Source organism: Jaculus jaculus, chromosome 1 (assembly GCF_020740685.1).
Source record: "Jaculus jaculus isolate mJacJac1 chromosome 1, mJacJac1.mat.Y.cur, whole genome shotgun sequence".
In the NCBI taxonomy this organism is placed as follows: domain Eukaryota; kingdom Metazoa; phylum Chordata; class Mammalia; order Rodentia; family Dipodidae; genus Jaculus; species Jaculus jaculus.
Window position 1 is genome coordinate 61,616,136 of NC_059102.1, and position 144,179 is coordinate 61,760,314.

At 41.3% G+C, this 144,179-nt stretch overlaps 1 protein-coding gene and 1 non-coding gene across 4 annotated transcripts; both read left to right on the top strand.

Annotated features, from left to right (window-relative positions):
* Positions 1–13,664: 13,664 nt before the first annotated feature.
* Gda (guanine deaminase) lies at positions 13,665–114,453 on the top strand. 3 transcript variants are annotated; one of them, XM_045144642.1, is made up of 15 exons: positions 13,808–13,839; positions 32,461–32,563; positions 59,026–59,114; positions 64,232–64,403; positions 72,586–72,673; positions 75,107–75,212; positions 82,472–82,499; positions 83,749–83,856; positions 86,628–86,735; positions 89,828–89,925; positions 91,516–91,583; positions 107,345–107,491; positions 110,682–110,812; positions 112,528–112,555; positions 113,440–114,453. In XM_045144642.1, exons 2-15 carry the CDS (start codon positions 32,561–32,563, stop codon positions 113,508–113,510), a joined length of 1,245 nt encoding a protein of 414 aa, XP_045000577.1. In that variant the 5' UTR covers positions 13,808–13,839; positions 32,461–32,560; the 3' UTR covers positions 113,511–114,453. The 3 variants fall into 3 exon arrangements, with proteins under 3 accessions (XP_004653167.1, XP_045000587.1, XP_045000577.1); XM_004653110.3 differs by lacking the exon at positions 32,461–32,563 and having other exon boundaries at positions 13,665–13,839; XM_045144652.1 differs by lacking the exon at positions 32,461–32,563 and having other exon boundaries at positions 13,718–13,839; positions 59,030–59,114.
* Positions 67,302–67,408, top strand: LOC123458208. The gene has a single exon (XR_006635505.1). It is a non-coding gene; the product is annotated as a U6 spliceosomal RNA (small nuclear RNA).
* Positions 114,454–144,179: the final 29,726 nt, after the last annotated feature.

Consider the following 144,179-nt stretch of genomic DNA (forward strand, 5'->3'; position numbering starts at 1 on the left):
GCTTTGCATGCAAGTACCTTAACCACTAAGCAACCTCTCCAGCCCTTCAAATAGATATCTTTTGATGTCATTTTATGATTTATTTATATAGGGAAAAATTACTTCTTTGAGACAGGCTGTTGTATATCCAGGCAAGCCTTGAACTCACAGTCCTGCCTCTGCTTCCAAGTGCTAGGATTGCATTTCTGTGTCACCACACCAGGCTCATGAGAGTCATTTAAAAAAATATATACTATCTGGTAGGTTAAGCCCACCTAACACTTACAAGTTAATGCAGTTAATTGAATGAGTTTTAGTGAAAGTTCACGATTGACTTGCAGACCAGGATCATTTAGAAGTTCCATGAGAAGCAGCCGAGACCTAGAGCCTCAGCTCCTTGCTGACGACCACAGGGCTGGTGAGTCCAGAGGCAAACTGCACTTGCTCCTGCCTCTCCCGGGTGTTCTACCCCAGGGGGCGCCACTGTTCTGTCAGCTTGCTGACACCCCTAATGAGAGAGAACTTGGCTTGGGAGCAGGGGGCTGGTGGAACCCTTTCTGAGGCTGAGATATCTGTGAGGGCAAGTGGACAAAGAAGAGCCCCGGTTCCTGGAACCGGAGGCAGCTCTTATGCGAGGCTTGTTTTGGGAGATACTTGTTCTACCACTTCAAATCACGTTGACTTTGTAAAACATGATACTTAGTTTTGTCATCATTAAGTATATGAAGGAAAGAGAGCCATGGGAAACATGACCTAGCAATTCTGGTTAATGTATACCTTATGAGAATGCATTGTTTCATTACACATTTATTGAACTATAAGTGAGATATGCATTGAGCCTACTCACAGTCTAATGGAGCAGTTCTTTAAGCAGTTATAACACTGCATACTCCTTCTAATGATCCAACTGTTTAAAGTCCACTGATAAATACATGTAGAACAAAATTCTATTGGAGCAGCAAGAAGGATTTACAGAGAAGGTGATCTATGAACTAGAGTTTGAGGGATGAATTGGACAGCATGAATTACAAAATATATATAGAGAGAAGGAGATAGCAGAGCCATCCAAACTTGTTCCTTTATATTACAATATACAATATTGTTATTTTACAATATAAGGCTGCTGCTTCTCACAGTCTTATCTGGCTAAGCGTCTTCCTAAAACACCTCCACACACTGGTTTCTATGATGGTATTCTTGGGTTTCCATTTACTTACCCACACCCTGTGCTACTATGAATGATAAAAGACAAGTGAGAAGATACGTGGAGGAAGTCACAGCATAGTGCAGCGACTCTCAATCCTAGTAGTGGTTTAGAATCACCTGGAGAACTCTGAAAAGGTGTGAGTGCTCAAGCCCCACCTCCACATGTTCGTTCGCAAAAAGGATTCTTCCAGTGCTCTCCTGGGGCTTGCGAGAGAGGCTGAAACCACTGTGCAGTGAGGTGGGCATGTGTAAGCAGATACTTAGTTACGCTGTTAAGGGACAGCAGTGGTCAAAGGGCTATGGGAATACCAGGCAGGACCTGAGGGTCCAGGAAGGCTTTGTGGTGACATGGATTGCTATGTGAGATGATGGTGAAGGGTAAGAATCAAATCTTTTTATAAAAAATTTTTTATTTTTATTTATTTGAGAGCGACAGACACAGACATGGAGAGAAAGACAGATAGAGGGAGAGAGAGAGAATGGGCGTGCCAGGGCCTCCAACCTCTGCAAACGAACTCCAGATGCGTGCGCCCCCTTGTGCATCTGGCTAACGTGGGACCTGGGGAAACGAGCATCGAACCGGGGTCCTTAGGCTTCACAGGCAAGCGCTTAACCGCTAAGCCATCTCGCCAGCCCAAGAATCAAATCTTAATTAGGCAAATGATATGGGGAAATGTTCCAGGCAGATAAAATTAACTGGGTGAACACTTAGAAGTTTCTAATATTTCTACATAATCTTCCTCACCTCCTACCTCTATTCATCACCATGACCTTAACCCATTCCACTATGCCCCTGGCTTCACACTGTGTTTGCTGTGGTTTTAATTTTGCTGTTCCTAATCTGTTATTGTGAGTTTATCAATGCTTTCTGTCTCTGTTGCACTGGCCTTCCTCTACTACTGTAACAAAACTTGAAAGCCTTCAAGGTTATTTCTGACACCCTTTAAGTCAAGCTCAGAGAATTAGAATTATGGTCTATGAGGCACTTTCTAGCTATCACAGTTTTCCAAAAATAATTAATTTGACACAGAGAGAATAGAGAATAAATTGGCACAAAAGGGTCTCTTGCCACTGTAAACACACTCTAGATGCATGCATTACTTTGTGCATCTTGTTTTACATGGATAGTGGTAAATCAAGCCCCAGGGTGGTAAGTTTTAGAAGCAAGCACCATTTAGCCACTGAGATATCTCCCCAGCTCTCCCTCCCAATGTATTTTACTTACCTGTGTATGTGTGTGTGCGTGCCTATGTGGAGACCTTGGGAATTGAACCCTGGGTTTGCAGGCTTTGAAGCATCTTTAATCACTGAAGCATCCTCTCAGCCTCTGGCCATAATATTTTTGTCAGTAAAGTCTTATTGGAACACAGCCACACTCATCTATTTGCATTTACAGATGGATTGAGACACTTCAGAGATGCTATAGCCCCTGTGTGTCCTTGAGACAATAGCTACTTAACCCCCACTTTGGTTCAGCTTCCTTAGCAGTAACATGTTAACCATTCTTAAATTTGCAACATAAGTTAAAATGACTCATGAAATCTTTTGTATTTGGTGGATGCTGTGATGTGCACCTTGATTCTTCTTTAGAAGGAGGACTTATTTATCCAGCTGTCTAAGATAGTATTTAGCTGTCAGCCTTCAGCCATGTTGGAAGAAAACTTCATGTAAACTCACAATTCTTTACTGAGTAGCCCCCATTAATTACTGAGTATCCAGGGGTGTATAGAGATCTTGATCCTTTTCCTCCAAATTAGGTCTGTTCTGAAAATTCATCTCAACATCCAGGCTTCCCATGGTCATGGCACCTTAGCCACTCCCTATGCTCCTTCTGTTTCTTCCTCACCCTCCCACAGGGTGAATTCCAAGTACACCCACTAATGAACCTCTTGTACACTTATCTCCTCCTCAGCATCTGCACCCAGTGATCTTGCCTATGACAGCAAGCATCAGGGTTGGGCGATGGGTGCAGATACTGAGCTAGTAGCTTGGAGCTGATAACCATTTTCTCGATGCTAGTGTGGATGCTTTCTCTGATACATGAACCACTGCTAAGGCTTTTACCAGTGGTGGTTGGGAACATATGGCCATAGTAGGAAATGCAGCATGTCTTGCATTTGAAAAATACAAGGAAACAGAAATCCAAAGGACCAGGGAATAGGTTGGCTGATGTTACAGGCCACAGATGTTTGGGGAAAAGGGAACAAAAGTCTGAGATTGATCAAGCTGCCATTGAACACGGTGCAAAGAGAAGAGGATCTTTCTGGAACTATACCCAGAGGCTCTCATCTCTTGAGAGAGGAGAATGGGTATGACTATGAAGATAAATTCAGTGTTTAATTGCAGGAGTAGCTGAAGAAAGCTTTCTTGCCAAGATTGAGGAAAATAGGTCCCGCACAGACCAGATGCACAGTGTTCTTGCTCCTTATCTCCAAGAACCTTGAATCTCTAAATTACCCTGAGCTGTCTGAATTTGAAAATATGGCCTGCTCCTTCTCTCTCCTGGGGCTAGAGACACACAACACAGCACATCACCACACACACACACATACACACATTAATGCAAAAGTCTGACATCTGTCTCCTCTCACTGCTACCAAGTCAATAACTCTGAGTTAAGTCATAAAATAATTCTGCCAAGAATCTTCTGGGGCTGGTGAGGAAGAAGGAAACACTACATCCATCTAACTGCTTCAAGATCAGCCAACTGGGAGAATATGCTTAAGGCTGGATTCTAAGGGTGTGTGAACAAGATAAGTTGAAAGTAGATTTGGATACATGAGTGTGCCATGAAAGCACACTCCCATGACATAGGATAATACCTTGACAGGGACCTGAGAGGTCTGAGCATTCTGTAGAATGGCTCTTATGATATGGAAAATAGTGTGCTCCATATTAAGTGAGGTGGAAATGATGGAATTATTGACAGATGACATTGCACATTAGAGAGTAAGGAGAATACCTTTGACCTTGCCCACTTTGATAGTAAATGACAAGTTCAGTACTTATCACTGTGTCATTCTGAAGATCATCAAACCAAGTGAATGAAGTACATCCATAATGTCCCAAAGGGCACTGTAAGGCAGGTGGTGGAAACCAGGAACACTGAGAGACTCCCAGCTCACTAGGGGTTTGCTGTATCCCCAGTAGTCATAGTCTTAGAGTTGCCTTACCTCTCAGCACTCCAACCCCAGTGAGAACAATATCCCTGCACGTAACTGAGGTATTCAGATTCTAGATCTTGAGAACTGCTCATGAAGGGCAGCCTGGATGTCTTAGCTGGCGAGGAGATTGGGCCCCCATCATCTGCAAGGACAAAGTGTATTAGGGGAGGAAAGGAGGCAGCTGTGTGTTCTGTGCATGATAATCAGCTCCAGGAGAACTGTTCTGATAACAAGAAGTCATTTTTGCTTAGGAAGCAATCTCTGAACTTTCCTTTTCTGGCTCAATCTATATTATCTATTGACTTGCAGGTTGCAGTATATCAACTATTTTATTGCACAAATTGCTTCCCATTTTAACCATCAGCACTATGTATAATTTTGATAGGACTTGGACCTTATTGTTTGTGTGAACATTGTTATTGGGAATGCCATAATGAGGGTACTGAATTTAGATTAGGTGAGTGACTGTAACCCATGTAGCAACTATCCTTTTATCATTTTTTTTTTTTTAAATTTCAAGACATTCATTCATCCTGATTTCCAATGGGAAGAATAGAATTGGACCCTGGTTACAATTCAAGAATTAGGAAATTTTCATTTCTTTTTATACCAACTGGCTTCCTATAAATGATATAAATGATGATAGGATTCTGCCATCATGAAACACTTCTGTATCTAGGAAGGGGATCAAAAGAGTCTTGCACTGTTGCTTCAATACAAGGTTGATGACACGGGCATGAAAGCCTGCTATGAGGACTGAAGCCAATGTGCCATCCCATTCTGAGGGATTTGTGTCATCTCAAGAGTATGTGATCATTGAATTTCAATGTTTGTCAATCTAGTTTGGGGTTGCAAATTAAACTTCTCCTGTGATTCTCATTTAGTGTAAGTATTCATCTTATTCTCTATTGTTAAAAAGAGGGGAAACTGTTGGCGTAACAAGAAGTAGCAAGACAGTGAATAAGACAATTGAAGGGAGCAGGGAAAGGGAAGGTGCTTAGCAAATAGGGGTAGATATCAATTTGGAGCTGAAATACTTTGTTCACAGGACAAACTGAAAATAGCCTTGAACTGGTCAAATGTCCAAGTTTCTTAGAGAATTAGTTCTGTAACCTTGAACATGACAATATTTATCATAATTCTTTCAGCTACAATTTGCAAGGATCTATGCATGCCCTGTCTGTCTCCTTGGCTGATTGTGAAAACTACATTTGTAGTTCTAAAGATTCTCTATAAGATGTACTCTGCTACAGAAAAGCACTTGGAAGTTAGGATATTATGAGCATGTGCAAATCCTTAGAATACCATATTGGAGAGATAGAGAGAGAAGATTATTCAATGGATTAAACTCCTTCGTTAGCCACTCTCATGATTCAGTTACATCTAAATAGCTCTACCAGCTGGGGGCCAAGCTTTCAACATATGAGTCTTTTGGGCACAGAATTCCTATCCGAACTATAGAATCCTGAACCACACAAATTCCTCTCATATTATACAAGTAGTTTAAATCCAGTATTTTCTCATATCCTCTACACCTTACTAATGGGGAAATGAATCTGGTGGAGAGCAAAAGAAAACGAATGACTTAAGGCAACCACTACTATTTTCAAACCCTGGTAGACTGATATATGGAAGAAAATGCTAATTGATCTTTTCCTGTTCCAGGTCAAACTAGAACAAATTATGTGACATTCTGACATGCAACTTTTATCTTACTATAATATACAAAACAAAGAAAATTAACAGAAGAAATGACTATCACTCAAAGAACCAAGTTCTTTGCTCTGGTAAACTGAATGCAGACTATACTTCAAAGGTAGAAATCAAAGCATTGCATTGGTTGGGGGTTGGTGTCAAACTGAAAATCTTTGGAAACTTTATGTTTATTTTTAACTTCATAGTATGCAGGAAGACTGTGTAATACTTCTTGTAGCTCAAAAATTATTAAAGATTGGGCATGGTGGCCCACACATTTAGTCCTAGCACTTGGGAGGCAGAGGTAAGAGAATCACCATGAGTTCGAGGCCACCCTGAGACTACATAGCAAATTCCAGGTAACCTGGCTGGAGTGAGATCCTACCTTGTAAAACCAAAAGGAAAAAAAATAAAAGCAAATATTATTAAACATCTGGGAGCCTATAGCTGAAGGCCATCTCCTTGACAAAGATTTCTCAACATCAACATTATAGACTCTTTGTGGTGGGGCTTTCCTACCTCATAGCATGTTTAGCAGCATTCCTGGCCTCTACCCACCAGATAGTCACAACCCCTAGCTATGACAATCAAAAATATCTTCAGTCATTGACAAATGTCTTCTAGGGAGCAGAACACCTCTTTGTTGGAGTCACTGTCCCTGATCTACCATTCTATATGCAGCTACTATTCTGAGAAATCAATAAGGAATTTCTTAAGTATTTATATTGCATACATTATCTCTCATCAGTATAGTTAGCACATTTAAAAACCATCTATTCACTAGCTGCAGCATGCCAGGCACTGCATTAGATAATGTGGCCAAGAAAGAAAAGATGACACACATACGGTGGCTAGAGAGTGGTGCAGAGCTAAGGGAAAGGGTTGACTTTTTGCACATCTCCATGTTACTGTCCATTTTCACTATTGTCTTGGAAATTTTTTAAGGGTGAGACCTATCACGTTTTTCTCCCAAGGCCTAGGAGAATGCTGTGAATATAGAAGGTATTTAGCAAATGTTTGCAGATGAAATCCACGGAAAGGTAAACAATTGAGCAATTGAGTAATGTCGGAAAGTGTAGCATTAAGCAACAATGATAACAAAATTGACTGCAGCAGTTACTTTCTCCTTGCTGTGAGCAGCAAATAACAGACTAGAGCAACTTCAGGAATTCATTCTGCTTATGGTTCCAGACAGTAGAGTCCATTATGGAAGGGAAAGCCTTGTAGGCCTGTGCAGGAGAGGAACTGGCTACATTTTGTTTGCAGTCAGAAAGCAAAAAGTGAACAACAGGAAGCAGTTCCAGGTTACAAAACCACAGAGCCCACCCTCAGTGACCCACTTTCTCCACCTCCCAAAGGTTCCACAACCTTCCCAAATGGTGCCACCAGCTGGTAACACCAAGCTGTCAAACACATGAGCCTATGGGGTTACATTTTAAATTCAAACCACAATGTTGAGCACATCTAGGTAATTGGCAGAAAAGAAAATTTTACTTAATAAAGTTTTTATTGCATTTAAAAATATCAAATTTTTTCATGATTTTCATAACACATTGTTTTTATAGGCTTAGCCCCTCATGCTAAGAGGTTCTAAAACTGTGGACCACACATGGCCTGCTATCCTTTATAGCATTGTACCTTATGGCTAACAAGTAAAATTTTAATGACCAGAAATGATCAATGCAGGGGTTTGGATGTGGCTCATTTCAATCAGGAATTTTAGTGCAGTTGATTAGTCAAATGCAAATTTATTGTATTTTGTATTCAATTTCAGGATGGCATGAGGGAGAGGTGAAGATTATAAAGATTAATATTCACTGACATTGACAAATAGACATTTTAATGTTATATGGTCTAGAGCTAGACCATAAGTATTTCTCTAGAGAAATGATAGCAGTAAAATTTCCATTTCTGGAAGTGACTATAATTAATAAAAAGGGAGCACATAGAAAAAGGATAGAGAAATTCCTGTGGCATAAAACATGTTAGGTCTTCTTTTAAGTTACAGTGGCCAAATCTCTCCCAAATCCATGTATATGTATGTTTGAGATCTTAAGTAAGAGAAGTCTGTATATTAAAAAAAATTAGACTCATTTTACACTATATTTTTGTTTTGACTATTTCTCTTATGATTCTTTTTTTTTTTTTTTTTTGAGGAGGGTCTTGCTGTAACCCAAGCTAATTTTGGATTCACTATATAGTCTCCAGCTGCTCTCAATTCATGGTGATCCTCCTACCTCTGCCTTCCTAGTGTTGGAATTAAAGGTGTGTTCCACCATGTCCAGATCTCTTATAATTAAGGAGCATAAAGCAGGATTGGAACTCCTTTATACTTATTTTTAGTTGTAATGGGCATAGCAATTTACTTTATACTTGGTGGACACAAAGTAAGATTAACTGAAGTAACAAAGATAGCATTTTACAATATAATTATTTTGTATACACTAAGTGTGTTAACATATTTTCTTGATATCATGCTCATTATATTTCTGATTATTTCCAGTTAGTTAACTCAACAACTTTGAGCAAAGAAGCCTATACCTTTCATACCTTGCTTTTGCTTTCCAGCATCTACTCACCTTCTCCAGAGCACTGTATTCTTATCTGTCTAGGGGAACACCCTCTTCCAGTTCTTAGTTCTTATACTTTAGCCACTGGAACTCCAACTTTGACTGGAAGGTGAAGCATGTAAGTCCAGTCAAATTATTATAGTTCTTATGGCTCTGTGATAAAGACTAAGCATGTGGCCCAGCCGAGGCAAATATAGTGATGCCATTTTTATTTGAAACTTCAGAAAAGTTCCAAGATCATTGTTGTTTCACTTTTTCCTTCATTTAACTGTGGCAGAGTATAAAGTTTAGACCGTGAATCCATGAGAAGAATGGTACCACAGAGTACAGTCTGTATGGAGGAGAGATAGAAGGAGATGGGACAATAGAAAAGAGGGAATGGGAAGGGGACAGGGACAGAGGAGGAGGAGAAGGGAGATAGGTATAGCCAGAATAGATGTCTAGTGCTCTAGATACTGAGTGAAACTAAAACAAAAACAGTTTTCAGAACATAGTGGACTGTGGATATTCTGCTGTGTGAAACTGTATTCTCACTCCCTTCTGGCCCGAGGAGTGCTTATAGTCTGTATTAAATCATGTCCCAAGTCCCAAAGACATGATCCTAGTTTTACAACATATTGTTGTATTATGTGCACTGTGACAATTTTAATGTTCCTTGGAGAAAAAGAACCATTCTAAATTGGAGTTTGAGTATATATGAAATAGCATTAATTTATCCAGTATTTACTGAATCCCTGTGATGTGTCAATCCATGAGGTACTCTGAGAAGATACATTATAAACAACTCAAATTTCTTGACATGTCTTCTCCTTTCCATTAAGGTTAAAGTTTTAATTACAAATATAATTAGTGACTTTTGTATTTCATATGGATGAGTCTTCTATAAATTATTATTAAAAACTATCCCTTTTGAAACAAAAAGAAGTATTGATGTTCATTTATAGTTGTCTAAAATTCTTCCCTATCCTGCACTGTTCAGGTCATTTACAAATTGATATGTTGTACTTCTGATAATACTCCACTCATCAATCATGCTAGATACATGTTATAGTAACACTATTGAAGCTATGAACTTTCCTTGTAGAGATGGCAGAAGGAAGGAAGATCAGTGAAAGTCCCATATGGTGCATGTAGTTGTAACCATAGTGCTTAGCTATGATTATTGCAGCAAAGTGGCTCTATCATGAACCCATGGGTGAAGACTGTATTTAGCTTAGCATTGTAGTTTCATAAAAATAGTAAGAATTGGCTGGAGATGGTGGAGTGAGCCTTTGATCCCAGCACTTGGGAGGCAGATGTGGGAGGTTCGCTATGAGTTCGAAGCCACCCTGTGACTAATTAGTGAATTCCAGGTCAGCCTGAACTAGAACGAGAACCTACCTCAACAAAACAAAACAAAACAAAATAGTAACAATTGGGACAGCTCTTTATTGCCAGTAAACATGTAAGTGAGATACAGGTATATTGATTGCTATACAGATACAATAATTTGGGAAGGGGCAAATGTGCTGTTTTAGATGTATAGGCAAACCTGTGTTCTCACTTCAAGACTGGAAAATTGAGATCATTCTTATTAGCTACCCATCACCGCTTCCCACTCAGAAAAAACACAGTGTTAAAAGGAATGCATTTATCGTATCTCAAATTTTTGGCGTATCTTTTTTTTTCCCCTTAAAGCATAATGAGCTTGTCAGAGTTTCCATGGTGAACACGGGCACCATGGAAACTGATAGATTTAGCTACACTAAAAGAATAAATAAAATAGGAAAGCATTTATTTCACCCATGCAATGACAACTTCTAGAAGGGAGAAGAAAAGCAGCTTTCATTTAACCTGCTTGCCCTTCACCATCTTTGCCTCATGAGAACATGAATTATTCGTACTAGATCCTTCTACTGACCTCCACTCATTGCACTGATGTTCTCCTCCAGATTCTCCTTTTCCATTCTCCTGTCCCTTCAAGCTAGATAGCTGTGTGTCACCAGCAAGTGTTGGAAATGATGTGATGTACCATGTGAAAGTTGTAGATGACTTCAGCCTACAAGGCAGTGACCAATGGAATGCCAACAAAACATAACGAGGATGCACAATGTCTTATTCTACTATGCAAGAGAGACAGTGTGGAAGGACCACAGGAGTCAAGATTTGTTCACCCTATACTAACTGGATAGGCAACCACTGCTTGCTTATTTGTGAAATGTAGAAAATATATCTTTTCTTACATCTTTGTTCAGTTGTTGTGAGACTCAACATGAGATAACAGAAGACAAGGCCCTTGTAGACAACCAGGTTCTGTGTGGGAGAAGGAGGGCATGATGGGCTGCAGGTATGAGAATATTGATCAGATGGCCCAAATGACAAAACTGTTCATGCTATAGTCTAGTCCATTTCTTCAATTATTTGAGGGTGCAGAATACACTGGCACCTATCAGAAGTTGGGGAATTTGGGGACCACTGATTCTATCTGAGTTGGGGACAATTGTGTACTTGAGAAATGAAGAACTTCAGCTTTTTTGTGTGTTTGAAAGTTTTCATTATTAAGCATTGGAAAGCCCATTAAGTGAAATCATGGTCTAAAGTTCTACTCCCAGTGAACTGCTCACTAGTAGCGTGCACACTATGTAGCCCGTTGCTGTTCAGCCATTATGTGCAACCGAGCCATCTTTTGGAGTCCAGCATTCAAAGAACAAATCTTCCAAGCACTTCATAGTTAGTAAGCACCAATTACAGAAAATAAATGGGAAGGAAGGAAGGAATAAAGGCAAGAAGGAGTGGGGAGGGAAGGAGAGAGATACGGTACTTTGAAGAGCACAGTTTTCTAAAAACAAAACAATCAATACAACATTCCAGGGTTCCCAAGGGGAGACAAAACATAGGAGAGAGCAGAGGTGCAAAGATAAAGAGTTCTAGGATGAGGCTGAGGCATGTAGGCACAACTCAGCTAAACTTTTAGAGCTAGAGTAAGAGGAAAATGCAGGTGTGGTGTCACGTAGTCAGAGGGTGCCCCAGGCAGAGGAAAGACCTTGAGCTAAGCATATCCATGCCCTAAGGAGAGTGAAAGGACATAAGCCCGAGGAAGCAGCAGTGGCTACTTCAGAAATGTTCTTTGCCAAGGAGGGATTTCTTTGGAAGGAAGTGATATGTGGGGCTCAGACATTGAGGATGCTTGGCCTATATTTTTAACATAGATAGAAAATCTCCAAATTTCTGTATTCTGAAGAACATGTTCCCCAGGGACTAAGAGGATCAGAAACAAAATTGTGCTGGCTGTCCGGACCCAGGGAAAGAAGAGGGCTGGCAGCATCAAGAGAAGGAACAGGGGGCTGGAGAGATGGCTTATCGGTTAAGGCACTTGCCTGCAAAGCCAAAGGACCTTGGTTCAGGGGGCTCATGCGTTTGGAGTTCCTTTGCAGTGGCTGGAGACCCAGCTGCACCCAATCTCTCTCTCTCCTCCCCTCCCCCCCCCGTGTCTCCTCCTGTGTCTTTCTCTTTCAAATAAATAAATAAAAATATAAGAGAGAGAGAGCACGAGAGAGAGATGGAGAGAGAGACAGAGAACAGGGTGATATGACTGCATCTTCAAGAGTCACGGGGAATGACTTGGCTTCAGAGTTTCTGAATTCTGAGTCCTTGGCAGGGTGACTTCATCCGCGTGTGCCTGAAACTCAGGGTCCTCCTGAGTCTGGAAGCTTTAGAGGCCGAAACCATGAACGTTCCCTGGAAACTATGATAAGTTGGTTACTAGACCTTGGTGTGGAAGGAGCTGAAGGGACTGAGAGGGGTCGGAATGACCATTTACATATAAGCCAGCCCTGCGTCATTAAAGCTAAAAGTTCAGAGACAGCCTTCTCACACTGTGATTAATCCCTCACTATTCAGAAGTCAAAACAGATATTTATCTTCATCATTGCTCTGCTCACAGATAAAAACAAATTCATGTATTTAGTAAATATGTAGGGACACCAGTCAATTGTTCCAGCCATAAGAAGTCCGTCCCTTCGCTTTGGTGGCCCTTCTGTTTTGTGCACTCGCATATGGGAATAAACGAAAAAACATGCAGCTAATAATGATGGATCTGACTAGACCAGTGGCAGGAAAATAATGGATTAATAGACTGGAAACAAGAGGAGGGGGCAGCTAGCTTTGGTCGGGGACAGTCCTATTCCAAAGAGCTGCCACCTGAGACGAAGCAGTGACGAGAAGGACGCACCAGGAGGAGCAGAAACAAGCGGTCCAAAGCCTGTGCGGCAGCCAAGTGGTCCTACCTGGAGGGACTGACTGGAGGTCCCCAAGGCGGCTGTCAGCCAGGGAAGGCAGCCAGGGAAGCCTTGCAGTGACCCAGCCCAGGCAGTTTTCACAAAAGAGGATTCGGGGATCCCAGGCTCACGTGCCTTGGACCATAGTCATTTAACTCCTAATCCAGCACTCATGAGCTCTGCCTGCCCCATGGATGTTGAGTTTGAGGGTCTCATCCTCCCCTCCCCTCACCCCGTGAATCAATCAAAGGAGTCGTTCACATTCGACACGAGAAAAGTTGACCTTGGGATCGTTTGTGCGCGGACACAAGCACCAAAACGTCCGCTTCCACCTAAAGTGACATCTAGATTCAACTCTGGTGTTGGGGCTCCAGGTAAGGTTGTGTGACACATGCTTCCAGGACCTCAGGAGGGAACGAATGCGGGTTAGACAGCCCGCGGAAGCTGAAAGGGAAAGTGACCAGGACAGCTGCCCCAGCTGCCCTTTCACCTGTCCCTGAACTTGTGCAAGCTCAGAGCCCTTTGCCTCAAGTTGAAGACATGCCTGGATTAAGGCTCAGGGAAGACAGACGAAAGTCCAGGTGTGCAAATGAGATAAAGGTAGAGGAGGTTGGTCTCGATAACTCAAAGGGTTAACCAAACTAATTGCAGGGGTGGGGAGAAAAACCACACCCCACAGGAGCGCGGAGCCAACTCGCGGGAGAAAAATCCTATTGGCATCCAGGAGGCAGGGAGCCAGCCCCTGGGCGCGGCCTGCAGGGGGCAAGCGATCGCCCGGGGAAGCCGGGGGCAGGACGAGGCCGCTCCGCAGCCGCAGGGACCCCGCGCAGCGCTCCGCCGGGTGCCATGTGTGCGGCCCGGATGCCGCCCCTGGCGCACATCTTCCGAGGGACTTTCGTCCACTCCACCTGGACCTGCCCCATGGAGGTGCTTCGGGATCACCTCCTCGGCGTGAGCGACTGCGGCAGAGTGAGTGGGCGCGGGGTCTGGCGCCGGCCCGCGGGCCGACAGGTGGAGGGAACCTGGCGCCAGGCGCCGCGGGCTCCGGGTTCGCTCCGTGTGCAGCCAGAGCCTCGGCGGGCTCCGGAGTTGAACTTGAGCGTTTGGCTCCCGGGACATGCTGAGACAACCCTGTCACTAGGTTTCGTGGGCTGGCTAGAGAGTAATGAGGTCTCAGATGCGGGAGGAGTGTGCTGCTCCCGTCACGACTCACCGGTGTGACCACCGTCCAGGCTGTGGTGGAAGGGGAAGGGCCAGGGCCTCCTCTCCCTTCTTAGAAAGATGGGCGACAGTTTCCCCTTCAATTTCAGATCAGTGTCTGACACAGGGTAGGCGCCCATAACATTTGGCTGGCTGGATTTTGAAAGAACCGAGTAAAGGACCTTTGATGGGTGGTGTTTACCTTGTTCAGTGCATAGACTCAGCAAAGAACCCTTTTCATTCACCGGATCATTGAACAGACAGAGCATTAATGAAACAGACTACAAGAGTTGGGATACTAGAGAGGACAGTCCTAGAGCAATTCATATCCCCCCGCCCCCTCACACACACACAGCCATTTGTATCAAAGCAAGCATTTCCATTTTAAGGGTCAGATGTATTCTGCGAGTGTATCTTCTGCTTTGACTGCCTAATCGGGATCTCCACAAGTGACATCCGATGGCTCATATTCACTGCCCTGTTCACACAGATGCGTAGATGAGCAATGCCTGGCCAGTTTGATAAGCAAAATCATTCCATTTTTAGAAGAAAAATAGCTACAAAAACGGAATATTTTGGAGCTATTTCCCACTATGTTTGCTTAGTAAGAGTGCACAGTTTGTGATTTTACACGTTGAAGCTATTGCTCTTGACTGAAGATGCTACTGACTTACCTGCAGGTTTGAATTGTGACAAATTTGGGGCTAACCAAACCCTGTTTTCTTATAAAGTGCTTAAATTTTTTTCTCTGTATATTCAGAGAGCCTTATGTTGTGTTTCCAAGGTGATAAAACTCACTGAGCTCACTAAATGTAGAGGCGCCACTAACCCCACGACTGGTGCATCCTTACACCCGGGCACCGCCTTCCATTTCAGGGAAGTGTTGTCTGGGACTTGTCCCAGAAAGCCACATATAGACTGGTGACAGACTGGAAGTGTTGGTTCAATCAATCACAAGGAACTTTCCAAGGCTTAGATTTCTTTTTCAAATCAATTGCCCCTAGCCAGAATCATAATTGGTAGTGTCGTTAAGACAGTGGGATTGGAAGCTGGAAAGGAGTTAGAAATATCTGGAAAATAATCTCCCTAGAGGTTGTACAAGAGAAGAATAAGTGCTTCCTAAATGTACAATTAGTGGCTGAGTCAGGAAGCCCATTCCCCAGGAAAGAGCGTGCTGAGATTATCAATTAGAGAGCATGCTATTCCCACACAAGAAAGAATAAACTAGGAGCTAGCCATAGGTGAGCCAGTGGAGGGGCTCAGTGTTCCAGATGGAGCTCCCTAGTCAGGGGACTGCTGGCTCTCATGTCCCTCCCCTTCCAGACGCAGGACAGTCAATTCCTTGCTTTGTTCAAAGGCAAAGCATGGGATATGTACTTCAAGATTTGATTTTCCTTTAGGGATTGCTAGAATAAATTGCTGATTTATTTATCTGTTAATTAAATATTTTAAGGTATAAGAAAATGAATTTCCCCTTGAAATAAATGAATATGTGGAGCCACCACAGCATTCCAATTTTCACAGAACTCTGAAGGCTGCTTTGGGGCACAAGTTAGAATGAACCAAGAGCAAATAGTAGGGGTGCTTATGAAAATGCTGGTTCCCAGGCACCAGCTTCATAGTCTCATGCATAAGCCTGGAGTGGGACCTGGAAAGTGAAATTCTTACAGGCATTTCAGGAGATTGAAGCAAGGTAGTGGGTGGATTGCATTCTGTGGATCTCTGGTAAGTTCACTGTGGGAAATGTCAGGGGCGCTCTTCATTTCATGCCCAGGTGTGGGCAAAATCTCTGGCATTTCCCTTCTAGACTTCATCCCCCAAGCCATATTATGTGGGCTCAGAAAATGGTAACAAATACATTTAACTCATTGAAATAAAGGACATTCAACATTGGGTTAATTAAAGGAAATAAACAAAAACAAAGCTCCTGTAGCCAACATTTTGGTATTGGGATTTTGAATTTCGAGTTAACTTCTTTTACATTTAAGCAGCACGTGGATTTTTGTTTTTTGTTTTTTGTTTTTTGAGGTAGGGTCTCACTCTGGTCCAGGCTGACCTGGAATTAACTCTGTAGTCTCAGGGTGGCCTTGAACTCATGGCGATCCTTCTACCTCTGCCTCCTGAGTGCTGGGATTAAAGGTGTGTGCCACCACGCCCGGCATGGATTTTTAAAATAAAGTTTCCAACATGTATAATTCATTTGCAAGAGTTCAATTAATCTTGAAACAAGTGTGTGCAAATATTAGTCATTCAATTCTTCCTGCATATGTCAGGCTCTGTTCATTGTCATCAAAGAATCATCAAGAGACCTCAGTACTTTCAGTCACATTCACCCAGAAGCCAGGGTAAGGGAGTCAGCTGTCTTGGAGGTAGTGCCTCGGGATGACAGGAGCAAATTGTGAGGAGAACATAGCCTGGTTATCTAGCTGGTCACCTGCTTTGAAACCATGGGTGAGACTCCAAACCTCAAGAAGCCCCAACTTCTTTCTTTGTCAGATTAGATTTAAATCCGGCACTGATTGAGATGATACATGCACATACTTGGCGTACTTAACCCATGCCTGGTTCGCTCTGGCCCTTCCTTTCCTCTGCTGCTAGCAAATTCTCCATCTCTTGTTCTCCGCAGTAATTTTGCTTGTTTCCCCACATGGTGGCACCCATGCAGCCTAGTGGTAGAGAAGGAAGCTGAGGTCTGAGAGAAGGCTTGAGGGAGGTAGGCAGTTGCTGGATCTCTGTTGAGCATCTTCATTGTCACACAAGGAAGAATTCTGGGAAAAAAATTTCAGGGCTTTTAGCTGCTAGGTTCACTTATACATTATTGTTCATATTCTTAATCTTCACAATGTCACTGTTCCTTCTTCCAGACAATGAAACTGACTAGAGAGCTTGTGTGTCTAGAGATGGGGCGGTACACCTAGCTTTTGAAATATGAACTAAATGTCAAAGTATGGCTTTGTAATTGCTGTCACCACCATTGACAATTTTTATGCTGGGGTGATCCATTCAGGCTAATAAGATTGTGTTCTTTATCCAGCTAAGTACAAGCCCATTATTTTCCAGCCCTTTAAAGGTGAGGTCACAGATGCTGTTATCACTCAGGTCAGCAAGTTGGACTCCTTACAGAACTTGGGCCCATGTCTCCCTTTATCTCTTGACATCCTATCCCATCAGAGGTGGAGTTTGATCCTAACTCCAATCCATCCTGTTACAAGGCAGTGGATGAAGACACTGTGATTCAATAGGATTAGATCTATTGAAAAATATGGGATCACACATTGACAAGAATGGCATTTTTACTATTGGCTCCCTGACAGATGATGACTTGAGGCTTATGAGAGGAGCATGAAGACCTCTAACCTTATTTGGTCCTGATTTGGAAAGTGTGACTTTATACTTGCTACATTGTCCAGAGGCTCAGTGTGACCTCTGCTGGGAAGGTAGGAAAAGAATGCTCCTTGTGCCAGAAGACTTCTGTGCTTCTTCCAGCTTAGCTGCTATGCCAGACTTCCTCCTATGTATTTTAACCATAACAGGTCCTTGGTTCTCCTGAAAATGTTTTCTTCTTCTATTGATAGGAATTATAACCTTTTTTATTTATTTATATTTTATAGAGTGCATGTGAGAGAAAGACAGAGACAGTGTGTGTGTGTGTGTGTGTGTGTGTGTGTGTGTGTGTGTGAGAGAGAGAGAGAGAGAGAGAGAGAGAGAGAGAGAGAGAGACAGAATTGCTGTGTGTAGCAGACAGCTTCAGGTTCACTGAAATGAACTTCCAGATCAGGCACAGTTATGGAGGAAGGGATATTTATTGAAGCTTACAGATCCAGGGGAAGTTCCATAATGGCAGAAGAAGCTGGCCTGCTTTCACAGGCCCAAGCAGACAGAGAGAAGTACAAGCCACACAGCACACTTCAGGAACTCCAGCTAGGCACACTTTGCATATCTTTAGATTAAAATCTGAAACCTATCACCACACCTTAAGATCCACCCAGTGACACTGCCTCCAGCCAGGTGGCTGTAGATGCAAACTACAAACAAATAAAAAGCTGAATATATTGGGGGCCATCTATTCAAACCACCACAGCGTGCCAGAGCTTCAGCCACTGAAGCTGAACCTCCAGATGCTTGCTTCACCTAGTGGGCATGTGTGACCTTGCACTTGCCTCAGTTTTGTGCATCTAGCTTATGTGGGATCTGGAGAGTAGAACATGGGTCCTTAGGCTTCGCAGGCAAGTGCTTTAACTGATAAAACATCTCTTCAGCCCTAAAACCTTTTTATTTTTAGTTTTTTTTTAAGGCCTGTGGGGCCAATTATTCATTAGTCCCCCTTTTAAGGCCTGGTACCTTGACTATCCTCTTTCACTCAAGGGGCATGACTGAATTTTGTCAAAGCCTAAAATTGACCTAAATGCAAAACAAACTTATTTTGGGCCTTTTGCCCCTGAAAAGGAACTTCAAATGCATGTACCACTTTGTGCATCTGTCTTTATGAGGATTCTGGGGAATCAAACCATTGCTGGTAGGCTTTGCAAACAAGTACTGCTGAACCATCTCTCCAGCTCTAAACTGATATCTTTACTTGCTTTAAATATAATTGTTTGTATACTCTGAAATGTGATCTTATTAATTTTTTAACATAAGTTATAATATGTCCCCTCCCCTGGTGCCCATTTCTCTGTGGGCCCTCCTCAGTAGTGTTATTTGTGCTCACTGTTTTTTTGTATAAAATAATTATTGTAGTCACCTCAAATTTTGGGAAAGATTAGATGATTTAATAGGTGTACCATATGTAGAATTCCTGACATGTTGTGTATGGTTATTATCAGTGATGGAATTAAAAAGGAGTGGGCAGAATGGTAGCCTTTCAGACAGAACACTGGGATTGGGTGACACCTTGCATATATACCGTTAGAAGCTGGAGCCCAGAGTGGTGTATATGAAGGTATGTAAGTAGCACATCTTAGGCATGTGCACATGTGTGTACTTAGTATACTGGGGCACCAGCTGCCCAGGACAGGATAAGCTCTGTGAAGGAAGTAGCTGTTGATCGGGATATTGATGAAAAGATGGGAGGTGATGATGTAAAAAAAAAAAAAAAAAAAAAAAAAAGTGAATAGTCCTGGCAAAAGCTCTGAGCCAAAGTTCTTCAATTCCTGAGACTACTGGGCTGAGAAAGTTCTATTTCACCCAAGACTGCTTTGCCATCGTGCTTTGCCAGAAGTTCTCAGTCTGAATCACAAATCCTGGTGTATCTGAGTCATCCTTTCCTCCTGCTCAAGGGGGAGAAGAGCTACCTTCCCGCCAAGCTCACTGCCTCATGACATCTCCCTATTTCTGAAGAGGGAAGTCAGATTAAGCCATTCCTTTGGAGGCTGCTGAAACAGGAATGTGGTTTTCTGTAAAGTGACATTTTCATGCCCAAGGCTTCACAGGATGATCCTGTGAATTCCTGTTTTCTTCTAAGCTGATTTCTTCCTTCAGAATGTTTGTAGCACACATGGTGGGTTCCCCACTCAAGAGCCATGAGTACTTTTTAATTAAAATATCCTGAATTTTGCCAGCCTCTAATACATTGGCTCATGCATATGCCATGCTAAGGCCAGTCATGGCAATCCTATTCTCATATACCAGACACTTATTTTCCCAGGTTAAGTGGTGGTTAAATTCTGAAACAGGGGAAGTCTGATCAGAAACTTCTACGTATGGAAACAGAGGCTCTCTCCTTTCCTTGGGTGATCTCATGTGAAGACAGGATACTTGGATGCTGTTGCCACCACTTGGTACTATGAGTGTCTTAGACTTTTCATCACTGTGACAAAGTACCTGAGCAAAACAACTTGAAAGAAGACAGCTTTATTTTGGCTCATAGTTTCAGAGGTTTCAATGCCATTGGGGCTGTAATGAGGCCCCACATGGTGGCAGGAGCAAATGACAGAGGAGGTTACTCACCTCATGAAGGTACAGAGCAATGAGAGCACTCTGACATGGGTAGGCTTCCTCTTTCTGCCATGTTTTTTTTTTCCAGACCATCAGGGATGGTGTCACCCACATTCAGAGCATGTTCCCTTCTTTGTTAATCTTCTCTGGAGACTCCCTCACAGACATACACAGAAGGGTTTGACCTCTCTGAACCATTTACCCTGGTAACTGCCTAATTTCAACTTGTCTTGTGATACAGTGAAATTTGTTTGTTTCTCAGTCTGTTATTGGGTGCTTTGTTCACTGGAGCCCATCCATACTTACTACTCTACTGCTTTTCAAAGAAGTGTGTTACCAGAATTAATGATCCAGGCTGCCTGGGGAGGCCAGTGATGGAACAAAGACTGTCTGAAGAAGCTAGAGGGGAGCTCCTCAAAGCCCCATCTTCCTGGGCTCAGGGGCCCTATGGACTTTCATGGAGGCAGGGGAGGAACAGAAGCTGTAGCCTGAGCAGGACATCAGCTAGGGTGTGTGTCTTCTTCAAAACAGCCTAAGTGACTTCACCTCCTTATGTCAGCTCATACACCTTTCCTTTTGACAGACAGATAGACAGACAGTCAGACAGACACAGTTCTTTGTGTTTGGGATGACACAGTAAATGCTCTTTTGTGGAGAACTGAAGAAGTAAAGAAAGGTGGGGCAGTTCAGCGCTCACTGGATGTTCTTAATGCTAATGAAAGGTCATTCAGTGTTGCAGTCCGGTTCGCATTGCTGGTAGAAATCACCCAACCAAGAGCAGCTTCTGGGAAAAAGAGGTTTATTTTGGCTTACAGGCTTGAGGGGAAGCTCCACAATGGCAGGGGAAAATGATGGCATGAGCAGAGGGTGGACACCACCCCCTGGTCAACATAAGGTGGACCACAGCAACAGGAGAGTGTGCCAAACACTGGCATGGGGAAATTGGCTATAACACCCATAAGCCCGTCCCCAGCAATACACTCCCTCCAGGAGGCGTTAATTCCCAAATCTCCATCAGCTGGGAACCTAGCATTCAGAACCCCTAAGTTTATGGGGGACACCTGAATCAAACCACCACATTCAGTAAGTAATGCCTCAACTATTTAGGTGATGCCTCGCCTTAGTGTTTAGAATGGCAGGAAAAAGTAAAAGAGATGGGAAAGTATTCAAGAGGGAAGGCTATAGGAATATTTCTTCTAGATAGTTCATATCACAGCTGTTCAGGTGAGACCGCTCCTCTGAGCTTCTGAGAAGGCTGGGGAGAAGGAGAAGATGCTAAAGATGCAGGGAAGGGAGGAAAAACTAATTCTGCTAAGAACACTTTCCAGAAAGGGAAGCCCTATTACAGTATTTTTCAAAGTGATAGCTACCATCTTCTCCCTATCTTTTACTTACTAACTCAAAATATCAAAGCCAATTTTCTCAGGATCTCTGTGTATGCCCATTCCCACTGACACTGCCATTGTCCCTGCACAGTTCCTCAGTGTCTCTTGGTTAAGATAATCTCACTGTCTTCTGTTTTCTTCCATTTTATCACCCTTGTCTAATATTTCCTATATGTTAGTGACTGCTATTTTCTTGGAGCATGGTTACTTCTTCTGCAGCCATCTATAGCTCTCTATTGACTCTAAGGTCTAATATCTTTGGAAGATATTCTGGACATGGCATGATTTGGACCCAACCTGCTTTCTAATCTTTCTTCCAACTTCATGTTTCTGTCAAATAGAATATTATTACCATGATTGGCCCAAACCATGTATCCATGAGCTGAGGGATGATCCAAACAGATTCCTCACTGTCTTTCAGAACACTATACCCTTTTATGTCTCCACATCATTGATATCTCTCTCTCAGCTTGGAGTAACCCTTCTTTCAGTAGCTCATTTTTCATTCTACCTGGCACAAACTGAAAACTTGCTCTTTTCTTATGGCTCACCTTTGGTTTTCCAAAAGTTCCTTTGGCTAGATCTTCCCAGCTGAAATAATTTTTCCCTTTTTCATTCCCACTACAAATTTTGCATATATTCCAAATAAATATTTTCTTAGTGATTTAGAGCATGCCATTTAAAACAATACACTGTCCTCAAATAATTCAAATGTCAACTTTTCCATTTATTTAGACAATGTGTCTAAACCTCCATACCAACGACTTCATGTGAACTTTAAGTTTAGAACCTTGGGAGATTCTAAAGGGAAAACAATCTGACTATGGTGTTTAGAGGCAGGACCCTTTGAATGCGATTCAGATTACATAAGGTCATCGGGCTGACACTCCATGATTAAACACTGGTGGCTTTAAAAGGTGTGAGAAAGAGTGAAACACAGAGGAGACAAAAAGATAGACCAACCCTCCCACAGGCTCACCATGTGATGCTTGTACTACCTCAAAACTCTGACTTCAGAACCATGAACTGAAATAATCCAGATCTGTCTTTCCCCCTGTCCTCGTCTTTCTCTTTTATTGAATATTTTATTCATTTATTTGAGAGAGAGAAAAAAAAACAGAGAGAGAGAGAGAGAGAGAGAGAGAGAGTGGAATGGGTACACCAGGTCCTCTAGCCACTGTAAATGAACTCCAGATGCATGTGCCACCTTGTGCATCTGGCTTACATGGGTACTGGGGAATTATACTGTGTTCCTTTGGCTTTGTAGGCAAGCACCTTAACCACTAAGCCATCTCTCCAGCCAATTTTCTCTCCTTTTAAAAATATTTATTGGGGGCTGGAGAGATGGCTTGGCGGTTAAGCGCTTGCCTGTGAAGCCTAAGGACCCCGGTTTGAGGCTCAGTTCCCCAGTTCCCATGTTAGCCAGATGCACAAGGGGGCGCACGCATCTGGAGTTCTTTTGCAGAGGCTGGAAGCCCTGGCACGCCCATTCTCTCTCTCCCTCTATCTGTCTTTCTCTCTGTGTCTGTCACTCTCAAATAAATAAATAAAATTAAAAAAATAAAATAAAAATATTTATTGGGCTGGAGAGATGGCTTAGCAGTTAAGCACTTGTCTGTGAAGCCTAAGGACCATGGTTTGGAGCTCAATTCCCCAGGACCCACGTAAGCCAGATGCACAAGGTGGTGCATATATCTGGAGTTCGTTTGCAGTGGCTGGAGGCCCTGGTGTTCCCATTCTCTCTCTCTCTCTTTCTGCCTTCTTCTCTTTCTGTCTGTTGCTCTCACATAAATAAGTAAAAGTATTTATTTATTTATTTAGAGAGAGGAGACTGAGAATGAATATAGGCATGCCAGAGCCTTCTGATTCTGTAAACAAACTCCAGACACATGCACCCTTTTATGTGTCTAGCTTTACATGGGTACTGGGAAATTGAAACCAAGTTGTCAGACCTTGCAAGTGCTCCTTTAACCACTGAGTTATCTCTCCAGTCCCTCCTTTATCTGTTTTGGCATATGTATGTATGTGTAGTATATACGTGTGTGTGTGATCATATGTATGTTGGCACATATGTATGTGTATATGCATGTGCATGTGGTAGCCAACAGTTAACATCAGGTATATTCCTCAATCACTTTCAACTTTTTTTCTTTTATTAAGTAGAAACTTTATATGGACACATATGCTGGAACCATTATTTTCCTCCACCCTGCCTCCATTCTACTGAGGACCCTCCTGAATGGTTTTTCTTATAATCACCATGGGAGTGTGGGTTGAGTTGTGAGATCAGCAGTCAGTTATTGGCAGGGGGCAATTGCCTCTGGATATTTCCTCCCATCCTGGGGCTCTTGCATTCTTTCCACTCCTGCTTCCAAAAAATTCCCATGAGCTATGGTGGGTGTGTTTTAAGTCTACTTTAATGTTGTGCTCTTAGCAGCCTCTGGAATTATGCCTTGGTACAATTTGAACATCCTCAGTGTCTGTCTCCATCACCCTGGTGCAGGTTGTCAGGCTCACTGTGGAAGTAGCACTCTTGCTCATCTCACCAATTCCTCTGTGGGTTCACCTGGGCCCTACCTGACGTGTGAGGTATCTCCTGCCAGGGAGTCATCTATCTTTTCTTGTCTTGTTGATAGATTTTTGGTTGTCCTCAGTTCTTGTTGCCGTCTGCAAATGAAAAACAGATTCCTCAATGGAGAGTTAGATTAGCATAGGCTAAAGAGAATAAGAATTGTTAATTTAGAGAGATTTTAGTGGGTGTAACTTCTGTTTTTGCCATAGACTAGTGGGAGCTTCTTGTTGGAGTCCATGATCTTGGTCTCCATAGGATTCTGACTCAGTTCAGTTCCCAGTTCCAGATATGGGTTCCTTTTCACTGAGAGAATCTCAGCCAATTAGAAAGGCATTGGTTACTGACCTAGGTTGTGTGCCACTGTTGCACAGGTGTGTACAGCTTCTTAGGCTGGTTGCTTTCATATAGCAGTGTCCCTTGCTTCATGATGTTGTTGGCCATCTTCCCCTAGCAGGTCATGTAGCAATATCCAGCACTATATGTGCTAACCATCTGGGAAGTGACTTCAAATTTATTTTGACTAAGTTTCTCACTGAACATGGAACACTGAAATTCAGCTAGACCAGCTGGCTAGAAAACCCCAGGCTCTTCCTGTCCCTGTCTTCTCAGTGCCACAGTGCCCAGCTTTTATATGGGTGATGAGGATCTGCACTCAGGTCTTCATGCTTGTGTGGCCAGCATTATATGAGCTGAGCCAAGTTCCATGATGAATCTCATTTTTATGGCCTTATCCTGTTCAGTGGCACAGGATGAGAAGCAGAAAATGGGCTGAGACAGAGCTTTGACAACTCTAAGCAACCTGTCTTCACTTTTGCTTGTGTTTGAGCCATTCTGTAAGGATCAACTCAAATCTCATCCTAGATCTTTTTTCCACTTCCCTATTTCAGTTTTCACTTTCCCTCTTTCTGATGTCTCTGTCATTGCCTACTGTTCTTATAGCACACATACATTTGCTGAACATATACTTGATTTGCGTGGATTTTCATTTAAATGAATTCTAAGTTCCTATTCTCTTCATATATGAAAAAATAGAAAATAACTAATACTTCCTAGTAAGCACAGGATCGTATAAATATTATAGGTGTTCATAAAATGGTTACTAAGTGAATGAATACTCTGAAAAGTTGCAGTAACTCAAGTGCAACTTGACTTAATCTCTGCTAAGAATATTTCTAAAATATGTGTGTTCCTTGGTAAGTACAGTATGGAGTGAAATCTAATCAGGTCTCAAGCAAGTTTTATTAACAAAATATAGATTTTTTCAGATGCTATTCTATTGCTTAAATTCATTCTGCTTTGAAAATGATGTTACTTTTAAGAGGATTTTTGTCTCCTGACAAGACGTAGAAATTGAAGGTTGTTTTCTTCCATTCTGCTACCTATCACTGGGCTGTACTTTTAATCATGTAGTCTATAGTTATTTGCTGCTTTCTGTGTGTTATATGCTTAAGAGAACTAGATTCTGGGGTGAATGCTTTAGTCACAAGTAACACATTCCAACTATAGTGTAAGACAGATTTTTCCAAAACTCATAGTAAAGCCTTACCCTTTTCCTTCAAAAGAGTTACACTTCAAAATCAATGGGTACAAGGGATGGGAATCCAAGGCTTAGAGAAATGCTGTGGCATTCCCCATGGGCTGCCGCTGAGGGAGAACGAAGCTGGGATCCGAGTCCAGATCTATTTCCTTTTCTCCACTTACTATTTCTCGGAACCTGATTGAAAGACCCTGGCATAACTTCAGTCACTGAAGCACTAACTTTCTCTTCCAGTCCTATCTCCTTGCTCGCTGTACTTGTATTTCAGACAAAAGAAAAAAAAAAAAAAAAAAAAGCCCATTCTTTATTTTGCAGTGATATCCAAGACCTTCTCTGTCCTGTTAGTGAGTGGCTGATGCTAGCCCCATAGAAAATGTGCCGCCTCTTTCTTGGTGTTTTCCTGTGGTATTGTTTCAACTCTTGTCAATAAAGCTATTCTCATACTTCAGACCCCAGAACCTTTCAAACTTAGGCAAAGCCTGTATGTGTTCCCAAATCTAAGGTCTTCTTACAACCAAAAGCTCCCCAAACTATGCAAAAATGTGACTTTAGTGTAATCTAATTGTGACAGTTTATCTTTATGGTCACCTAGAATTACCTAAGAGACATACTTCTGGGCATGTCTTTGAGATCATTTCCAGGGATGTTTAACTAAGGGGAGAAGGCCTACTCTGAATGTGGGTGTTACCATCTGTAGTAGGTAGTTCCATGTTGTTGGAATGAACATTCACACCATGGACAGAGTATAGGAGGAAGGGGATTTTTTTTATTTTTTCAGTTTACAGATCCAGGGGAAGTTCCATTGAATGGATATCCAAGCAGAGAGAGAGATCGCAAGCAGCCGGTAAACATCAAAAAAGCTGCAAACACGAACCCAGGCAGAGCACAAACCCCTCTGCACACCTTTGGGTTGGAATACAGGTCTCTCCACCAAACAAATCTTTTTGGTCTGGCCCCAGGATCCTCCCCCAGTGACACCTCCTCCAGCTAGGCAGCTGGAGACCCACATTATAATCCTTAATAACTTATTCAAACTACCTCACCATCCCATGGGCTGGGCCCAGGACTGAATAAAAAGGAAAAAAGAAAAGGGGGAAGCAAGCTGAGAATCAGCATTTATTTCTCTCTGCTTCCTGACTGCAAATAGGATGTGACCAGGTACCTCATCCTCCATCCTCCATGTCTTCCCCATCATAATGGATGGTACCCTCAAATTGTGAATCAAAGTCAGCCCTTACTTAAGTTACTTTTTGTCATAGCAATGTGAAGAGTGACTAAGGTACTAAGGAAGATGCATGAATCTGAATTTATGGTTGACAAACTATATACATGTGCTTTAAAAAGAATTGATTGGAGTTGATTTCTGAAAATAGATGACTTTAGATAGATTCAAAAGGGGATCTCAGATTCTTCTAATCCTAAAAAAAAAACCAAAAACCTCTTAACCTGCAGTTCTCCATTCTCCCATTCCTCTTCTATCCCTAACCCCATCAGTGCTCCATTCTCCCATGTGTATTTGTCCATGAAGGGGACAAATAACTTTCATCAAATCTTGAAAGAGTAAATGACATGGAAATGACTAAAAACTTCTAGAGTAATCTTGAACCTCAAATATAACTATTTCATCTGTACATCACCCCTTCTGCCTGTTATTTAAGTCCTTCCAGTAATTGCTAAACTAGAAACACATTCATCTGCCTGATTCAGTGCTAACACTGTCACTTTAAAAACATTCTTAGCATTTAGGAGATGAGGTTTAAGTCTTGCTACAATCATTGGAAAGTACAATGCCACCCATTTTAGGACCTTTATTTTTTATCACCCTGTACAGATTCCTGGAGAATTTTGATTCAAGTCTTTAAGTATTCATTCTCAGGCAGGGATTGAAGTGTGCTCAAGATGTTATTCTTGCTCTAGGACCATAGCTGTGATTTTGTCTTTTTTTTTTTTTTTTTTTTGGTGCTGAGGACCAAACCCAGGGCCTTGCGCTTGCTAGGCAAGCGTTCATCCACTGAGCTAAATCCCCAACCCCTAGGACCATAGCTGTGAATGGGATGAAGCCAGGACTGACGGGCAGTCTCTCTTCAGCCTTGACCAAGGCTCCCTCAGATACATGGGTTTTAAAGGAGGGCAGCTGCTTATCACCAAGCCCATGCTTACCCTTACTGCTCCTCTGCCTTATACAATCCTAGCTTGGAACAAGCCTTCCTGACAGGCAGTGCAGTAGGCTCCCCACACCCTCTGCTCAGACCTCATACAGACCTCAGTGCTCACATGTGTCTCAATATTTTCCTCCTCCATTCTAGGAAGAAGAGTAATGTTTCATTATTTACTGGTGCATTTAAGAGACTAAAATTCAAAGTACAAGGTATACCTTCAAGTGATCATTATTACAATGATAAGTTTTATATTTGAGATGTGATTTTTAAAGTCTGATCAATTAAAATATTAGTAGCACACCTCTCATATTAAACATTAGGTACCAAAACAGGATTACAAAATAATAAATTTATGTGCAAGTCATCTTCAGACATGGAAGGTGGCTTCTTGCTCATCACACAAAGATGACTAACTTGCTTGTACAAAGCACATTGCCAATGATGTTGGTCATATTATCAATAATGATAACACTGAACATGTCCTTCCTTGTATGTGGCATGCTGGCTTGTGTTGCGTGTTTGCAGCTGTGATCTCAGTGCTTCCCATGCCCACCTTCTGGGGTGGAACTGTTTTCCTGCTTTCATAGAGAAGGATATACAGACTTGGAGTGCTGATCTTAATTTTTTGAGAAATATCCAATAATGATAATTTGGATGATTATTCTCTTGGTTTTGATAGTTGGGCTTTAATTTTTTTCATTCCTCCCTTTTTTTCTCTCTTTCCTTCTCTCTCTCTTTCTTTCTTTCTTTTGATTTTTCAAGGTAGGGTCTCACTCTAGCCCAGGCTGACCTGGAACTCACTATGTAGTCTAAGGGTGGCCTCAAACTCACGGTGCTCCAAACTCACGATGCTCCTCCTACCTCTGCCTTCTGAGTGCTGGGATTAAAGGCGTGGCCCACCATGCCTGGCCTGCCTTTAATTTCTAACACTAAAGATAGAGTCATCTCTTCTGAGATATTTTATAAGATTGAGCAATCACTGTGAGCACCCCTCAAAAGAGCTTCCTCCTTGCACACCTTTGGCCTTATTTCCCACCTTCCAAAGAGTGTTACCCTTTTCTTTAGGGAAAGCATTTCTTAGTTTAATCAATCACATGTGTTTATGAAAAAGGATAAGTTATGCTTAGTTGAACTTCTGACTAACATGTTCTTCAAAACCTTCTTTTGATTGTTGAAATTGAGGTCTCTCCTGGTGTGTAAAATGCTGCTTTTTTTCCCAGGAAATAGTTATTCATACATTATTGCCTGAAACCTTTTCTCCATTAGTACTTCCTTTATCCTCTTTCAAGCAAGCACCTTTTACAATGGAGCCATTTCCCCAGCCCGCCTTCGGCTGCTTCCCATCTCTTTGTGGTAACACTGAAAACCTGTTGCTATGGTCACAGTGCTTCTTCTCTGCTCTGCCTCTTATTGGTTTTTGAAAAAAAGTAATTTTGACAGAATGAATTTTCCTCTGCAAACTCTACACTAAAAACCCAGGTGTGTCAAACTCAGTTTATTGAGTTATTGACTGATAGCTTTAAAAAGAACCTTTCATAATGAAAACAATTATAAGTTAATTTCAATCTAAACTGATTTCTCTGAAGTTTATGTATAGAGAAATAGACATTTGAATGTCCCAGTGCTCCCCACCAGCACGCGTGTAAGGAAGTGTCAGGGCCCTGCGCCCTCGCCCGCCCACAGCCTCGTACTCTGACATTTCTGGGAGGCAATATTAAAACAAAACCAAAGTGCTACCATCTTTTGAAGAGTAAGAGTAGAGAATTAGTCATGTGGAGAATAATTTTAACTTTTTGTATTGTTAGGCTTTTTGTTCTCTTATTTTTGTTTTGAATCCATGTGCTTTATATTAAAATTTGTATTCTATTTTTTAATTTAAGATTTTACTCATTTATATATTCTCTCTCTCTCTCTCTCTCTCTCACTCTCTCTCTCTCTGTGTGTGTGTGTGTGTGTGTGGAGTATGTGTAGTGTGGTGTGTTATGCGTGGTGTATGCACATCTGTGTGCTGTCAGAGGCCAGAGGAGAACTTCCGGGACGCTACTCTTTCACTCAGCTTCATACTTTTCTGGTATCCGTCTCCCTCCTCCCCTGATGACAGGGATTTCTGATTGCTCAATCATGTCTACCTTTTTATGTGAGTTCTGGGTTATTCAAACTCAAGCAGTCTTAAGGTTCTATGTTTAAGTTGCAAATACTCTTAATCACTGTGCAATCTTCCAGTCCCTCATTTGCTTTTTCATTAGCATATTAAGAATTAAGTCTTACTATGGAATTTTTCAAATAAAATTTCTTTAGTTGCCCTTCCCCCTGGTTTCCCCACCCTTCTTACTTCCCTTGTGCCTTCCCCCACAGTTAGGACTCTCTTCTGCTCTCTTGCCATGTATTCTTTACCCTCCCCCTCTTTCTCAACACCTCTTAATCCCCTCTCCTACATTGAGAGAGAGAGAGAGAGAGAGAGAGAGAGAGAGAAGGAGAGAATGGGCACGTCAGGGCCTCCAACCATTGCAAACGAACTCCATATGCATGCACCCCTTGTGCATCTGGCTTACGAGTGTCTTGGAGAATTGAACTGGGATCCTTTCACTTCGCAGGCAAATGCCTTGACCACTAAGCAATCTTTCCACATGGTTTCTTGGCTAGTTGCATAGCCTATACACACTCTCACCTCCTCTTATTTACATACATACAAATATCAAAAGTTAAAATCAGCATATGAGAGAGCGCAATTCTATTTTTTATCTTTCTGTGCCAGTGTTACCACACTTAGCTCATTTTCTAGTTTCACCCACTTTCCTTCAAATTTTATAATGTGCCGGACTTGGTGACTCATGCCTTTAATCCCAGCACTAGGGAGATAGAGGTAGGAGTATCATTGAGTTGAAGGCCAGTCTGAAACTACATAGAGAATTCCAGGTTAACCTGGGTAGGGCGAGACCCTAACTCAAAAAATTTTATTATGTTTCTCTTTTCTTATTTTAATATACATCTTACATAAGACTCACTCTTGGAAGCACATGGTTCAGTTCAGTGTCATGTGTTGTCTTTAGAGTGTTGTACAGTTATCGTCACCATCACCATTGTCTAGTTCCAGAATGTGTACCACCCCTAAGCAAGCTCAGGATCCATCAGTCAGCCACTACACTCCTGCCCTGCCCACATCCCAATGGTATAGGTTTTTGTATGCTGGAGTTTAAAAAAAAAATGAACAACTGTAGTACATGGCCTCTTGAGATGGGCTTTAATCACTTAGCATATTTTTAAAGTCATGGCATGTATCATGAGTCATAAAAAGTAATAAATTCTGATTGTTTGGATATTACGCTTTTTGTTTATCCATTCATCGGGTGATAGCTATTTGGCTTGTTTCTATCCTTTGGCTGCTGTTAGCAGGAATACTTATAAGCAACTTATCCACAAAGTTTGCAAACCAATTTGTTTTTTTAAAAAAAGCATTATTTTATGGCTCCCTATTGCCTCACCATGGATCAGCGTACATCTGGCCTTGCTGTTTCCCCACACTTCCTATGTCCGTACTCCTTCTTTACCTGCCACCTGCTTGAACACCCTTTTCAGAACTCCGTTTATGCAAGGTCTGGTGGTGGTGCATGTCTAAAATCCAGGTACTCAGGATGTGGAGGCAGGAGGATCAAGATTTCAAGGCCAGCTTCAGTCTCAACTACAGAGTGAGTTTGTGAGGCCAGCCAGGATACATGATGTGCTATTTCAAAGAAAACTAAATGAGCAAATCCCAAACCCATCCATTTAAGATCATGTCCCCAGTGAGGTCCTTGCTGACCCCACTCCTGCCCTTCTGTTCACAGGCAGGAGCTCCTCGGCCTCTCCATGCCCTGTTTTCTGCTCAGCACTTTTTTGTGGCTGTTACTTGAGCTCACAAATCTTCTCCACAGCCTAACCTTACAGATATGTCCTCAAATTCATGTCCTTTGCATGGTACACACTTACAGCAATGTATGGCTGAAGTTTTCACCATAGATTAACCAGGTTGGAAAAGTCACTTTATGTGCCAGCTAAGTGCACAGTGATTGAAAATATCTTTCAAATAACTAATTGCTTGAATAAGAACTCTTGCTTTTTTTCAGTCTAGATATTTGATGACAATGAACTTGGCCACTGGGAGCGCTAACCAGTTTCATATCCTGGTGAATAATTAAGACCCTGGAAGAGTAGATTTTTAATTAGAACACTGAGACCCCATAAAGTTCTCAAACACTTTTAACTTGGGTTATGTAAAAAGACCTGGAATAATATAAATTATAAAAGCCTGCTTACTTCTTAGGTTTTGTATGATGATTAAGGGTTTGCTTCTTCATAAAAATGGTAATTTACTTGGAATGTTGCTTGCAAATTGCCACTTACAATTTACCATCCTGGAACATGGCACACCCTCTACAAACAACTCTTATTATCCATCTCCTGTTCCTCATGGTATTTTATATAGTGCTTTTGCATAAAACTGGCATCTAATAAGTGCTTTTGAATTAAAGAATGGATTGGACTGTAAGCCTATGTGCAGAGTAGACAATAAATGATTAACCAATAGTTTTATCTGGTTGTAACCAATGTGCTTGCCCCTAGGAAATAAAATGGCTAGTGCCTTTCACACAGTGAGGAAATTTCTTTTGCTCTATAGTTTTTTAGCCCTGTGGTGGTTTTCCTCCTGTATGTGCATAGTGGTTGTAAAAGACACTTCACTTGTTTTTGTTTGTTTGTTTTAAGTACAAAATACAAAAGCCATTTTGGCTCCTTAACTCAGTAGACTTGTTTGTATCTCTGTTCTAGTGGAAGCTGGACTTACTGACCATGTGGAGCTATAATGCTTGGAGTTCCTAAGGACTGATAATAGCCCATGAAAAGCAAAGACGTTAGGATATTAGCATAAATGGTGAGCAAAAGAGATAGAATTCCTACTTTCATTTTGTACCTGGGATGAATAATTAAATACAATGTGAGTAAATAAATAATTTCTGACAAAGAAAAGTATGCTAAATTCTGTGGTGGTTTAAATTCAGAGGATTTGGCTGAATTTGAGATTATGCTTCAAGACTATATCCTTAAGGAAGGGATGTTTAAGCTTTGAAGGTCGCATAGATATTAACTAGGCAGAAAGAGATGGGAAAGGCTGGTGCAAAGACCCAGAGGGAACAGGAACCAGGGACTATGGAGTAGAGAAGGAAGACACAGAAGGTAGTGGCAACCCGAGATGAGCTAAGCCACATTGAGCATTCCTGTAGCGCTTTCCCTCCTTTACCTAAGAAGAACTGAGGAGATCAGTTAGGGTGACTGGACCTCTAAAAGTAAAATAAAAGGTCAAAAAGTCTTCACTTGGCTAGAAATCAAAGACAATCTGATTTCTTTTCTCTTGCCTAGTTCTCTAGACCTGTTTTTCCACAACCAGGTCCCCTCCTGGGAGGGAGGTCTTTCACAGGATTTAAACATTATGATTAGTGAGTTCAGCCCCTGGAACTTGGAGTTAGGGCTAGCCTCTACCTGAGACAGCCCCCTAGCTCTAACCAACTAGCTTTCCAGCAGTTTCACCTGAGCTGGAAGACAGCCCACCACTTTGAGATCATAAATACCTTTACAAGGGGTGTGCAGGCTCTCTGACCACTTGGAAACTTCCAACTATGGGTAAGTTTTTCCCTCACCTGCCCCCCATCTCTTGCTCTCCATTTGGGGGCTTGTTTATCAGTTCCAGCTTCCTACATGACAAAAGCTCCTTGAACTTTCTTTTCTTCTCATGGATTTCCTAGGCCCTCCACATGGGATCTCTAGACACGTGAGTACCTTTCCTTGGTTCTGTACTTCCCTCAATAAATATGATTTAATAATAATCCTTCTCAGTCTTTTTTATTCAATTCTTTGATTATAATTAAAAACAAACTTAGGGTTTAGGGTTCAAAGACTTTCCTGGACTCCAAACACCACACTGCACAATGGAAAGACAACAAAGACTATGAAGTTGACAGATCCTATTTCCCCCTTTTAAAAATATGGTAAAATAGAGCCAGGCATGGTGGTGCACACCTTTAATCCCAGCACTCGGGAGGCAGAGGTAAGAGGATCGCCATGAGTTTGAGGCTTCCCTGAGACGACATAGTGAATTCCAGGTCAGCCTGGACTAGAGTGAAACTCTACCTCGAAAAACAAAAAAACAAAACAAAGCAGAAATATGATAAAATAATTGTAGCATGGTAGACAGCCTGGCGCAGGGTACAAGGTACTGCCGTAGGAGATTTGTTGGACAGTGTCAGCAGTGGACATGAAAGACACAGGAAAGTGGTAAGACAGGAGGAGAGGAACGGGAAACATCTGAAACAAGGGGACAAGATCAGTGCGATTTGGTGACAAATGGCTTTTGGGCTTTTCTAAGTGGACAGAACTAGGGAAAACAAGAGCGCCGGCTAGGAAGGGCAGCGCAGGAGGCTGGAGTCATTTATACTGAGTTGAGGTGACTTTGTGACATCCAGGTTGTTATACAGCTTATACTGGCTTATGAGTAAGGTCAGAGGAGCTATCTTAGCCAGAGGAATAAAACACGGACAGAATTAGGAGTGAGAAGAGAAAATGAACCAAGTTAACCCCTGCAGATGGGAGCACAGCAGAAAAGAAGGGGCAGAATGAGAAGACAATCCGAAGGTGACGGGAACAGTGTAGGAAGGAAGGTCATGGGAGGCTGCGGCTGGGGCTACTTCAAGATGGAGGGAGGAGGGCGGCTGTCCAATGTCCCTGAAAAGCAGCAGCAGTGACACTGCAAGTGTCCACTGAGTTTAGCAACCCAGGTGCTTGTTGACCTTGGGGAGCTCATTTTGGTGCAGAGAGAGAATCAGAATGGGTTCAGTTTTTGCAACAGGTGGAAGGTAAGGAAATGCAGAGAATAATGATAGCTATCCCTTGAGGCACTCCATGTGCTACGCTTCCGTATGGCATGTGAGAAGAAGAATGACGTATTTCTAACAGTTGTAAAATGCAAGTAAGTTGCATAGGCCTTAGTTCCCCAGTGCTTACCTTATCAGAGGACTGGCACACCCGTGTTTGCGCTCCCAGCATTCTGGGGTCATAGTACGCGCCCTGCTCTCTAGTCTCCAAACACTCTGCTAAGGTCCTGTGGATCTTTTCAGGCCAAGCCACCTCAGTGCACATGTGCAGGCCAAGGACTCGTAGACTTTCAGTTGTCGCCTTGTGCTCACACGATGTTTGCCAGCGTCCCATGTTATATAGGGCAAGTTTCTCTCCAAGCCCAGTTCAGAAACCATGCCAAAACTCTGCTTACAAATATAGAATGGGTGCTACAGAATTGCCGAGCAGACACGTGCTGGGGTTTAGAATTAGTTGTAGCTCTCCTAAAAACTCTGAGTACATCATTGCAGAAATGGAATTTAGCATTTCAGCACTGTTAGAATTCTCACTATGGTCAGTTTTTTTTTGTTGTAAAGCACAGACCTCCAGCTGTGAAGCTTCATGGTACTAAACAGGTTAGACATATTTCTTCTGTAAATCTGAGATAGTTTTGAAATAAGAACAGATAAGACAATAGAGGCAGATGTTTCTGCTATTTAAAACCACAGGCCTGGGGCTGCAGCTTAGTGGTAGAATGCTGGCCTAGCATGCTCAAAGCCCTGGGTCCAACCCTCAGCACTGAACAGCAACACAAAATAACTTTTGGCCCCAGGAAAGCATTTGTAAATTCTTCTCTTCCCTAGGAGTGCTGTAAAAAGCCTCACCAGCTCCTCCCCACCTCCTTCCTGAGTGAACGACCATACAGGGAAGATTTAATCCAGCTGAGCCAAACAAGTTACCGAAGACTCACATTCAGAAGGAAACTACAGCCTTTAGAAGTGTAAATGGAGATTTATATGATTAGTTTATCCTACTTCCGTATCCGTCCAAACAATAATGGGAAGAAGAACACAGGATTTGGTCTGGATTCTTGGCAATTGAAATTAGAGTAAGGAAAGTGCTTTCTGAAATCTAAACAAGATTGGGCACCTTGGAAGTGCCACATCTTTAGGCAGAGAAGGAAAGGTGTATGAGTGTGGCATTCAGGTCTTTCAACTTCCCATATTTTGGTCTACACCTGGGTTTCCTCACTCATACTTCTCATTTACACCTTACTCATCCCTCCTGCAAAAACACCTTGATTATTTTCCTTTCTTCAAGTTTTCACAGTTCAGTCCATTATGACAATTTGCCCCTTAAAAATTCGGCCCTGTGCATTGCCTCACTTTCTTATGAGCATGGAAATCCATTGCCCTTGCCAGAACATTCACTCTTTTTTTTCTTTTCTTAATTCTAGTTTTTCTTTCTTTTTAAAATATATATTTTTAATTTATTTATAAGAGAGAGAGAGAGAGAGAATGGGCATGTCAGGGCCTCCAGCCACTTCAAATGAACTCCAGATGCATGTGCCTCCCTTGTGCATCTGGCTTATGTGGGTCCTGGAGAGTTGAACAGGGATCCTTCGGCTTTGCAGGCAAATGCCTTAACTGCCAATTCATCACTCTAGCCCAGAACATTTACTCATGTATACACCTGGGCCCTGGGCAGTTTGATGGATATAAGATGTACATTAGGAGGTATGAGTGGGCATTCTCTCAAAATACTCAAAACCATATCCTTGAGAGATTCAAAGCAACAGGGCCAAGTATCCATGAACTGAAACAGTAAGTCAGATTTAATCTTTCCTTCTTATAAATTATTTTGTCACAGTGAGAGAAAACTGAACAGTACAAATACTTATCATGTGATAGGTACTTTATTTGCTTTTTAAATGTATTAACTCATTTAATTGCTATAGGACCCCTGTGAGTTAAGTACAGTTTATTCCTGTTTTTCAGATGAGGAAACATAGTCACTGATAGTATGAGTTCCTCATTCAACATAATTGAGTGAGCAATTGATCCCTACTGCTTCTAAATCACAATTATCAGTGTTGCCATGGGAGAAATTAAATATCATACTGGTATTCAAACATCTGTGGTTCATGACAGTCTTAGATAGTCACCACCCTTTGTGTGTTTTGTTTTCTTTCTTGTTTTTGTCTTGCTAAGGCAAACTTCAAAGGCATTCTGGAAACTTGTCAGTAAAATTTCTGAAGCAAGAATGTGACCCTTTCAAATTTCCAGATTTTACTCAGTTTCCAATGACACTGTTCATATTGGGGGGTCTTATTTTATTCATTTCTTTTGCTTTTATAGCTCTAGAGATCAAACCCAAGGCCACTCATATGCTAGATAAGTACTCTAGCAGCGAGCTGCGCAGCCAGGCCCGCTCCAGGCTTTTGGAAGCGGTCAAGGTACGCATGGCCTTTTGGAAGTGGAGATCAACCAGAAGTTGTGTGTGGCGTGTGGCTAACATCTTCACACACAAAAGGAATTTGCAAGGCTAGTAGCTGGACTTGTTTTGAGCTTCTCTTATTAGCTGCAGGAGTTGTTTGGACAAGTAAGCAGGCCATCCAATAACTTGAGAGTCATTGGGAGAGAAAGTAAACAAATGAGAGTGAGACAGTATCAAGTATTTATTGGACTTTGACCATGTATGTTAAAAAACATTGTGAATTAAAACATGTGTCCTCCAGCTCTGAGGATAGGTAAAGATTCCTCACCTGATTTTCTAAAAGAAAATGTTCTCATTTGTTAAAATAAATAAATAAATAAATAAATTAATTAATTAATTAATTAATTAATTCTGGGCCAGAGAGATGGTTTAGAGGTTAAGGTATTTGCTTGGAAAGGTCAAAGGACCCAGTTTTGATTTCCTAGAACCCACATAAGCCAGATGCACAAGATGGCACGTACATCTGGAGTTAGTTTACAGTGGCTAAAGGCTCTGGCATGCACATTCTTTCTCTCCTTTTCTCTATCTGCACCCCCTTCAAATACATACATTTAAAAAATTTAAAATACACTTTAAAAATGAGTAAATAAATAAATTCTGCTCTTTTGGAAATGGAGCCTTAATCTGGCTGTTCAGAGGGTATGCACCCTACACAGCCACCATCATTTCTTTGCATGTTCTCATTGAATTTGTAATTATGCCCATAAATCAAATTGTAGAAAGAGTTTTCTGGTGTGACTTATTTAAAGACCTTTCCCAAACACTAGGCACAAAGTCTTTGGAGTTCTGCACAACAGAGATTGAACAGAAACAAACCAGACCTACGTTTTACTTTTGTACTATCACCTGACTCCCAAGGGGACACTGGCTATAATATCCATAAGCCCACCCTCCACAATACACTGCCTCCAGGAGACCTTAATTTTTTTTGTTTATTTTTATTTATTTATTTGAGAGTGAAGACAGAGAGAGAAAGAGGCAGAGAGAGAGAGAGAGAGAGAGAGAGAGAGAGAGAGAGAGAGAGAGAGAATGGGTGTGCCAGGGCCTCCAGCCACTGCAAAGGAACCAGATGCACGCTCCAACTTGTGCATCTGGCTTATGTGGGTCCTGGGGAATCAAGCCTCGAACTGGGGTCCTTAGGCTTCACAGGCAAGCACTTAAGCACTAAGCCATCTCTTCAGCCCCTCCAGGAGACTTTAATTCCCAAATCTCCATCAGCTGGGAACCTAGCATTCAGAACACTTAAGTTTATGGGGGACACCTGAATCAAACCACCACAACTGGCAATCTACACTTTGCTTTGCAAGTCACCATGAAGAGAAGAGACCTCTGCTCAACATTCCCAACTGTGATGTACTACCATGCCACAGTGTCAAGGGCAATGGGGCCAGGGGACCATGGGCTGACACCTCGGAAACCATGAGACTTTTCTTTCTTTTTAATAAGATGTTTATTTTAGGTATCTTCCACAGTGAAATAAAGTGGACTCACATGAGCATGCATGTGAGGGAAGAATAGTGATTCTCATAAGTATTATCCAAGGGCTTGGATATATATAGTAGCTCAATGTAGAAAATGCTTGCCCAGTATTGGTGAGGCTTTTAACTTGGCTCTCAGTCCACAAACATAATTAAATGAGTACATAAATAGGTAAAATGCAGAAGTGTACTTCAGCACTGAAGACAGGGAGACCCCCTGCATCAGAACTCCAGGAGGAGCTGTTCTCCGTTATTATGCACAGCTGTGCCCAGGTGACCAAGTGGGTTGAAGAAAGAGGAAGAACAAATCAAACAGGATGAAACATTCAGCTTCTCTTTCCCCCTTTTGCATGTATGCGTGGATAGCATGTGGGGATTTTGTGTGTGTGTGGTGTGTACATGCGTGTGCAAATGTATGCTCCATGCACACACATGTGGAGGCCAGAGGAGAGCATTGGGTGTCCCTCCTCCCTTACTCATCTGTGTGTTTCTTTCAGGAGCTTCTCACTGCTTCTGGAGCTCATTGTTTCCATGAGCCCCAGGGCTTCTCTGGTCTTTGTTTTCCACAGGACTGGGTTTGCAGACATATGTGGCCACGTTCATCTATAATTGTGGGTTCTGGGAATCAAACTCAGAAAGTCTCAAGGTCCCCTCAGGTCCTCTGGAAGTGCTTTTAGCCACTGAGCCATCTCTCCAGCCCTAATTTCTTATTACCCTTAAAAAGTAAAGAATACATCAAAAGTCATTGTCTGATGACACAATAAAAGGTGTATTAGACGTATGTGTTTGACCAGTGCATGCAGTTACCATGAATATGCACAACTATATACTAACACGCTGAGCTCCTAACTGTCCCAGAGATCTTGGAAGGAATCAACTGAAGTTGTATTTGAGACATTTGTACATAATTTTAGAGTTAGAATGCTGGTTGGCCAGTACTACTACTAGGAGGATGCAAATTCTTCAGACAGAAGCTAAGAATGTGCATGAAAGAGTAAGTGAAAATAAAGCCGAGTTCAGTGGTTATAACAACACAGATCATCTCAGTATCTAATCACTCAGAGTTCTGTGAAGTATAAATGGAGATTTTATAAGTTAAATAATGAGCAAAAAAAAAATTAAGTAAATGAGCTGGATGGATGACTTAGTGGTTAAGGCATTTGCCTGCAAAGCCAAAGGATCCTGATTCGACTCTCCAGGACCTACGTTAGCCAGAAGCACAAGGTGGTGCACGCATCTGGAGTTCATTTGCAGTGGCTGGAGGCCCTGGAGCGCCCATTCTCTCTCTGTCTCTCTGCCTCCTTCTCTCTGTCTCTGTCACTGTCAAATAAATACATAAAACAAACAAAATTTTATTTATATATTTATTTGAGGGAGAGAAAGAGGCAGACACACAGAGAGAAATAGAGAGAAAGAGAATGTACAGGCATGCCAGGATCTCTTCCACTACAAATGAACTCCAGATGCATGCACTGCTTTGTGCATCTGGCTTACATGCATCCTGGGGGAACCAAACCTGGGCCATTAGGCTATTCAAGCAAGTGCCTTTAACTGCTGAACCACCTTTCCAGCTCTTATGGTCTTTCTTCTCTTTTAAGAAATATATGTATATTGCCTGCAAAGCCAAAGCACCTTAGTTCGATTCCCTGGAACCTGTGTAAACTAGATGCACAAGGGGGCACATGCATCTGGAGTTTGTTTTGAGTGGCTGGAAGCCCTGGAGCATTCTTTCTCTCTCTCTCTGCCTCTTTGTTGCAAATAAATAAGTAAAAAGTTCATATATATATATATATATATATACACACACACACACACACACATATATATATATATATATATATACACATATACACATATATACATATATATGTACGTATGTATGTATATTGGGATGGAGAGATGGCTTAGTGGTTAAGGTGCTTGCCTGCAAAGCCAAGGGACCCAGGTTTGATCCCCCAAGACCCATGTAAGCTAGGTGTACCTGATGGCACAAGTTTCTGGAGTTCGTTTTCAGCAACTGGGTGCTCTTTGCTCTGATGTGCCCATTGTCTCTCTCTCTCTCCCTCATTCTCTCTCTCAAGTAATAAATAAATGAATAAATAATTAAAAATATATGAATATAACATAATTTGTATTCATTGCTTATGTAATTTGCATTATCTATACTTTACTTGTAATTTTAAGCACTGTGTTTGTATAAAGTATACTGATGAACATAATCGTTCTGATTTTATTCATTTTTCATTCTGAACCTAAAAGCAATAGAAAGAATGCCACAGGCTCCTATCTCATGGCTACCTGGGTATGACACCTAATCGACTGCACAAGTGAGGTGACTGCTTAGTTACCAGCTCGGGCAAGGCATTAGAAAGACATCAGTAAAGAGCAGAGGCAATGCATGGCTTGTGTTTGGGAAGAAAGTGACTAGACAGGAGGATGGAAGAGACATCTGGGGCTTGTGAAACCCTACAAATGTGAACAAAGCCACCTTATTATTCTGTATCATTAATCCACTGATGCTTTCTTCAGCTGTGCCTTATCTATTGTTTATCAGTTCGCTAACATTGTAGTGCAAGAACTATAAATTCCCCTTATTAAAATTCTGGCTACACAGTTTTGATTCTTCAAGTATATCTTTGCTGTTTATTAGTGTGTGGTTTTTTTTTTTTTTAACTATCTCCTTTGTCATTTCTAACCTTTTGGGGATATTCTGAAATCCATCTTGTGGATTTTTTCATGTAGGCTTGACAATGTTGAAATTTCTTATATATATATATATATATATATATATATATATATATATATATATATATTTCACTATGTATGCCAGGGTGGCTTTAGGTCTATGGTCCTTTTATCTCTGCGTCTTGACTGCTAAGATTATAGGCATATGCCCTCATGTCTGGGTCTCTTGTTTTTAAAATCTAAAAATGTCTTTGTTTTGTTCTTGCCCTTGACAAATAGCTTTGCTGGGTACAGAATTCTAAGGGGACAATTATTTTTCTCTTAACAATTTGAAAAGATTTGTCAACCATATTCTGACTTCCATTGTTACTTTAGAGAGGTCTGATATGACTGAATGTTCTTTATAGAAATGAGTCATTTACATTCTTCTTTTATTTTTCTTCTGTTCCATAATACTATAATTTCTATATTTATGGGTTGGTATTTTACAACAATTCTGAACAAGTCTTAACCATTTTCTTTTCTAATAGTGCCTCTCCTTGAATTTTGGACCTGTGACTCTCTGGTCTGGACCATACTGCTATCATTCTTTTCCTGGAGCCTCTCTCCTTTCCAGATTCTAAATCATCCCCAAATCCCAGATATCGCTAGTCAGCCCTTTTCCCAGATATGTTATCCTCTCATGGATAGTTCACATCCCCTCTGCACAGCTGGTTCCTATCTGTCTCTCGATCTGGCTGTACTCAAGAGCTGCACCTTATATGCCCATGTGCTGTTGGTCACCTCTGTCTACAAGCTGTTTTCTCACATCCCCAAGCCAACATACCTAGGCTTGCTAGTACTGCCCTTTTGTTCTCATTCAATTACATAGTCACCCCATTCTCTCCTTCTGGTCCTCTCCACACTGACCATTGCTTCCACTCATTCAAATGATCAGCTTTAGAGGCATGACCCCTTCATTTTTGTATGTGACTCATTTGAAAATAGCTAAAGAAAAAATTCTAAGTGCCTTAGTGTATTATTTCAAAGCCCTCCAGAGTTAGGCCTTACATCATGTTCATCTATCCACTCACTGAATGTTCACTAGTATTTCTCGTGTGGAAAATGTGCCAGGCACCGGGAATGTGACAGTGAGTAGAAACAGGCATTTCCAATCTCATAAAATGTTCCACCTAACAGGAAAGACAGATAGCAATAAAATTATAATAGATGAGCACTGAAGAAATTGTAGTAGAGATCAAACAACAGCTCAGATTTGAACAATGCCTGCCACATACCAGTAAGCAGCAGTGTTATAAGAATTTCACAAATATTGTCTCATTTCATCCTTATAGCACTCACAAGTATTAACTCCAGTTTACAGGTGAGAAAACAGGTATGGAGTATCTCAGCGACTCCCTCAAGTTCACACAAGTCTAGCAACTTGGTTCCAAATTGTGCACATGGACCTTATGTCCCTTAAGGAAAGGTGCCCAGGCTGCGAGGATCACTGATGGGAAGGGGGTATTAGCGCAGGCTTCTTAAGAAAGGATAGCTGAGATAGCAACAATGAGACAGGATTAATTGGCAAGAGGAAAGGAAATACATTCCATCCAGGGAGAAGATTATTTGTCATGGCACAACAATAGAGGAAAGGAGTGTTTATGAAGTTTGAGGTGTGGCAGCAATTAAGTGAGATCAGGTGGTAGAGAGAGGAAGACATTAGATTAGGCTGTGACATGCTCAGGCTGGGGAGGTAGATAAATGCCAAGCCATCTATGGCTCTGTAAACTATGATTTGAACATTTTTCTTTATCCTAAATGCAATAAGAAGCCAGTTTTATGCATGGAGTAACAGAGATGTGTCAAAGGTCTCTGGAAGGTGTCATAGGTTGATGTGGTTTAATTTTCTATAATGGGAAACCTTGTAGAGGGGCTCACTTCTTGAAAAAGATCATGGGCTGTGCTTCAAACGTGTTGACTTTGAGCTGCTATATTGGTTATTTTGTATCACTGAGACCATAATATCCAACAGAGAAAATTTAAGGAGGGACAGATTTATTTTGGCTCATTACTTCAGAGGATTCAGCTCATGGTGCTTGGGCAGAACATCATGGAGGAGATCAATAACTTTTGTAGATAGGAAGCAAAGAAAAGGCCAGGACAAGATGTGATTCCCAAGACATGCCTGCAGTTACTGCTTCATCCCACCAGGATTCCCTTCCTACTGTTCTCCACCTCTCAGTAATGCTGTCATATTGTGATTCCATCTTGGTATAATCACTCAGTAGATTAGAACCCCTGTGATCTAATTGCATCTGGAAATGCCATTACAGACACCCAGAGGTGTGTTTCATTAATCCAATAAATGTTTTGTAGTTCAATCAACTTGATGATCAAAATTAGCATCACAGATGCCTTGGAAGAAGGAAAAGAAAATATCAGGACAATGTCAAATATATGAATCCGAATTTTATATGGGCTACACTCCTAAGGCTTGCATTGAGTACATGGTGCCATAATAAAGAAGTGGCATATTTAACATGAATAAAAATGAGGGAAGTCAGGCATGGTGGTGCACGCCTTTAATCCCAGTACTCAGGAGGGATGCAGAGGTAGGAGGATTGCTGTGAGTTTGAGGCCAGCCTGAGACTACATGGTAAATTCCAAGTCAGCCTGACTAGAGCAAGACCCTATCTCAAAAAAAAAAAAAAAAGAAGAAGAAGAAGAAGAGGGGCCCAGCCCATGTTCCACTGACCTTTCACAATAGAATGATGCACCCCATTGAAGACATCTCTCCTGCTGAAGAGAGTTTAGATCCTATATATGATCTAGAGGTCTGCTTTAATCTTTTGTAGATTTAAATGTAGGTGAAAACCAAACAGGGTGAGATGATTTGATGATAGAGCCCTTCTCTGCTCTCCATTTTTCACATACCACCACTGGATAATCATTTGTCCTTCATCAGTAGCCAGTCTTGGGAAATTGTGATCTGAATCTATTAAAAGGAAACTGCTAAAATCTTTGTGAACAAGTTCTTAGACCTTAGTATTCAGGTCAAAATGGAATGCTCTCATCAGCTATTGCTATGTAACACAGTACCCCCAAATTAGGGGGTTAGAAACAACAATAAACAAGTATTATCTTCTGAGCTTGTGTGGACTTCTTGAGAAGTTTGGGTTGGTGTCTCTGGCTCAGGAATCATTATGAAATCTCAGGATTGCAGGTGGACCTGTTTATCTGGAGATGTGACCCGGCCTGAAGGATCTATTTTACAAACTCGAGTTCATTCACACCATTGTGAACTAGTGCTTGTTCTTGGCAAGACTCCTTCCTTTCTCTCCACCAGAGCTTTCAGGGCTGCTTAGGTGTCTTTTTACCCTGATGAGTGATTTCTCCCACGACAGGACCCAGGGGTGCCAGAGCCAGGTGGAAGCTGTTTCTAATGAGCTGCCTGAAAAATCGCATAGCATGGTGGCACCTTATCCCAAGCAACTCACTAAATTTGGTCTTCCTCAAGGTTGGGAGAGAGAAAGAGGCTTGGCTTTTTGAAATGACAACTGTCAAAGAATTTTTGGTCATAGTTTGGATGTTTGGAATCTGAGCTGTGGGTGGATGTCAAATTGGATGTCAAATCTGAACTTCCCTCTCCTGCTGAGCAGGGACTGACTCCTGCTTTCATACCTCTGGAAGATGGTTAACTTGTCTCTGCAAGACACTTCCAGCTATGAGGAATTGACCATGCTTTGAGTCAGGGAGTTTCATTTTCATCTAGTTTGAATTGTTAGAAGCATCTTCTGTTTATAGAAATGAAAGCTTTGTTACTGGGCTTTGGTATTGAGGGTGGTTCAGCTGCTACAGAATGAGAGTTCTACACCATGGCTTTCCCCGTAGGTGTAAGTATGATCATCTTGACTTTTCTGTCTTCTCCAAAAAATGGTCTTGTCAGGTTTGTTCAAAACTTTCATGTTTTATTTCATGCTTTTCCCATTCTGGTTGCCTTCCTGTTAGAATAATCTGATTCCTAAAATCCAAAAACTGACTGACTTATGCAGCACAAGCTAAGTGTGAAAGGGCATGACAAGGCATTCCCCATTGTCCACTCAGGACCAAGAATCATGACCATGAAAGCTGCAATCACACAAAATCATCTCAATAATTAATAACTAATGTCAAATATTACTTATTATGTGAGCTTTAAAATGTCTATTAAAATATTTAAAACGTAGCTGGGCGCGGTGGTGCATGCCTTTAATCCCAGCACTTGGGAGGCAGAGGTAGGAAAATCACCATGAATTCGAGGACACCCTGAGACTACTTAGTTAATTCCAGGTCAGCCTGAGCTAGAGTGAGACTCTATCTCAAAAAACCAAAAAATAAAAATAAAAATAAAAAAAAATTAAAACTTCATGCCAAACTTAAGTATGAGAAAAATTAAACTAGTGTTCATTTAGTGTAGTGTAATTTTAAATATTTAAACAAGGAATGAAAGCATTTTATCTTGTTTGAAAAATAACCCCATATATTCCAAGAATAGTTTGAACAGTGCGCCTACTGCTTTCTTGATGTGTGGCTTAGGTTACAGAAAGAGAATGTTTTGGTCGCCTTAGCCAATTGCCATTCTGCTCTAGAAATTTTGATCTCCTTTCAATGGTGTATTTGCTCTTCAATATCTCTGAGATACTTAGAGACTTCCTTTAATGGAAATATTTTTTGCCAGTGTCAGTTCCAGGGCATTTTCAATCACTTAACCATATTTTTTTCAAAAAGTTTCCTTCTGCTAATTCTAACAACTAATCCAGAGTGTCTTAGAGGCAGAAGGACATCACCACAGCCGTTGGCTTCTTCTATAGTACTGGTTTTACTGTTCTCCAATTTAATTTCTACATTACTATGTTTTATTATCTTATTTTAATGAGTAGTAAATCAGGGAGAGTAAGAGATTTGCCCATGTTCACAGAGCTAGAAGACAAAACAGCCTTGATTTTGCTTTAAGTCCAGTGTGTTTTCACTTCCCCAACAATGTGTAAGATGCTTACAAGAAAGTAGAGTCTCACCAGTGTTCCCTCTGTTGGTCTGGTATACTAGACCAGTGTTAGAATTTTCCTATAGGGTCTGTGTTAGTTTCAAGGGCTGCTATGACAAGGCACTACAAATTAGGTGAAAAATAAATAAATCTATTATCATCTAGAGGCCAGAAATCCCAGATCAAAGTGTCAGCAGCAAAACTGGTTCTTCCTGAGGATGAGGAAGAAAAGAATGTGTTCTGAGCTGCTCCCTTGGCTTATAGAGGTCCAGCCTTTCTCTACATCTCTCACACCATCTTGCCTCGACCGGTGTCTCTGTGTCTAAAAGAATAATTGACGTATTGGGTTAGGGCTCTCCTCCCTTTAAGCAAGATCTCCCTTTAAACAAGATCACATTCTGAGTTACTGGGGGTTAGAACTTCAACATACACAGTTGGGAGGAGGGCATGCAATTCAACCCATAACAGGTCTTTAAGGCAAATTCAGGTTTGTTTGTTTGTTTTTTTTTTTAATGTGGTGAGTTTTTTATTCATGCCAGAACCTTTCTACCAATATCATCGTGTCTGTTGCAGTCTGCTGAGATAAACTTTGTGCTCAGTTGATGCTGCTTTTCAGTTTTTGACAGTGAATGCCTTTCCTAAAATTACTCTCAGTTGCCTGCTTGCTGAATATAGTCTCTGAGGATGTCTTTTGGGAGGCAGCTGCTGAAATTATTCACTTGTTTCATGATTTCAGGATTCAAGTGCTTCACATCACTTTAGGTCTGAGATTGATGGTGAATTTCCCTCAGTGTTTCATGCTAATTTTATATCCATCTAAGCACTTTCCTTCTTTCTCATTGCCTGAAGCATCAAGGGATTCCATACTTAGGAAACAAAAGTTAGGGAGTATCATTTTTGTATACCAAAGCAATTCACAATCTGTGAAGAACATTTAATTTTGTTTAATTTATCATCAGCTACTTGCAAAACCGAAGCATAGACCACGGCTGGACTTTAGATGGCTGGCTCTGGGATGCCCCAAGTGTAAGCGCTTCTCTGGGTTGAGTTTCCTCATTGCCTCTACCCATTCATGGTTTTTTCTTTAGGGTCATTTGGGTACTTCATAGATAATCAAAGTGTGCATTTCATAAGAAACAAACTTTGATGTTTATTTTATTTTATTTATTTTTGAGAGAGAGAGAGAGATAGATTGAGAGGCAGACAGAGAGAATGGGCACTTACAAGGAAACTCCGGATACATGTGCCACTTTGTGCATCTGGCTTTACGTGGGTAATGAGGAATCAAACCTGGGGTTTTTGGCTTTGCTGGCACATGCCTTAACTGCTAAGCCATATCTCCTAAATTTTGATTTAAAATTTTTTATTTATTTGTTTATTTATGAGAGAAAGAAAGAGGCAGATAGAGAGAGAAAGAAAATGGGTGGGCCAGGACCTCTAACCACTGCAAATAAACTTCAGACACATGTACCACCATGTGCATCTGACTTACATGGGTACTGGGAAATCAAATCTGGGTCCTTAGGGTTTGCAGGCCAAGTGTCTTAACTGATAATCTATCTCTCCTTTTTTTTTTTTTTTTTTTTTTTGTTTTTTGAGGTAGGGTCTCACTCTAGTTCAGGCTGACCTGGAATTTACTATGTAGTCTCAGGGTGGCCTTAAACTCATGGTGATCCTCCTACCTCTGCCTCCTGAGTGCTGGGATTAAAGGCATGGGCCACCATGCCCTGCAATCTCTCCGTTTTTAAGACAATAGCAATAACAAGGACTTTGTTTTTGTTCATTTGCCTTTTGATCTGGGTATTTATCTTCTTTTAATTAACTCAACTGAATAAAAGAACCATTCTCATGTGCATAAATGGTGATGTCTAGAGATAGGAGGAGCCCTCTGTGATCTTGTGAAGTTTCTGTTTGCCTTCCCGTCTCTTTTCTTCCCCTTCCCATTAGTAGCCTACCATGCTCTTGCATTTCTATATACTTTCATCTTATAGATTTATGTTTATAAATAGTATATTGTTTAGTTGTGCAATTTAAAAATTTTATTCTTAAATTCCCCTAAAATTATAAATAAGTTTCATGAACAGTACATATAACTCTCCACTCAGGTTCCCTAGGGTTACCCCTTTTCAGAAGTTATTTCGTATTTTCCCCATTCTTTCTAGATATAAGCAGACACACACTAAGAGTGACTTATAGACATACTGTTCCAGTCTAAGTCCTCCAATGTGTAGTTTCTAAAAGTGAAGGCCACGGTCTTACGTAGTCACATACAGTGATGCAGAATAGGAAATCAATGTAAGTATAATTATACCACCTAATCCATAGCCCCATTCAGACTTTAGGTTTGTCTGATGTTTTCTCATGATTAGATTGAGGGTATACATTCTGTCAGGAATGTCATAGAAATGTTGGCTTGTTCTTCCCAGTGCGTTGTGTCAGAAGGCATGCTATGATCTGTCCCATTACTGGTGATGCTCATGTTAGTTGCTTAGCTGGTTTTATTTTATTTAGAAGTTTTATTTTCTTTGTAAAATAAAATTGGTGGGGAGATACTGTGATAATTATACAAATATCCTAGTCATCAGCAAATTTTCAGCTGTCTGCTTTACCATTCACTGATACTTTATGAATCACTTAACAATGGCTGCCAACTTCTCATTTTTAATTCCTTCATTTCTAACGTGTATTAATATTATAGTTTATTTGTGCATGTATAGGAGGACATATGAAAGTTCCCTAAGGTTATCTTTCCTCTGTCAAACGTGTTTGTTGGGCCAGAAGTTTACCTCAGTGGGTTTAGTGCTTTACTAACATGCGTGAGGCCCTCAGGTTCAGCTCCCAATACTAAAAAAAAAAAAAAAAAAAAAAAAAAAGGGTCTTTGTAAGGAATCATACTTCACTCTTTTTCAAGACTATTTTATCAGGCCCTGCAGTTAAAAGAAAACTTGCTAAAAATGATTATCAATACCAGGTATGGTAGCTCATGCCTTTAATCCCAGCACTGGGGAGGCAGAGGTAGGAGGATCTCTGTGAGTTCGAGGCCACCCTGAGACTACATAGTGAATTCCAGGTCAGCCTCGGCTAGAGGGAGACTCTACCTTGAAAAACCAAAAACAAACAAACAAACAAAATAATTTTCAATTAAAAATTAATAATAAATAAATATGAAACTTTCCAGAAATTCTAGTGACAGCCACTGGGATTATTTTTATTTGTTTTTGGCATTCAAACATTCAGTTTACATTTTGATCATAACTACTCCATATTTGCCTCCCTTCTTCCCCCTTAGTCTCACTGTACTCTTTCTTTTTGTTTCTTACTACTGGCTACTCCACAGAAGAAACGACTGACTTCCTCTTCCTGGCAACCTTTAGCTGTCATTAGCTTATCAGGCAGGAAAGTGGCCTCCAAAATCCTCACTGTATCTGTAAGGGAATGTTGCCTGGTCCTACCATGTGCAGGTCTTGTTTAGGTAACCACATCTACTGGGAAATCATGAGACCAATGGCTTTGTCAGGCTCAGATGCCAGAGTTACAAAGCACTCCTCAACATCTGCTGGGCTTTCATTATTTCTGTTCCATCTTTCCTGAGGCTCAAGAGGAGTATGTCTTCTGGAGTGAACAGTTATGAATTTCTGCATTGACTGTCTCACTGGGATTATTTTTGTTTGTTGTGTGTTTGTGTATGTACATGCATTCGCGTGTGTATGTGGGTGTGTGTTGACACATGGTTTTGTTATGTAACCCAGGCTTACCTTGAACTCATCATTCTCCTGCCTTAGCTTCCTGGAATACTGTGATCACAGGTATATACCACCATACCTCATTTGGGATGGTTTTTCAGTTGTGCAAGTTTCATTTACATATATATTTAGAGTGGCTTATATCAGAGGTTGGCAAATACAGCCACTGCATAATATTCTAAGGTGCTTGACCTATAGTTTTTAAGTGGTTGAAAAAAGTTTAAAATAAGAAGTCTATTTTTTGAAACAACTGAAAAATAGTATAGAATATAAGTTTCAGTTTCTATAAATAAACCTAGTGTAATAGAGCCACATCAATTTGTTTCATTATGGCTATGTTTATATTATAACAAAATTATATAAAAGTTATACCCACTAAGCTTAAAATATTGGTTTCAAGGAAACTTTGCTGACCTCTGGCTTAGACTATCAGAGAAGCAATTACAAAAGGCTAGAAGAATCCCTGGGGAGGTGGATGTAGCCTGGCACTTCTACTTTCTCAGTGCTTGGGACAATGCACATAGCCTGGCCTGCTTCCTTCTTCACAAAATGAAACTATTGGACTAGAAAATTAACTCCTTCATGATACTCTTGGTTCCATTGTAATATTTCTGCCTTAATTCTTCCTTTAAAGGTGGATGGTTTTTTTTCCCAAATCTCATTTATTTCCATTAATCAGTTTGATATGAGTTGAAGTATTATAGTAATTTTAATCTTTGTCCAAGGGCCTCTGAAATCTCTGAGATCTTATCTTTTATCTGATTTTTATGCCCTATTACAGTGACTTAAGGGTACATTTTGCAGGCTGAGGAGATGGGCTCAATGGTTAAAGGCACTTGTTTGCAAAGCATGCTGAACTGGGTTCAATTCCCTAGTCCCCATGTAAAATCACATGCACAAAGTGGTCTATGGATTTGGAGTTTGTTTCCAGTGTGCAAGAGGCTCTGGCATGCCCATTATCTCTCCCGCTCCTCACTCTTTCTCCCTTTCTCTTCCTCTTCATCTCTCTATCTCTCTCACTCTTTTGGCAAATAAATAAATACAAATATTTTTTGAAAAATATTACATTTTATGTATTGGGTACAGATATACATTGCCTTACTATTATTATTTTTTTTGGATGGCTGCGATATTTCACAATTGCTCAAAGAGTGATTTACTCCATTCCATGGCAACAAGCCTGTTGCCCAAGTTTGCCATCTGGTATTTGAAGCCTCTGTCTCACAGAGATTTGTTTCATTAGCTGATAGTCATTACTCATCTGCCTTTGGCTGTAGTATCCTGATATTCTCATTATTGCTCATCGTAAATAATCCTGATTTCAAGAAAGAAGGCACTTGGAGTTGTACAGAAGGGCCTCCATGTCCTCATATAGAAAACTTGAAAACTTGGAAAAGATGGGCCATGCCAGCTGGAAATGCCTATGCTTATGGTTTTATGAAACTCGGTTTTTAATGACTTTGTATATGTTTGACAGCCTACTTAGTCTGATACTGTGGCCTAGAGACAGGAAGGCCTGCAGGTCATGCCAGGAATTTGTTCAGTGGTAAATGAATGAGTGAGGAAAGGGTTTCATGAGCCCAGGAAATCTTAGAAAAACCATTGCCTCATGAGAAGCACATGGGTTGATTTTCCAAAACACTAGAGAATCACTAAAAGTAACTCTAAAGGCTGAGCTATGAAACCCTGCTCCTGACGGCCTTTGTCTGGCTTCCTTCCACCCTTTCTTCTACTGGCATCTTCAGTATCTCAGGACAGGCAGCTCACATCCCCTGTGGGGCTCTTGCACTAGATGTTCTCTCTACCCGAATGCCCTCGAGACACCCAAGTGTCTCAGTGCCCACCTTTACGCAAATATGTGCTTAAATAGCGCTGAGTGAGATTAGCGCACACCATCTTTCAGTCCCCTCATCTACTTCCCTTACTTTTCCATTCCAGTTCCCTAGCAGATTCCATATATCTTATATTTACCTAAGAACTTAGTGTTCTAAGTCTCAGCTCACACAGGAACATACAGGCAGTATTCGATAAGCAAATATGCAAATAAGAGCAATAAAAAAAATCTATCAAAGTGCTTGGGTTGTGAACTCAGTCTCTCTGAGTCAGGGCTTGAACACAGTGGACAGCGTAGACGGTAGCACATCATGTCACTTTTCGCTTCCAGCCCCCTGCTCCTGTCACTTATTCAGTACGATCTCCCCTTCCCCACCCCAGCTATGGATCAAGTACCAATTCCTGTCATTGCAGGTTCTGCGCTTTCTTTGAAAGCTTTCTGACCGCACCACCATCTCCTCCATCTGATCGGGGCGGGGTCGTCACTGTGATCTCACCTCATCTGCTACCTACCACGCTGTGTTTTCACTCTCCAAACATACAAATCAGACCTAAGTCTGATTTTTTCTACTTTACATTTTAATATACATTTCAAGTGGCATTAACATTATTTTGGTCAGAATAAGAGAATTTTTGGAAACATTTTGAATATAAACAGGAGCAAAGATGAAAGTGGAATCATCCCAATATTTTCTATACAGAGATAACCACTGTTCATACCTGCACATCCCATAACTTCAACAGACATGTCTATATGCACACACAACCACACCACATGCTTATCAAAATTGTGGCCATACATGTATAATATCTAGTAATCTAGCTTTTAAAAGGATGTCTTGACTCTATGGAAGGAATAATCCATCAGTAGATGTGTTTTCACCGTTTTAACAATTGCACTGCTTGGTTGTATTTAACCTCCTTTAACTTCTGACTTTGAGATTACAATTTTTCACAAGCATACATATGAGGGTAGATGTTTATATGGACTTAAACTTTCAAAAGTTATTATGTATGGTTTTTGTTGAATGTATGTGTAGAGCCCATTATTTCTATTAAAATTAAAGTATGACATTAATTTTAAGTGTTCTTGATGGAATAAGAATTCAGTGATTTGGTGTAATTTTTTTTTAATAAAAATGTGAACTTTGTCCTTCTCAATGGTCTGGAATACTATGCACTCCCCTTTTCCTACTGAATTACCAATTCTGTTCCATTTTTCCTTACAGAGGTTCTAAATAACACAATATATTTTATGTTTGAGTGTCTTGTTGACCAGTCATTGTAATAACATTTGCTTGCATAAATTTATGTGTTTAAAATTTTCCAGAAACAGAGCTGGAGAGATTGGTTAGTAGTTAAGGTGTTTGCCTACAAAGCCAAAGGACCCAGGTCCAATTCCTCAGGACTCATGTAAGCCAGATGCACAAGGTGGCGCATGCTTCTGGAGTTAGTTTGCAGTGTCTGGAGGCCCTGGTGTGTGCCCATTTTCTCTCTCTCATCCATCCATCCATCCATCCATCCATCCATCCATCCATCCATCCATCTATCTATCTATCTATCTATCTATCTATCTATCTATCTATCTATCTTTCTATCTATCTGCCTCTCTCTCAAATAAATATTAAAAATAAATCTAAAAATTTCCCAGGAACAGAAGGAAGTTGTAAAATGTATATTATTAACATTGAAAGTTTATTTACTACATGTAGAATAAAAGAGTTGTTTTTTTCCTTCCACTAGATAAATTGTCAATGATTATGACCTGTTCATAGAATAAAATAGGGCAATATCAGTTTTTCTTGCTTTCTACTTTCATGGATATAAATGTTGAAAAAGTCTCACATTAATACAGAGGATGGGGAGGGGAGCAATTTGTTATAGCCATATTGACCAATTCTTTGAGTGACTTCTGAATTGTTTGATTACTGTGTACATTATACTAAAATTATTTTTGGTGGTCAGTAAGTCAAGTTGATAGGCAGTTAGGTCACCTGTCAAGAGTGTTCAGTTCTGTTGACAAGTGAAGACTGCAGTGCTCAGAGGTGCCAAGCACAGGGACTGGTGACAGCACCTTTGAGCCATTCTGTCTCCAAGCTGTATGCACTGCTCTGGGACTGTTAGACTCTGCAGGCGAAACCCAGGGGAAAGGAAGAGTGAGTTACATTAGGGACAGAGTTTTCCCAGATGTGGATTAACTACTTTTTTGTTTTGTTTTGTTTTTTTGGTTTTCAAGGTAGGGTCTCACTCTGGATCAAGCTGACCTGGAATTCACTATGTTGTCTCAGGCTGGCCTGGAACTTACGGTGGTCCTCTTACCTGCCTCCCGAGTGCGAGGATTCTTTTCCCTTTCTCCCTTCTTCCTTCCTTCCTTCCTTCCTTCCTTCCTTCCTTCCTTCCTTCCTTCCTTCCTTCCTTCCTTCCTTCCTTCCTTCCCTCCTTCCCTCCCTCCCTCCCTCCCTCCCTCCCTCCCTCCCTCCCTCCCTCCCTCCCTCCTTCCTTCCTTCCTTCCTTCCTTCCTTCCTTCCATCATGCCTGGCTAACTAAATATTTTATTTGTTTCTTTATTTGAGAGGGGGAGGAGACAGAGAGAGAGAGTGAGAATAGGTGCACCAAGGCTCCAGCCACTGCAAAGGAACTCCAGAGTCATGTGCCACCTTGTGCATCTGGTTTATGTGAGTACTGGGGAATCAAACCTGGGTCCTTAGACTTCACAGGCAAGAATCTTAACTGCTAAGCCATCTCTGTAGTCCAAATGTCAATATTTTTACAAAGTATATCTTGATAAGTAAAGAAATCAATATTCACTTTATTTTCTTTTCAGTTTCATGATTAAAAAATGTTACTATTTTTTTTAATAAAAACATTGTTCTCCTAGATCCTCTTAATCCCAGCCAATTCTGCTAAGGGTCATTGGTGGGGTTATTGCTATTTATTGTGGGGATTAAGAGGCCTCAGTCAGTCTCTGGAGGGAGGAAATATAGTGCCTCAGGCTATTCCCATCCACCCTGAAGCTCTTACAATCTATCTGCCCCATCTTCTGCAATGTTCCTTGAGCCTTGGAGGGCAAGACAGAGATCTGGTTTAGTGTTGCTTTCTCTGTAGCTTCTGGATCTCTGTTTTGCTGAAGTTTGAGTCTCCACAGTGTCTGTTGCCATCTCCCTGGCACTGGTTTTTAGCTAGCGGAGAGACCAATATTCATATCACTGCTTCCTCTGTAGTAACTTCTGGCCCAGGTAGATGAGATGGAGGTAACGTCTCATGGTAGACAGTCAGCTCTCTCTTCTTGATGCATCCTGTTTCTCCCTACAATTCTTCACTATCTGTAAGATAAAACAGATTCTCCAACCAAAGGTGAGAGCTGTGTGAATTAAAGGAGATCAATCTAATTATTAGAAAGACTTATTGATGTGTATATCCACTCTTAAAGAGCAGTGGAGGTTCCTTTGGAGTCTATTGGTTTCCTGTTTTAGGGAATCTGGCTTGGTTCCCAGAGTCAGACATCAGTTCTCTTCCCATGAGCTGGTCTCATGTCCAGTCCACAAGTAGTTAGTTACCTACATTAGCTGTGTGCCACTATTGCAGAAGTGTATGCTTCCTCCTCAGCTGGTTGATTTTGCAACTGGCAGGATCTCCTCTTTATTCAATCGGTTGGCAACTGTTATTCTCCAGCTGCTCTCAGAGCTCTTTCTAGCACTATGAGGGCTAGCCAGGAGGGAACTGCATTCCCTCTTAGTTGCAGCATGGTCACTTGATGTCCTGCGGCTGCAGGGCGTGGTGTCTTCAGCAATAGGGGCTTGAAATTTAGCTCCTGCAGGTAACCAATTGACTGCATTATTTGGGGGACCTGTGTCTTTCTGACCAACTGTGTGGGGGGAACCCAATTCTGGCCCTGAGAATTACCAGACAGAGCTCATGGTTTTAGGGTTATGCTTTCTCCACCTTCTATGGGGCCCTTATTGTTGGTAATGACATGTAGAATAGTATCTAGGACGAAGGTTTCTATGGAATTGATTCAAGTTGCCATTAGTTTTGTGCATTCCTCCCATCCCCCTTCCTCTGCCCCTAAGGCCTTTCCTTCCCTCCTTCCCTCTCTTTCTCTCTTTTTATTTATTTATTCGAGAGAGACCGAGAGAGGCAAACAGAGAGATAGAAAGAATGAACGTGCCAGGGCTTACAGATACTGCAAATGAACTCTAGACACATGCACCACCTTATGTATCAGGCTTATGTGGGTACTAGGGAATTGAAGCTGAGTCCTTAGTCTTTGAAGGCAAGTACCTTAACTTCTAAGCCATCTCTCCAGCTTGCTTGCTTTTCCCTCCCTCCCTCCTTCCCTCCGTCTTTCTTCCTTTCGTTCTTCCTTCCTTTCTTTCTTTCTTTCTTTCTTTCTTTCTTTCTTTCTTTCTTTCTTTCTTTCTTTCTCTCTCTCTCTCTCTCTCTCTCTCTTTCTTTCTTTCTTTCTTCCTTTTGACTATGACTTGCTGTTGAGTAGCCTTTCCTCCCTGTTTTTTTTCCTATTTTCCCTACTTCCTAGCTTTGTTCCAGTTCTATGTCCCTATTGTTGATATTTATAATGGCTTACAATTAACTAACACGGGTCCAGGTTTGGAACAGAATGTAGGAAATGACATGTAGTGTTTATTTTTCTGAGCCCTGTATGATCTCACCTAGAATGATTTTCTTTCCAAGTCCTTCTATTTTCCTGCAAAATTTATTATTTAATTTTTCCATACAGTGAATAGATTTTCATTGTGTATATATACCACAGCTCCATTAACCATCCATTTGTTGATGGGTATCTGGACAGATTCTAATTCCTGGCTATTGTAAATAGAGCAGCAATAAAAATGGCTGAGCATGTGTCTCTGTGGCATGTAGTAGAGTCTTTAGGGTATACTCCCAAAGGAGGCATAGCTGCGTCTAAAGGTAATTCTTTTTTTTAGCATTTTGAGGAGCAAAGGCAGCATCTTCAACAATTGGTGCTGAAGAAACTAGATAGGCACATGTAGAAGATAGAGTTTGGAACCCCTTCTCTCACCATGCACTAAAACCAACTCCAAATGTGTCAAAGACCTCAATATAAGACCTGAAACTAAATCAACTAAAAGAGTAAGTTGGGAGAACACTCCTAGATGTAAGCATAGGGAAAGACTCCAGTAGCCCAGGGAATTAGGACAACACTTACGTGACCTCAAGAAGATACCAAGCCATTGTACAGATTTGCAAGAGAGAAAATCTTCACCAGCTATACCTCCGACAAAGGCTTCATATCTAGAATCCAAAAGAACTCAAATACCTGAACAATAAGAAATCAAGCACCCCACTCAAAAAATTGGTCAGAGAATTGCACCGAGAGTTCTAGCAGGAAGAAATACAAATGGCCATTAACACCTCAAGAGATGTGCAACATCTCTGCTCATCAGGGAAATGCCAATTAAAATGACTATGCGATTCCATCTTACTCCAGTCAGAATGGCAACCACCAAAAATTCAAATGGCAGTGCATGCTGACCGGGTGTGGGGAAAGAGGCCCTCTCATCCACTGCTGGGGGGGAGTGGGAACTTATATGAATTTTTATTCCTGAGGCATGTTGCCTTACTTCTCCCTAATTACACCCATTTCATCTACCAGAATTCTTTTTTCAGTATTCAATTTTCAGTAAAATGAGTTTTTAAAAACAACATTGCATATAACAAGAAGGTGTGTCTGGGATTTAGCTCAGTGGTAGAGTGTTTACCAAGCATGCCATGCTGTATGTACAGTCCTCAGCAAAAAAATAAATGAATAAAAATAAACAGAAGAAGCATGGGCTATTTCCTGCAAACAACTTTCTTTCCCTTATGTCCTTTCTTGCTTTGCAATCCATGTGTACCTAAAAAACATCCACACTGTATTTTAGCAAAGAAATAACATTTTGATGTAAGTTATGACTTAATCATGTTCTGAGCATATGTGAATTTCATCACTAGGATCACCGCATACAGTTGTCACAGGAGCCTTATGAAGGATGTATTAGTGTCATCCCAAGATGCAGTGGGGGAAGCCAGACCAAGCAGGAATAACGAACCACTCCTTTGTCCGTCTTTTATCCTTGGTGTTCAAACTCACAGCCTCGTGGGGGATTCCTTTCTTACATCACTCAAGTGTCTTTTGTGTGCAGTAACAGAAAAGCATAGCAGATCTTTTCAGTCAGTGTCTATCATATCAGCCTCAGCATAGCTCTGTGGAAACTCAATGTCAGGCAGTCATGCTGTGAAGTTGTAGTTCGTGCTAATCAGTACTCCCCAGATGTCATTTCTGCACTGCAGACTGCTTTCCTGTGATGGCTTGACAAGAATCTTATTTGTCCAAGGTACAATATTTTGTATATAACAATGTTTACTTTAATCATTTTTAGGTATGGGGGAAAATAGATGCCCATTAACCACATTAAGTATCTTGTGCCTTCAAATGATATTTTTTGAAGACTCACTTATGTCTATATTTTGGTAGAAATAGGGAAATTACACAAAATTTATTTCAAGCATTTAAATTATTTTATTTATTAGAGAGAGTGACAGAGAGAGAAAGAGACAGAGACAGAGAGAGAGAGGAAGAGAATGGGCATGCCAGAGCCTCTAGCCACTGCAAATGAACTCCCGACACATGCACCATTTTGTGCATCTGGCTCATGTGGGTACTCAGAATCAAACCTGGGTCCTCAGGCTTCACAGGCAAGAGTTTTAACTGCAATCTGTCTCTCCAGCCCTATGCACAATTTATTTCTATGAAGGCAATTCTTGTCCTTTTTTGCCACTAAGTTCAATCCCGTTTGGTATTTTAAAACATTTTTATATTGAGTGGGGCTATGGAGCTGGCTCAGTGGGTAAAGTGCTTGCTGTGCAATCATATGGAGCTGAGTTTAGATTCCCAGAACTCACGTAAAGCTGCATGTGGTAGCATTTTGCTATAATCCCAGCACTCCTATGGGAGGCAGAAGTAGGAGAGTCTCTGGAAGCTGGCGGGCCAGATAACCCAGTGTACGCAGTGGCAAACAGCAAGAGAACCTGCCTCAAACAAGGTGCAAGGCCAGGGCATTGAGGTTATCTTCTGATCTACACACACACGTACACACATGCGTGCACTCACAAGCATGTGTGCACCTGCACTTGCACACACCCTACATGTTCCCACATACACAAAGATTTAAACATTTACATCTTTGGTGACAAAAAATGGCTGTGATTCATTAATGTTCAATTCTTTTCTTTCTTCCTTCTAAAGATAGTGTTTCTAGAAGAAGCATCTCAGCAAGAAAGACTGGCCAAGGAATGGTGCTTCAAGCCATGCGAGATAAGAGAGCTGAGCCATCAGTAAGTGTCTCCGACTTCATGTCCTTTGCTGGGAGCCATTACTGTGCTCGCTGCCTGGTTCTTAGAGTGCAAATGTTGAAGCGGGGCCTAGTGGATGATGACTGGGTTCTGACTGCCACTGGAATGGATTGATGTTGGTTTTGCAAACTGAGTGAGTTCTTATGAAAGCAGATGATAATAAAGTGAGTCTACCCTCTGCTGGATCCCTTTTTGTTTCTCTGTCACACTGTAGAGCTCACAGCTGGGCCCTTGCTATATGCAAGCAACATGCAGATAAACTTCGAGAAATGTGAGCTTCTCAAACTGCTTTTAAAAAATAAAGTAGCCACCCTTAGATGTTTTGTTCCAGCAACACAAAACAGACTTATGCACCACACTTTGGAAGACAACTGTGTTCACCATGATGCTATCAGCACATACATCTCACTTTGACATGAGGCTTAGAATGGCATTATGCTACTACACTGCAATTTTACCTCTCCACCTAGGCATCTCTGTGTTTTGTGTGTTTAGCCTTACATGTGCAAAACATCACACTCTGCTTATCACTGAGATACGTCTCTGTCACACTCTCCAAGAGTCAGGAACCATTGCAGAAGAGGTGGTGGAAAGAATGCTAAGAGATAAAGAATGGGGAGGAATGCTTTGGAATGCTGTCATCCTGACACGAAGTGCATTCATGACCTCATGGTGGCTGATGCTACTTACACAAGACCTGCCTAATATGAGAGAAAAAAAAAAAAGGGATAACATCAAAATAGAAGAGCTACTTAGAAAGATGAAGAGATTCAGTGAAGGAGGGGGTGTGAGAGGGAAGACAAAAGAGGGTGGTTCAAAGGGATTATGAGCAGACTACATTGTGTATATATATATGGAGGTTGCCAATGAAAAGTTTCATTAAAAAAAAACAAACAACAAACAGCTGGAGAGATGGGTTACTGGATAAGGCATTTGCTGGTAAAGCCAAGGGACCCATGTTCAATTCCCCAGGACCCATGTAAGCCAGATGTACAAATTGGCACATGCATCTGGAGTTTGTTGTTAGTGGCTAGGGAACCTTGTAGACCCATTCTTTCTCTCTCTATCTGCCTTTCTCTCTTTCTCAAATAAATAAAAATAAAAATACACCCAAACAACCAAATGTCCCTCACTTTCTTTGACTCATTCTCATCTTTTACTCCTTAGAGCTAACCTGGCGGTTCTGTCTCTCGTATTTCTCCTTCACGTTTCTGTTCCCCTCACTATGATCTTTATTCAGAAACCTCACACCTGGGAAATTGCAGGCGTCTCCCAACTCAGGCCCACCACCACCATAGTCATCATTCTAAACCCAAAGTTCAGAGTACCATATCTGCCAAAACCCAAATATTCTCATAAAACACTCATTTTGGCTAACATATGTACAATCATTCACTCAACTGAGTATTCAAACATAGGTTATAAACTTAACCAAAATATTAGTTTTTACTGAGATAGAGTAGTCTAGGACTGGCTTTGAATTCAGCTCATGATGACCATGAAATTTTTTTGTTAAAAATTATGTTGAAGGGCTGGAGAGATGACTTAGTGGTTAAGGTGCTTGCCTATGAAGCCCAAGAACTCAGGTTTGAATCTGCAGTTTCCACTTACTCAGATGCACAGTGAAGTAAGAGCATAATGTTGCAATGCACCACAAGGGGGCGCCCACTTCTGTAGTTCGCAGTGGCTGAAGGGCCTGGGGAGCTCATTCTCTCCCGGCCCTCCCTGTCTCTACCGCTTTCTCTCTTTCTCTCTCTCTCTCTCAAAAAAAAAAGAATAAATAAATAAAAAAAAAAGAATAAATAAAAAAAGGCAGGCATGGTGTCAGACACCTTTAATAACAGCACCCAGGAGGCAGAGGTAGGAGGATCGCTATGAGTTTGAAGCCAGCCTGAGATTACGTAGTGAGTTCCCAGGTCAGCCTGGGCTAAAGTGAGATCCTACTTCACAAAAAATTATATTGCAATGCATATATCAGGTATATAATATTTTGATAAGTTTAAACACCTATGTAACCCTCATTCCCATGAAGTCCTACATCCTAAACAGTTTCCTCAAGCCACTGCAGTCACTTCAGCCCCTCATAGGAAGCCCAGATTGCTATCACATGGACTATTTTTGCCTGTTCTTTAACATCACACAAACAGAATAACTAATTTTTCTTTTCTGTGTTTGGAACTCAACATCATGCTGCTGAGGTTGCTCATATTGTTTTGTGTAAGAGTGGTTAATTGTATTGACTGTGGAATAGTGTTCCACTGGACCACAGCTCATTTGTCCATGTTTTCCTGTGGTAATTATTTATATTGTTTCTGATTTGGGCTAGGATATAAATAAAATGGATAAAGTCGCTGCAAATGTTCTAGTACAGTCTGCTTTCTAAGCTTATTTATGCTTTATTTGGTGTGAGTAGACCTCTAGGAATGCAACTACGCCTAAGACCCTCTATGTTTGACCAGATCTGTTAGCAATGTCCCCCTCTTCCTCTCTCGCTCACATAGACACATCACACACACACACACACACACGCATGCACACACGCACACGCATGCACACACACTCCTAATGCTGTGCACTAGATTATAAAATCTCTGAGGGCAAGATAAAGTTTTTGGATTCCCTGCCAGGCTAAACTCATACAATAAACTGCCTTCCACAAATGGCACACCCCACGTACAATGTTGTGTAGAGTGCCTAGTAGGCATACAAATTCAATCAATGTCAGTTTCTATCACCACTGCCATAATCACCATTTCTAGATCTTTAAAAACAAAATGGAGCATTTTTGTGAGCACATCTCTGTTTATTTATTTTTAAACAGATTATACTCTTTTATTCTGTCTTACCTGTTCCCGTTTTGATGGGCCCTTCTTTGGTGGGGTTATAGGATTCACTGTGGGGTCATGAAGGCTTCCATCAATCCTAGTGTATGGGTTCTCCCACCCTTTGTGGCTCTTACAAGCTTTCTGCTTCCTCTTCTGCAACGATCCCTGAGCCATGGCAGGCCTGTTGGCAGTCTAATTTATTAGTGTGAAGTTGTTTTTAGCCTCTGAATTTCAGTGCTGATAGGCTGTGCTTCGTCATCATGGCTGCCACCATCACCCTGGAGCTGGTTGTCAGGTTATCAGTAAGAGCAGCGTGCATGGCACTGCTTCCACTGCAAGTTCTCCTGGGTCCTGGTAGATGTGGAAGAGGTGGCAAATCTCGTGGTGGGCAGTTGGTTATCTTCTTGTCTTACTGATAGATCTCTATTCTCGTCCATTTTCTCTGTCATCTGTTAAGTAAAGCAGATTCTCCAACCAAGAATGAGAACAGCTTAGATTGAAGGGGTAATGTATAATTATTTGAGATATTTTTTGGTGTACAAACCCACCCATTTTCTCCAGAGAGCAGTGGGGGCTTCTCTCTGATATATTGCTTTCCTGAATATGGGAATCTGACTTGATTTTCAGTAGCAGGAATGAGTTCTCAACCACATGTCCAATCAGAGAACAGTTGATTACCCACAGAAACTGTGTGCCACTATTGTACAAGTGTGTAATTCTTATCTGGCTGGTTGATATTTTGAAGGTTACTTATGACTGTGACTTATGACCAGGTGCTATGCATAGAAATTGATTTGCTAGCATAAGGGACTGATCTTATCTGTGATGTCGAGTTTTGAGTTTTGGTTCCTTATATGTTCATATAGTTGCTTTCTGTGGTAGTCATGTGAGCACATAAAATCTTTGCCTAAATATGTGTTTGATGGTGTTATACAATTAATAGGCTTTGGTGAATGAACTGGCTGATTAGAAGAGCTTTATGTGTTTACTAGTATTAGCCTGCCTTCCTCCCCTTATGTGTATAGTGATTCTGAAAGCTCTTCAAAACCCATCCATTGGGCTGGAGAGATGGCTTAGCAGTTAAGCGCTTGCCTGTGAAGCCTAAGGACCCCGGTTCGAGGCTCTATTCTCCAGGACCCACGTTAGCCAGATGCACAAGGGGGCACACGCGTCTGGAGTTCATTTGCAGTGGCTGGAGGCCCTGGCTTCTCTATCTGCCTCTTTCTCTCTCTGTCACTTTCAAATAAAAAAAAAAGTTAAAAAAAAAAAACCCATCCATCTATAAGAATGACTAGAAATGTGAATACTCAATTTTGGATGAGGGATCAACACAACTGATTAGAAGCATGAATACTGAACCAGGTATGGTGGCTTACTACTGCAATCCCAGCACTCAGGTAGAAACAGGAGGATCACAAGTTCAAGGCCAGCCTGGGCTGTATACAAAGAACACATCTCAAAAAAGCAAAAAGGGGGCTAGATAGATGGCTTAGCAGTTAAGGCACTTATCTGCAAAGCCTAAGGACCCATGTTTGACTCTCCAGATCCCATGTAAGCCAGACCCACAAATGTGAGGCAAGTGCAAGATTAAATATGTCCACTAGATGGCATAAGTGTCTGGAGTTCTATTTCAGTGCCTGAAGCCCTGGCACACCAATGCTTTCTCTCTAAAATAAAATGGAAAAAAAAAAAGGAAAAGAAACATCAATGGTGATCATAGCCTCACAACTCCGTATTCTCTGCTTACTTCTTATCTACTAAGATCTAGAGTGTCAAATCAGCTCATATTGGTTCTCTATGCTATGTTTTGGAGCCCAGCTCTCATGGGGAAGGACATATTTTTTGCAGTCCATGAAGATGAAGATAGTTGTGGAGCCTAAAATGTCAGCCACTCTATTTGTTATCCTCAGTCACCCTTAGTTATCTCTGAGGTGTTCCTCAGCACATTCTTTTGCCTTTGAGCCTCTGAAGACCTTCTGCCCTCTCTCTGCTCTCTTTCTTACAACAAGGAGTTATAAGTGTGGAGTCTACCACTTGAGAGAACAAAGTTGTAGGATGTGTACATGGTGAGACCCCACTGGACATCTTTCTCATAGTAGAGCTTTATTCTTATTTCCTGATCTCTTATTAATAAGAGAACTGGGCTCAGAGTTGCCAAATAACATCAGTGTAAACCTATGTAGGATGAACAATTGAACCAAAATGTTATTTAGATAGATGCAAGAACAATATAGAGATATAACTAAATGTGTTTCCTCTCATTTTAACTTCCAGCGAGTTCTTCATGCCTGGCCTGGTGGATACACATATCCACGCCCCTCAGTATTCCTTTGCTGGAAGTAATGTAGACCTGCCACTTCTGGACTGGCTGACCAACTACACATTTCCTGTAGAACAAAGGTTCCAGAGCATTGACCTTGCTGAAGAAGTCTATACCAGGGTTGTCGTAAGTGACCTGTGTATGAGTATTGTTTCATGTCGGTCGTCCATGGAAGCATCTATTGCTTTTCCTTTTCATTTATCTATTCATGGCTCATAGCAAAGTGCTGCACAAGGACATTTTCATACAAGTATATATTTTACGTTGAACATATTCACTACCTTCTCTTTTTCACACCCCTCCTACTAGTTCCCTTTGTTCCTCAAGATAGTTTTGCTTCTGCTTTCATGTAATATAGACACCCACAATTTCGTGTGTTGATATGTGCTCTAGGTACTACATATGAGAGAAAACACATGATATGTGTCTTTCTAAGACAGACTTCATGTGCATAATATGATCATCTCCAGTTGCACTCATTTTCCTGCAGCAACCTGTTATTCTTCTTTACGGTTGAAAAACAAATCCCATATATATGTATGTACATACACACATATACACACACATGGCATTTACTTCATCCATTCCTTTGTCATTGGGCCCCTTGGTTGGTTCCATCACTTAGTAAGTCTGAATAGTGGCTCAGTAAATAATGATGAGAGAGTATCTATGTGATAAGTTGACTTGGAGTCCTTTTGGTCCAAGGAGTGGTATAGGTGGGTGGTGTGGTAGACAAATTTTTGGGGGGGAACTCTCTTTACTGATTCCCATAGCAGCTGGATGTGTTATCTTCCCATGAGCAGTGTGTAAAGGTTCCATTCCGTTCACTTGCCTGCCAGCGTTTGTCATTTGTTTCTTAATGATGACATTATGACTGAAATACGATGGAATCTCAATGTGGCTTTAATTTTCTCTTCTGTGGAAACCAGTAAGGTTGAACATTTTTATACCCTTGTTGATTACTAGTGTTTCATCTTTTCAGAATTGTGTGTTTATTTTATTAGCCTATATGTTGATTGGTTGTTTGACTTCTTTATGTTTAGTTTTTTGAGTTCTTTGAATATCCTAGATATTAATCCTCTGTCTGTATAGCTAGCAAAGATTTCTCTCTCATCCTGCAGGGTATCGCTTCGTAGATTGTTTTCTTTACTATTCCAAAGTATTATAACTTCATGCAACCCCATTTGGCAGTTGTTAGCATAACTTACTGAGTGAGTGGAGTCTAATTCAGAAAGTTCTTGCCTATGTCTATATATTGAATATAGAAATACCCATTTCTAGGACCAGATTTAAATTATAAAACATTGGCAATTAAGGCTTGGATGGACCATAGAAATGTTTTTAGTTCTTTCAAAATCCATGGAGCACCTCACTTTCAAGGGACACAGAGAGGATTTGGATGTGATTTCTCAGACTTCCAATACAGCGAGCTCTGTGTCCCTCTTTTCCTTCCTGACCTGTACATCACAAAACTGTGCTTAATGTATTCTCTTGTTGCTGCCAATGCATGGCGATGCTCTGAGGACCATATGGAATAGCTGTGCAAACTTTGTGACTCACTTTCCCCATCTGTAAAAATAACAGAGATAATGATAGAACCTACTTTATGGAATTATTATAATTCATCAAGTTAAAACTTGTGAAGTTCTTTTTTTAATTTAATCAAGGGAGATAGAAAGAGGGAGGGAGGGAGAGAGGGTGCGCGCGCGCGTGTGTGTGTGTGTGTGTGTGTGTGTGTGTGTGTATTAGAGAGAGAGAGAGAGAGAGAGAGAGAGAGGATGGTGAATGGGCACGCCTGGATCTCTAGCCACTGCAATTGAACTCCAGACAAATGCGCCACCTTGTGCATCTGGCTTGTGTGGGTCCTGGTGAATTGAACATGGGGCCTTTGGCTTTGCAAGCTAGCACCTTAACCACTAAGCCATTTATCCAGCCCTGAGTTTCTTAAAATAGCACATGGGAGAACTGCTCATGTTAGCTTTTTAAAATTCTAATAGTAATTTAAATTTAGATTTTCAAATTACTTTTGGAAGGATCTCACATTACTTTGGCAGATTTGCAGGGAGGGAAAATAGACCTGTCCTATATTGCAAGGGCAGGTGGGAATGTGAGTGAGCATTCACACCACTAGAGGGAGACATGGTGCAAGCCCAGTCACTGAACAGTGGGCTGAATGAATATCAAAGGCTCTGAAAATGTCTTTGGTTTAATTCTTTCTAGCCAACCTTATGTCTTGAAATGAGAACACAGCTCCTAGAAAGCCTTGCAGCATAAAGCAGTTAGACCTATCTATGCCTTTTGTCTGCCCATTGCCTCCTGCCGTTCACACTTCCTGTACACTCCAGAATTTTTGTTGGGTCCACTGATAATTTTTCTCCTAGGCTGTTGACTACAAGCCTTCTAAGCTGGGACTGGCCTCGCCATTCTGCAATTTCCCTGGTTTGGCATCCCTCCAGCCTTACAGAGTAGAAACAAGGACTAACTAACACTTATTCATCTGTCTTGCTTAATTATAATTGCGGGTCTTACATATTTAGCATGCATCCACATGACACCAGAAAAACGGAGGACTAAAAGCTAGGTATGAATTTTGCCAGCACACTGTGTTAATGAATTGTGTTAACCATACTAAATCTTTGTTCTCCAAATTTATTTATAACTTCACATTGTTCTAAAAAGGGTTTAAAATAGTTTAAAATGGCATAGTTTACAACAAAAGAAAATGAATCACCAAATCACAGCAAAGAAAAAAAAAGGTGGAGTGAAAAATACAACCCAGCAGTCAAGCATGCCTTGGGCGTGGAGTGCTCACGCCCTTGTGAGAATTTGTCACAAATTTGGCTCTAAGTTTCCAGCACCTGATCCAGAAAGGGAGAAGCCAGACATGGAATTCACACTGTATTTACAATTTTGTAAAACCACATTTGTTAGGATAAAGCCTATCTATCCTTCATACTGAAAATAAAAGTTAATTTCAATATCCCTTTATGTGGATCAATGCTGTGCTGTCAAAATATATTTGTAGTGCTTGCTTTGGTAGGACATATACTAAAATTGGGACGATACAGAGAAGATTAGCATGGCCCCTGTGCAAGGATGCCAGGCCAATTTGTGACGTGTTCCATATTTTAAAATAAAGACAAAAATACTTGCAAAGATGCTAGAATATCAAATTATCCAACTAGCATGGTGCCCATAGAAGCCTAAGGCAGGGTCATGGGGCTTCCAGGCTAGCTGGGATTACATAGCAAGGTCCTGCCTCAAAAGAAAGAAAGATGGAGTTATTATTTTATTTAAACAATTATTTTAACTTAATACTAGTTAATATCTACAAGTAATTTAACTGACCATTACCCTTTCTTTGAAAGTTTGAACCTCTTCCTTCCTCCTTCCCTTACTCCCTTCCTTCCTTCTTGCCTTCCTTCCTTCCAAACTCACGTTACATTTCTTGAGTTATGGTTTCTGACAATCCTTTTTAAAAATTTTTTTGTTTTATTTTTATTTATTTATTTGAGAGTGACAGACAGATGAAAGAGGCAGATACAGAGAGAGAGAGAGAGGGAGGGAGGGAGAGAGAATGGCTTTTCATAAAAGAAGTTAGGGAGGATTTTCTGCTCTGATTATGTAAAACTGTTTGAGAAAAATTGTTTCAGTTCTTCAATGAAGGTTTGATAGAATTTGTCTGAGAAGCCATCTGGTCCTTGATTTTTCTTTTTGTGGAGGTTTTTGATTACATTTTCAATTTCAGTGGATATGATAGGTTTGTTTAGGAGATTAATCTGCTTTGAGTTTAGTTTTGGTAGGTGATATGTGTTTAGAAATTCATTCATTTCTTCCAGATTACCCACTTTTGTGAGTAGGGGTTTTGAAAGTATGTCCTAATGATTCTTTCAATTTCACTGATATCTGCTGTGAACTCTCTTTTTCCATTTCTGATTTTGTTGAGATTTCTCTTTTTTTGTTTGATCAAATTGGCCAAGGGGGTTTATCAATCTTGTTTAGTTTTTGAAAGAAATAGCTCTTCATTTCATCAATTTTTAAAATTGTTTCCTTAGTTTTCAATTTATTGATTTTTGCTCTAATCATGACTGTTTATTTCTATCTGGAGCTCTTAGGGTTGGATTTTACTTGTTTTTCCAATGCCTTTAAGTGCACAGTTATTTGGGATCTCTCTGTCTTTGTTATGAAAGTGTCTAGCACTATAAATTTTCCTCTTAAGACTGCCTTCATTGTTTCTCATAAATTTTGGTAAGTTTTATTTTCATTATCACTCAATTCTAGAAATTTTGTAATTTCTTTCACAACCTACTCATTGTTTAAAAGTGTATTGTTCAGACTCCAGAAGATGGTGGAGTTCCTCATATGCCTCATTAATTTCTCACTTTAGAGCATGTGATCTGATATGATGCAGGAAGGTTACTTCAATTTTCCTGAATTTGTGGAGGCATGCTTTATAGCCTAATATATGATCAATTTTGGAGAAGGTTCCATGGGCTGCTGAGAAGAATGTGTACTCTACAGAATTGGGGTGGAAAGTTCTGTAGATGTCTGTTAGGTCTGTTAGGCCTAGTTGGTCTATGGTGTTGTTGAGTTCTATTATTTCCCTGTTGATTTTCTGCTTGTATGATCTGTCTATATGTTTGGCACATATAGATTTATGATTGTGATTTCCTCATGTTGGATCATTCCCTTGATGAGTAAGAAGTAGTCTTCTTTGTCTGTTTTTATCAGTTTTGGTTTGAAGTCTATTTTATCAGATATTATTATTGTAATACCTGCTTGTTTCTTACTCCCATTTGCTTAGAATATCATTTTCCATTTTTTCACCCTGAGGAGGTGTCTGTCTTTAGTGGTTGGGGGGGGGGGGTTCTTGAAGACAGCAGATTGAATGGTCCATTTTCCTGATCTACCCTGTTGACTTGTATCTTTTGATAGGTGAGTTGAGACCATTAATGTTTTTAAAGTTGTAACTGTGAGTTTTGATTTAGTTCCTGCTATGATGGGGTATTTTTTGGGATTTGGTGCTTTCTTGAGTTTTGTACTTTTTTCAGCCTGGTCTAGTTATGGTTATTGTGATCTTCTTGTAGGCTGTTGGGATTGGTTGTTTGACTCTTTTGTGTAAGTATTCCCTGAAGTATTTTCTGTAGGTTTGGCTTTGTGTTCATATATTTATTAAGCTGACTTTTTTCATGGAAGGTTTTCTTTTTACCATCTATTATTAGGGACACTTTCACTGGGAACAGTATCTTGGGTTGGAAGCCACAGATTTTTAGACTTTGAAGTGCCTCCATTCCAGACCCTTCTGGCTTTCAGGGTTTCCACTGAGAAATCTGAGGTAATTCTGATAGGATTGCCTTTGTATGTAATGAGTTGTTTTTCTTTGCTGCTTTTAGCTCTCTCTCTCTCTCTTTGTTTTCACTGTTAAGAGTTTTAACTATGATGTGCCTTGGAAAATTTTTCCTTTGGTCCTATTTGGTGTTCTGTGAGCGTCTTGTAGCTGGATGGCCCTCTTTGTTGAGAAAGTGGGAAAATTTTCTTCAGTATTTTTGGGATTCATTTCCATTGATTTCTCGGAACTAGGCATCTATGGTAGAGATTTCTGGTTTGTTTGTTTTTGCATTGTGTTCTACACATCTTGGGGAAATGTTTTATTCTATTGAGGGGAAGCAAGTATTTGTTCTTGTAGGATCTTCAGTGAATGTTCTGTTTTAAATGTGAACTGGATTGGTGTATGATGGGGTTATATCTACAGAAGCTCAGGGTATGGATATTGCAAACACATGAAATGTACACGGGGAACTGGGAGGTGGGGAGCTGGGAGCTCTGTCCTACTCACTCCACTTGCATGTGTTCTTCAGCACACAGAGATCAAGGTTTGGGGAACCAGGAACTGGGAAGCTGGAGATCCTGGGGTAAGAGGCCAGCTCCTACCGTGGCCCGTGCTTCCTTTGGCTCTGGAGAATAGGTACCCAGGGGCCAGTCAATCAGGAAACCTGAAGAAAAGGCCGGCCTCTGTAGTCCACACACTCATACCAGGCCACCCCAAAGCAGCACCTGGGGTACTGGGAACAGGGAACTGGATGGTGGGGAACGAACTGGAAGCTGTGGCCAACCCACTCTATGCACTAACCCTCCAGATCAGGGTATCTTAGAGTTGGGGACCCAGCTGCCTTTCAATCAGAAAGGTGGAGTAAGAGTCTTGATTTCTCAGCAAGCTTGCAGGGTCCAGTTGTGTTTTTATTTTGATACATGACCTCAGTATGTAGCCAGGCAGGCCTGGAACTTGTTCTGTGTGTAGCCCAGGCAGGCCCAGCATTCAATCCTGATTAAGCTCTGGACTTCTCACGTACAGCATCGCACCTACTTGCATGCCTCTGAATAACTTTCTTTTTATCTTTTCCTTCTTTCTTTCCTCTGTTTTTTCCCTTGCCTCTCCTTTTGTCTCTTCTATTTTTTTTTCTCTCTCTCTCTTTTGTTTCTTTTCTGAAACAAGGTCTCTCACTAACTCAGGCTGGCTTAGAATTTGTGAAAATCCTCTTTAATCTGTTTCCTGAGTGCTGGGATTACAAGCATGCATACCATTCCTGGCTTCTGAATTTCTCTTTCTTTCCACATTCCCAGCCAATGTCTTGGCTTGTTTGTGCAAATCATTATGTCCATCTTACTTGCTGTGATAGCCTCTTCTACTCTCAAGTCAACACTGTTGTAGCCTAGCAGTGAAGGATTCTAATAATAGTGTCTCTTTGTTTTATCACTTCCATTTCTCTTGGGTAAGTACTTACTGAGCAGGCACCTTTTCTACCAGTGGAGACTGGATTCCCTGCTTCTGCCACAACATTAGCACTTCCTGTGATGAGACTCAGTGGATAGCTGCTCCTTGTCTGCACAGTAGCTTCAGCTTCTTACCACCTCCTCCTGGAAGTCAGGTAGATCTTATGTTATGGAAACATGCCTTAAGATTTGGAAAGATTGGGCTGGATAAGATGGCTTAGTGGTTAAGCACTTGCCTGTGAATCCTAAGGACCCTGATTTGAGGCTTGGTTCCCCAGGACCCACGTTAGCCAGATGCACGAGGGGGCATTTAATTTGGAAAGATTGACATTAAAATTCATTTCTAGAGTCATCTGATCTTGAGGACTAATTGGCATCTCTGGCCTCTCATGTACTCATTCCAATGTTGTCTGAAGACATAGAAGTTGTCCATGTCCTTATTATCTTCATCCCAAACTGACCTGATGAAGTTAAGAAAGCTTTTTTTACCCCACAAAGGAAGAAACTAAGACTGAGCAAGTCAAACAACTCTCTCAAGGTCACAGAAAAGGCTGAAGGACATTTCTCTCACTTCTGAGGGTGATCCCAGGTCAACATTTGTTGACTCGTGAGCCTCATTACAGGTTGCACTCTGGGGAGTGAACGGGCCCCAGTGTCACCAGGGCCACTGTAGGACATCTCTCTGCCAGCCACTCATTTTCTTGAGGAAGGAACTCTTTAGCCTCCTGTCAGAAATGGAAGGAATGCGTGTGGTGTTCTTGAAAGGTAACTGACCAGGACCCTAGAGGTCAGCCAGATATACACTGAAACCTCTTCTTCATCTTGTTTTTGGGGGACTTGTGCTCTTTTAATACTTCCCAGTTTTGACCAAGAATAAGTCCTTTATATCCAGTCCAAGTTAATAGCGACTGGGTAACTGTAATGGGGGGAGAAGCTTTTGCCAGGGTTTGATGAACTCTGCATATAATTTCTGCCAGCTTCCCAATCACACTCACCCACCCTCTTCCCAAGTTGTCTCCCAGTTCCTTTCTGCTTCCCATCTTGACACTGAGATGTTTCCTCTGCTGCTGTCTCATTGCATGGTCTTCTTGTGAGCTGGTCATTTGTGTACTCATTTATCATTAGGCTAGTGAGAGTTTACTCAGGATAAAAGAAGATATACCTAGTGATCAGTCTGCCAGGTTGAATTAGAAGTATGGCTGAATCATTTTACTTTGTAAGAAAAAAAATAATTATTTCCTTCCAGATGCAATGAAATTTGGATATCCTTAGAAACAAGGGATTAATTAGTATGCTATTTTAGGAATTCTGATATACAGAACTATCAGAATCTAGAATATCAAAAGTACCAACTTTTAGCTAATGCTTTTGGAATACAAGTACTTTTGCCATTTACTTTAGTGTATTCCACATCAAGATGGAATGCCTTTAAATAAATACATTTTAAAATTTAAAACTAGAATTCTATTTTAATCTCTATGTGCCACATGACTTTTGTGAACACATGTGATTCAGGGTTGTTGTGATTTATTTTTAGAGAAGAACGCTGAAGAATGGAACAACCACAGCCTGCTACTTTGGAACAATTCACACTGACTCATCTTTGCTCCTTGCGGAAATTACAGGTGAGCAGATAAAAGCAGGATTCGTGGGCGCCTCCAGCAAAGAGAGCCAGACCATGCCGGCAACAGTGTTCACTTGGTGGGCAGCAGCAGTGCCTTCCAATTGCAAGGACTAAGCATTGCATTTTTTTTTTTTTTGCAAGTAATAATATTGCGTATGTTCTTGGCCTGTGGGGATTTTTTATTGTTTAAGTAATTTGACTATTTTTGTATGATTTCTGGTTTCAGACTAATGTTTATGGATCTGCATTTTGTGTATTCCTTTAGGATCAATTTATCAATTATATTTGTGATAAGGATATTGTATTATAATCAACAGGCAGGTCTTGGTTGTCAGCTAGACTCAGAGCATGCTGCTAGATGCTAAGAATATAGTGAAAAGAAAATAAGCTCTACCCAGAAGTCAGACAGAATACTCATACACACTGGTTAGCAGTTTTTTAACATTTATGGTGCTCTAGTTGGTGACAGACATGGCACAAAGTCCTCAACTGCAAACAGCCCTCTGACATATGAGGCTCTCCTCGTGCAGAGATGTGTCATCAGCTGACACTCAGAGAGGTTCACTAACATGCCCAAGGTGGTATAACTGGGAAGCCAAGCTGAGACTAGACCTAAGCTGATTCCACAACATGTATCCAGCGAAGTGTCTGGAACAGAAAAGACACTTGGCAATCAGCACTGGGTAATGTACTCACTACACTGTGGCAGACAAGGTCATTTATATCAAAGGCATACGGGTGATGCTGAGATTACAAACTGAAGTTTTCAGAGGAGACAAAGTGAACCCAGTCTGGGATGGCTTCATGAAAGAGATAGTTGACTGCAAGGATGACAAACTGGGAAAAGACTAAAATGTTCCCTTGGCAAAGACAAGGAGATGGGCAGCAGAATGGGGACAGAAATGCCGATGTTGGAGACAGGAAGCAATATAGATTAATGGAGGGAAGGATTCTGTGCATGGTTGGGTGAGAGAGGAAGATGGGATGCTTCTATGAGGTGGGCCTTCAGTGTGCGTCAAAGACTTAAGAATGTTGTAAGAAGGTGAATATTATAAGGAAAGTGGCATTTTAAGGAAGATTAATCTAATAAATTACACACACACACAGAGAGAGAGAGAAAGAGAGAGAGGAAGGCCTTTTGAAGACTTATGATAACAAAATAAAGAGACAAAATAAAACAATTAAGCCTACCCTACGTAGCTCCTTCTCTCTACCAAACAGAATTCTTCCAGCATCTCTGATGAAGACTAAGTTCTTTAGTGCTGACTAGCATTAAATCATTAAAACTCCAAAGATAACAATGTCATGACCACAGAAAGGAAGAGTAGCAGGGCCATGTGACACCACAGGCCAAGAGCCTTCGGCTGGGACGGCCTCATGAAAGAGTGTACTCATGTTTACTCCATACACTCCACAGACTAGAGGGAAAGGTTGGGAAAGCTTTGACTATATTATAGGTAGAAGCAAAGGAAGCAGGCAGCGCTCTTGCCCAGGGAGGCAAGATGGGGTTGGAGAAGCCCACCTGGAGATTCAGGTTGGGGATTTAAAAAAAATATTTTTTTGGTTATTTTTATTTATTTATTTGAGAGCAACAGACAGAGAAAGAGGGAGAGAGAGAGAGAGAGAGAGAGAGAGAGAGAGAGAGGGAGAGGGAGAGGGAGAGGGAGAGGGAGAGGGAGAGGGAGAGGGAGAGGGAGAGGGAGAGGGAGAGGGAGAGGGAGAGGGAGAGGGAGAGGGAGAGGGAGAGGGAGAGGGAATGGGAATGGGCATGCCAGGGCTTCCAGCCACTGCAAATGAATTCCAGACACTTGCGTCCCCTTGTGCATCTGGCTAACATGGGTCCTGGGGAGTCGAGCCTTGAACCGGGGTCCTTAGGCTTCACAGGCAAGCACTTAACCGCTAAGCCATCTCTCCAGCCCAGGTTGGGGATTTTATGTGAGCCCTGTGGATGGGCAGCTGGTCTAATCAATGTGGTTCTGACCTCAGGGCTCTAGGATCAGGATTTCTGGGAAAAGGCAATCTTCCCAGAGATCTTATTCCTCTAGGAAAGGCCTTCTTGTAAGGTCTCCCTAAGGGAACAGAGACGAGGAAAGACCAGACTGTTTTGATGTTTCTGACCTGTAGTCAAATGAAATGACCTAGATTTTCCCCTATGGGCCCAAGGACAATTTAGTTAAGAAGAAGATACTCACTTTGGGGTCCTGTCACCCTCAGCTGCCTGGCTGATTTCTTTCCATCTCCTATCCTACACTACTTACTGATTTTAGTGTGTTTTGAGTATTGTTGTACTTAACTGAAATGAAGAATGATGGTACTTAATATTCTCCCTGTCTTCCTACAATCATTTTAATTTAAAGGTGTTTTAGAAACCTCAGAAAAGATCCTCTTTGAAAAGAAAACATGTCTTCACACTTGTTTTGTGTGTGCTTCATAGATAAGTTTGGACAGCGAGCTTTTGTGGGCAAAGTCTGCATGGATCTGAACGACACGGTTCCGGAGTACAGGGAGACCACCGAGGAGTCGATCAAGGAGACAGAGAGGTAACAGCACGCTCAGGGTCTTGACGGGTCTTCTGAGCGGAGTCGTCTGCTCCTCTGATGGAGTCTGAGGTGGAGGAAAGACAGATGTGACCCAAGTGAGATCTGCACTAGTGACTCAGAGTGTTTAGCTTGGGCCCTTTGCTGTGACTAGTCTGCGTGAATCTGATTTGCCAATGATTTACCAAGGGCTTTCCTTTTTAGTTTCACACTTAATTCCCATGGACATACCCGTGAGGTATTTGCCTATAATGGTGAAAACAGACAGACAAATGAGTCTGGCAGAAGCTAAGAGACTTGCCCACGGTTACTGAAGTAGTCACCTTCCCGTTGCTCTAATGAATTGCTAGAAGCCATTAACTTAGAAAGGTTTGTTTGGGCTGGTGGTTCCGAAGGTTCCAGTGCTGGTTGAGTGGCCCCAGTCCCGTGGGCATCGGCTGAGGCAGCACATTATGGATGCGTGGTGAAGCCGATTGTTCACCTCACGACCTGGAGGAAAGCTAGAGAGAGAAGGCTGGCGGGAACCCCATTGTGGGGCACACCCGCAGGGACCTAATGACTTCCCAGCCCGGCCCACCTCCTGCAGTACCACATCCCCTTCCTAGCACCGTCCTGGGGTCTGAGCTTTTGACATGTGGACCTTCCGGGGACACTTATCCACACCATATTAGTCATAGAGCTTTTAAGTGGCAGCGCTAGGGTTGAAAGTCAGATCTGATGATAAATTTAGAGCTCTTTCTAACACGGCATGGCTCCTACTTGGTCCTCAAAGTAAAAAGAGAGAATGTTGAAATAGAAGGCTTGCAAGAGTTCTTCTGGAGGGCACATAGGCAAAAATGATGCGCGGAATGAATACCTTTTAGAGAAAAACTTCATGGAAGAGGTTAGGGGTTCAATCGGTAGCAGGGGCAGAGAGGGGGCCCCAGAGAGCCCCGAGCAACCCCGCCCACCTCGTTTAGCACCTCGTCCTGGGAGGAGCCACGGCTGCTGCGCCCTCACCCCACGGCCATCGCTGCCATCGCCTGGGCCATCGCCAACCGCGAGCAGCGAGGCCGCCCAGCGCCCCGCCCTCTCCAAGCCCGGCACCATCAGCAGGCCCCAAAAAGGCAGCACCTGCAGGTGGGGACAAGAAGATCATCGAAGGAAGGTTTTGGAAACAGTGAAATGGTTCAATGTAAGGAACGGACATGGTTTCATCAACAGGATTGACACCAAGGAAGACGTATTCACACGCCAGACTGCCATCAGGCGTCATCACCCCGCGAAGCTCCTTCGCAGTGCAGGAGATGATGGAGAGACTGCGGAGTTTGATGTGGAAGGAGAAAAGCGTGCGGAGGCAGCAAATGCTACAGGCCCTGGTGGAGGGCCGGTTCAAGGCAGTAAAGATGCAGCAGACGGTAACCACGTGGACGCTGTCCGCGCCGTCGGGGTCCTCCCTCTCGTGATTACCAGCAGGATCGCCAGAATAGCGAGGGGGAGAACGAAGGATGGGAAAGCGCTCTGACGGCCAGGACCAGAACGCCGCCTACCGCAGGCGAGGCCCCGCCTGGCTACAGGACGATGCCCTATGGGCGCGGACCACAGTATCCCACCTCGTGCACAGGGAGCAGTGGCGGAGGGTGCCCACAACCAGGGAGCAGGACAGCAAGGCAGAGGGTGAGACAGAATATGTATCGGGGTTATAGACCACGATTCTGCAGGGGTCCTCCTCGCCAGAGGCCGCCCAGAGAGGATGGCAATGTAGAGGACAGGGAAAATCAAGGAGATGACACCGAAGGTCAGAGGCCACCTCAACGCACCTCCAACTACCGATGCGGATGCCCGGAGAGCCCTAATCCACAGGATGGCAAAGAGATAAAAGCAGCGGATCTGTCAGCCGCTCCCAAGGCTCAGCAGGGCGGGTCTGAGTAAATGCCGGCTTACCGTCTTTACCATCATCCGGTTTAGTCATCCAACAAGCAGAAATGAATATGAAGTTGCAGCAATAAAAAAATGAACAAAACACTGGAGATGAAGACCTTAAGTGCTTGCTTTTTGCCCCTTGACCAGATAAACTAGAGCTATCTGCATTGTTGATGCGGCATGCAGTTTTGTTTTTTTTTTAACCTAAAGATGTCCCTTGTGGTAATAACAACTGTGTATTGTTTTTATAAGCCTGGTTTTTCACCCTTAAAGGCTATCAAGTTAAATTATTTCATACCTGGTCAAGTTGACTTTTTTTGGTTGTTTTCTTTTATTGTTTGTTTTTTTTTTTGAGGTAGGTTCTCACCCTGGTCCAGGCTGACCTGGAGTTAACTATGTAGTCTCAGGGTGGCCTCGAACTCAGGGCGATCCTCCTACCTCTGCCTCCCTAGTGCTGGGATTAAAGGTGTGCGCCACCATGCCCAGCCAACTTGATATTTTTAAGAGCTTCATTTTAAATTTATAATAAAAGCTTACAACTTGTTTTTTTTTTAAATAATAGTCACAACCTGCAAGCACTTGTTAACAAAGGTCTTAAATAATGTAAAAAAATTACATTTATAAACTAATGAAAGACGTTTCATTACATATATTTAGTCAGGCATGGGAGCATGCACTGATACTCCCAGAACACAAGAGTCTGGCGCAGGGGGAATCCTGAGCTCCAGACCAGTCTGAGCTACACACTGAGACTTTGTCTCAAAACAAAACAAAAAGAAAAGTTTTTAAAAAAATCCTAAAAGAAAATATGCTTCCCTAGTATGAAGCATGGGCAAGCACAAACAGACATGTGGAAAATAACCTCAACCATCCTACCTGAACAGCATACACTGAGATCCTACTCTGTATGGTGCCAGTGGTTCTAAAGTGGTGTGGACATCCCTATCTACCACTGAAAGGTTTTAAAAGGTCAGGAATCCAAGGCTGGAATAATCATAACATACTCACATAGAGAACCAGGATGTCCCATCTCCAAAAATGTGACTGAAAGAACATCTTCGGAAGGTGAAGGCCACGGTTCCTTTCTGTGCCTTGATTCCCTGAGCTTGTACTCACAGGAGGCGAGGCTTCACTGTGCTCTTTATGATGCAGGTTGTGGAGATAGTCAGTGAGGACACACAGCTAGAGAGATGGCACGATAGGGATCAAATCCTGGTCTATTGTGACCAGGCACAGAATGGGATCTCCAGAGCTTGTGAACAGCCTGCTTTGGGATCGTCTGCACCTCAGAAGAAAGGGTGTCACAGGCATGTCATATCATGAAGAGGTGGTATGTACCAAGATATGTATGTCCTCATAAGGACTTAAATGGGAATTACTCACAGAAGCCGGATATGAGGCAGGTCTTCCTGGGAACCAGTGTCAATCCTGGGCAGGACATCTTTTCCAAACCACATTCCAGTGTCCATCTGCTTGCACTACACTCCAAGTAAAGCAAGGCTATTACTGACAGACAGGTAGCAAGGGAGACCGGAGGTCTAGGATGCTTGCAGGCACTTATAAAGCTGCCCGGGATGAGTGAGTGGAGTTTCGTCTACACATCCCCACTTTGTACTGCAGCAGAGGGGTTCTAAAGCCACATCCATCTGGAGCTTTATTCCTGGGCACACCATATCTTTGGGCTGAAGATTCCAGAGCCATCCCATTCTGCAAGGAACCGAATGAGCCCTGGCTCCTCCCTCAGGAAGTTGCATCTGTAGCACCTCCCACAGCCACTCTGAGGCCATGTGACGACTTATTCCAATCTGCCTGTCTACCCAATGGCAAGCTGTGGTATACACTGGCAGTATCATCACCTCTTAAAAGAAAGAAATACATGCTGATATGTGTTCCAACATGGGTGAATTTTAAAAGTAGTATGCCATGAGAAAGAAACCAAACATGAAAACACACATTGTGTAATTCCACTTATATGGAACAAACAGAAGCATGCAAATCCAGAGTCAGACAGATGTGAGGTAGTGTAGTGCCAGAGAAAGGCTACTTGTCAGTTCCAAATGGGCCAAAGGGGTCTCACTGGGATGACAAGAACTCAAATACTGCATTATTGTGATAATCACACGACTTGGTGAACTTGCTAGAGTTATTGAATAGTGCACTTGAAACAGATGAACTCTATGATAAATAAATTATACTTCAATGACATGATTTTTTTTTTACATAGGCTGACCTGAAATTCACTATGTATGCAGTCTCAGGCTGGTCTCAAATTCATAGTGATCCTTCTACCTCTGCCTCCAAGTTCTGGTACTAAAGGTGTTTGCCACCACACTTGGGAGAGAGAGAGAGAGGGAGAATGGATGGATGGATGTGCCAGGGCCTCTAGTTGATGCAAATAAACTCCAGATGCATGTACTACTTTGTGAGATCTGCTTTATATAGGTAATAAGGAATTGAATTCTGGTCATTAGGCTTTGCAGGCAAGTGCTTTAACCACTGAGCACTCTCTTCAGCCCAATGAAATGATTTTTGAAACAGAAATATGTTCTAGTCCATAATCCCCTAAAGTAAGAGCTGAGTAGGAGATGATTAGTTTGTAGAAGTATATATTTTCGAAAGGTTGCTTTTAAATTCATATGAAAGTGACTTGGCAGGCTTGGAAAGCATAAAGAGGAGAATATTTTCCAAGGTTCCAGCTGTGCCTGTTTTTGTCCTGCAGTGAAGTAGCATTTCTCTTAATTGTATTAGCTTCTTCCCTCTCACGTTTCTCTCCTAATGCCACACAGCTGAAGCAAAGGGTTTCCAAAAGCCAAGAATATCAAGCTGTATCAACACACTGTAGAGTTGTCCTAGGGCATAGAATTAAAGTTGAAACAGAAATTAATCCCTTTTTCCCATTTGCCAAGATTATTGAGTAGATTTGGCCAACTCTATGAAACCATTGTGTTCTTTCAAAAAGTAGATTGGAGAAATGTGGTTATAGCTCTTGCCTGCAACACCTAAGGACTCAGGTTTGATTCTTCAGGACCCATGTAAGCCAGATGCACAAGGCAGCACATGCTTCTGGAGTTCGTTTGCAGTGGCTGGAGGCCCTGGTGTACTCATTCATGTTCTCTCTCTCTTCCTCTTTTTCTCTCAAATAAATTAAAATCGTTAATTTTTTTTTCAAGTGTTGTATATCAATGCTCCATTTATGCATCAGACACAATTATCTCCGGAAACTTACTTCAGAAACCCTAAGGTAGATTCCTTCATGAAACAAAGAATTCTTCATAGAAAGTTACCCTATTGTTAGCCTGTATTATAGGTCAGGGCTTCTCCTGTACAATGGGCTTGCTTTTAAGTATGTGTGGCCTACTGGTTAGATTTCTTTCAAAAAGCTGATTGCAGGCTGGAGATGTTGCTCAGTAAATAAGGCACTTGCTGCAATGCCTGACGACTGGAGATCAATTCCACAGTACCCATGTAAAGCCAGATGGACAAAACGGCCCATGCATCTGGAGTTTGTTTGCAGTGGCTAGAGGCCCTGGCACACCCATTCTATCTCTTTCTGTCATTCTCTTTCCTTCTTTCTCTACCTGCTCTATATCCTTGCAAATAAAGAAAATGTTAAAGAAAAAAATATCTTCAAGAATTAATTGCACTGTGATATTGCCTCACATGTATATAACACAATTGTGTTATATTCTCAACTCCTTCAATTGTTTGGCTATGGGTCATACTGTTGCTTAAGACTGAGTTTTTATTATAATCAAGTCCATGTAACTTTGGGAAATCCTATTGATGAAATAAGTACTTTTCTTACATGAGCTTTAAGGGATTTTCCATAGGAACTTGAGTATTTGACAAGAAATTTTATTGTAATGTATTCTACATTAAAGTGAATATGTATTTATAATTTATAAATATAAAATAACTTAAATATAAATATAAAATAATTTAAAGAAAACTCTTTAAATATAAATTTATCTTGAGGAAAAAAATCTATCCTGATGCATCCTATTATGGGTGGGGGTGGGGGGGCTAGAGAGATTGCTTAATGGTTAAACCCTAATGGCCCAGGTTCAATTCCTTAGTATCCACATAAAGCCAGTTACACAAAGTAGGTCATGTGTTTGGATTTCCTGTACAGCAGCAGGAGGCCCTGGTGTGCCCATTTTTTTTTCTCTCTCTCTCCTTCTCTTTCCCTCTTTCTTTCTAAATAAATAAATATGTTTAAAAAATCCACCTTTATGAGGGAGCAGAAAGACTGTAAGAGCCACAGAGTGGAGGTACGGCCCCCACTCTCTCCACCTCACTGGGCCAGATTGAAGCCTTCCTGATGCCACAGTGAATACCACAACCCCACTGAGGAAGGCCTCCAGGGCAACGGGAACTGAAGCAAGGGGATAAAAGAGTATAATCTGTTATAATTGATATACAATAAAATATTAAATTAAAAATATCCAGCTTTGTTTCTATTCTCCAGGCTTCTCTCACTTCAAGCATGTTCTCTGAGAAAGAGAGGAGGGCTGTGTTCACAGAGGAGGAGGCTCTCACCTGAGCTTTTGCACTAGCCTTGTGGCCACTCCTCAACTAATCATCTACTTTTGTGGTCATCACAAACCCTAATTCACTTTTTTTTCTTGTGGCAGGGATGGAACCCAAGGCTTTGTGTATGCTACGCTAGTGCTCTAACACAGGGCCACATCTACAACCCCTTATTTACACTTTATTCTGGCAGAAAAGAACACCAGAAAACAGAAAATTATAGCTAATAACTTCTTCTGGCCAGGGCAGAACAGTTGACAACTTTGAACCGTTGTCACTGTTCGGCAGGCGAAGTGGTAGGATCACCCAACCCCTTGCAGACATATTTACAACCAGAAGCCTGGTCCTTCTGCCTTACCTTAATATTCACTCTCTGTCACACTCTGCCTTTGGAAATCAGTGGTGAAACTGTGGGAGTATGTAGCTTCCACTTCAGAGGTATTATAAATGAAGTACCTCATGTTTTCTACATACTTCCAGGTGCATAGGACTCCATGATTTTAATGTCTGCAGAGTGTAGCTCAGTGCAATATTCCCTCACAGAGTTGGAGCTCTTAGAATAGCCCAAGGGTTATAGGATTGCTCTCCAATGACCCACTGATGCTAGGTGATAATAGTTCCCAGTAATTTTGCATTCGATCTTTGGCTGCCCATGAGAAAGCCAAGCAATTACTACTTTTTAATCTTTAATGAGTGATGGTGAAAAATGCCCAGTGTTAGAAATGTTGGCATGGAAATTGGGACATATACAGATCATGTTTTTACCATTTTAAAATATTTATTTGAAACTGCTCAAATTTGATAATTTCCCATTTGCTGCTTCATTTCAGATTTGTGTCAGAAATGATTCAAAGGAATGTAAGTAATTTTGTTTGGAGTTTGTGTGTGGGATGTCTTTTTGTTAGGTATAGGATTTGTTAGCTTGTTTGAAAGATTAGTCTGTGTGCGGTTGGCTTATTCTATGCATAAAGAACTATTTTCTTAGAATATTAACTTGTGTGCTTATTAACTCTCCATGAGATCAGACATTTTAAAAAATCTAAAAAGATTATAAATATCCAAGGTGCACAATGTGACAATTTGCTAAACATATGTATTGTCTAATGATGATTCTGATGAAATTAATACGACTAATATTATAGGAACTGCACAAAAATTCCAGAGCCTGTTCATTTTATAACTGAAAACATGTGCTCTTCCTCAACATCTCTGATGGTCCGTAAATCCAATTTCTGGGTATCTAGTCAGAAGAAATGAAATCAGTGTCTTGAACTGACACATGCACTCCCATGTTTACTGCAGCATTATTCATTATACCCAAGACATAGAAATAACCTAAGTGTCTATGGATGAGTGGATGGATAAAGAAAAATAAGTATAAATATAAATATTCTAAGCCCCATATGAACATTCGTGTACACAAACACAATGGAATATTAATCATTCAAAGAAAATGCTGCTGTTTGAGACAGCATAGAGGAACCCAGCACAGAGTATGTGAAGGGAAACAAGGCAGACACAGAAGGACAGATGCTTATATGCCTGTGGAATCCGAAAGAGTCAAATATATAGAAACGTCTATTGTTTGCTTCCCACTGAAGGTTGGTGTGTCACTACATTCATACCTCTGTGTTTTCTTGGAAGCAGAGCTTTGAAATTAGGAACTATTCCCTTATTTTCGTGGGCTTGACTATTCGCCATTCAAATGTTCAGCAAACATGATCTGCTTGATTCCTGTAGTGTGTATACTTCTCGTGGTTCCCACTCACCTCAGGTGGCATCAGCTAGTTCTCAGGCAGGAGGAAGCCCCAGGATGATGAGAGGGCAGTAGGCTACCAGCTCACTTGTAGTGTCCCCACTCTAGGTTTCAGTTAAGTGTTAATGGGGAGAAAGTGTCTGTCCTTTGAGGTAAGGTCTTTGGTTGAACTTGATGCTAAAGACTGTGCTGTTCTCAGCCACAAGGTGCTTTCATAAAGCCCAGCCCATTGGTTAACTAAGTATTGGGGATTTCATTCAAAATGGCAGCTGTACAATCAGCTTGCTATGTGATATGCTATGTGTTCATAACGTCCTGATATTCCTTACCAACTGTTCTTACTCTTTCCAGTATTCTAGAGTGAAACCCATAGTGACACCACGGTTTGCACTTTCCTGCACTGAGAATTTGATGAGTGAACTGGGCAATATTGCCAAGACTCATGACCTGCATATTCAGGTAATTTTTTTTTCTTATGCTTCCATCCATACCCGCAAGATTCCTCAATCAATCGTTAATAATCTTTAGTTCTCCTAGCACCAAAGAGCTTCAGGGCATCTAATTCAGCTCTTTAGTGTTGCAGGCCAGAAAGCTGACTTTGCTTTTATTCTCAAAAGACACACATCATCTCTATAAGTAATAGCAACCTCAAAGCCAAACTACCTGTTCTCTGTAGGATACATTTATCACCCTTCCTCCCTACTTCTACTTGTTCTGGGGACCCTATTGCTTCATTTTTAGAGGAAGCAGCTGCTATTTGAAGAGGAAAAAAGAACTTAATTTCCACCTTACAAAAATGCATGTAAAGGTCCTTTTGTTCTAAGTTTCTTAATTTAAAGCTGGGAACAAAAAGTATATCTTACTTTATCATTAAGTTGTTGCAATTTAGCAGTAAAACCCTTTTTCATATCTTACAGCTGGGTTAAAATTAGGAGTACCCCTTTCCCCATCAAACCTTAATTACACAGTGCACTAAAATTCCACCTCTTAGGGCTAGAGAGCTGGCTTAGTGGATAAGGTGCTTGCCAGCGAAGCCTAAGGACCCAGGTTCCATTCTCCCGATCCCACGTAAGCCAGATGCACATGTGACACATACATCTGAAGTTTGTTTACAATAGCTGGAGGCCCTGGCATGCCCATTCTCTCTCTGTAACAAATAAATAAATAAATAATTCCACCTCTTAGGAGTTTGCTGGTCTTAAGAGCACAGGCAATATATTGATTTTTTAAAAATAGTTTGTAGGGTAGTATTTTATTTATGTTTGCATTGTTTTTTTTAAATTATTTATTTGCAAGTGGGGTGGGGAGAGAGAGAATAGGCACATCAGGGCCTCTTGCTGCTGCAAACAAACTCCGGATACATGCGCCACTACATAGGTCCTGGGGAATCGAACTCAGGCCGTCAGGCATTGCAAGCATGCACCTTAACCCAGTGAGCCATCTATCTCGCCAGCCTGTATTGATTTTAAAGGCATATATTCTTAGGTCCCATTAACTAGTCTTGCCTTACTCATTGTTGCATCTGTGTGTGTGTGTGTGTGTGTGTGTGTGTGTGTGTGTGTGTGCGCGCGTGCGCGCATGCATGCATGCTATGTGTATGTCCTATGACATTTGAAATTTGGTTTCACACAATTATCTTCTGATGACAAAATTCAAGATTTACATGATATTTGTACTTTGGAAATAAGATGCTTATGTTCCTCTGAAATAAAAATGTAAATAACATTTACAACTACATGATAAAATGAAAAAGAAAGGCAGCAATCTATTCTTGCTGGAGGAGTGTGTATAGATACATGCATTTACTTGTGTCTATCAAAATGCTATGAATTACCCAATTGTCTTTTGTTCTCATCCTGTGTCTCTGCATTTCATCAATGGACAGGGATTTTCCCAAGATGAGACAGATCTCACTGTGGAGATGAAACTTGTGGTTTTAGAATATTGCTAAGTTCTCTGTGATTCAACTTGCTATGCATGTTGTGCCATATGGAGAGAGAGAGAGAGAGAGAGAGAGAGAGAGGGGGGGGGGGGGAGATAAGAGTGTCATTGTCATTCTTGGCAGTGTTTGTTTGCTCATGAGTTGTTATCCATAATATATATATGGCGACACACACACACACATAGTCACCACCCACTGGTCCACCACCCACTGGTCTGAGGTGATTTTGTTTTAGGCTAGAAATTGAGGTGGCTGTTCTTTAGAACTGTGTTTCAAAAGCACTTTGTCTTCTTGAGATTTGAGGGACCCACACAAAAAGTTAACATGGTAGTCTCAGACTTGATTGGCTTGTGTGTGGGTTCTCAAAGGCTCTTTTATGCTGAAGGCAGGATTATCTCGCCCTCTTGTTTTCAATCCCCTTGCTGTGGAAGAACTCATTCAGACAGCTAACATAACAAAGGGGTGGTTGGAGACAGAGTTCTAGAGTCTTCACCCTGAGGGTCAAATTGTTTATACCCTCTACATAGGATTTCTGAGGATTTTCCACCATGAAATATAACTATAACATATTCACAGCTAAGAGAATTTGGAAAATCACTTACTGAGTCCAACCACTGAGAAATGAGAAAATAAAGGTCTAAGAAACTGACTTGCTGGAAACCATATAACCAGAGTCATAACTTGGGATAAAAGCTCTCTTTGCCTGCAGGGGCATGGTGATGCATGCCTTTAATCCCAGCACTCAGGAGGCAGAGGTAGGAGGATCTCTGTGAGTTCAAGGCCACCCTGAGACTACATAGTGAATCCTAGGTCAGCCTGTGCTAGAGTGAGACCCTACCTTGAAAAAGAAAAAAAGACAGCCTCTTTGCTCAAATGTTAGTTTTCTTCTGAGTGAGCCATGCAATCTCCTTCAATGGCCACTGACCTCTTCTAAATGCCAGCACCAGAGTGGACAGATCAACATACCAGTACAGCTCCTGGCATTGACTATTGGAAAAGTTTGTCTTGAGCTTGCCCCCTCTCTCTCAATCTTTCGCAAACACACACACACACACACACACACACACACACACACACACACACAAACACAATTCTGTTTTCTTCTCATATACTGTTATATAGAATACATACAGTTATTTGAAACAAAAGCCAAGTACAATCTTTGCTGGCTTTGTACATGTTTTTGTACTTGCACAGGAAACAGAAACAAGCTACACCATTTTGAGATAGGAAACATAATGTCATGTTTTCTAGAAAAAAAATTGAAAGGTTATTTCTTTTCTTATAGAGTCATATAAGTGAAAACCGAGAAGAGGTTGAAGCTGTGAAAAACTTGCACCCCAATTATAAACACTACACAGATGTCTATGATAAAAACAATCTTCTGACAAGTAAGGTAAATCAGTATCATGATGTAATCTATATAAAGTAGCACATGCCTGTTTAAATCTTAAACTCTTATAAGTAATTTTCAGGCTTCAGTGGCATGCAACATCTACCAAATTAGAGTAAATGCAGTGTGTGTGTGTGTGTGTGTGTGTGTGTGTGTGTGTGTGTGTGTTTAGTATGAGTCTGAAATTTCATCCCCATAAAAAAAAAAAATCTAAATGCTTCTTTGGAAGAATGTTATTTGATCCAAGGACACTTTCACAGTGCCATTAGCATGTAAGCATGCTTTCCTTTTAGTCCACAGATGCATTTCCAAGGATTCATTCTTCAAGAAATATGGACAAACATGTTAATTAAATAGGAGAGTTTGAAGATGGCTATCAGTAGGGGATTGGTGAAATCACAGAATGTACATAATTAGAATTCAATCGAATATTCCCAAACAGTGAAATGTGCAAATGACTAAGGAAGACTGTGTAATACTGCCTGATGTTCATGTACATATGTGTTCGGGCATTCTCACCTAGAAGAAACTGTTCCAAAGCTGCACACTGAATGTTAACAGTGATTCTTCCTGAGGGAGACAGAATGAGGCCTTTCCACTTATTATTTTTAAACTCTGATATTTAAACAATGATGATGTATTATTTTTTAAAGTAATTAAAATTACTGTGAGTGACAAGAGACCTCATTAGAATAATATACCCTTTGGCCTTGGCCTTCAGTGACATGTACACATTGCCTAGAGGGTGTGCTGCAGCAGATAATTTCTTAATAACTATGTAAATGGGGATATGACTATAATTGATTTTAAAGGTTAATATCTTGCATAATCACTATACCAGAAGGCTTGTCCTTATTTCCGTATATTTTACTATGATTATAAATTAACATTAAAATTGAATATTAATTTTATTTGCATAGAGGTTAAGAAAGTTTTATTTTAATAATAATTCTATGACCACTGGACTATGCCTTCCAAAGAATGTTATTAAGGTAAAGGTTTTGTATTGAGGGAAAAAGAATCTTGAGGAAATGTTATATTCAAGAGAACCCACAAATATGACCAGAATGAAAAACTGAAATAAGTCTCAGGACTAGGCTGATGGTTCAGTAGGTGAGTTGAGGACCTGAAACCATCTGAATTTCCCACCACCCATTTACAAAGCTGGGTAGAGCTATGCAAACCTGTAACCCCAGTCCTGTTAGGGGTGGAGGCCAGAGAATTGCTGGACTTCCTGGTCAGCCAGTCTGACCAAAAACAACCACTCTCCCTTGGTTCAATGAGAGATTACATCTCAAGGAAACAAAGTGGAAGAGGGATACAGGACACCTGACATTTCCCTTTGGCCTCTACATGCACAAGAGGCACATGTATCAGCACATACAGACACATATACATTGCATATACTATACACACACACACACACACACACACCATACCATACATATGACATACATCCACAGACAAATGCAAAAAAAAAACTTAGAGAGGGGTCTGGAGATATTGCTCAGTGGTTAAGGTGCTTGCCTGCAAAGCCTAATATCTCAGGTTCCATTCCCCAGTAACCACTTAAAGCCATATGCACCAAGTGGCACATGCATCTGGAGTTCATTTATAGCAGCTAGATGCCCAAGCATGCCCATTCTGTCTCTCTCCCTCCCTCCCTCTCTCTCTTTCCCTCTCTGTCTCTCTCTCTCCTTTTCTGTCTGTATGCCTCTTTCTCTCTCCTTACAAATAAATAAAATTATTTTTAAAAATTTAGAGATATCACATGCATGGGGAACCTGCTTTCTTTTTTTTTATTGTTTATTTGTAAGGGAGAGAGAGGTAGCAAGTGAGAGAGAATGGATGTACCAGGGCCTTCAGCCATTGCAAATGGACTCCAGATGTGTACATCCCCTTGTGTGCGTGTGTAATATTGTGAGCTTGCATCACTGTGCATCGGGCTCATGTGGGACCTAGAGATTTGAACAGGAGTTCTTAGGCTTTGCAGACAAGCACCTTCACCTCTAAGCTATCTCTCCTTCTGGACTAATGCTCACATGATATGGCACTTCCTATTTTTTAAGGAAAATATGAGTACAAGTGAGTATCAGGACCATTGGTGCCTACATTAAAGTCAGGAGTAGAAATAAAGAACAGTTCTACCAGGAATGGTGACTCATCCCTGTAATCTCAGCATTTCAGAGCCTGAGGCAGAAGGATCATGAGTTCAAGATCAGCCTGGGTTACAAAGAGAAAGTCTGTCTCACAAACAAATTCCCACAACCACCAAGAACAATATCAGCAATAACACTCACATTTCTTTACAAAATTACTTGCATAGCTTCCATGTACTTCTAGAAAGTTCTTATAGGATAGAAACAATTATGTGCCTATTAGTAAGCACATCACATAGATTTAGAAAAGAAAGTGACATGATAATCTTCTAAAGTAGAGATGAGTTGGGGCTGGAGAGATGGCTTAGTGGTTAAGCGCTCGCCTGTGAAGCCTAAAGACCCTTGTTTGAGGCTTGATTCTCCAGGACCCATGTTAGCCAGATGCACATGGGGCACATATATCTGGAGTTCATTTGCAATGGATGGAAGCCCTGGTGTGCCCATTCTCTCTCTCTGCCTCTTTCTCTCTCTGTCTGTCACTCTCAAATAAATAAATAAAATAAATTTAAAAACACTTTAAAATATAGATGAGAGAGGCTGAATTTACTATGGATGAATGGAGTGGCATTTTATTATGTTGTACATCAGCCAAGAGACAAAAGTCAGACAAGTGAGGACAGAGTTTAGTGATAGAATTCTTACCCACCATGCATAAGACCCTAGGTTTGATCCTCAGTGCCATAAATGATAAATAAATAATAAAATAATAAGACCTACAAGTTTGCTGAGACTTTTGTAATATAGTAGTTTTACATCTCTGTTCTGAGGCACAAGATTTTTATGAATGGATTTTGTCTTTTTGGATCATCATAACAGTTCTTGTAAAGATGGTTATGATGGAGTCACAGCTTCCCTTTCTCCCTATAGTACCTAGTTTGAGTATTAATGCAAGCAAGTTTGAGAGATAAACTCCATGTACGACATTCCTCTTTTCAGACAGTGATGGCACATGGCTGTTACCTTTCTGCAGAAGAACTCAACATCTTCAGTGAACGAGGAGCATCCATTTCACATTGTCCCAATTCTAATTTGTCGTAAGTAGGCGGTAATTGTTTAGTATGTTATGAATGTATGGTTGCACATGTAGCCAAATGCTTTTTCCCCCCTCAATCATTTATTCCCTTGGGGATCTGCTTCTTCTCTGGTTTTGTTTATTAAGAAAGGGACCAGATAGATGGATATTTCCCTGTACTAAGGGGAAGGAAGAAAGGCATTTGAAAGAGGAATTTTTACAATCTTCATTTGAAAAGCACCACATCTCCTGAAATCTCTGAGCTTACACCAAAAGGACAATACAGTAGGAGATACAATAGGTAGAGTTTAAAACCAATAGCATTCAGATTTTTCAGCTAGGGACAGGAAAACATATATGGCGCCATGTCCAGGGAGGTTGCTCTGTTCTAGAGTTGGAAGGAGACGGGGCGCTGGTAGAAGCCATGGCTCCATAGCATGGCATGGCTAAATCTGGGGAGATGCCAGCTCACACTTATCCAGGAGAAAGTCCGTCCTATTTTAATTCCTAGACTATAAAAGCTTTATTTATAACATATTCTGGATCTTTTGTAAGGTTATGGATTCATAAGTAACTCACATGAAAGTTATGACTTTTAGCTCCAGGAGGGAAAAACTCATAGGCATAAGAATTTTTGAGGCTGCTTCGGAGGTCACAAACACCATACTTTGGGGTATCACTTCCTGAGTCCTACCGTTCTCAGGGGCAGTAGTTGTTCTGGATATGGGGGAAAGGAAATACTTTATCACTGCTGTTGTGTTATAGAAGAAGCTGGAAAGCATTTACACAGATCAGACTTGTAGACCAATGTCAAAGCCTGATTCTTCATTTCTTTTATTTTTTATTTTTATTTATTTTTACATGTTATACTCTTATATCCTTTTTTCCTGCCTCCATTCCACCAAGGGCCCTCCTCAGTTGGGGGTTATTGGTATTCATTATGGGGTCCTGTTGGCCTGAGACAGTGATTCATTCTTAAAAATTATTTATTTATTTATTTATTTACTTACTTACTTTTTTGAGACTGAGAGAAAGGCAGAGAGAGGGGTAGGAGGGAAGGAGAGAGAGAATGGGTGAGCCAGGACCCTCAGTCACTGCAAATGAACTCCAGATGCATGTGTTACCTTTTGCATCTGGCTTTACATGGGTCTTGGGGAATCCAACCTGTGTCCTTTGGCATTTTGTTAGCGCAAGAGATCCTCGACTTTTCCTCCTGGATTTTGCTGCTTTGTCTCATCCTGGGAGAAGCCTCAACCCAGAGATTGTTTTTTTATGATCCTTTACACGATCTAATCTGTCTAATGCTTCTTTTTAATTGCGTGTGTGCATACATGTGTGCATTCGTGCATGTATGTGTATGTGTTTGCACCACTCTCTTTGCATCTAAGTTAAATGAGTGTCATGGGAACCACAGGCTGGCAGGCTTTGCAAGAAGGCACGTTTAACCACAGAGCCATCTTCTCAGCTCTGTGACTAATTCTTTTGTGTCTGCATTAGAGCTGATGCAGTGAAAAGCAGTTTTCAGTGATCTCTCCATGTGGTTGTGGGCATCCTGCTACCAAGTCACCTGGATCTCCTGGTGACTTACATGTTACATTTTCTTTCTCTGCAGGCTGAGCAGTGGCTTTCTGAATGTTCTTGAAGCCCTCAAACATGAAGTGAAGATAGGGCTGGGGACAGGTAAGTAGTTTACATTTGCATCCATAATAAAGTGACTGAGAGGTGGAAAAAGTTTCTGATGTAGTTGAATTTTTCAGGTCACAGTTCTATAATTAAGAGCATTCATTTGATTGGTAGGGGTGGGTGCTGTATTGATAAAATTCTAACCCAACAGTAAGTGAGAAGTTTTGATGACACTGGTCACAAAGCCATCATTCCTGTTTGTTGTTTTGAGACTGTCCTACAAAGGATAGTTCCTTCTAAAGTCTTTTTAAAAATTTATTTATTTATTGGTTTCTTTGAGGTAGGGTCTCACTCTAGCTCAGGCTGACCTGGAATTCACAGTATAGTCTCAGGGTGATCTTGAATGCATAGCAATCCTCCTACCTCTGCCTCCTGAGTGTTGGGATTTAACGCATGCGCCAATACGCCAGCTATTTATTTATTTTTGAGAGAGAGAGTGAGAGAGAGAAAGAGGCAGATACAGAAAAAGAAAATGGGCGCTCCAGGGCCTGCAGCTGCTGCAAAGGAACTCCAGATGTATGTACCACCTTGTGAATTTGGCTTTCATGGGTCCTGGGAAGTCACACTGGGGTCCTTTGGCTTTGCAGGCACCAAATGCCTTAACTGCTAATCTATCTTTCCAGCACTAAAGTCTTTTATAGTTTTCTTTGTCTAAAGTCCTTTTAATTCTTTGTTAACCTTTCTGGATAGGTTCTAATGGTTTGGATTTGTGTGCTTTTAGTTTTCAATAACTTTGCCATCACGAATAGTGTCTCAAGAAAACATTTCATTGACTTTGCCACAGTGAGTACAAATCCAGCCTTTGCCAGCATCAAGAGCTCTAAGGTCTGACAAGAATTGACTTTGGTTGCATATTTATAGCCTAGAAAAACTAGGAAAAGTTCTAGATGTCACCAATGTGCTATAAGACCTTGAGAAAATTATTGTAAAGGTACAAGCTGTTTTGAGACTTAAATTTTAAAAATAAAGCATTCAGGAGCTGGTGAGAAGGCTTAATGGTTAAGGCACTTGCCTGTGAGGCCTAAGGACCCAGGCTCAATTCCCCAGTACCCACTAAGACAGATGCACAAGGTGGCTCATGGTCTGGAGGTCATTTGCAGTGGCTGGTCTGCCCATTCTCTCTATCTGTCTCTCACTCTCTCTTTCTCTCAATTAATTTTTTAAAAAATTCAAAATTTTTTAGAAAAGCATTTGAAGCTGTTGGCATGTGACTGGTACACAGGAATTGTCTGTTCAGATTGCTTAGAAAGGAAGGCACATGTTTGGTGGATAAACCAAATGTTTGCTTAGATGATTTATTATTGCAGTCATTCAGAGAATCCCGCTTCATAGTCTATTGCATAGCCATTCAGTACCCTGATATTTCCTAAGTGTAACCTTCATATTTCAACTTGCCTGTGGGTGTTAGAAGATGTGTGACCTCTTTTTATGATAGAGAGGAGGTCCATGAGCAGTTCATTTGCCCTGTTGTAGCAAGTGTGGATTCATCTTGACCTGCGCAAGACAGGAGAAATCCCTGGAAAGCTTTTCAACATATATTGAAAACCAAGAGAACACAGTATCAAAAAAGAATAAAAAATGCTAGGTATGGTGGTGCACACCTTTAATCCCAGCACTTAGCAGGCAGAGGTAAAAGGATCGCTGTGTGTTCAAAGCCATCCTGAGACTACATAGTGAGACAGTGAATTCCAGGTCAGCATGGGTCAGAGTGAGACCTACCTTGAAAAACTAAAAATTAAAAATAAAAAAGAGTGAGCCAGCAATTTCTGTCTTGGGTTTTTGCCTTAGAGAAAGTAACAAATATGTGTACAAAAGAGGTATACATGAAATTTTATATCAAGTTTATGTATAAAAGCCCCAACCTGGAAACAACCCACACATCTTTCAGCAGGGGGATGGACAAATGTGGCATACTCAGATGACAGAATACTGCTGACCCAGAAGAACAAAGTGTGTCTCATTAAGTGAAAAGACCTAGCTACAAATAAGTTTACACTGTCTTAATTCTACACTTACAGTGCCTAGGGACCAGCAGAATCCTGTGTTGATAGAAATCAGACAATGGTGGCTAAGGGCTGAGGTAGTGGTCAGAGGAGTCACATGGGAGCAGCCATGGAGCTCTTGCCAGAGAGGTGGCATTACATCATATCTCAGGGTATGTTTCTTTTGAAAGGTAGCTAAGGATATGTATAACTGTTAATATTGACTGCATTCCACCAACTAAGTTCTATGCATTTCATAATATACCAATTATAGTTCAATTAGAATAACAAGCAAAGATTGTAGGAAACTATAAGAAATTGAATTACTCCTGTGGAAAGTTCAGTCAATGATATGAAGAATAAAATTGAGCAAAGATAGATCAGAAACATGTTGCAGATGATGCCTGCATAGAAAGTGCCAAAGTGGGCATTCCTGACAGATAAAGGCCTGAGGCTCAGAGAGCAAAGCATGGTCACAGCATGGAAGGATCAGGTTTTTAAAAAAATGTTTTATTTATTAATTTATTGGGGACAGGGCGGGGGGAGGTGAAGAAGAGGTAGATAGAGAAAATGGGCACGCCAGGACCTCCAGCCATTGCAAACAAACTCCAGATGTAAGTGCCATCTTATGCATCCGGCTTATGTGGGTACTGGGAAATTGAACCTGGGTCCTTAAGCTCCTTAGGCTTCACAGACAAGCACTTTAACCACTAAGCCATCTCTCCAACCCAGGATATTTATTTTTTTCTTCTTCTTGTCATAAGCAAGAGCTGTGTGGAGAATGCTACCCCATTGTATGCTAAGTTACAACTGAACATGTTATGACAAAATATTTTAATAACAAGAGAAACAAAAAAATGAAGCATTTAATGGGAATAGTCAGTTATCTACAAAACAATTAAAAACCAGTTTTCTTTCCAATGGCTTGTTTATTATATTGTTAATATGCATCATATCAAAGGCAAGAAAGTGTTGGGAAGCAAAATAGTTATTAGTTACAAATACTCTAGCTCTTGGACTGGAGAGTAAGACTTCAAAATAAAAATTAAAATAAAATAAAAATTCTCTCCTTCATGTATAAAGGCAATAAAGTTCTCATCTGTACATACTTAGAATAAATTATCCCCATGAATCCTTTCAATAAAGTGCTTGAAAATATCTCTTTTAATTAGCAATGAGTGCAAATGAAAGTCCTAGGTGTACAGTAGAAGTCAGGGGAAGCTGTGACCAGCCATTCAAGCCAAGAACAGCAAGATAAGGGCTATGTGCTTTCCCACATATAGAAATGAAATGAAAAAAGGTGACCTGAGAGTGGATGAAGGATTACTAGGGTCTGGGAAGGGAGGCATGGGGATGGGGATGGGAAAGAGGAACAAGACAGGAGAGGAGGGACATGACCAAATCTTGAGATAGCATATACCTGCAGGGAGGGAATTACCACACTGAGACCCATCACCTTGTACAATGGATATGAGTTAGTGATAATAATAAAAGACGGTGCAACCATAGCAGTTGACACACTTCTGTTTTGTTCAAGCTGAGAACAGTGATGTGGCCAAGAAATCTGGAAAAGTGTATTTGTTCTAAGAGAACATTGTGTAAAAGATTAGTGTTTCTGGGGTAATTTATTTAAAAAATTGGAAAGAAGGTCTAAAGAGATGTCTTAGTGGTTAAGACACTTTCCTGCAAAGCCAAAGGACCCAGGTTCAATTCTCCAGGACACACAGTCACATGCACAAGGTGGAACATGTGTCTGGAGTTCTTTTACAGCAGCTAAAAACCCTAGATGCCCATTTTCTCCCTCTCTCTTTCCTTCCCTCTCTATCTCTCAAGTAAATAGATGAAATACAAAGCATTTTTAAAAAACTATAAACAAGTTTAAAAAATGAAAGCAGAAACCAAAAGTGCATCTCAAGAGAGAAGGTCAACAATACTAATAGTATATCTTAGCTGGGTGTGGAGTGCACTCCTTTACTCCCAGCACTGGGAAGCTGAGGTAGGAGGAGCACCAGGAGTTCAAGGCCAGCCTGGGGCTACAAAGTGAATTCCAAATAAGCCTACCAGGGGAAAACAATCAAATATAAAAAGTTTATCTTTTAAAATTAATCCAAATGGCAACATAAGTCAGGAAGAGGTTTTGGAAAAGTAAGGTAATTATTTTTGAAGCAAGTCTTTGAGTTTTGGTTTCATGTTTTCATTATATTATTTGCATCCTTAATATGGTATCAAAATTTTTTAATGATATTTGTTCTGCAAGGAAGATCTTTTCAAGTACCAAAACCACATCAGACTTCTGATTTTGTTCAAAAAACCAAGTTGTAGTTTATGTGTAAGTTTGAGAGGACAAAGATATATTTGGCACATAGGAGCAAAATTATTAGTGTATTAGCTTTTTAAACATGTATGTGTGTGGTATGCATGTTTGAATGTATGTGTGTGCATGAGCACATGTATGCACGTGCATGTGAAGGACAGATGTCGTCGACATTGGGCATCTCCCTTGGTCACTCCCAACCTCACTGTTGGAGACAAGGTCTCTCAGCGAACATGGAACTCACCAGTTGGGTAGACAATCTAGCCTGGCAGCCTAAGGGACCATCCTGGCTCCACCCACCCTCATTACTGTGATCACAGGCACGTGCTGCCACACCCAACACTTCCACATGGGTGCTGGTGACCCGAACATAGGTCTTCATGCTTTTGCAGCAAGCATGAGCCACCTCCCCAGCACTAGAGTCTAAGACTTCTGTTTTTAAGGAAAGGAGATGTATATCATATTTTGCTTTTCACTAGTAGAGCATAAAAATATAAGTTAAATGTCCCTTATTCAAAATGTTTTGGGCCAGAAATGTTTTGGAATTTAGACTTTTTAAAATTCTGAAATATTTGCATATTATATGTAATGAGACATTTTGAGGGAAGGGATGCAAATCCACAAACAAAATTCATTAATTATTAATATACAGCTTATACATATAGACTGAAGGTAATGTTGTATCATATTTTTAGCATGCCTGTGTTTTGACTGAAGTTAGTCACATGAAAGTGGGTGTGGAGTTTTCCACTGTTGTCTTACCAGGTTTTCAAGCATTTAGGATTGCAGAATTTGGGGTTAGGAATGTTTAACCTGAGTGAAAGATAGAACTGCTTGCTGGACTGTGAAAATAGGGTACCTCCCATTTAACATATGAAGAAAATTTAAAACCAAAACAATTAATAACCCCAAACAGTAACCTGGAGGAAAAAATTAAGTGTGGAGAATAAATTCACATGGGCAAGTCGTGCAAGATCATTAAGACAACAGCCTCGATGGAGCCCAGGTGTCACTGGGTAGTGAAGCTCTCCATCCCAGCCTCCCCGAGCAGCAGCCATGTCCTCTTCTGCACACCACTCTAGTAGTTCCTTGCTTTCTCAGAAAGCATTGTCCCTCCGAGACATAACTCTTGATGCCAGCACACATCACTACCATCATCTTTGGAGACATTTCACTTCTCACACCCTTTCCTTTTCTTTGTGTTTGCTTTCAGAACCTCAACCCTTGATTATCCCCAGGGGTCCCTTTCTCAGTGCCTGCAGCTGGGCATCTTGATATTGCCAGAGGAAACCCTAGCATGGGTTTCATGATAATTTTGTTCTGAAATATCAAATGTTCCTTAGCACTAGCAATAGAGATAATTACGTTGGTCTAATAGGCATATGTCTCCTTATTCCAAGACAGATTTTCTTATTTCTCCGTGAGCCTTCTCCAGCTCTTACTCTCACTGCCAAGTATATTTCATATCATTATGACAACAGAAAAAAAATCAGAAACTCTTCCTTCAATTTCCCACCACTAAATTTGTAGCTGCTCTACACTTGCTAGGATTAGCTCTTTTTCTTTTCCTAGTGCAGCTTAAAAAAGAAAAGCCCTTTTTCTAATCCAAGGTACAAATGGCAAAGTATGGTGAGGTGTGTTTTGTGTACTCTTTCCACCCAGCATCTCAATAAGTTGACTCCTTTCTTAGTAACTGGCCATCAGTATTTCCTGTCTGCTGGATCATTCCTACAATGCTCAAGCATCTTCAGTTCCTTTGTGTCTTTTTTTTTTTTCAGATTTATTTATTTATTCAATAGACTCAGAGGGAGATACATAGAAAGATAGACAGACAGAGAGAATGGGAGCACCAGGGCCTCCAGCCACTGCAAATGAACTCCAGATGCATGTGCCCCCTTGTGCATTTAGCTTACATGGGTCCTGGGGATTGAACCTGGGTCCTTTGGCTTTGCAGGCAAACACCTTAACCATTAAGCCATCCCTCCAGCCTGCTTCCAGTCTTTAAAGGCAAAGAAACAAAGCTATTCTCCTCAGGCTAATAACCTACATCTCTGCCTCCCTTCACAGCAAAACTTCTTCCACCAGGGCCACCCATTCTGCTACCACAGACAGATACCTCCATTCCTCCTCCCAATGTAGTCTGGATTCTTGCCCAAACTGCAGGGCAGCTACCCTTGCCCTTTCTTCTGTGGCCAGTTGCCACTGTGATCTTTTTGCTGCTAACAGCAAACGTGGCTCTTCTGTCCTTATAGCACTGGATACCTGTGATGTGTTTGCCATGACTGACCAACCTCTCAGTATTCTGAAAAATCTTACATGGGAGTCAGTAAATCTACTATGTTCAGATTTCCCCACCACCCCCCTCCTGCACCTGGCTAGCTATTCTGTCTTATCTCTGAAGGCCAATTCTCTTCCTGTCTGATCACAAACCCGTTCAAGGCTGAGTCAGGCACTCTCTTCCTCTTACTTCACACAACTGGGTATGTTTCATTCCTTACTTTAACTACCAGTGCTTTACAGAGATCTTCCTTGATCATCTGTTCAAAATGATCTCCATCCCCACTTCTTCTGTACTGGACTGTTTGTTCACGTGGCGAGCCAGTACATTCTATTTATTTATGAACATGTCGGTAAATCAAGCCCATATTATTGTTGTTGACCAAATGAACATACACATGTAAAGGAATGTCCTGTCCTCATTGCACTGTCCACTGGTTCAGTGCTGACCCTTATGTGGCCTCTTACAATGCGTTTATGACTCTGGAAAGCCAGTGACAAGGCTATTTCCTATCATGGTGCTAGTGGTAGGAGAGACAGGAGTTGGGGAAAAGATTTATTTCTGAAATAAATGATTCAATTTTCCTTGCTCCTCCACAGTTACCACCCTTTAATCTTCATTCTGTAGCTTCTATGTTAGGATTCTGATTTTTTTTTTTTTGATAGCTTCTAAGATGGGTGGCATTATTTCAGAGAAAAAAATATGAGATATTCTAGTACTAAGTTACTGACCAAGGTCAAGAAAGCAATAAAGTTGTGCATGCATGATTTAATGAAGGAATTTCACATGCATTAAACATGTTACAGAAGAAAGAGAAAACCCCTGATGTCACCCAGAAGGGCAGACATCAGCAAGTTAGCATCACAGTGGGACGCCCTGAAGCAAAGCTTGGCTCTTACTCAAGTGGTCCTGGGTCTCAAGAGAGATCCATATAGATATGTGGAAATAGATACACAGAGGCTGGTTAGAGGGAGTTGGCCCACCCAGTGGTGAAGGCTGGGGTGTCCCATGGCCAGCTGTCTTCAGGCCAGAGATGCTGGTATGTTGGTTGGGTAGCTCTGCCCATGCCCAACGTCCTTGGAGCCAGGGAAGCCAACAAACCAATTCTCAGTCCAAACCAAACTCCTGAAATCCCTGGGGCCTCTAGGGCTCCCTGCAGTGCAAAGGCTGAAGAGCCTAGAATTCTGGTGTCTGGGGACAGTAGACAAAGACTTTGTCCCAACTTCAGGAGAAAGCGAGGCTGAATCATACTTCACTGTTCTCTTTGGGTCCCCAGCTGATGGCACAAGTCTACTCACAGTGTGAACCACTCTTTTCCATTTAACTCATGCCGACTCACACATCAACCTCCTCTGGGAACAGCCTCAAGGGCACACCCATCCTCGAGGTATTTCCAGTCAAGTTGATATCAAAGGTTAACTCCCCAGATCGTGACTAAACTCCATGATGCATGTGGTGGAGGCTGTACAGCATCATCCCTGAGATGGAAATTCTCACAGTACAGTTGTCAACCTGGAGAAGCTAAGATGATTAAACCAGCAGTATAACAAGACATATCTTAATTTTTTTCCCAGCAAATTGCTTCCTAATCTATTCATTGTTACTATAGAGTTTATTTATAGCTAGGAATAAACTGAGGAAAATACTTGTTTCTATGGAACTTTATAAAAGTTTTTAATAACATTTAGATCTTCTATATTCACACACCATTCTGACTGCATTACTTTTTCCTATGTTGGCTTCAAGTCTGTACCTACACAAAATAACCATGTTCAGTCTTGGCAAGTTTCCAATTCAACTCTTTCATTTAGTATCTTTGCTTTAGCTATAAAGTAGAAAACACCAAACAAAATATTTCAAAGCTTCATGTTCATATTCTCAAATTATGTGTATTCTTAGTTTGATATTGAGGTAAAAAAAAGAAAGACTTTTTATCTTTCATTTTATCTACCACTCAAATTAAAATCCATTTTCTCTGTTTTACTTATATGTCAGCTGAGAGTCAAGGAGACCCAGCTGGGCAAGTAGACTGAAGAAGCAGGGTCATTATTCCATCTCAGGTCTGTTTTATCAGAAGCATCATCTATGCTAAGTAAAAGAGACTTTCCTACAGAGAGTAGGAAGAAATAAAACTACATGAAAATAAAAATAAATAAATAAAATAAAAATAAAATATACCAGCCATGATGGTGCATGCCTTTAATTGAGCACTGAGGAGGCAGAGGTAGGAGGATCACCATGAGTTTGAGGCCACCCTGAAACTACATAGTGAATTCCAGGTCAGCCTGAGCTAGGGTGAGATCCTACCTCAAAAAACCCAAACAGAAAATAAATAAATAAAAATAAAATATTATACACAGTTTAAAAGTCTCTTCAAAAATTCTCAACTTGGGGCTGGAGAGATGGCTTAGCAGTTAAGCGCTTGCCTGTGAAGCCTAAGGACCCTGGTTCGAGGCTCGATTCCCCAGGACCCACGTTAGCCAGATGCACAAGGGGGCATATGCATCTGGAGTTCATCTGCAGTGGCTGGGGGCCCTGGTGCACCCATTCTCTCTCTATCTATCTGCCTCTTTCTCTCTCTCTCTGTTGCTCTCAAATAAATAAAATAAACAAAAAAATTTTTTAAAAAGGATTATACTAAGTGAGGTAACCCAGGCCCAGAAAGCCAAGCGCCACATGTTCTCCCTCATATGTGGATCCTAGCTACAGATGATTGGGCTTCTGTGTGAGAAGAAAAATACTTAGTAGCAGAGGCCAGTAAGTTAAAAAGGAGATATAAAGGGAAGAGAAAGGAAGGGAGGAGGGTACTTAATAGGTTGGTATTGTATATATGTAAGTACAGTGATTGAGATGGGGAGGTAATATGATGGTGAATGGAATTTCAAAGGGGAAAGTTTGGGGGGAGGGAGGGTATTACCATGGGATATCTTTTTATAAGCATGAAAAATGTTAATAAAAATTAAATAAATAAAAAAAGAAAGAAAGAAATTCTCAACTTGGGCTATGAATAGTAAGCTGAATAATCTTCAAGAAAAACATATTTAAGTTAAAAGCACTTGTAACTTTAAAAGTGTCTTTTACGGGCCCCAGCTGAAACTAAGTATAATTGGGGAAACAAGCAAGAGTGCTGTTTTCTTCATGAACCTGGTACAAGCACAAGGGTGAAGGAGCCAGACACAGAGAACAATCACCTCTTACCAAACTAGATATCCAGAGACACAGAGGGTCCCAAGACCTCATCACTGAAGCAGACCTAAAATGAACCCAACATGGCTCAGGGAAATTTGTGGAAGAGGGGGCAGAAAGAATGTTAGAGCCACAGGTTGGGTCATGATACACAGAGACATTTCCTCCTACCCATAACTGATGGCTAACCCCACAATGCATGATACATATACCTCAATAAGAAGGGTCCCTGTGGAGGGAGGAGAACAGGGAGGAGGCCAACAATGGTAACTATATTCACTGAGTAAAAAATTAATTAAAAAAAAGTGTCTTTTATGACCATTGTGATGGTGCACACGTTTAATCCCAGAACTTGGGAGGCAGAGGTAGGAGGATTGCTGTGAGTTCCAGGTCATCCTGAAAGTATATAGTGAGTTCCAGGTGGGCTAGAGTGAGATCTTAACCTGAAATAGTTTTTTGTTTAAAGTTACTGTGGTGGTTTGATTCAGGTGTCCCCCATAAACTTAGGTGTCTGAATGATAGGTTCCCAGCTGATGGAGATTTGGGAATTAATGCCTCCTGGAGGGAGTGTATTGTTGGGGGCCGGCTTATGGGTATTAAAGCCAGTTTTCCCTTGCCAGTCAGTGTTAGGCACACCCTCCTGTTGCTGTAGTCCACCTTCTGTTGGCCAGGGGATGATGTCCACCCTCTGCTCATGCCATCGTTTTCCCCTGCCATCGTGGAGCTTCCCCTTGAGCCTGTAAGCCAAAATAAATCTCTTTTTCCCAGAAACTGCTCTTGGTTGGGTGATTTCTTTTTTTTTTTTTTTTAATATTTTTATTTATTTATTTGAGAGCGACAGACAGAGAGAGAAAGACAGGTAGAGGGAAAGAGAGAGAATGGGCGCGCCAGGGCTTCCAGCCACTGCAACCGAACTCCAGACGCGTGCGCCCCCTTGTGCATCTGGCTAACGTGGGACCTGGGGAACCGAGCCTCGAACCGGGGTCCTTAGGCTTCACAGGCAAGCGCTTAACCGCTAAGCCATCTCTCCAGCCCAGTTGGGTGATTTCTAACAGCAATGCGAACCGGACTGCAACAGTAAAGTGGTACCGAGGAGTGGGATTGTTGCTAGACACCTGACTGTGTGGCTTAGGTCTTTTGGAGCTGATTTTCAAGAGGAATGTGGCAGCATTTGAAACCTTGGCCTAAGAGATGCTTTGAGTGCTGTAAGTACAGCTTGATGGTCTATCCTGGTCAGAGCTGAAAGACCTGAAGGCAGTAAGAACTATGGACTGTGAGGTTTGGCTTACGAGGGCGAGAAAGAGCTTTGCTTGGACTGGGCTAGCAGTTTGTGTGAGAAGCTTGCTCTTATGCCCATGTCCTGAGAAGTTGTACAGGGTTGCTTTGCGTAGAAATGAATTGGTGTGAGCAAAGGAATATGGCACAGAAAGGAAAATCTTTGAGTGAACTGCTGCCCGTTCAGCTGCAACTGAGAGATTACAACCTTTGAGACTGGGCTAGCTGACCTGTGCTGGGGCAACAAGAAGAATGTAGACTCTTTTGAAGGAGCCTGAGTGCTCAAGGAGTGCCCTGTTCTTCAAAGTCTGCTTTATTCCCCCCTGGATTAACAAATTGGCACCCTACCTGGTACATGGAGTATAAGAAATGCTGGAAAGAGGGTCATTGAGTATGCAACATGGTCTTGTGTTTTGGAAATGGCCATGGGCAATGTGAAGCAGGTTTGCTGGTTGCCTGCATAGAGACCCCACGGGGCCATGAGGATGAACTGTGGCTTGCAGTGGAGACCCAGTGGAGATGCCGGGACCGTGAGATGGCTGCCAAGGAGCTGCCCGGTCCAATGAAGTTTTCCAGGACTGTAAGTAGCCTAGCTGGAGGGGCGAAATTGGAATGCCAGAGACTTGTTGCTGGTTAGAACTATAGGACTTGAAGATTTGTCACTGGCTAGAGTTGTTGCACTTGAAGCTACAGAGTTTGATATTTGCCCTGGTTGTTTTAAATCCTGTATTGGTTGAATGTTTCTTTGCTATGCCCAATGCCATCTTTTGCAGTGTGAATATTTATTCTGTGCCATTATGGGTTTTTTGAGGTTATATTTTGGCATTATGGCTCAGTTAAAAGATCTTGACCTATGGGGATGTATGAACATCATGGGATTGATAAAAAACTATGGGGACTTTTAAAGTCAGACTGAATACATTGTATTTTACATCATGCACGGATATCAGTTTATGGGGGCCAGGAGCGGAATGTGGTGGTTTGAGTCAGGTGTCCCCCATAAATTCAGGTGTTCTGAATACTAGGTTCCCAGCTGATGGAGATTTGGGAATTAATGCCTCCTGGAGGGAGTGTATTGTTGGGGCCCGGCTTGCCAGTGTTAGGCACACCCTCTTGTTGCTGTGGTCCACCTTCTGTTGGCCAGGGGGTGATGTCCACCCTCTGCTCATGCCATTGTTTTCCCCTGCCATTGTGGAGTTTCCCCTCGAGCCTGTAAGCCAAAATAAACCTCTTTTTCCCAGAAGCTGCTCTTGGTTGGGTGATTTCTAACAGCAATGTGAACCGGACTGCAACAGTTACTTTTAGAGCAAATACTTTACAAAACTGACCTCATTAGAATTATTATTATGCTTTTGAAAGACACAGATTGGTGCTTCAAAGAATACAAAGGGTCAGTTAATCAGAGAAATAAGTTCAGCAATTCTCTTGCCCATTGTAATATACATAATATTGAGCCCATCAGCACTTCGTCATGGATGATAAAGGAAGGCAAAAATTAATATCAAAGTAGAAGAAAGACTACTGAGAAAGAAGAAGGGATTCTGTGATGGAAATAGGGGAGGGGGGACAAAAGAAGGTAACGGGAAGGGATTATAATATAATTATAAATATTATAATTATAAATATTGTCAACAAAGTTTTGAAAAATAATTCTCTTGTGTATCCTGGTGCTTATAGCTAATAACAATATGCTATAGTCTCAAAAAATGTGGAGTGTGTTTTAAGTGGTTCCACTACAAAAAAGGTACAGGTATGTGAAATCCTATGCATGTTAAGTAGCCTGACTGCACCACACTGCCACAGTGCATCCAGTATTGTGTCCCATGCACAAGGCCCTGAGCTCCCTCCCCAGCACTGCAGAGCAAAGCAAGGAGAGAACCATGTCCGGCAATACGGTGCTCTTCTCACCCATCAGCTTTTAAAATAAAACACACAGATTCCTGAATTTCTTCCTTATTAATTCTGATTTAGCAACTTCACAAAGGGATGTACTACAACTCTCCAAGATAAAATTGGCAAATAATCAAGTTTGAGAACCTGTGCTTTAAAGAGGGACCAGTTTGTGAATGAGCATTCCACCACTGACTGGATGGAAAGTTACCTTTGTCACTGGGCCTTCACATCTTATCTCAATGTAGAGCCGAAAATAGTAGCTCTCTTGTATGCTTTATTTTATTTATTTTATGTTTAATTATTATTTATGCGAGAAAGTCAGACAAAATGGGCATTCTTCAGGCCACGGTGAGCAAACTCCAGGTGCATGCACCACCTTGTACATCTGTCTTTATATGGGCACTGAGGAACTGAACCCAGACAAGCAGGCTTTGCGAGCAAGTGCCTCTTAACTGCTGAGCCATCTCCGCAGCCCCTCGTGTTGTTTTTTTAGAGGTAAGATCTCACTTTAGCTCAGGCTGACCTGGAACTTGCTCTGTAGACACAAATTGGCCTTGAATTCACAGAGATCCTCCTACCTCAGCCTCCTGAATGCTGGGACTAAAAGTATGTGCTGCCACTTCTGGCTACATTTTTTGTCTTTCTTGAAATAATTCTTGACATGGTGAATATTGGTTTGTGACCATGAGTTGTTTGACATTGCCTTTCTCTTTCTTCTTTCTTTCTCTCCATCTTTCTTTTCCTTTTTTTTTTTTTGCTTCCTTCCTTCTTTTTACAATTCACTTCTTTTTAATTAATATGTAGTAATTGTACAAAATTAAGGTTTAATGAGAGATTATTACTCATCAATACAAATAACTTAGGTATATATAATACACTTTTCAGGAGTGATCCTCAGCAATACTATTCTGGCTAGAGAAAAGCACTTTCTTTTTTAAAAAGGTATTTTTAAAATGTGTTAGTTTCATTTTTTATACACTATTTATTTATGGGACAGTGACAGTGAGTGAATGAAAGGATGTAAGCAGTAGAGCCTCTTGCCAGCACGAACTTATTCCAGACACATGCAACATGCACCCCTTTGTGCATCTGGCTTTACGCAGGCACTGGGGAATTGAACCCAGACCAACAGGGCCATCTTCCCAGCATGAGAAAAGTACTTTATAAAAAAGAAAAATTAGTACATACAAGTTTACTTAAGGATATATAAGATAGTTGAACATAAAATTGAGCTGCAATCTATAATTGCTACTAAATAGGCAATTAACTTTTGCTTTTTGCAACATATATAGACACCAATAATCTTCAGAAATTACAGAAAGAACATTTGAAATATGGACTCTATTTTATTAGATATAAATGTATTTTACTCTAATTTAAAATGCTAACTCATGTGACTGTGGACTCATTTAATAACTTCTATACTTGTTCCTGTCAAAAGCAGTATTTCAAATTAGTTATTTAAATCATAAAAAATCACATTTCTTATTTAATGGGCTGGGGAAATGGCTCAGCTAATCAATATGAAAAGCAGTATATATCAGCATCACCTATTTATTATACTAATTTTCTGAAATATCTATTTATTCTAAGCATCTTTATGAAAAATTATTTTAAAATTTATTTCTATATTGATTAGAATAATGTTAGGACAAGTTCTCAGGATATAGAATTGTAAGCTTATGTGAAGTCACATGTTTTTAAAATCATCTTCACAACTATGCAGGCATATTTGCACAATTCCTGTGAGAGTTCAAGAAATACTCACATGTTTCTCTTAGCATTACAACCATATGGGGATTGCATTGAGTTGAATTGTGGCCCTGAAAAGATGTCTACTAGAACCACCAATGTGACTTTATTTGGTCCTTGGCAAATAGGATTAAAATAAGGAACTCAAGATGCGATCATTCTGAAATAGGGTAGCTCCTAAATCCAATGATTAATATCATAGGAGACAGAACAGGAAAGCCACACAGACACAGTATAGCAACCCTAGGGATTGAAGCCCTGGCCTTGTGCATGGTCAACAACCCCTACTCAACTAAACTACATCCCTGCTTGCCCTCGAACTCTTGGATTTAGACCTCTGATCTCCAAAACTGTGAGAGAAGAAACTTCTGGTGTTAAACTAAAGATTTGTCAAGATGCATTACAGCAACATTAGGACATTAGTATAGGAATGCATTTGATATTAATGACAGGTGTTTTACTAAAAATATTTTAGGGCTGGAGAGATTGCTCAGTGGTTAAGGTACTTTCCTGGAAAGCTTGATGATTCTGGTTCCATTCTTCAATACCCACATAAAGCCAGATGCACAAAGTGGGCATATGTGATTGGAGTTCATCTCCAGTGGCTAGAGGCCCTGGTGCGCTCATTTTCTCTCTCTCTCTCTCTCTCTCTCTCTCTCTCTCTCTCTCTCTCTCTCTTTCAATCTGTCTCTTTCTATTTGCAAATGAATAAGTAAATAAATAAAATATTTTAAAGCTAGCATGGAAATTAGTAGATTTCACTATAGCATTGTCATACATACATGTCACTAAATGTGTTCTCATTTGTGCCCTATACCCACTTCATTGCCCAGCCCCTCTGATCCCTCAGCTTGTCCCCTTCTTCTCCCAAAGTAGTGTCCCTTTTACCTCCATGCCTGAGACAGGTTTTGAATTCTTTTACATATCGATTACCCAGTATTTATAAGTAAGGGCTTGTAATAAAAACTCTGTTAAAGATGGACACTTTGTCATCAACAGCAGAACACAACCTCTCTGTCTGTGTTATCCCATCTGTCCTCATGAAGTTACTGTCTTGGCTTTGTTCTCCACTCTGTAGATGTGGCCGGTGGCTACTCCTCCTCCATGCTCGATGCCATCAGAAGAGCTGTGATGGTTTCCAATATACTTTTAATTAATAAGGTCAATGAGAAAAGCCTCACCCTCAAAGAAGTCTTCAGACTTGCTACCCTTGGAGGAAGCCAAGGTAACTACTTTCTTCTTTCCTTCTCATACTACATAAAGCCTGGCCAATCTGTGGCCTTGGATGTGGTAGAATCAGGATAATCCCATGTGTATTACATCCATGTCTCACAAAACACACCCAGAGCACAGCCAATGAAGCCCCGTTCAGTTATGTGGTAGAGGAATCATGCTCTCAGGGAATTAAGCTGTCTAACAGATGATGATACACAACTGCCATGTTAATCATTTCTCCCATGCCCCAGGCTGACCTGGAATTCACTATACAGTCTCAGGATGGCCTTGGACTCACAGTGATCCTCCTCCCTCTGCCTCCCAAGTGCTGGGAGTAAAGGCATGTGCCACCACGCCTAGCCATGTTAATCATTTTAGTGACTATGTACATTGGTCACATGCATACCAGTTCTTTAAATAATTCATTTTTCATGGAGTCAAGTACTTGTTCTCCACCACCTGAGTGATGAAACTAGCAATAAGTGATAGCCAAGACTCAGCTGAGCTCTTACTCTCCATAGCCCGGGGCAGCTCGCTTTATGCAGGCTGTTACTGAAGCCTCACAACCACTGTGGGTAATTCCATTTTACAAAAAGAGTTAGTGAGACTCACACAGCTGTTGGGCTAGACCATGTCATGACTTGTCCAGAAAATGGAGATCCAGAGTACATATTCTTATCTTCTAACCTTCACTGTGGTATCTTCCTACATAAATCCCAGCCTAGTTCTTGCATTTAGCTTCTGCATTGCATGCACTAATTACTCAGCCTTTTTACAAGGAGGAGGAGGCAAAAGCACAGTTGGTGGGTATGCAAATCAGCTCAGCAGCTTTCCTAGGCTCTTGTGTGACTGAAATAGAAATGTAGCCACAGGGCTGTGTTTTAGGAATACAAACGATCTGAATGGATGACACTGAAAATAGCATAAAGCCACGAGCAGACAGTGAGAAATTAAACAGATAGATACAGATAGACTTATGGTAGAAATCCCAAGTCTTAGAAATGGAAAGCCAGGAGTGTTCTGGGAAGAATCATTCCTTAGCTCTCTGTTGAGTGTTCTGGACTATCATGAACACCATCAAGAACATTTCAAGAAAAACAGATGTGAGTTATATTGTGTAAACTTTCCTAGGCCTTGTGGGTTCATTTCTAAGATTCAAAGTTTCAATAATCCCATTCTTGGAAGTGTGGCCCTCTCTTACCCACAGCACCTCTTACTTGAACATCTGAGTGTTTTGTCGCCATTGGGTCTGCCATCTATACATTAATGAAAACAAGTTGAATTTAAATTGTGCTTTTAAATTTCTAGGCCCTCTAAAATTTATAATAGCAAGTTCTTATTTCTTTTTATTTTGTTTCTGTGGATGCTTACCAAATCATTTCTACCTTGCAGTGGAGCTTTGACATCTATGTTCTTGGACCCTGGGCTCAGTTATGGAATTTCTCCGTGGCATAGATCTCTATAGTAGCCCCAGTAAAATGAGATGAACAGATCCCTGTTTAAAATGTGGCATTTCCCAACTCTGTCACAGCTTGAAACTCACTATGTAGACAGGACAGCCAGACAAACACATACATACACACAACACAAGAGGGAGAGAGAGATCCTTTATTTTTACAGAAATTTTTGCTGTAATGGCAGCAAAGATAATCTTCCTAAAGTGCATTTGAGTTGCCAACCAGCCAAGTTTTGTCCATTTGCAACAAAGTGAATTTATATTAATTACAAATTCTCTAAAGCAAGTGTGTCTCTCTTGCTTAGCTCATTCCCAAACTCTCCACATTCTAATGAGTAGCCATCATATGCCATCACATATGCCATCAAAGTCACCTGGACCTCACAAATGTACCTGCTCATTTAGTGTACTAAATGCACACAGTTTAATGCTGACTGCAGTCGTTATCAAATTACATCGTCAGGTATCTTTGTCATGGATAAAATTTGGAGCAGAACTAGTGGAGGGAAATGTTAATGCTTGTGTTTTCCACCAGCTACTCTGTGATTAGTAGAAGTCACCTAGTTGCTTTTAACATTTCTAATTATTTTCACACTTCTCTCTTGCTGTGAGAATTCTTTAGATTAAAAAGCATTTTTTCCTGAGAATAAGAGTTGCTCTTGAAATAATGTTTTAAACAAGTGAGATTTCCAAATCAGTGCCCTGAATATTGTCAGGTCCTCTGGATATTCATGGATAGAAATATAATGTGTCAGGTACTGCCTTCCAGCAAAATATACATGCAGTACTTTCCCATCCAACAATATCCCTGACCATGATAGAATGCGCCAAACACATTAACACTTAGGATAATAAAAAAAATGTTATCCTAACATTACTTTGTTCATATTTCTCTTTGTGATCTCCGTGCACATCTTTCTCAGCTTATAGGCTGTAAGGAGATTTAGATTCAATAGGTTTGGTGGCCAGAAAACCCCACTACCTTCATCATTTGAAACTGAACTGAAAACAACAATGTTCCCCACCAGTATCCAGTAACTATGAGTCATAAGCTATAGCTGTGGGATGACAGAAGTCAATAGACGTTATGGACCTGTCCCCTATTCAAGAAAACCACTCTTGTCAGGAAACCAGGGAAATGTCCGCTTTCAAAAATCCCTGAGACTCTTGAATTAGAAGGACCTGTGTACTTTGAGAAGTAAGGCTTTTATTATTATTATATTTTCTATTTAAAGAATTTAAACCGGATACACTTAGATTGGCAAGTATGAAAAAGGATTTTAAAAAATTATTTGAGGTTCATTTCACTGGGGTGAAAAACAGTATTAGCCATTTCACTGAACCAGAGGGTTTGGAAAAGGGCAAAGCAAGGAGCTGGGGTATTGGGGGGGAGAAGGGAAGGGACAAAGAAGGTGGGCATCATGTCAGGCATGTTTCTTTGAGGGCTCCATGAACAGCTTAGGTGAGCTGGCCATGCAGTGCACCCGTAGAGCTGAAGGAGACTGACAGCATCAGCCACGGGGTCGTGGTGTGGGCGGAGCTGCATTTGCTCGGGTCGGCGTTCCTATGCTTACTCTCCTTCCCGTAAGTGGAAGTCTTCTGTGACCTGTCAGGATGAGGACGCTTTTCTGCCTCACTAGTAAGATGCTCGGGGTTTTGTTCTAGTTATGTTGGAAAACATGTTCTACTTATGTGGTTTGCTGACTTGCAATACTAATTATGCATTCCTTTTCCCACTCTGTAGCCCTGGGGCTGGATGGGGAGATTGGAAACTTTGAAGTAGGCAAAGAATTTGATGCCCTCTTGATCAATCCCAAAGCATCTGACTCGCCCATTGATCTGTTTTATGGAGATTTTGTTGGTGATATTTCCCAGGTGAGTAAGAGAAAGCTAATTAAAAGATATGTTTTTTTTTGTATTTTAAAATATTTTTTAGAGAGACTGAAAGAGAGAGGGAGACAGAGAGCGAGAGCGAGAGCGAGAGAGAGAGAAAGAGAGGGCCTTAGCCAGTGCAATTAAATTCCAGATGCTTTCGCCATCTAGTGGGCATGTGTGACCATGTACTCACTGCCTCACCTTTGTGCCTCTGACTAACATGGGAACTGGAAAGTCAAACATGGTTCCTTAGACTTTGCAGACAAGAGCCTTAATCACTAAGCCATTTCTCTAGCCCTAGTTAAAAGACGTATTTTTGAGGCAATGTCTCACTCCACTCCCAAGATTGGCTTGGGACACACTATGTAGGTTTTCATTAACATTTCAATATGACATATTTATCTTCACATTTACTTTCACAAGTAGATCAGCAAAATTAATTCTTTTTTAAAGCAATCATTAGTAAAATAAGGTAGCTTGTTTTATTCATAAGAAACTATTTATTCATAGGAAAATATTTCTAATAGTTAGATGTTTATTTTGAGGAAGGATCTCACTCTAGTTCAGGCCTCTGTACCCCAGACTGGCCTTGAACTCAGGGAATTAATCCTATGTCAACTTCCTGAGTGCTGGGACTACAGGTTTGTGCCACTACTTTTGGCTATTTAGTTTTTTGAAGACTGGATCTTGCTATGTAGCTAGATTCTTTGAAGCCTGTACTATTTGTTATTATAGGAGAGGAAGAATATCTATCAGTGTTGGCTCAAGGCTCAGGTTCCTATCCCTAAAAACAGATTAACCAAAGAAAAGCACACAGCTGATAAGAGTTTCACATGACACCAGAGTTTTCATAATCAAACAGAGCTGTAAAGACAAAAGCAAATCTGGGACTTTCTCTGCTAAGTGTGGTGAAGAAGAGTCCTAGAGAAAGGTGATAAGGAAAATGGTGTGATCCAAGGACAACTAACTTGGACGACATAGCCAGACCTGTTTCTCAGTCTTTCCTGCATCCTTTTATCTTCATAGATAAGGATGCTTCTGGGATTGGGAAAGAACTCCTCACAGGTTCAGGTTCACAGCTCCCTGATCTGCTTCAGGGGAACCTAACAGCATATTTTGTATGGATACATAATGTTTTGGTACCCTCTTTTTCTTTGTCCCTTCCCCCTTCCATGGGGACCCTCCTCAGTGCAGGTAGTCCCTATGGGGTTACCTGCTTCAGGGAGAAAGGTGAGGGGAGAGTAAAAGTGACCTTTCTGGCTTTGATTTTCAGATAGTGTAACCCAATTTGATCATTTTTTTCATAGCTTTTATTCTTGAACTAGAGTGGGAATCAGGCTTAATCACATTCATCTCACCATTTTTCTCATAATATACACCTCTTGAAGTATTTGGATTGTTTTATTGAGTGGATTTCTTTAGTTTGTGTGATAATTTCCATCAGAATATTTCAGGGTTGTATGCCAAGAACATGTTGGTAATGGACACACATTTGTTAATAGCTAGTGAGTTGTAGGTTTTGTTTGTTTTGCTTTGGGTTTGAGTTTTGGTTAATTTGTTTTTGGAAAGGGCCATTTCTGTTCAAGTAATAAACATAAATTTTGCCATTGAGAAATAAATTTCAATTTCTGGACTCTACCAATGACTATTTTGTATGAATTTCATTTCTAAATTCATAAGATATAATTTCTTATCATCTTTATTTTCTATTTTAGGCTGTTATCCAGAAGTTCCTCTATCTAGGTAGGTAGATGGAGGTTCATATACTAAATAAAATCTTTCTTGGTCTTTTTCTTCAGTGTAACTCTTTGTTTCTTGTACCTTATATTAAACTCTGTGTGTTATTTTTTTAACAGTTCTCAGCATTGAGCCTGTTTATATAGCATGATAGTTAGATGCTCCCCTAGAATACACAATCACCAGTCCTGGGCCAGAAGTAGGAGGCCACAGAAGAGAGCTTCATTCTTTGCCCTTCCCTGTGCATGTGCATATGTACGTGAATGTGTATGTGCATGTGTATGTGTATGTGAATGTGTATGAGTATGTGTATGTGCATGTGAATATGTATGTGTATGTGTATGTGCATGTGAATGTGTGTGTGCATGTGCATGTGTATGTGGGGAAAGTACTCTTCTAGTGGATCCACATTCAGTTTTACTCTCTGGGAGAAAAATCTATCAGTAGGTCAGGGGCATCTCTTCTGCCTCCCTTTCTACTGGGCACACTCAGGGCTGAGTGAACTTGAGATGCTGGAAGACACTTGTGACATTTCAGGTGGGGCTCACCTTCTGCATGCTCAGTGTGATTCTGAAGAGTAAAGAGAACTGTTCCTTTTCCAAGTGGGGCTGGAGATGCAAATTGGCCAACTTCAGCTACCACAACAGTGATAGTGAGTTAATTTAACTTCTTGTTATTTCTGCCTCTAGTGCAGAATTCAGACCCTCAAATGGGCTGTGGTGTCTTCTAGAGATCATGTCATCCCAACCAGATTACAGTCAACTTCAGAGACACAAGCATCAAACTTCAGGGGTTCTTCTTTTCAGAACATTTTAAATCTTTCTCAAAAGCAATGAAAGGGATTATTGACCCAAAACACGTTGTACATGATTTTTTTGTTTTTCTTTCAGGAGATGACCGAAACATTGAGGAGGTTTATGTGGGTGGAAAACAGGTGGTTCCGTTTTCCAGCTCAGTGTAAGACCCAGAGCATCTGTGCAGCTCTCCTGGGATGACATGGATCTACGTCTCCCTTGTGCCCAGGTGCCGGTTAGAAAGTCACAAACAGTACCTTGTTCTTCGGCTGACTCTGTGTCTAGATACAGTATTCTCTTGGCAAAGTGCTTGAAGGAAGTGCACTAATTCTCACCTCTGGTTGAGAGGAATCACAGTTTCATGAACGTGCCTCCCTTTTGAGCCGTTCACATTCCTGTCAGGCTCAGGCAGAAGGCAATGTTCCTGCTGGTGTGGTGTTTATTATTATGAGATTGAAGGAAAACCTTCCCATCTTGGGAAATATATAGAGAAACGACAATTCCTGTGTAGTTAGATATTTTGGGCTAATAAGTGTGAAAGTTAGAGAGCAGTATATGGATCACTGAGTATATTTTTATGAGGGACCAGAATTTAGACTGTGAACAAATGTTGGAAAAAATCAGTTCAGATTGTGTTTGACAATTATACACCAAGCAGATGCATTTTAAAAGAGAACTTATTGAATTTCAAAACATGTTTCTAGACTGATCTTGTGTTTTAGCAGTTTGCACTTAATGGAATTTGCATTGCAGAGATGTGTTATTATTGTGTTTTGCCTTCTTTTGGGATGAATGTCAGAAATTGAGTGCCACATTAATTTGTAAATATAGTTCTGTGCTTCAAGTGTTTGACAGAAGTTCAAATATTAAAGATTTAAAATCTCTTAAGGATAGTATTCACATAGCCACATGGCATTATTAGTTGTGTTGTGTGCGCCTCAAAATCACCTTCATTTTTGGCCCCGTGGTGTTATTGCTTCCATTGTGTAGGTGAAAAACAAGTTCCATGAACCACTGCTGTATGGACTGAAGTCTTCATAGACCAGGACAAAAGCTGTGGACACTAGCAGGAACATGTCCCCTTGCAATGTATGGTTCTGCCCCACACAATAGGCCAGAGTTGCTAAAAATTTCATACCCAGATCTCAATGTGTTAGAACTTATGCATCAAGTGCCAGTCCCATTAAGGAAATCTTGAGTCTATAAGGCCTATATATGGAAAGTACTCTATTTTTCTAATTTTATCCAATTATTTCTTTAATTCCTTAAAAATTTTCTGGCATGAAGATTTTAGGACAATAAAAAATTTATAGAAGTACCATCTGATGTTTATATTAATAGACATGCATGTAACAGACATGTAGAGCCATTAAACAAGGAGAGGAACATTTCAAGCTTCCTATGTAATAGGACATTCTTTTCTTATAACTAAGATATAAAACAAAACTATGACCACATCAAATCTAGAAAGTAGTAATGTACGTTCTATTTAAAATCTCACATGTTTCCTTATTTATTCCTATTTCTATAAATAAACAAGGACAGGCAATAGGTTTCCTTATTATAGCATAACATTCATTCTTAGGACCTAGATGAGCTTTGATGTTGCCTTCTAGCAGACTACCAGAAAACCTTATGTAATAAAGCTAATTCCATATTTATAGATCTAAGAACATAATTCCTGTCCTATAATATAAATATTATTTTCACATATTTATGCTAGTTCAGCGGTAATTTACTCAGATATTTTTCCTTGTTTGAATTGATTGTGTATACATTACATCTAATGAGAGAACAAATTTTTGTTATTTTGCTTTTTAAAAGAAGAGGTTGTTTTGTGGAATATTAAGTGAGTAAATCCAACTTCCAGTTTCAGTCTATATTTTTAGTATTTCTAGTTCTTCAACCATGTCAAAGATAATTAGCCAAGTTCCTCTCTATTACTTTCTAATACTAAAAAAATGCTTTCTACATGATCTTTCTGCCCCTACCAAAGGAACTTACTTACTGAGAATCTAACCCACAGGAGTAGTCTTAGGAGCATAGACGTGACAGGAGAGAGCCTCTCACAACCTGTTTTTGGCTTTGGAAAGACCCCACACTTTTACCTTCCTCAAGGGTATACATTTTGATGTTGAACATCAGTATTCATTTAAACTTGGAATTCACATCAGTAATATAAATAGGTATAGAATCAGAAGCAGGAATAATGGTCATATAACTCCATTCTGTCAGTCACTTAACTTAGTCCTGATAGTATGTTAAGACTTGAATAACTTTTCTAGTAAAAATGGAGTATGTTGAAATGTGAATGTTATACATACTTTGATCTCTGAGAACTTATACATTTTACTCCTCAAGTGCAGTATTCTTGTGTGTTACAAGTGCTTGTTCTGTACTCCACACATGGGCCAGGAGTTTTGAACTTTGAAATACTGAATTATGGAAAGACACTATTCCAAGCCTATCCTAGGTGTCATTTATGTTTGAATGTTTGCTGTGAGAGATTATGGAAAACCTTTAAGGAAGACAGAAGGCACATTGTATCAGATCTACCTTGCCTATAGTGGAAAATGCCCAGAACTGGATGTTTCCAGGGCTCTGAACATCTTTTCAATGTTGTCCAGTTTTTGAAAGTTGATGCTATTGCTAGAAACACAGGCTTAAAAGGAGTGCCCTTGGTTATTGAAAAGTAAACTAAGAAATATAAACATGGGCAATGGTTTGCATTCATCCTGAAATTGTAGGGGCTGCTATGAATTTGTAATTTTATTTTTTTGAAGAGGGAGTGGGAATGTTTCAGATCTACTAGTTCTGTGGGTATGCCTTCACACCTGCACTTTATAAAGTCACCATGGAAGCCATTTAGATAGTGTTTAAACCTGGAAAGAAGAATGCAGATGAAAAGATTCTGTTAAAAAACCCTGATATTGGTTACCAAGTATGCTGTCATACCACCTACCAGCCTTGACTGTGAGAGGTGGAGTGTTGAGGGTCTAGTTTATGGATCTAGTTTAAATTCATGAAATGTAGAAGTCAAACAGGCCCATGCTGAAATTAAATACAAATTCCAACAGGGTGTTTTCCAAATTGCTTGGGTAACAGATACCATGATTAACACAAGTGTTGGGTAGAGGTGACTGATTTGTTCACTTCTTACCCAAAAGCCTGTCAAAAAGCACTCATCAACAAAGAACACCTGAAGTTATTGTTGAACTCCCGATCACCATTCTTAAAGATATGTATGTATAAATGTATGTATATATGTGCTCATGGAGACAGTTTTCCCTTCAGTAATTGTATGATCAGCTTCTTATTATTGTACTGAGTGAGCTCCCTTGTGCATCAGGAAAACAATAAATAAGATTTTGTGTTTACATTTTGTTGTGTTTGCTGTTTGTCTTTGTTGCAGGTTCTATTAGTCTGGTAGAAGAGGATGAACCTTACACTGTTTTTCTCTTTTTACAGTAATAGATATTATAAAATGTTAATTTTGTTTAAAAAACAAAATAGAACATTTTAGCTATAGGTTAACATACATCTTCCATCCTATGCTAAGTATTACAGTTAGTTTTTTTTTAATTAAGCTATTGTGATATTCTAGATTGTCAACTTGATCAGTTTGATGAGGAAATTAGTAAGGCATACATCTGGATGTATCTATGAGAACGTTTATAGAAGTTACTAGACCATGAGGGCTTGGGCCTAATGGAGGGTTTAATCTGATGACAGATTTAAAATTTCAATGAACTATTGGTAGGTGGTAGAACTCTAGAAGGTAGAGCCTGGTTGTAGGAAGTAGCTCACTACATGTTGGCTGGGGCTATCTCTTGCCCTAACCCCTTCTTGTTACTTCTCCAGTTTGCTTCCTGTCTGCAATGGTGTAAGTTGCCCTGCCATGCCCTCCTTGCCATGATGGTCTGAATCCTTTGATGCTGTGAGCCTTCATCAAGTAGTTTAGGTCAGGTATGTTGTCACCAAACATGTGACCCACAAGAATGTGACACAAAAGTCACTAACACAGCTATATGTTCACCCCTTCAGAATCAAATTGCTATGCTTTTTATGCAGCATGGTTTATTTTTATATTTTAAAGCCATAATCTTAAGTAAGAAACACACCTTACATTGGGAATTAATTAGTTAGGATATAGCACAAGAAGTATTAAGATGGTATTTTGCAGTTACGAGTGCAGATCTCAAAGAAATTGGAGAACATTTAAATAAATAACCTAATGGTGAATCTGAAGGTTGTAGAAAAACAAGAACAAACCAAACAAAACCAGAGATGGTAAAAAGTTATAAAAATTAGAACTAGAGTTATTAAGTTATCAAAGGAGCAATGAAACAAAGAGTTGGTTCTTTGAAAAACTAAGTAAGACTGACAAACCCAAAGCCAAATAATTACTAACATTATCCACAAAAAGGGACATATTACAATAGAAAATGCTGAAAAGAGATGCACCATTAGATATATTATTTTAAAGACTTATACTCCAAGAATCTGGAAAATATAGAAAAACTATATAAATTTCTAAACATACATAGCCTACCCAAGTTGAACCAAGAAGATAGAAATAATTTACACAGATCAATTTCTAGAAATAAGATTGAAGCAATCATAAAAACTCTTCTACTAAAGAAAAGCCCAGCCAGACACATTCACTTTTAAAGAATTAACAGTAGTGTGCTTCAAACTACTCCATAAAATAGAAAAATTAAAAAAATAAAAAACTAATTGTATGAAGGCAGTAAGATGCTGATACCAAAGCCAGGTGATAGAACAGCAAAAAAAAAAAGAAAGAAAAAAAAGAGGAATAACATCTAGTGTTTACAAAGAACTCAGAAAAATCGAGGGCTGAAGAGATATCCTAGCAATTAGAGCACTTGCCTGCAAAGCCAAAGGACCCAGGTTCAATTCACCAGTGCCTATATAAAGCCAGATACACGAGATGGCTCATGTGTCTGGAGTTCATTTGTAGTGCCAGAGGCCCTGGCCTGCCCATTCTCTCTTTCTTTCTCCTATCTCTCTCTCAAATAAGTAAATAGGATTAAAAAAAATTGAATATCTAAGAAAAAGAATAAAAGATTGCAAACAATAAATGGGCAAATAAGTTGAGCACACATTTTCAAAATAACAAATACAGGCTCAGTGGGAAAGTGCTTGCTGTGCACGCCTGAGGACCTGTGTTTGGATCTCCATTAATCACATAAAATATCTTAATCCCAGCTCTTGGGAGGCAGAGGTTGGAGGATCGCCATGAGTTCAAGGCTACCCTGAGACTACATAAGTGGATTCCAGGTCAGCCTGGGCTGGAGTGAGACCCTACCTCGAAAAACCATGTGTGTGTGTGTGTGTGTGTGTGTGTGTGTGTGTGTGTGGTGGTGGTGGTGGTGGTGTGTGTCTGTAATCCTAGAACCAGGGAGGAGGAAATAGGGAATCGCTGGAGCTCATTGGCTAGCTTGTTTAGGTGAATCAGTGAGCTCTAGTTAAGTGAAAATATTCCTGTACCAAAGAATAAGGTGGAAAGTGATTAAGAAAGACATGTGACATCAACCTGTGGCTTCAACATGCCACACACGTACTTCCATATATAGATGAATATGGACATGCACATACACACATGTGCATACATGCACACATGCACGTGTACACACAAAGAAAAGAAATAGAAATGGCCAGTAGATATGTGACAAAAAATATCATTTTAGCCATCAAGAAAAGCAACTAGAGGGCTGGAGAGATGGCTTAGCAGTTAAGGTGCTTGCTTGCCAAAGGAACCTGGTTCAATTCCCTAGGACCCATCTAAACTAGATGCTCAAGATGGCACATGCGTCTGGAGTTCCTTTGCAATGGCTAGAGGTCCTGGCGGGCTCATTCTCTCTCTCTCTCTCTCTCTCTCTCTCTCTCTCTCTCTAATAAATAAAAGTTTTTTAAGAAAAGCAAATCAAAACCACACTGATGTCCAGTCTATCAGGAAAACAACATGTGCAGACAGGCAAAAGGATTAGAAATATGCTATTGGTTGTGAGGGGGAATTATTCAGGTAGCCAGTTAGGGGAAGCAGATGTCACAGTGCCTGCTTGCTCCAGCAGATCAGTGTCTGATCCAGTCTAACCAATCAGCTCTCTTTCACCGCCCTATACCTACACCAGAGCCAGCCCCAAAGCCCAGGCTCAGTGAATCTGAGGGTAAAGCTGACACAAAAGGATTATAAATAGATCCTTATTAGGTGGGTAAGGTCTTCTTTTTTGTCTGTTCACTTCTCATGAACCAGCAAATCCCTTGCTGGTAAGCCCCACAGTCTCAGCCAGTCTGAGTGGAGACAGGGGGAAGGGGACCCTTGCTTTCATGTGGGCTCCCTTCCCCCTGTTGCCTTCCACATAGCAGAAACTCTGCACTTTCTCTCTTTCCTTCTCTTATTCTAATAGCCTTAGATGTCATTTATGTTTGAATATTTGTTGTGATAGATTATGGAAAGCCTTTAAGGAAGACAGAAGGTACATTGTATCAGATCTACCTTGCCTATAGTGGAAAATGCCCAGAACTGGATGTTTCCAGGGCTCTGAACATCTTTTCAATGTTGTCCAGTTTTTGAAAGTTGATGCTGTTGCTAGAAACACAGACTTAAAAGGTGTGCCCTTGGTTATTGAAAAGTAAACTAAGAAATATAAACATGGGCAATGATTTCTAAACCTTACCCTCTGGCCTATGGGTTTTAATTCTTTAAATTCATAAGACAAGAATCCAGGGTACCCTAAATTTGAGAAGAGTGCCTTCCTTAGGTCATGAGGATTAAGTAAAATGTTTTGCAAACAGTGCTTATGATAACATGTGGTGTCTTTTAAAAAATAAGCAGTTAAAAGCTCTTGTTTTGCAAGTCTGCTGACCCAAGTTCCACTCCCCAGCATCCACATAAAGCAAAGTTCAAGTGATACACATGTCTGTAATCCCAATGCACTTGTGGTAGGAGGTGGACAGAAGCTTGGGGGTTAGCTAGACAGGCTGTGCTGTGGCAAAACAAGAGACCCTGTCTTGGCCTGAGAGATGGCATGCAAAGCCTGAGAGCCCAGGTTCAATTCCACAGTACCCGCATAAGGCCAGAGGCACAAGTGGCTCACGGGTCTAAGTGTGTAGTGACAGGAGCCCTGGAACAGCCATTCTTTTGTTCTCTCCTCTGTATCCCCTTTCTCCCCCTTTCTTTTTTTTTAATTTTATTTATTTGAGAGCGACAGACATAGAGAGAAAGACAGATAGAGAGAGAGAATGGGCGCGCCAGGGCTTCTAGCCTCTGCAAACGAACTCCAGATGCGTGCGCCCCCTTGTGCATCTGGCTAACGTGGGACCTGGGGAACCAAGCCTCGAACCGGGGTCCTTAGGCTTCACAGGCAAGTGCTTAACCGCTAAGCCATCTCTCCAGCCCTCCCCCTTTCTTTCACTTTCGAATAAATAAGTAAATATTTAACAGAGAGAGAAAGAGACTGTGTCATCAAAAGAAGATGGGCCTGTCATAGTGGTACATGACTTTTATCCCAGCACTTGGGAGGCAGAGGTAGGAGGATCACTGTGAGTTTAAAGCCACCTGATACTACAGAGTGAATTCCAGGTCAGTCTGGGCTAGAGCAAGGCCCTGCCTCAAAAAAAACAAAATAAAATAAGATGATGGAAGGCAACAACAAACACCTCAGGGTCCCCTGACCAAATGCATGCTGTGCACACACACACACACACACACACACACACACACACACACACACACACGCACACACACACGCACACACATGCACACACACACACATACACAGACAAGTTTTTTAATGAATGCAGACTGAAAAGAAAGCTATTTTACAACATTTTGATCATTTTAATTTTTAGGCAAAGTGGTGTTAAATATTTCCTTGTACATAAAAATTGCATGCATATATGTGTGCGTGACTTTTTAAATGTTATTATATGTTTCTTGCTTTTTAGTTTGTAGAATGAAACATGAAGACAGTTGTAGAACTGATCTCAACATTTTCCCTCTCACACTGCTAAGGACAATTATAGAATGTGCATGGAATTCAGCATTTTGAGATACAGAGAAACAGTATGGAATCCTGTCATGTTTTGGCCCAGGCATCCATTTTGCTCAGGTAGAAAACTCAGTTAACAGGGTGCTTTTCAGGGCTTTCAGCTGTGACATAGTATGAGATCAATGCAGAAAGAGTCCATCCCTCATGGGCAGCCTTCCTGAGCCATGGGGGACTAGCTCACCATGAAGCCTAGGACGGAATTGTCTGCTGCTTTGTCTGAGAGTAACATCTGACCTGTTGTATGACTATTTTGCCTTCTTAGATTCATGAAAGTGATGAAGCCTGCAGCTAACACAACATACTAAGTATTTGGTTAATTTTTTTTCTTTTCAGTTTTGTTTGTTCTTGGGGACAGTCGTGTAATCCAGGCTGATCTCAAAATATGTAACCAAGGGTAAGCTTGAACTCCTCCTGGTCCTCTTGGTTTCTTCTCAAGTGCTGGGAATACAGACATATACCATCACACTCAAGCGTGATATCTTTTCTCTCTTAAAGAGCTTTTGAGGCAAAATAAGAAAGAAATCTCACATGTGTGAATTATCACTGTGTGCTCAGTTTGTGCACAGTGTTGTACAATAAGTTATTAATGGATACTGTGGTTGTCACACAGTACTGCACTCAAGATTTGAAGAAAATAGATTTAAGCATAAGAGAAGTACCTGCCAATAACAAAATAGGGCTTGTGGTGGGTGCTTGAAGAATTCTTGAAGAAGCAACTCAGCAGAACAGAACCCACAAGTTACTGTTACCTCTAGAAGCAGATTTCTACTTTGTTTTATTTTAATATTTTATTTGGGTAAAGGGGAAGAACCCTCTTTTCTTTAAATAGGTAGAGGCATTTTAAAGAGTAATCCATACTTTCATCACTAATTCAAACATCACGTTTACCTCTAATATTGCCCTTAATGTATGTCATCATTGTAAAATTACACTAAATTTATCAGACCTTTTGAAGGTCTTGGGCAAGAGAGATGGCTCGGTGGTTAAAGGCACTTGCTTGAAGATCGTGTGCTGGTTGCCATTACAGTTTTGTTTTGGAGGAAGAATATAAATAGGTAGTGAAGAGTATCTTTTGTGATGAAATCTGTGTTGGGAAACTACAGTGGTAACTGAGAAAATAAATTCTTTTCTCCCAACACAAAAACTAATTGTTAAAAATGGAAATTTGCGGAATACTCGGGAGTTCCCTTGTTGCCTAGATTCTATGTAGCCCTTCTATGGTAAGTGAATATTTATGCCTTACTTATAGAAAGAGAATGTAAAAACATATGCACTGGAAAGTCAGAGGAGAGAAAGGCCCTGGAATGACGTGTCAGTCCACTGACAGGCTCTCATGCACCTGCTTGAGCACTCGGACCCGCTGCTTTCCTGTGTACTGGATTTCTGTCGTTCCAGCCTTGCACAGACTACAAATCAGTCTAGCTGACCCACACTTCATTAATGAATAACCCATGAACAAATTTTGTTCTTGAGTTTTCTTTTAAATTTTTTTTTCTGCCTTGGAGTTCTTGAGAAATTTTAAACACGTGTGCTTGTGAAGCGCTTTCTGTCGTTGGCTGAGCACAAAAGCAGATAAATTCAGGAGAGGCTTCTTTCATCCAGATAATAAACTGAGGCTCAGATTAAAACAACAACAAAAGCAGGCTGGGTGTGGTGGTGCACACCTTTAATCCCAGCACTCAGGAGGCAGAGGCCATCCTGAGACTTCATAGTGAATTCCAGGATTCCAGGTCAGCCTGGGCTAGAGTGAGACCCTACCTTGAAAAACCAAAAAAAAAAAAAAAAAAAAAAAAAAAAAAACCACTTTCACCTCATGAACACTTTCTTCTTAGACCTCTGCAAGATGACTTGTATTTATGTGTTTACATAACCATAACAAAACTTGCACTTGAACATGTCCTGGCAGAATCCAATTACAGGCTAGGCACCCAGTAAGCCATGGCAGTGAGCCAGAGGTATGGGATAAAATAAATCTGCAGGTTGGTTGGTTGGTTTAGTAGTGATGTTTTCTACATATGACATGAATTATACAATCTGTTAGGGATGAAATTTTTTTAAATTTGAACATATATAAAGGATAATACTATATAATATATACATACCATATACTATAATACTATATAAAATAAAATAATTACATGGAAAACCAATCTTCTTATTACTTATAAAGCTACTGTCATGATTAAACATGAAAATAACCATCATAGACCATTTTATATGACATACTTAAACTCAAAATAAATTTTAATCAATCAACTTGGTTACCCTAAAACATTCATGGCTGTTCTCTTATGCTTTTCATGTCTTAATAAAATTTTATACTTAATAATAGCACTTCAAGCATGCAAAAGGTACAAAATAATGTTCCACTAAATCATTTTTACTAATCAGGAGGCTGGTAATTATTAGCATGTAGATGCGCGGTATGTGTTCACATATGTATGTGATGTGAGTTCACATGTGTGAAAGTGCAGGTGTGCACATGGATATATATGTGCATGTACAGACTAAAAGTTGACAAAGGGTGATTTTTTCCTCAATTGTTCTGCTCTTCCTTTTTCACTGAAGCTGAGTCTCTTACTTGAGTGCAGAGCTTGTGGATACAGCTGTTCTACCTAGCCATCTTGTCCTGGGATCTCCTGTCTCTGTCCCCTAGTTCTGGCACTCTAGGTGGCTGCCTCATGCCCCTGGCAATTATGTGGATCCTGTGGATCCAGTCTCTTGGTTTCCTGCTCGTTCAGCAAGTGCTTTGCCACCTGAGCCATGTCCACAGCCTGTACTTGGAGAATCTTAAGTAATATTCACTCATGGCCTATCTCCTCAAGCACACACTAGACTCCAGGTTAGTTTAGGGAAAACAACACTTGTCTCTTTGAGGATGCCACAGTCTGGAAGGACAGGCCAGGGAACAAGACAGGTGTAGGTAAGTCAGCATGTTAAACTCTTGGCAGATAAATGTGGAGTTAAAGAGTGAGTAATGGGGGAAGTTGAGTATGATAGGCAGGGGTTGCAAAGTTCAAGGATGATGGTAAATATCTCGCCAGGGATGTAACCTCTGAACTTGAGAAAATAATAAGAATCCATTTGGGGGGGTCTTTCTAAATAATTTATATATTTTTGATTGATTTTGTTCTAATTCTTTTTATTAAATAGTTTTGTATTCAGTAAATACAGTCAGTTTGGTACCATTATTAGGCTCATCCATGACCTACCCTCTCCCCTTGGCCCCTCCTTGTTGAGGTATATGGGTCATGTATTGTGGAGTTAGCCCACACTTATGGGTAAGATAAATGCCTCTGCATATCATGACCCAACATGTGGCTCTGACATTCTTTTCGCCCCCTCTTCTGCAAAATTTCCCTGAGCCATGTTGGGTTCATTTCTGGTCTGCTTCAGTGATGAGGTGTTGGGGGCCTCTAGGGCTCTGGATATCTGATTTGGTAGGTGCTGATTTTTCTCTGTGTTGATCTCCTTCCCCCTTGTGTTGGTATCCGGTTCATCAGGAAAACAGCACCCTTGCTTGTTTTTCTCAGTTTCAGCCAGGGTCCTTTTGAGGTATGATGGGGTAGCTCTCTCCTTAGGATCTACATCTATCTGAAAAAGAGAAGCATATTCTCTATCAGAGTGTAGGTTAGCACAAAGACAAATGAGATAACCCTTACTTTTTTTATATAGAGAATTTAATAGGTGTAGACCCTCTTATAGCCCATGATTGCTGGTAGCTTGATACTAAAGAGTGGGCTTATGTTTGGATATGGTTCTGACTTGTTTCCAAGCTCCATCTATGGGAGCCATACCACTGAGGGAATAAGTTAGCCAAATCAAGAGCAGTTGGTTCCCCACCATGGCTGTGTGCCACTATTGCACTTGTGTGGCCATCACAACAGGTTATTTGCTGCTAAGTAGGTTAGACCATGAGTTGCTTGGACAGACAATTGGTCATTTTCCCCTAGTGGCCCATGTAGCACCTACTGGTACTAGATGTGCTGACTGTCTGGGGACTGACTCTCTTCCAGCTTCCAGCCATGCCATTCCATTTTACATGTCGACCACATAAGGTGTCTTCAGCAGTAGGGTCTTACCACTAACCTTTGGTGGGTCATCAAGCACTCAGACAAAAATCTGTCTTTCTTTTAGGAAACCCTGTAGGTCTCTCTGATCAAAAGCTCATTGTGGATGATAGCCATAAGCTGGTACTGGGAGTTACAGGTCAGTGCCCACTGAGAGAAGGAGGAAAAAGATAACTAATATAAAAGAATTAGAGAGAAGACAGAAAGAAAGGAGAGAGAGAGAGAGAGGGAGAGAGGAGGTGAAGGAGAAGGAGAGGGAGAGAGGGAAGATGTAGAAGATTAAGGTTAGTCTTCATCATACCCTCTCTGGTGTCTTGTGGTTCAGGTGTTAAGGGCCTGGTGAAGGTTCAGCCATTTTGTCTGCCTTTTTAGGAAGTAGAGTTTTGTCATACCATTGCCATTTGGGTCTAGATTTGTGTTTACCACCCCTTCGATGCCCTTTCCTCCCTCCCATCCATCCTAGTGTCTAGTCCACGAGATGCTTGCTGGGTATGTAAGGTATCTTGGGTAGACTTAGGTTAGGTGATGAAGACACACAGCTCACTGAGGCTAGAAATAGCAAGCATTGGGTATAGCCTAGGTAATCCTGTTCATTGAGCAAGTAGCACATTAGCAAACTTTGTTCCAATTCTCACCCTAGCAGGTGGAGAGAGTGATGCTCATCATGCTCAGCTACATGCTGAAAACAGGGAGGTGATTCCTACTGAGACACACCAAGAGACCTTTTCCTGACCCTGGGACCCAAGATAGAGGAGAGCCCAGGCAGGGAGACTCTTCCATTCCCACCTATGTTGCCAGGACTGGTGATGATCCCTTTTGCTTTACCATTTCAGGAGGTACCTTCATATCTGATTGTTGGCATAAGCTACTTTCTGCTTTGTTTCTGTCAACCTCAAGAAAGCCAAGACTGAAAACCTCTAATCACCTTTTGTTCCCCCCATGACAGAATTCTTTACAGGAGATAAGACATAATCTTTGAAAGGGCCATTTTTCTTTCTAAATGAGTGAATGAATAAAAAAGAAATTGTTATCACTCCTGCAGGCATTTGGCTACTTTCCATGTCCTTATTGCTTGATCAGGGTTTCCATCCTCCTTACCTATCAGATGCCTGTGAACCAAACCTAATGTCATCCAGGACTCCACAACTGCGCAGAAGCCTTGACTGAAGGGTCTCCAATTACCTTCCCTCTGTTCAGTGTCCTGAGAATGAGTGCCTCATGGTATGTGTCAGTTACTTTTTCATGGCTGTGACAAACCACCTGACCAGAAGCAATTTAAGAAAGGAAAAGGGTTTAGTTCAGCTTATAGTTCCAGAGGGTAGAGACTATCATGGTGGAGAAAGCATGGCAGAAACAGAAAGCTGGCATCATGTAGTCTCATCAGTAAGGAAAAAGGGGGAGAGAGAAAAATATATAAGGTAGCTGGGTCAGGCTGGAAAACCTCAAGGTACACTCCAACTACTCACTTTTTACAGCAAGGCTCCACCTCCTAATGGTTCCAAAACCTTCTCAAACAGTGACATGTTCTTAGAGATCAAATATTCAAACACATGAGCCTACGGGGTTATTTGGTATTCAAACCATCACATTCTTTCCTGACTCTCAAAGACGCTATGGTAATCTCATGATGCAAAATGTGTTCAGTCAAATTTTAAGTCTCCATAGTCTTATCAGTCCCAGCAGTCCTCTTCAAAAGCCTCATCTGAGACTCAAGGCAGTCTAACTGTGAGTGAGCCTTGTCCAATCAAAACACAAGTCACATACTTCCAATATATAATAACACAGAATAAATGCTTCCATTCCAGAAAGCAGGGATGAGGCATAACAAGGAAAGACAAAGCAAAACCAAAACCCAGCAGGGTAAACACCAAATCCTGCAGCTACCTCCATGTCTGATATGTATAACTCCTGGTAAAATCATCTGGGTGCCACAAGGATTGGGGGAGTCTTATCTCTCCAACCATGCTGCCTGTAGCCTTTCTCTGGGGGAGAATACACCCTGTGCCTGCTACATTCCTTGGTAGTCATTCCAAGGACCTGGTGTCTATAACATCCTGGGGTCTTCATTGCAACTTGGGGTTCACATCCAAAGCTTCAGGGCCTCTTTTCAGGGACCTTTACCCAGCCTCACATTGCTTAGCCTCAGTGGACCTCTGGGACTATGAAATATTCTATGACCTCCTACATCTTACAGCTTTCATTCTTCCAATGTTAGTACTATGGTAATGGAGCCAAGTTCTGCTGTCGGGTCAGGATGCAGCAGGACACCCATGAAGCACAGCTGTAGCAGCCTCTGTATGCTGACCCTGGGGAGCAAAGGACTCCTTCAGCATTGTCCCTTGAAGCCTTTTCCTTTCCTGAACTCACATTGAATATCTAGAGCCTTCACTGGGCTGTGTCTTGACCTCAGGGTATCCTTCTTATTGTCCCAGTACAAAGCAGTTGACTTAATTTTACATTTGCTCTTAGCCAAAAGGCCAAGAAGTGATTAGTTGGACTTATTTATTTATTTATTATTTATTTGGGGCAGTTTTTCAAGGTAGGGTCTCATTCTAGCCCAGCCTTACCTGGAATTCACTGTGTAGTCTCAGGGTGACCTCAAACTGATGGAAATCCTTAAACTTCTGCCTCATAAGTGCTTGGATCAAAGGCATGTGTCACCATGCTGGGCTCAGTTATGTCTTTAACAATTACTGCTGAAGTTCTTGTAATTTCTCTGCCCGGACTTTAAATTTGTTCACATTTCTTTCTGTGTCAAACTTTATATTTTTCATATGTTTTTGCCCTGCATTTGCTGTCTTTCATTATTGATCTGAATAAGGACAGATAAAAGAAGCCAATCCCAGGATGGAAAGACCGCTCAGCAGTTAAGGCACTTGCCTGGAAACCCTGTAACGACTCGGGTTCGGTTGTCCAGTACCCACATAAAGCCAGATGCACAAAGTGGCTTATGAATTTGGAGTTTGTTTGTTATGAGCACAAGCTCAGGTGTACTCATTTTCTTTCTCTCCTCTCTCTCTCTCTCTCTCTCTCTCTCTCTCTCTCTCTCTCAATCTCTCTTCTTTCTCTCCCCCTACACTCTCAAATAAATAAATATTTTGTAAAAATAAAAAATAAAATAAAAATAAAAAGGAAGCCAATCCACAGTTTCGATGTTATTTGCCTTGAAATTTTCTCCATAATCAAACACACCAGTACATTACTTTTGACTTGAACTCTGCTCAAGTTCTCTGCACAAGGGCAGAATGAAGCAGATTCTTTGCCAGGATTTTACATGGACTGCCTCTAGCCCAGTTTCTGACAGAGACTTTAGGTCCCTCTGTAACCTGTGGAGCTGAGCCTCTGTTGTCTGCATTTCTTTCTACCTTCTGGTCATCTGAATTGCCACCAGAATGAGCCACCAAGCTCTGTTCAAACATTGTTCAAGGCTTTGATAGTCCAAAGTTGAAAATGCTTCTACTTTCCTCCAGCAAACCAGTTCAAAAAGCTAATAAACACATGGTCAGATTTATGTTATCAACAGCCCCACTTCTCAGCACCATTTTTTTTTATATCAGTTACTTTCTCATTGCTGCTTAGAGATATGCAAGCAGTTTATGGAGGGAAGGGCTTCATTCAGCTTTATCACCTTGGCATGAGCAGGCAGGGAGTACAGAGAGAAAAATAACAAGTGGGTCCAGGTTGTGAAACCTCCAGGCTTGCCCAGTAACCCTCTTCCTCCAGCAAGGCTCCACCTCCCAAAGGTGTCACAGCTTTCCCGAACATGCTGCTTGGCTGGAGATCAACTCTGTAGGCACATGAGGCTATGGAGGTCATTTTAAGTTCAAACTACCACTTGGCATAATCCTAGGGTAGATAGTAGTAGTGTGAGATGTAAATTAAAGAAATAAATAATGGCAAATTCAGTCAAAGGGAATGGCTTACTCCCCTTGGAGAGGTGATCACACCCTTGAGGATGACTCAATGATTCCATGGGCTGAAGACCCAGTTGCAGCACAACCCGGGGAACATGGCAACAATCTGCTCACTCACCATTGAAGGAGTCTTCCCGGTACAGGAAACCTGGATTGTAAAGGGATAGCTGATCCCAAGGAAAACCCTTGACATGTTAAGACACTGATAATATGGCATTGACATCCAGGGCTGCCCATCCGCTTCTACAAGCCGTGTTGTGTCATCTTCCTTCCCGCTTAAATTAGCCAAACACCAGCAAGGGTAAGTAGGGGTTGGCTCTTGGTGGAGCGCAGCCTCTGAGCTCTGTAGCTGGGCTGAAGCTTCCATGTTTCGCAAGGAAGGTTGAACTCAGAAAGATGAGTCTCGGGCTGGAGAGATGGCTTAGCGGTTAAGCGCTTGCCTGAGAAGCCTAAGGACCCCGGTTCGAGGCTCAATTCCCAGGACCCACGTTAGCCAGATGCACAAGGGGGCGCACGCGACTGGAGTTCGTTTGCAGTGGCTGCAGGCCCTGGCACGCCCACTCTCTGTCTCTCTCTCTCTCTCTGCCTCTTTCTCTGTCTGTCACTCTCAAATAAATAAAAATATTAAAAAAAAAAAGAAAGATGAGTCTTACCTAAGGGCGTGCATGCTACGGTTCTCCACTGCTGTGTGCCCCACCATTACTCCTCGGCATGCACGTGTGAAGAGCTATGATCGTCTGTCCTTCCTGCCGGGCCAGCTAGGGAGAGAGGGGCCAGAACTCATAGCTGCTCCCCTCCTGCTACAAGCAGCAGTATTTTCCACTCACGCAAGTGTACCGTAGAAATCAAACCAGATCCTTTCCAACCCACTCCTGGCCTGCTCTGGGTGCCCCGGATGTTTGGGGTAGAAGTAGAAACGCTCGGTGGGCAGAGGCTTCCTTGCGGCTGTTGGTGGCTGGTCCGCAGGAGGCTGACACGTGGGCAGAGCAGCGGTGTCCTTTGAGGCTGCAGAGGGTCTTCCCGCTGCCTGCGCTGCAGCCGCCGTGCAGTGCTCTTGTGGTTAGTCTGCCTCAGGCACACTCAGTCTTGTTTTACCGCTTAGGGAGAGTCTGGCATATAACATGCCAGTTGTTATTATAGCAAAAGGTTGACATATTTATCAACAAAATAGTAGTCAAAATGAAAAAAAAAAATTCGTCAAAATGTTTTCTGGTACTGACTATGGAGATACACTCCTATAATCCCGGCACTCGGGAGGCAGAGGTAGGAGGAGTACTCTGTCTCAGGAAAATAAGATAAAAAAGACAAGACACAATATTGTGGGGGTAGTTCAGTGATAAAGAACTTTCCTATTGTGCAAAAGGCCCCAGGTTCCATCCCAGAATTGCACACATGCACTCTCACGTGCTTGCACATGCATACACACACACACACACACACACACACACACAAATTTTCTGCTCAGGCTGGACTAATATGAACTCAGTGTAATCAGACTGGTCATCCACCAAGCTGGTGAAGCTCCTCAGGGAGGGGAACAAAGTGAAGACACTTATCACCTGAGAGTCTTATGGTAATGTGAAAATGTCCACAGACTATTACATGAACATTATACTAAAGTTGATTAAAAACATCATAAGCACCCAGGTGTGGTGGCTCATGCCCATTTAAAATTCATTCAAGAGGCTGAGGTAACGGCTGGAGAGATGGCTTAGCGGTTAAGCACTTTCCTGTGAACCCAATGACCCCAGATCAGGCTTGATTCCACAGGACCCATGTTAGCCAGATGCACAAGGGGGTGTACGCATCTGAAGTTCGTTTGCAGTAGTTGGAAGCCTTAGTGCACCCATTTTCGCTCTCTCTCTCTCTCTCTCTCCCTCCTTCTCTCTGTCACTCTTAAATAAACAAATAAATAAATAAATAAAAATAAACAATTTTTTTTAAAGGCTGAGGTAAGAGGATAACTGCCATGAGCTTGAGCCTAGCCTGGGCTACATAGTGAATTCCAGGCTAGCATAGGTTACAGAAGGAGACCTATCTCAAAAGTCACCCCCAAGTCATAAGCAAAGCTAAACAACATTTAACCACTTGGACAAAAAGAAAAAATACAGCTCAGACAGATGTGGTGGTGCAAATGTTTAATCCCTGTACTTGGGAGAAAGAGATAGGAGGATCATTGTGAGTTTGAGGCCAGCGTGGGACTACACAGAGAATTCCAGGTCAGCCTGGGATAGAGCAAGACCCTGTCTCAAAGAAATACAACTCATGCCACAGGTGGAGTAACTTTCTCAATATATAAAATCTAGAACTCATCAGAAAACATTGAATTTTTTTAAAAAAATTGTTCAAAGAATAGAAACAGCATGTTTACAGAAGAAATAAAATTGAATCTTCACAGAAAATGCTATTCATCTTCACTACTAAGAGACATTGTAATGAAAATAGTCCCTCACACCTGTAAAATACTAACCTCACACTGGGCTGGAGCCTAGCCCAGTGGCAGAGCACTTGCCCAGCACAAAGCCCTGGATCTGATCCTCATCACCACGCACACACACGCGCGTGTGCATGTGCACGCACCCTGTCCCCCCACACAACACATACTTGGAGAAATAGGAGCCCTTGTACCTTACTACTGAGAGTACAAATGGTAACAATCTCTTAATCTTTGAGGAGGAATTTAATAATAATTCTCAAAAATAAAGATATTTATGTATCCTGAGCCTAGAGCCTCACTTCAAAGAATTTATTCTATACACAAACAATATTTTTACACTTATTATAACAAAAGATTGGGAACACCCTAGAAGCTTATCAATGGGGCACTTAACTGGCCCCACATCATGCCCTCTGTGGTGCTGTTCTGGAAACAGTTGGAGGAAAACTTATATTTCACACTATCATCTTTTGCATGTGTAGTACTAAAATGTTACAGTGAGTGTGTGTATTGCTTATTTAAATGCATGTCCATTTGAAAATGAAAAGTCAAACTAATTCTGAAGCAATACTTAAAGCCAACACAGTGTGCATTTATTCTATATGCCGAACATTGTCCCAAAAGGTTAACTGAGTTCCCTTAGTTAATCTTCATAGAAATCTAAGGGGAAGGGACTATTGCCATTCAGCGTCACAAAAGAGACGAAGGCTTACAGAAGTTGAGCACTGGGTTGGATTCTAAACCAAACAGAGGACATCAGTAGGACAGTTGGCAATATTTGAGTAAGTTTGCAGGTTAGCTCAGAAACCTTCAAATCTCCTTTGAAGAGGACCAGACAGCAAATGACTGGGGCTCATAGCTGCAGTGAGAGAACCTCAATGGGACTCTGTTGTAGTCACCTTCTCACTGCTGGGACAAAACACCCCAACCATAAGCAGTTGGTGGGAGGAAAGGATTTACTTTGGCTCACAGTCTCAAGAGGAAGCTTCATGATGACAGGGAAAGCATGCTACGAACACAGGCTAGACATCCCTTCTGTCACAGCATGCGGAAAAAACCAGCAGGAGAGTAAACCGAGCTTTGACAAGCGGGAGCTGCCTATAACACTTCAAAGTCTTCCCCCAACCACTTAACGCCTCCAGCAAAGTTCCATAAATTGGGGACCAAGAATCCGGAACACAAGAATTTATGGGGGACATTTGATTCAAACCAGCACAGGCTCTATCCAGCAATTTGACTCTGAACTGGCAGTGTGCAAACCACTGAGCATGATGGGTTGTAGAATATCTTATGAACATTCCGTGTGGCATACATTGTTAGCTGTTTAAAAAATTCTTAGCTAGAGAGGTCTACAGAAAGAAGTCAACATGTCACTCTGAACCCGCAATTTGTCAATCCCAGACAATACTGATTGTTACCCTCTGGACATTCAAGAATGTTCTCTTTTTCAGAAAATAACGTGGAAATAGAGACAATATATCTTTCTGTTGCTGGCTCATCTCTGTGAAGTGGTTGTGAATCTCCATTCATTTTTATCCAACTCATTTCATGATAAGACAGCATATAGCTCTGTGTGAGCCAAGTGCTAGGGAAAATGGTTATTTCAAAGTGAGTGGAATTGGCTTTTATTGCAAGGCATATTAGCATTTTTCAGACATGATACTGCAAACCAACAATCCGTCCCTACTAGATGGAGTTAACGTGTAACAAGTGCGCCACTTAGTGCCCAAAACATGAACAGATCCCGGTGAAACAACCCCTGAAACAATCCCTGAAAGCTGGGGACGAGGAGCGAAGGGGGGGGGGGGTAGTAGAATTTTCCCTTCTTATTTAATCCTTACAAAATTTAGTTATATATTCTTAAAAATGATAGTTCTTGAGAGTCAGGCAAGACTAATTCCATTTTACAGAGATGGAACAAGTGGCCGAGCAACTCACTCAAGATAACCCCAGTGCACCACGCCGCGTGCGGCCCCTCCACGCCGCTGGCGCTGCCCCTGGGGCTCCCTTAATGCCACGGGACGCAGCAGAGGCGACGCGGGGCTGAGGAGACCTGGGAACTTCTGCTGCTGTGCTCGTAGAAGACTTAACGTTGGAAAGAAAGCTCTATGGAGGAGACTATGTCAAAGAACCAGGTGGAGAAGGAATGCAGAGATTATGCAAGTGCAGGATTATGTTGAGAGGGCGAGGGAAAGTAGTAGGGGAGGGAGGCTACTGGTGGGAGAGAGGGGCGAGAGGGAACTTTTCAGCATGCCAGCTCAGCCTGGCCCTGCGGTCTCTGCAAGAAGCCATGTGCTAGACAAACCATCTTCGCAGCTCTTGGCCAGCTGAGCCTCTACCCCCAAATGACGTCACCTGGAGAACTTCCCAGCTCACTCCACCGACCCACAGTCACCTGACAGGGCTGCTGTCTTAAAGCACTACAGTTTCTGAGGGTTCTTTGCGGGCTAGCGGGATCTGAAGCGGACGGTCAGTAAGTACAGGGTAACAGCAGTGACCAACTCGCTGTCTTTAACCTTAAATTCACTTTGAAAACATAACAGGACCCTTTACCGATTCTTCCTTTGCCTGCAGGCACAATATTACATTTCATCAGTAGAGGACTCGGGAGAAATCCTCCTAGGAGGGGGGCTCCATGGCGACCAGTGGATGGATTCCTCCACATGGGAGTGCTATGTATTTTCGTACCTTTTCACTGAAGCATCCGGTCATGTGGCGAGGAGTCTCACACAGTGCAGAACTGCAGCGATGCCCAGAATTTTTATTTCCCACACCCCTTCATCAAGCCAAGGGATCTAGAAACCGCCAATCTAGTAAAGCCTGCCACCCAAACTTTGTCCTGAGTAGCAGCAGCTCAGAGCTGCTCTGACCCAAGCAGTACTCAGAAGTGCCCAGGTCCCTCCTGGGGGACGCCTCTTCAGCTCCTCAATATCATAAGCATTAGTGCCCTACTCCTGGGGTGTGGTCAGCCATCAACCTCAGCCTGTCCATGCTCCACGGTCACCAGGAGCTCCAGGCCTTGTGACCACAATGCTGTCCCAATTTCCTCCATGTCTGTCACCATACTTGACTACTCTGCCTCCTGCATGCCTGGTGACTAGGGAACAGATCTGATGCAGACAACCTGGGGAACTTGTCTATAGAGTGGATCCTAACCACACCTTCTTCAATGGGATCTGAATAATTCACTCCAGGCTAGCCTCATAAGGAGGTTATGGAATTTTGCTTTATAACTTCTTTATTGTGGAATGGCTAGATGGCTGCAGTAAATAGCAAATGATTCAGGCTCAAACTGATCCAAAATTACAAGGCCTCTCTTCAGCTTGTTAATGACACACATTGCTTTTTAAATTTTATCTATTTTATATTTTTATGTTAGAGGGACAAAACTGGTATTCCAGGGCCTCAGCCACTGCAATCGAATTCCAGAGGCTTGGACCACCTAGTGGGCATGTGCAACCTTGAGCTTGCCCCACCTCTGTGCCCCTGGCTTATGTGGGACCTGGACAATGGAACATGGGTCCTTAGGCTTCTCAGGCAAGCACGTTAACCTCCAAGCCATCCCTCCAACCCACACGCTGCTTTTTAGAAACAGAATGTTATTGTAACCCAGGCTGACCTGGAGCTCAGGCTGGTCTTGAACACATGGCAATCCTCCTACCTCAGCTTGGAATTACAGGTCTGAGCCACCCCACCTGACTTAATATTTTGGGATTCTTTTTTTTTTTTTTTGTTATCATATATAAGTTACTTCTTAGCAGTGATGCACTCCTTATTTATATCCTATTGCCAATTCAGAGCTATGCATAATCCTCCATATGTAGTAATTTAACAATAGATAGAATGCAGAACCACAGCTCCTGAAGTCTCTGAGGATCTCAGTCACAGTTAGAGTGAAGACAGCTAAGAGACTTTTGCCCACCCCAAGCAGATTGCAGTAGAAAGTTTGATGCTTAAAGCCAGTGGTGGTGGCGCACACCCTTAATCCCAGCACTAGGGAGGCAGAGGTAAGAGGATCACCTTGAGTCCGAGGCCAGACTGAGACTACATAGTGAATTCCAGGTCAGCCTCGGCTAGAGTGAGACTCTACCTTGAAAATCATACAACAAAATAAATAAAACAATAGCAAAAAAAGAAAGTTTGGTGCTTGCTTTTCTAGGTGGAGTATTATTTAACATCGACCTTTCAGCTAGCAATGAAAGCAACTTATGACCTCCCATCTAAGAAGCAACTGACACAGTCACAATACTAAATAATGACAATGAGGTAGAATTGGAAAGTATTTTATGGGCAAATAAAAGTAAATAAAAGCACATCTGAATGTTTTATTCAAATAGGATACAGTCCAGTACTAATTTCAGAAAATGAACAAAGCATATTAAGTTGATTTGTCTGTCAATTTTAGAGTGTATAACCAGATTCATACATATCTGAAGATTCATTAGTGGTGCCACTCAATCCAATTACATGAGTTTCAGAAGCATCTTGCTGTGACGATCATTGACAACAATGTCAATTGTTTTACTTTTCTTAAATTACTGTATCTCTAGGTCAATATTAATGTTTTCACATCTCTAATTCATGGGATTTTTTTCTATCCATCAGGAGAAGTGCTTGACAACCAATACTCTATTTGTCATTGTAATAGAAATTGTCATTGCGTTTGAAAGATTAATAATTCTTGGAAGAAATTTGTCTTTAAGGGAACAAAGGCTTAATCTGCCTGTGTTTTAAGACTTTGAAGACAGAACTGAACTTGCCTGGAGATATGTAGAAATTTACAACTTTTGAGTGTCAAAATAAAAAATAAAGTTCATTACATAACCAGGAGATTTTTTTTTTTTTTTGTAAGCAACTCAGGCAAGTTTAAGGATACCTGGTTAAAAAACCACCAGAATTGGAGCCAGGCATGGTGGTGCATGCCTTTAATCCCATCGTTTGAGAGGCAGAGGTAGCAGGATAACTGTGAGTTCAAGGTAACACTGAAACTACATAACAAATTCCAGGGCTAGAGCAACATCCTACCTCAAAAAGCAACAGTAAGATCATCAGAATTGGCCTGCAGGTTAAAGGAACTTTCTTGCAAAGCCTAATGGCTTGGGTTCAATTCCCTAGACCCATGTAAAGCCAGATGCCTAAAATGGCATATTCAGAATTCATTTGCAGTGGCACGAAGCCTTGACATTCACTTGCTTTCTCCCTCTCTCCCTCTTTCTCTCTCTCGCACACAAACACACATAAGTAACTAAACATATTTTTAAAAAATGACCAGGATTGACAACCAATTTTAGATGCCAGTCATGATCCACTTTGGTTTGACTGGTTAGAACTACAATCAAAGTAAGGAACTGTCCTCATACCAGCTCCGGAATACAGGACTGGTGCCAATCGCTACTGCTGCCACTGAGTGCAGTCGCTGATGTCCTAACTCCCTTCTGACTGGCCAGGATGGGTCATGTGCCCTGGAATGATTTGGATATGGTTTATGAATTGAAACTGAATCTCATCATGGTTAAATTTTAACAGTGTGGAAATTTAATCAGCCTGTGGTGTTCGTGATATTTAGGAGGTGTTGTTAGGAATTAGTTAATCTTCCAGCCCAAGCCGGTCCCATTGTCTCATCTAAGTATCCAATTCATCACTGACACCACCTCCCCAACCACAGCTACCATCTCCTCTCCCCTTCCGCCAAATCTTTCTCGCCACACCAAGTAAGGGAGTGATCACTAGCATTTGGAGAAGGGAAGTCAAGGATGGGAGGAGGTGAGATGAGACAAAGGGTTAACTAACTACAGAGGAAAGCCCTTGTTCCCATGTCAAGGGGACAGCAGGAGCAATAGTAGTTTTGGCACCCAGGGTAGCCAGCTCAATGCATGTGCGATGAATGGGCCAGAGATGGGCCCTGAGCTTCAGCCCCTGTGCCATCCACTGCCTGGTGTCAGGCTAGGATTGACAGCTAGAAACCTGTTAGCATCAAGTGCAAATGCTTACACACCCACGGTTTTACACTTTCCCATGAGAAACACAGTTTTGATCACTTAGAGACTGAATGCTTTTAAATGCTACAAAACTGCACCCAACATCTGCTGGTCAAACAGAAGATACTTTAAACCCCAGTAGAGGGACCAGGAATATAGTCCAGTGACAGGATACTTGCATAACATGTGCAAGGCCCAGGCCTCCCCCGCCCCACAGCTCAGTACAGCACTGTCCTTGGGAGCTGTGTCTCTGCAGCAGATACTCCTGTCCTGAGTGTCATGGCTTAGACGTGAGAGCTGCCTCTCCAGTCTCCTCTCCCCTGGGCATCCCCTGCCCTCTTCCCTTTCCTCACGACGGCCCTGCACTCACTCGTCACTGGCCTTGGAAGGTCCCCTGGTCTGAGAGAATTTGCTTGTGTGTCCCTGTCTCAGCACTGCCAACAAACTTCTGAAAGATTGCCATTTTGTCTTTTCCTTGATCAGTTCTGAAGTTCTCAATGTCGCTACTGTATGTGATCTTCCCATGATTTAGATATTATCTAAGGTCCAGGCCAGGACAAAATTTCAGTGGCATCAAGGCTCTTGTGAACTAGGACATACGTATGTAATGTGACAAATTGTCTTGTTTTCCCGAAACCGAGGATGAACGATTAGTAGTAGAGTCAATGACCCTGGAAATAACTCTATGGGAAAACCCATTTTTCCTTCCACACAAGTGACTTCACGTCAGCGTTGGAGATAGGAGGTTGGAAAGTGTGTAGACTGCTTTCATTTAACACTGCCTGTTTTAGAGCCAATGGGACACTTTAATATACTTTGCTAATAGCTTTCAGCTGAAACCTTTGAGTCCAGTGTGTTTTACAGAGACCAAACCTAGGACACCAAGTCTATCAAGAGGACCACCACAACCTGGCTAAAAGTCAAAGGAAGATGTGACAGTGGCCTCAGCAAGGAGCCAGGAAATTGCTATAGTATTTCCTCAGAAATGTGTCCTCAGGGCTGGGGAAGGGCTCAGTAGTTAAAGCCACTTGCTTGCAAAGCCTGCTGGCCCAGGTTTGATTTTCCAGAACCCACATAAAGCCAGCTTCACAAGGTGGTTCATGAGTCTGGAGTTCATCTCTAGTGGCAAGAGGCCCTGGCAAACCCATATTCATTCATTCATTCTGTCTTTCTCTCTCTCTATGTCTTGCGCACAAGTAAATATAATATAAATAAAAGAAATGTTTCTTCGAAAGCTTTGATGGGCCTGAGACCACATAGTGAGTTACAGATCAGCCTGGGCTAGAGCAAAACCCTACCTTGGGAGAAGAAAAAAGAAAAAGAAAAAGAAAAAGAAAAAAGAGCTCGGATAAGGCTGGAGAGATCACTCACTTGCTGGACCAGATTGTATTGGTTTGCGCAATTCTTGTCCATGGCCATGTTTGCTTACACATCTAATAAAAAGCTGTTAGATTGGAACAGTGGTCCTCAGCCTTGGCTTCTCATTAGAATTATCCAAGAGCTTTAAAAACCTCCCAGAATTCCTTTTGCACATGGGCTAATTTCTTGAGGACCTCTGGACATGGGATCCCAGCATTCTTAGTTTTATTTTTACTTATTTATTTATTTGAGAGAGAGACAGAAATAGGCAGGGAGGGAGAAAGGGAGAGAAAATGGGTGCATCAAGGCCTCCAGCCACTGCAAACGAACTCCACATTCATGTACCCCTTGCACATCTGGCATCTGTGGGTCCTGGGGGGTCGAACCTGGGTCCTTTGGCTTTGCAGGCAAGTGCCCTAACTGCTAAGCCATCTCTCCAGCCCCATCCTTAGCTTTTGAAAAAAAAATTTTGTTTATTTTTATTTATTTATTTGAGAGCAACAGAGAGAGAGAGAGAGAGAGAGAGAGAGAGAGAGAGAGGGAGACAATGGGCCCACCAGGGCCTCCAGACTCTGCAAACGAACTCCAGACCTGTGTGCCCCCTTGTGCATCTGGCTAACGTGGGTCCTAGGGAATGGAGCCTCAAACTGGGGTACTTAGGCTTCACAGGCAAGCACTTAACCGCTAAGCCATCTCTGCAGCCCCCCATCCTCAGTTTTTAAAGCGTTCTAGGCTGATTCCAACGTACATCTGAGTTGACATGAAACAATTTTTCAAACTTAAAAAAAAATTGGGGGACTGGAGAGATGGCTTAGCGGTTAAGTGCTTGCCTGTGAAGCTTGAGGACCCCGGTTCGAGGCTCCATTCCCCATGACCCACGTTAGCCAGACGCACAAGGGGGCGCACGCGTCTGGAGTTCGTTTGCAGAGGCTGGAGGCCCTGGCACGCCCATTCTCTCCCTCTCTCTCTCCCTCCCTCTCTCTCTCTCTGTCTGTTGCTCTCAAATAAAATAAACAAAAATAAATTTAAAAAAAACTTTGAACCTTTAACCTTTCTTGAAAATATATTGAGGACTCCAGAGTTTTAGTTTATGTGTAGTATATCTAGATATTTACTGTTTTAGAGGTTGAAATAGAAACTGTTTAATTATTTATTAATTCACTTAAAACTAACAATAAGCCAATTAGATGTTAAAGTAACATTTTAAAAGAAAAAATGTATATTTTTGAAAGCAAAAAATAGAATAGTGACATTTCTTTAACTTGTTTTCATGTTTGGCTTAAAAATAGTTGAAGTCCAAGATATGCCTCTGACTGTACATTCTTTGGGAATTTAATAGGTCACATGAACTCTGGAAATCCGCATACTCTTGATGAGAAAATGGAATTTTTTTTTCTGATGAAAGCAGTGTTGGCCTTGTAGACTCTGTCCACCCCATCTACCCTTGGCACTTTGCACCATGCTTTGAGAATTGCTGCTGGGGCAATCTATAGAGTAGCTGGCCATGGGATGGGTTAGTTAATAAAGCCCTCCATCCTTTCACTCTCCCAATAGCATTTTACTCCAGTTTCTCTGCATTTTCAACTATTCTCTTCCTGCTGCCCTTATTATTATTGGCCTCTAGAGGGAGCCCAAGGCCCTTTCCTCCAAGGGGTATTCTGGCCTTGTAGTCAAGTTCAAGTACCTGTATAGAGTTGTATCATTAGGGCAGGAAGACTGGGTTCTTAGGAGAAAGTTTAAAGTTTCTATTTTTTTTTTTTTTTGAGGTAGGGTCTCACCATAGCCCAGGCTGATCTGAAATTCACTAAATACTCTTGGGTGACCTTGAACTCACAGAGATACTCATAGCTCTGCTGCCCATGTGCTGAAATGAAAGGCATGCACCACCATGCCTGGCAAGTTTCTAAATTTGTTAACTAACAATTGCATATCAGTGGGTCACAGTGTGACATTTTAATACATTTTATTTAATAAATTTTAATAGCATGCATGGATAAAATCTAACAAGAAGCTAATATTAGGAATATATGGAACACAAAACTTTAACAACAGCTGGGTGTGGTGAAGTAGACCTTTAATCCCAGCATTCAGGAGGCAGAGGTAGGAGGATCACCAAGAGTTCAAGGCCACCCTGAGATTACATAGTGAATTCCAGGTCAGCCTGAACTAGAGTGAGACCCTACCTCAAAAAACAAAAAACAAAAGAACAAAAAAAAATCACAACAAAAAAGCAAGTCATCTAAATAAATGGGCAAATGATCTGAACAGATATTTCTCAAGAGAAGAAATATACTTATAAATGGAAAAAAATTCTTCACACCATTGGCTATCATGAAAATGTAAGTCAAAATTTAAATGGGATATTAGAGGCTGGAGAGATGGTTCAGTGCTTAGGAGGCTTGCCTGCAAAGCCTAACAACCCAGGTTCAATTCCCCAGTATGCACGTAAAGCCAGATGGACAAAGTAGTTCATGCATCTGGAGTTCATTTGCAGTAGCGTGAGGCCCTGGTGACCCATTTATTCTCTGTGTGTGTCTGTCTGTCACAGCTTGCAAATACTCTCACACCAGTTAAATTAGCTATGCTCACAAACTTTTTTTTTTTTTTTTAAATTCTGGTGACAACATGAAAAAAAAGGGAAATCTAATGTTGGCAGGAATGTAAGTTAGTCCAGTCATCATGGAGAAGGTGGATCTGCCAGATATCCCATTTTTGAGGATATATCCAAAGAAAATGACATCAAAATATCAGAGAAGCCTGCGTGCCTATGTTTTTTGTAACACTATTCACAGTACCTACCACATAGATGGAATCAGCCTAGGTGGCCAACAACGGATGAATAGTTAAAAGTTCTGACCTCTTCCTCTTGTTCTTCTTTGGTTTTCCTTCTTTCTCTCCCTTTCCCTCGTTCCCTGAGGCCTAGAACAGTGGTTCTTAATTTTCATATCATGAGAATCATCTTGACAGGTTTGTTCAAAATGCAGCTTCTTGGTGACTGACTATTGGAGAAACTCAAAGGTCATCAAAGAAGTGGCAGTGGAGTATTTATCCCAGAGAGTCATCTCTATCACTCCTTCAAGGCTCAGGGACCATTGTGGAAAAGGTGGCAGAAAGAATGTAAGAGCCATAGGATGTATGGAATGCTGTTGTCCTGACACAAAGTGGCCATTTGGGAATTAACTCCAGGAGGCAGTGTATTGTTGGGGGTGGGCTTGTGGGTGTTATAGCCAGTTTCCCCTGGCCAGTGTTTGGCACACTCTCCTGTTGCTATTATTTATCTTATGCTGGCCAAGAGGGTGATGTCCACCCTCGCTCATGCCATTGTTTTCCCTGTCATCATGGAGCTTCCCTTCAAGGCTGTAAGCCAAAATAAACCTCTTTTCTTCCCCCACAAGCTGCTCTTGGTTGAGTGATTTCTACCAGCATTGCGAACCTGACTGCAACATTAATGCATCATTAGTCATAGTAGATGGTAACTTTTGTTGCTAGTGTTTGTTGAGAATTGTACATATACCATTGCTAAATATAATGAATAAATGCATACATATATAAGCGTATGAATTAGAGGGCAAAGGATTTTCTCATAAAGATAGGCTCCAAACACATGGGCACAAAGCTTGCACATAATTTTAGGAAATTTAAGGGCATTGGGTAAGTATCTCTGAAGAGTTTGGAGTATGTATTACTGCAGAATCACTCTGGAATATTGATCATATTAGGCATATTGAGATGGAAAGAAACACTGACAAAGGACAAGGTTAAAATCCTTATTTTTCTAATATGAGAGAATTTATGTGGTTATTTTCCTTTTTCGAGGTAGGGTCTCACTCTAACCCAGGCTGATCTGAAATTCACTATGCAGTCTCAGGCTGGCCTCAAACTCACAACTATCCTCCTACCTCTGCCTCCCAAGTGCTGAGATTAACGATGTGCACCACCATGCCTGGGAGGGAGGGAGAAAAAAAGAGAGGGGAGAGGGAGGGAGACACAGCTGCTGCTAATGAACTCCAGGCGCATGCACCACTTTGTGCATCTGGCTTTATGTGGTTACTAGGGAATTGATTCTGGGTCATAACACTTTGCAGACAAATACCTTAACCACTGAACCATCTCTCTAGCCCTGTTATGCTATTTTGAATGCTCTATTACTTCACCTCTACAATGGAATAGGGAGGGAAACTAGCAGAGGGATGTACTCAAAAATCCTGCAGGCACCTTCCAGCTGTAATAAATCATGAGTCTCCAAAATACTATATGAACTTCATGTTAAAAAATTATATGCTTTTGTAATTTTCATATATGTCTCTATACATATATTACGCATAAATTATTTCAGCATACAAAGTCTATAGGAGCTCCTAGTGTGTAATCCTCTTTAAGAGAGTTAAGATAGCATTGAGCCAAGTCCTGACAGATGAATAGGAGTTTGCCATTTACAAAAGGCAAGGTAGGGAGACAATTTTTAAAAATATTTCTTATATCATATTTCCTGTTTATAGGCTTTGTGTGTGTGTGTGTGTGTGTGCACGTGGATGTGCATGTGCACATGCCATGGTGTGTATGTGGAGATCTGAAGACAACCTTGGGTGCCTGTCCTCACCTTCCACCTTGTTTGGGGTTGGATCTCTCTTCCTTCACCCCTGTGTTTGCCAGGCTGGCTGGCATGTGATCTTCCCAGAAGTTCTTCTGCCCTTGCCTTTCCTGTCTCTGTAGGTATGCTAGGATTTCAGATATTTGCTACGGTGCCTGGCTTTTTAATACAGACTCTGGGGACCCAAACTCACATATACACTTAGAAGTGCTTTGTCCATTTAACCATCTCCTCATCCGTGTGCATAAGCTTTTATTGTGTTCGCTTAAATTATCTGTGATAGAAAGAATTTGATTGAGGTAAGTTTGAACAAGTACTAAGATTTGTAACTATAGGCATCTTAAAATAATAAACCATTGTGAGTGTTCAGTGGGTCTTAAGTACGTTGTCTTCACTACTGTTGTCATGACAC

Coding starts and splice junctions, on each gene's coding strand:
- Gda (XM_004653110.3), top strand. CDS start 13,717: ATGTGTGCGGCCCGGATGCCGCCCCTGGCGCACATCTTCCGAGGGACT. Junction 75,213..82,471: donor TCGATCAAGGAGACAGAGAG/GTAACAGCACGC, acceptor GCTTCATTTCAG/ATTTGTGTCAGAAATGATTC. Junction 82,500..83,748: donor CAGAAATGATTCAAAGGAAT/GTAAGTAATTTT, acceptor TACTCTTTCCAG/TATTCTAGAGTGAAACCCAT.